The sequence below is a fragment of the Ascaphus truei genome, chromosome 15 (assembly GCF_040206685.1).
Source record: "Ascaphus truei isolate aAscTru1 chromosome 15, aAscTru1.hap1, whole genome shotgun sequence".
Taxonomy (NCBI): Eukaryota; Metazoa; Chordata; class Amphibia; order Anura; family Ascaphidae; genus Ascaphus; species Ascaphus truei.
In genome coordinates this window covers 43,417,920-43,549,050 of record NC_134497.1, presented here as the reverse complement: position 1 = coordinate 43,549,050, position 131,131 = coordinate 43,417,920, and the positions used below count along the sequence as shown (strand labels likewise).

The 131,131-nt window shown below is 47.4% G+C and overlaps 1 protein-coding gene and 1 long non-coding RNA gene across 12 annotated transcripts; one reads left to right on the top strand and one right to left on the bottom strand.

Moving 5' to 3' along the window:
• Window positions 1–12,092: 12,092 nt before the first annotated feature.
• Window positions 12,093–79,120, bottom strand: LOC142466878 (uncharacterized). Of its 10 annotated transcripts, XR_012788261.1 has the most exons (5): window positions 78,769–79,120; window positions 62,701–62,893; window positions 22,538–22,728; window positions 21,261–22,009; window positions 19,426–21,172 (listed from the first exon to the last, which is right to left on the bottom strand). XR_012788261.1 is itself a non-coding variant. In XM_075572443.1 (4 exons), the coding sequence occupies exons 3-4, from the start codon at window positions 50,118–50,120 to the stop codon at window positions 12,231–12,233; spliced, it is 2,658 nt and encodes an 885-aa protein (XP_075428558.1). In that variant the 5' UTR covers window positions 50,121–50,271; window positions 62,701–62,893; window positions 78,769–78,890; the 3' UTR covers window positions 12,093–12,230. The 10 variants fall into 10 exon arrangements, 7 of the variants coding, with proteins under 7 accessions (XP_075428558.1, XP_075428560.1, XP_075428557.1 ...); XM_075572443.1 differs by lacking the exons at window positions 19,426–21,172; window positions 21,261–22,009; window positions 22,538–22,728 and adding exons at window positions 12,093–14,827; window positions 50,060–50,271 and having other exon boundaries at window positions 78,769–78,890; XM_075572445.1 differs by lacking the exons at window positions 19,426–21,172; window positions 21,261–22,009; window positions 22,538–22,728 and adding exons at window positions 12,093–14,827; window positions 18,053–18,146 and having other exon boundaries at window positions 78,769–78,888.
• Window positions 74,369–76,663, top strand: LOC142466879 (uncharacterized). 2 transcript variants are annotated; one of them, XR_012788264.1, is made up of 3 exons: window positions 74,369–74,487; window positions 75,628–75,728; window positions 76,534–76,663. It is a non-coding gene; the product is annotated as an uncharacterized LOC142466879 (long non-coding RNA). The 2 variants fall into 2 exon arrangements; XR_012788263.1 differs by having other exon boundaries at window positions 75,628–75,847.
• Window positions 79,121–131,131: the final 52,011 nt, after the last annotated feature.

Genomic DNA, 131,131 nt, shown 5'->3' with positions numbered 1-131,131 from the left:
TGTTGTGTTTATCTCAATGTTTCCCTCCCCCCCCCTCTCTTGTGTCTTCCTATCCCCCTGCCAGCACCCACTCGTATCGGATCCGGAGGAGATGCAGAAGGAGAACGGCAGACATACCGGTCACAGCAGTGAACAGCACACAGCACATGTCCATCCCTGAAATCGGAGCAAGCACCTATACCAGCAAAGATGCGTAGGGAGCTAATCATGGTGTCACACAATGTTAAAGGTCTTAACAGTCCGGTCAAACGCAGAATAGAATTTAGGGACTATAATCGGATGAAGGCAGATATCGTCTTGCTGCAGGAAACACACTTTTCAAACACCAATCACCCCAAATATCTAGATAAAAACTATAGATCTTTTTATTTGGCCTCTGCTAATGTTAAGAAAAGAGGGGTAGCTATAGTGGTGCATAATCGAGTAGCGCTTTCCATAGAAAAAATCCACACAGACAAAGAAGGTAGATTTATTATAGTAATAGGTACAATCCAGGGCCAAAACCTAACATTAGTCTCAATCTACGCCCCTTGCGAACAAAACTCAGCATTCTTTAATTGCTTCTTCAATAAGCTGCATAAAGTTGCAAAGGGTAATATTTTCTTAGCAGGGGATCTCAATCGCGCGTTAGACCCAGACTTGGACAGATGTACGGGAATTAACTCTACCCACAAACTGGACGTACTAATAATACACAAGGGCATACAAGACTGTCAACTAGTAGACATCTGGCGGGAACAACACCCAGGCTCCCGTGAATATACTTTCTTTTCCCACCCCCACAACAGTTACAGTAGGATAGATTACCTCCTAGTATCCAATAGAGTGGTCCCGGTGGTCGACCATACTGAGATCCATGATATCTCGTGGACGGACCACGCACCAGTAGAGCTGAGGTGCACACTAGATACACTAGACAGACCTGGAGCAAACTGGAAGCTCAACGAGCTCCTTTTAAAAGCCCCCGCAACTGATGCTGAAATTGGGGACCGGGTTAAGGAATACTTTCAAGAAAACGAAGGGAGTGTATCCTCACAGTCCACGCTATGGGAGGCCCATAAGGCTACCCTTAGGGGAATATTAATGAATATAGCTGCTAGACGTAAAAGAGAGAAAGAGAAAAAGATAATAGAGCTGCGGGAGAAATTGGCACAACTCACTGCACTGCATAAAAGCAATAAAAATCAAGATATCTGGAAGGAGCTATCAGATACTAAAACTAAGCTTAATCTAGTGCTGTCCTCCCAGGCGGAAAAGGAGTTAGCATGGTCCAAGTGCAGATTCTATGAACAAGCCAACAAGCCAGATACCCTATTAGCCAATAAGCTCCGAAACAAGCTTCCAAATTTTCGTATAGCATCCATCAAATCTCAGAGGGGGGACCTTACCTCCGATCCTAGACAGATTGTAGAAGTGTTTAAAAACTATTACGCGACACTCTATGAGGGGGACAAGGTCAGCCACACTCAAAAGACCGCAGAGACATTAGAGAAATTCTTAGCTGAGGCACAGCTTCAGACGTTGAGCGGGGAGGAAAGAGAGGCGCTGCAGGGGGATTTCACCCTAGAGGAACTATCAGAGGTAATAAGGTCCCTAAAGCCAGCCAAGGCCCCTGGGCCAGACGGCTTTTCAAATTTATATTATAAGAAATATAGTAAAATCCTGGCTCCTCACTTGCTGAAACTATTTAAAGGGATACTGGCAGGGGCGCCCTTTCCAGCGCAGATGCTCCAGGCGTCCATGTCACTGATCCACAAACCTGGAAAGGACCCGGCAGACTATAAGAGCTACCGGCCTATATCCCTGATCAATTCCGATATCAAAATATTCTCTAAACTTATAGCTAACAGGGTGGGCATTGTCCTTCCCGGGCTGATACACCCGGATCAAGTAGGTTTTATAGGGGGTAGGCAAGCGGCAGACAATACCAGACGGATTATAGATTTGATCGATCTGGCCAAAAGAAAAAATATCCCGTCAATGGTATTAAGTCTGGACGCGGAAAAGGCCTTTGACAGCCTCGATGCGTTCCTGAATGACTTCGAGACGCAGTGTTCCTGGTTCCGAATTCCAAGGAGGCACTGGGTGGTCAGACTGCGACCACTGTTATCTGGTAAAGCCAAATGGACTGTGATGGGTATTCCACGCGTGGATGCCGATGACTACGGTCATGTGAAAAGCAAGCTGCTAACCCAGTATGCCCTGACCCCAGAATCTTACAGTGGCAAGTTCAGGACGGGGGTAGTACTCCCCGGAGAGTCATACAGCACCTATGCTGGTAGGATGGCTTTGCACGGGACTCAGAGGGTGGAGGGGAATGGGGTTACAAAATTCCATACCCTGCTGGACTTATTCTTTCAAGAGCAGCTGCTGCAGCAGCTTCCCACAGACGTGAGGGGATGGGTCTATGACCATAAACCTCACACCTATGAGGATGCAGCGAAAATGGCAGATGAGTATGTGGCCAGCCGAGTTGCAATGAAGGACCCTGTAGCACCCAAAGGAGCGGGCCGTGCGGCCCAGGGTGCTAAGACTACCCCTCCGAGGACACACCAGCCTGCGGCAGCAAACAACACACCCAAGGCTGCGGAGTTCAAGCATGAGAGGCGGTGTTATTCCTGCAATAAAATTGGACATCTCAGGCCAGATTGTCCAGACCGGGACGGGTCCAAGGGACCCCATCAGGGGCAACGCTCAACAGCTGCGAGGCCGGTTGCCCGTGTGCGACTGACACACATAGAGGAGCCAAGTACAGCCATGGAACCAGCCCACAAAGGGATACCCTGCAGAGACTGCACTTGCCACCTCGGGACCAGCAGCGGAGAGCGGGGGACATCAGGTTGCTCCAGTCAGGATGCAGCCCAACGATGTCCGGCAGAAGCATCTCCAGAAGGTGACCATCGGAGACCGGCAGGCGGACGGCTTGCTAATCTCCAATGCCACCGTGACTCTGGTTCGCCCTGACCTGGTGCGGCCAGAGGATTTGCTCCCGGGCACCGGGATGCAAGTGACAATGCCAGACGGAGGACCGCGGTCACTCCAGGTTGCCCGGGTCTTTTTGGACTGAGGTGCTGGACGTGGCATGAGGGAGGTGGGGGTTTTGCCTGGGTTAGATGCTGAGGTCTTGCTGGGTAACGACCTAGGACACGTTACCTGTGTTTTTACCACTGAGCTGGCGCCTGTTGCAGCGATCACCAGGAGCCAGTCAGCGAGGATCGCAGCAGAACCAGCCCCTGTCCGCCTACATTTGGGACCTACAGTTCCAGTAGTCTCTGCAGAGACCAGACAGGTAAGCCAGACTCAGTCGCTTTCTGACACTGACTTATTGTTCCCTGTACCTGTTCCCTGTCCCCCTGACTCAGATGTGACCGGGGGGTGGCCAGTGTTAGGTGCCCAGTTTAGGGATGCAGTGCGATCTGATCCCAGCTTGGAGGGCATGAGACTGTGAGCGTCCGAGTCTAAGCCAAGCAAGGGGTCTGATTACTTCTTGTGCACCGTGGGCTCCTATATAGACAGCAAGGGACCACCGGGTTAGATGAGGTATGGACGGGGAAGAGACAGCTAGTAGTACCCCGGGAGTATATGCAGCAGTTGTTGCGGGTAGCCCACTCCATTCCACTAGCGGGGCGTCAGGGAGTCGCTAGGATATGAGCCCGGCTGTTGCAGCGTTACTACTGGCCGGGGGCATCCAGTGAGGTGGCAAAGTTCTGCCGCTCCTGTGATGCCTGCCAGCGAATAGGTAAGGCGGGTGACCGTGTGAAGGCACCCCTGAACCCGTTACCGGTAATAGGGGAACCCTTTCAGCGGGTAGCTATGGACCTCGTGGGACCCCTCATGGTTCCCAGCTGGTCAGGAAAGCGCTACATTCTCACGGTGGTGGATTTTGCCATCCGGTACCCTGAGGCGGGAGCGCTTGCCAGTATTGATGTTAGGGCCGTAGCTAAACTCTGTTAGCCATTTTTGTCTAGGGTAGGTTTCCCTAGTGAGATCCTAACCGATCAGGGGTCGCAGTTCATGAGTGAATTGCTCCAGTGTCTCTGGGATGCGTGCGGGGTGAAGCACCAGCACACGACCCCTTACCACCGCCAAACCAACGGACTATGTGAGAGGTTCAATGGTACCCTGAAGCAGATGCTGCGAACATTTATGAGGCAGAGGGAAAAGTCTGAGAGATTCACCTGCAGCACTTGCTGTTTGCATACCGAGAGGTACCGCAAGAATCTACAGGCTTCTCTCCCTTTGAGCTGATATATGGTCGCAGGTTACGGGGACCTCTGGACCTATTAGACAACCTTAAGGCTGTTCAGACCAAGCAGAAGACATGGTATGATCAGAATGCCCGTAGCAGAGAGTTCATCCCAGGACAGCAGGTACTTGTTCTCAAGCCCAGTCGGGAGAACAAATTAATGGCTGCCTGGTCAGGACCGTATCCGGTACTGCGAAAGATGAACGAGTGCAACTATGTTGTACAGGTAGATGCTGAGACATTGAGAAATAAGACTTATCACATCAACATGCTGAAGGAGTACATAGCACTGAGTGTGGCGTCGGCCATTTGCAGCTCACCCATGGGGGATCCGGTGAGCAATGCTCTTCCTGATCTCCTGGGGGAGGCTAGGCAGGTGGGTACTGTAGAGCAGGTGGAGATAGGGTCTCAGCAAGGTATCTGACGACTATGGATTTCAGTAAAGGGTACTGGAGGATCCCTTTGACCCAGGAGGATAGAGAGGTCTGCATTTATTACCCCAAGTGGCCTCTATGAATTTCTAGTGATGCCATTCGGGATGAAAAATGCACCGGCTACCTTTCAACGCCTGGTCAATCGCTTGCTGGAGGGTATGCAAGGGCATACTTGGATGACATTGGTGTCTTTAGTAATTCGTGGGACTCACACTTAGTGCATGTAGCTGCGGTGCTAGCCAGGATTAGGGAAGAGGGACTAACGTTGAAACCCACCAAGTGCTTAGTAGGGATGGCCAAAGTACTGTACCTAGGGCACAGAGTGGGTGGCGGGCATCTCAAGCCAGAACCAGCTAAGGTGGAAGCTATAGTGCAGTTGACCGTTCCCAAAACCAAGAAGCAAGTCATAGATTTCATAGGCACCGCAGGCTACTACAGGAAGTTTGTCCCTCAGTATAGCGCCATTGCCAAACCCCTGACTGACTTGACCCAGAAGCGACAGTCTGTGCTGGTAGTCTGGTCTCCTGCCTGTGAGGTCTTGTTTCAGGCATTAAAGACTGCACTAGCCAGCGCTACTATACTTGCTGCTCCAAACTATGCAAAAAAGTTCATGGTGCAGACTGATGCCTCGGACAATGGCATTGGGGCTGTACTCAGCTAAGTGGGGGAAGAGGGCGATGAGCACCCAGTAGTATATCTAAGCCGCAAGCTGCTGCCCAGAGAGGTGGCATATGCCACCATTGAGAAGGAGTGTCTGGCCATAGTGTGGGCTCTAAAGAAGTTACAGCCTTATTTGTATGGCAGACATTTCACAGTAATAACTGACCACAATCGTTTCAGTTGGTTACAGAGGGTGTTGGGGGAAAATGCTAAACTTTTGCACTGGAGTCTTGACTTACAGGAGTGGAACTTCTCCATCCAGCACAAGAAGGGAAGTGAGCATGGTAATGCTGATGGCCTTTCCCACCAGGACAGCCCTCAGGACTTACTAACTTCAAGAGCTGACAGGTCAGCCCAGCCACCGGACGGGGTGGTCAGGGCAGTCCCTGCATCTTGAGTGGGGGAGGTGTGACGGGGAGGAAGGGGTTAATACCTGATTTGCTATGGATTACTGTGGTTGCCCTGTCCCAGCCATTTTTATTTCCCATTTGCAGGCCATTCCCTGCCTGCGAGGGTAAAAGACAAGATGCATTGCTTGCCATACATACCCTCTAACCGACACATGATGGCAGTCTAGAAGCCGGCATTTCAATGAGAAAAACTAATTATAGAACGAAAGCACCCAGAAACCTGATTTTTGAGATGCAAATACAGTATAAAAATGATATTTATGTGCATGTAGTGGTTCAGTTATAACACAAACGTAACATGTTGTTTAATAAAGTGGGTAAAAACTCCAGATCTTAAATGTAAGACAGGAGCTATTTCTTATAAGTCCAAGCAGGAATTCCGTGGACATCCAGCTGTGATATGGGTGAATGAGCTTCGGTATTTTTATGACCGAGTCTCAAAGGGCTCACAATGGCCTGTAGGTATTGTATGCACAGGTTATTAAGAATTTATATTAGTGTTAGGGACCCTTGAGATGTGGTCTGCCGTGCGGTGGCTCAGGGGCTTACAACAATTTTAGCCAAAATGTTAAACTAAAAGACCATTTTATTTAATAGATATTTATACATATATATTTAGGCACTGTACCGTGTATGAGTTTCACTGGATGTGCACCGAGCTCTGTCTGTGTTTTATGTTCTCTCTGGTTTTAAATATATATTGCCATGCTCAGTAGCACTCCTCTGTGCCACTCATATGCTTATATATGTTGTGGTTATTTTGGGGGTTCAATAGGAGCTTGTTAGGTGTCCAGTATGTTTTACAATTCTTGTTCAGCTAGTCTTAGCTGATTGGAGGGTGGCAACCTCCTACCTAATTGAAGCTTACACCCTCCCACATTTAAATGGTTAAAAGCTCACTCCATAGCATCTCCCACTCTCAGGGGAACTTGCTTGCTTGTAGTGTGATTGTGACAAATCTAATACAGAGTGCTTTTCCTGGTAATGTACAGGTTAATAAAAGCTTCAATCAGACTTAGAACTTTGCAACTAATATTGACAGATTTATTATAAATCATTCTTCCTGGTATTGCACAGGTTATTAAGAATTTATATTAGTGTTAGGGACCCTTGAGATGTGGTCTGCCGTGCAGTGGCTCAGGGGCTTACAACAATTTTGGCCAAAATGTTAAACTAAAAGACCATTTTTTTAAATAGATATTTATACATATATATTTAGGCACTGTACCGTGTATGAGTTTCACTGGATGTGCACTGAGCTCTGCATGTGTTTTATGTTCTGTCTCTGGTTTTAAATATATTGCCATGCTCAGTAGCACTCCACTGTGACACTCATATGCTTATATATGTTGTGGTTATTTTGGGGGTTCAATAGGAGCTTGTTAGGTGTCCAGTATGTTCCCCAGGTATCCCCAGTGTGATTCCTGAATTTTCATCCATGATGTAAAGATGCAAGACTTTGTTCCAGCCCAGCAGCAACCAGTCCAGGAGTGAAGGGGTTAATAACATAACCACAGGACTTTTAAAACCCAGGCTGCATTTCTGGCGCTTGCAAGCAAAGGACAAGTTCTTTCGTTCCAAGGACAATTTCTTTCATTTCCTTATCCCAGTGAGTGTTGTTTTAAGTGTATTCTGCAGATGTCGTGTGTTTGTCTATTAAGGAAATAAATCACAATTTATTTTGCAACTTGTTCTGTTCAATCAAGTACCCAGAAATATAAATGTGTTGATAAAAGTTGGTGTCATCGTGACAGTGACTTTATTACCTCCGCCAACTCCTCAACTGAAAAGTCTTCCTGCAACGCCTCCCGCTCCTCCCTGCTCAATGCCGGCAGATGTGCCTCTTTTACAAACCCCTTCAGATTATCCCTCGTTTTCTGATTGTGGATAACCTTGTCTCCATCATAGAGCTTAGGTTTTGAATTCCTCCACAATTTGCCTAGGATTAGAGGTAAGACCCCCCCCCGCGTTCAGATAGATTGAATATGGTAATTTGGCAATTTATTCCCAATCTTATTGGCAAGAAGGGTATCTGGCTTGTTTGCTGTTTCGTAAAACATTCGCTTGGACCAGTTTAATTCCTTTTCGGCCCGGGAGGAGAGTAACAAATTGAGCTGAGTTTTGGTGTCTAATAGCTCCTTCAGAGTGTTATCCTGTTTAAGTGTCTTATGGAGAGCAGAGAGGGATGCCAATTTCTCCTGCAACTCCTTGATCTTACACTCCCATTCCCTTTTTCGTCTAGCAGCCAAACTCATCAGAATTCCCGAGGGAAGCCTTATGGGCCTCCCAAAGCGTGGAGTGTGACGACACATTACCATTGTTCTCCCTAAAGTATTCTTTGATCCTCTCCCCCACCTCCCATTCAATGTTCGGGATCATCAGCAATAGCTCGTTAAGCTTCAAGTTCGTTCCAGGCCTGTCTAGAGAATTTAGGGTGCACCGCAGCTCGATTGGTGCGTGGTCTGACCACGAAATGTCGTGCATCCCCATATGGGAGACCACTGGGACCATTCAATTTGACACAAGAAAGTAATCTATCCTGCTGTATCTGTTGTGTGGGTGGGAAAAGAAAGTATATTCCTTGATCGCCTTATGTTGCTCCCTCCAAATATCCAACAGTTGGCAGTCTCGTAAGCCCTGTGTGATGATTAATATGTCCTGTCTGTGGGAAACATTAGTTCCCGTGCATCTGTCTAAGTCTGGATTGAGGGTCCTGTTGAGGTCTCCTGCCACTATAATGTTCCCTTTTGCCGCTTCTGAAAAGAGGGAGAAAAACTCAGGTGCCTGCACACATGGAGCATAAATTGAGGCTAGGGTGAGAGGCTGGCCCTGTAGGGTCCCTATCAAGATTACGTAACACCCCTCTTTGTCTACTATTTTCTTGTCTACTTGGAATGGTACTCTATTATGAATCACAATAGCCACCCCTCTCTGCTTTACCCGGGCCGAGGCCATATGTACTGACCTGAAGTACTTGTCTAGGAACTTGGGGAAACGGACTATTGAGAAATGAATCTCCTGTAAGAAGATAATTTCCGTGTTGTGCCGTTTATAGTCTCTAAAAGCCAACTTACGCTTTGCCGGGCCATTAAACCCTTTTACGTTATGTGATAAGCATCTAACTTCTCTACTCATCCTAAGTCGATGCAGACACAATTCTGGCGTTGCGAGATGAGGTTGAAGATACTTTCTGGAGCTGTGAAACCACTTATTCGCCACCTTCTATTCAGCCGTTTTCGCCTGCCAAAAGAGGGGGGGGGGACAAGACACAAATCTGCCTGAATCCTCTGCTACACTGTTCCCCCTCTTTGTATCCCTGGACCGCAACTCCTTCACTTGCCCCTGCGCCCCCTCGCCCTGTGCGCCCCCCAGTGAATCCCTTCTCTCTCTTCTACGCCCCCTGCTCCCTGCCGCTCAGAATCTTAATTGCTGCTTCCGATGCCCTCTGCTCTCCCTCCTCTCCCCCCCTCACTTCTCCCCCTTTCTCACCTTCGGCCCCCTCCACGCCCCTCCCCTCCCTCGCTCCTCACCCTCCCGGCACCGTTTTTACCCCCGGTTCCATTCCCCGCTCTCTGCGTAGCCCCTCATTCCAAGCTGCCCTCTGGAGCCTGCCCTTCTCCTGGCCTCTGTAGCATAGATTGCGCTTCTGTCACTCGTCGCTCAGCTATGGCGTGTATCCGGGTTGCCGTCTCCAGCGCTGCCACCTCCAAGACGTCGTCCATCCGCCAATCCCCAAGCCATGACGTATATCCGGCTTCTGCCATCTTGGGGTTGTCTTTGCGCCAAGAAGGTGGTGAGCGCGAGTCTTCTTCCCGCCATTTTGGCTCTTCCTGGTACTGCGTGTCACGCTGGGCCAGGGGGGGGGGAACTCCGCTGCTTCCGCCATCTTCGCCCATCTTCCAGGCCCGCGCCAACAGGTACGTTTTTGCATTTTACAGGTACAACCACGGTAGAATGATGTATCGCCAGGGTCTGTCGATAGGGATTTCTTCAACTTGTTGTCTCCGCTTCCACCCCGCGGCTTTTCACGTCGCAACTTATTTCCCAAGCCATCGAACAACGGCAAACTGAGTAGCTATATAACTTTGATAACAGCAGGCTCCGTTTGTTTTATTGAATAGTTATTTTACTTTCAGCTTGCTTGTTGTATGTATGTCTTTTGTTAAGTGTTTTATGTTGTTTGTCCCATTTTAATATTACGTATTACACTATTATTTCTTTTTGTTTCTGTCCCTATGTCACGGACCCCCGGATTGGAGATCTTCCAGTGATTGAACCATTTGGATTTTCTTCTCTTCCATCTGTTTGGACTCTATTAGGGACTTTGGACTCTTTTTGGGCGCTGGTCTGTATATGTTCTTTGAGCTATATAACTTTGAAACTTTTCCAAATAACGACCGCGTCGGTTCCACCTCCTCAGCCCTTGTCTACTCTTGACTTGGGAGACCCCGAGTTCCCAGACCAGGTGGGCTCCAGGGACCTCCTCCGTTGCTTCCCCTCTGGCGGGAACTCCTTTAAGGCCCAACCTGGACAGGAAAGCCAGACCCTCCGCCGGGTCTCTCATCGTGATGGCCCTAACGTTCCATACTACCATCAGGCCGAATGGGAAGGTCCACCTATATCAGATGTCCTGGTCCCTCAATGCTTTAGTTATGGGTAGAATGTTCCATCTCCTGGCTAGCGTAGCCAGGGACAGATCCTGGAAGATTAGCATCTTCGTTCCCTCGAACTCCACCCCAGGCAGAGCCCTTGTCTTCCGAAGTACCGCCTCCCTGGTAGTATAGAAGTGCAACTGCACTATAATGTCCCTGGGTTGCTCTGCCTGCATTAGTCTAGAGCATAGTGCTTTGTGGCACCTGTCCATGGCCAATGCCTCCTTAGGGCTGTTCGGTAGCATGGATTCGAGCCACCGCAAAGTAAACTCCTCACAATCCCCAATGTGAAAACGGGTAAACAGCCAGTTAACCCACCAGGCGCTCAGAAAGTGTAGCTGCAGCTGTGAAATGGTGTTTTGACAATAAATCTGGTTGATAACTGCCACTATCCCCCAGTGTGTTATTGATTACATGTAATTCTCTGCAACTGGCTAGCTATAAGCACAATGAGGTTGGAGAAAAACTTGAAGGAAGATAACTTACAGTTGCACTGGGGGACGTAATGAAGTGGCCCGTCTATCTTCCTGCATGAACAATGCTGTGTCCCTCTGTCTGCGTTGTCTCTTGATGGGATGATCCTCTCACGTCGCCAGCAATCTCTTCTGCCGTCAACCCTGCACCCGCTCGATCGCGGTGGGTGGTCACCTGACCGGCGGCAGTGCCGGTACTTCCGGATGCAGCAGGGAGACACAGATACACCATACACAGCCCGGCGTGCAGGCAGCAGGCACCGGAACACTAGAAATCCTCCCCAGAGAGGTCAGTACGCCGCACAGCCGTGGAATAAAAGCTTCAGGAAAGGCTGATCAGTGTGGCATGAAACTTTAATAGAACATAGTGCAAACGGATCCTCTTGACGCGTTTCAGCCCGTCAGGCCTTTGTCAAAAGAGTCTTTTGACAAAGACCTGACGGGCTGAAACGCGTCAAGAGGATCCGTTTGCACTATGTTCTATTAAAGTTTCATGCCACACTGATCAGCCTTTCCTGAAGCTTTTATTCCACGGCTGTGCGGCGTACTGACCTCCCTGGGGAGGATTTCTAGTAGTCCTCACAATCCCCTATCGGCTCCGGGACCCCCCTGAGCCTGATATTTCGTCTGTTTTCAGCGTCTTCCTGACGCTCTTTCAGTTCATCAATTTGCGCCTGCAGCTCCACTGACAGCTTCTCCATTGTATTTATCACCTTAACAGTCAGGTCCATTTTGTTTTCCAGCTCCCCTGTTCGTTCCCCCAGATTGTCCACATCCTTCCTCACCTCCTTTATTTTGGCTTGCAGGAGTGCTTTCAAGTCTTTGAATAAACGTGCAAAGTCGTAGCGCCGGACAGGCAGTAAGGTTTGATTCCCAAGCCCCTCATCATCTTCCTCCTGCTCTGTGTCAGAGCCAGGATTTGAGCTGGGCGCAATCTCCTCCGCAGCTCCAGCTCCCCTGAAGTACCTCCTCACATCGGATAATTTCTGTTTTTTCTGTCAATTCGGCTTCCTCAGGGCCATCTCAGCTGTTTTATACAGCCTCTGCTGATGTTTCAGGTTGGATTCTGGTACTTTTGAAGGTTTTATTTATATCATTATATAGAGCGGGGCACGGAGCTAGCTGATCATACAACCATGCTCCTTGCCGTCACGCATGAGCCTCCAGAACATTTTTTTAAAATAAAACAATAATAAAAATGATACAGATAACCTTCATTTAAAAAGTTATAACTTTTTTTATCCTTTTAAAATGCACATTATATGCACCATAAACTAGTCACTTTTCATTGTGATTTAGCGTAACACAGATACACGTGCGCACTTATATGTGAGCATCTTAGTCGCTGGTTATCCTTAAACATGCCTGGCTTTAGAGAAATGTCCCTCACCTGTGTGTGTTCTCTTGTGTGTACCCAGGCTGGAAAAGTGACTAAATCCCTTCCCACATTCCCCACATACATGCGGTCTCTCCCCTGTGTGTGTCCTCTTGTGTATGTTCAGGTAGGATAACTGACTAAATCCCTTCCCACATTCCCCACATACATGCGGTCTCTCCCCTGTGTGTGTCCTCTTGTGTTTGTTCAGTTTGGATGACACACTAAATCCCTTCCCACATTCCCCACATACATGCGGTCTCTCCCCTGTGTGAGTCCTCTTGTGTATGTTCAGACTGGATGACACACTAAATCCCTTCCCACATTCCCCACATACATGCGGTCTCTCCCCTGTGTGTGTCCTCTTGTGTATGTTCAGACGGGATGACACACTAAATCCCTTCCCACATTCCCCACATACATGCGGTCTCTCCCCTGTGTGTGTCATCTTGTGTATATTCAGGTAGGATAACTGACTAAATCCCTTCCCACATTCCCCACATACATGCGGTCTCTCCCCCGTGTGTGTCCTCTTGTGTTTGTTCAGTTTGGATGACACACTAAATCCCTTCCCACATTCCCCACATACATATGGTCTCTCCCCTGTGTGCATCCTCTTGTGTGTTTTCAGGCTACATAACACACTAAATCCCATCCCACAATCCCCACATACATACGGTCTCTCCCCTGTGTGTGTCCTCTTGTGTGTGTTCAGGTTGGATAAGTCACTAAATCCCTTCCCACATTCCCCACATACATGCGGTCTCTCCCCTGTGTGTGTCCTCATGTGTGTCCTCATTTTGGATGAGATACTAAATCCCTTGCCACATTCCCCACATACATGCAGTCCCTCCCCTGTGTGTGTCCTCATGTGTGTGTTCAGGCGGGATAAGTCACTAAATCGCTTCCCACATTCCCCACATACATGCGGTCTCTCCCCTGTGTGTGTCCTCATGTGTGTCCTCATGTTGTATGACATACTAAATCCCTTGCCACATTCCCCACATACATGCGGTCTCTCCCCTGTGTGTTTCATCTTGTGTGTGTTCAGGCTGGATGACTTACTAAATCCCTTGCCACATTCCCCACATATATGCGGTCTCTCCCCTGTGTGTGTCATCTTGTGTATGTTCAGGTTGGATAACTGACTAAATTCCTTCCCACATTCCCCACATACATGCGGTCTCTCCCCTGTGTGTGTTCTCTTGTGTACGTTCAGGCTGTATAACCAACGAAATCCCTTCCCACATTCCTCACATACATGCGGTCTCTCCTCTGTGTGTGTTCTCTTGTGTGTGTTCAGGCTGGATAACTGACTAAATCTCTTTCCACATTCCCCACATACATGCGGTCTCTTTCCTGTGTGTATCCTCATGTGTGTTTTCAGGCTGGATGACACACTAAATCCCTTCCCACATTCCCCACATACATGTGGTCTCTCCTCTGTGTGTGTCATCTTGTGTGTGTTCAGGATGGATAACACACTAAATCCCTTCCCACATTCCCCACATACATGTGGTTTCTCCGTGTGTGTCCTCTTGTGTGTGTTCAGGCTGGATAACACACTAAATTCCTTCCCACATTCCCCACATACATGCAGTCTCTCCCCTGTGTGTGTCCTCTTCTGTAGGTTCTGGTCTGATAACCAAGTCAGACTCTTCCCACTTTCTCCAAGATCTTTTCTTGTGGCAGCTGCTAATATATATCTTTTGGCATGAGAAGCAGTTACATTGTTTATTAATTGCCTTGACTGGTTGAAAGATGCATTTTCTGTCATATTTAATGGAATGTTGCCTGATTGTTCTGTCTTCATCTTTTCCATATACTCATTTGGGTGTCTCAACTTCAGATGTTTGAGAAGGTAATCCTGACTGATAAAAGCAACCTCGCAGTGTTGGCATGGGTGGATTATTGGAGCTTGTTGTCTCTCCCCGGTCTGTGTCCTCTTCTGTAGGTTCTGTTCTGATAACCAAGTCAGACTCTTCCCACTTTCTCCAAGATCTTTTCCTGTGGCAGCTGCTAATATATATCTTTTGGAATGAGAAGCAGTTACATTGTTTATTAATTGCCTTGACTGGTTGAAAGATGCATTTTCTGTCATATTTATTGGAATGTTGCCTGATTGTTCTGTCTTCATCTTTTCCATATACTCATTTGGGTGTCTCAACTTCAGATGTTTGAGAAGGTAATCCTGACTGATAAAAGCAACCTCGCAGTGTTGGCATGGGTGGATTATTGGAGCTTGTGGTCCCTCCCCGGTCTGTGTCCTCTTCTGTAGGTTCTGGTCTGATAACCAAGTCAGACTCTTCCCACTTTCTCCAAGATCTTTTCCTGTGGCAACTGCTAATATATATCTTTTGGAATGAGAAGCAGTTACATTGTTTATTAATTGCCTTGACTGGTTGAAAGATGCATTTTCTGTAATATTTATTGGAATGTTGCAAGATTGTTCTGTCTTCATCTTTTCCATATACTCATTTGGGTGTCCCAACTTCAGATGTTTGAGAAGGTAATCCTGACTGATAAAAGCAACCTCGCAGTGTTGGCATGGGTGGATTATTGGAGCTTGTCTTTGTACTAGACGAAACAAAAAAGTCACTGTTACACAAACTGTCTAACAAAAGGTCATGAAGGAGAAGTAAGTTGGCATATCACAAAAAGTTCAGGATGAAAGTAAACTGTAGATGTACATTGTAAAAATGAAGGGTTTAGCACAGCATGTGCAGCATTAGGGCCTAACGATTTAAAAGGAAATATCAGTAGCTGCAAAACACAGATTAAAGTGGCAGAAATCTTTTCAAATCCTTTGATATTAAGTGTGACGGTGAGGGGGTAACCAGGCTTACTAATAAAGGTTAAGCCCGTCTGGTTGCCCCTGATCCATGTTTTGGAGTCCTGGAGTTTCAGCTCTTGGACCTAGCTGTTGCATGTGTATTACAATAAACAAGGAGTCAGGATCCCGTGAGCAGTGCAGTGCAGTCTCTGTGGTTTGAGAGGTGAGGAGTCTGCCAGAACCCTTAGTTGCAAACCGGAACGCAACTGAGTGGAGGGAGAGACTTTGTCACACCTAACCGGAGAAGTTATGCTGTGAGAGAGTCCTTCTCATCCGGAGCAAACACAGGAGGCACATTACAAGCTGCGGACGGCATCCTCATGACGATTCGATACGCATGTATTCATGTGAGTACATGTGAGTAACCATTCACTTGTTTTTAGTGCAGGCTAATCAGCCGGTTTTGTTAGGCTTGTTGAAGCCGTTTTTTAAATAAATTTGTGACCCCCTTCTTTGCTATTGTTCATTCCTTGTCTGGGGGCTCGTGGAGTTCGGGTGATTCTGGGAATCACGAAATCCCAAGAGACAAAGGAATTACCCAGGGGATTCGTGGTGTATAAGAACAGAAAGGGAATAAAAGCACAGATTGTCTCCACTGTACCTTGAAAGAAACACTCCTGTAAGTGTATTCAGTCCACACTGGGGAGTTGATATTAAGGGGTTAACATACAACATCAGTAGTACTGCGCAATGGTGTACCCTTCTATCAATTTCAGGTGTATTAAAGAACAGCAGCAGTGAAGAAAAACTACAGTCATTCACTTCAAGTTTTGGACTTTGAGACACTTTTTAAAGACCGGATTGATTCTTATGGACACAGTGACTATTTTTAAGCGCCAGGTATCCTCCTTTCTTCTTGTTTATAGTTCTTTATGCAAATTGAGATATTTGCTTTGTGGGAAGCCTAAGGCAGCTTTGACCTCTTGTTAATCACAATTGGTATTTGTTTAATCACGTGTATGTCACACATTAATAGGTTTAGCGCTTGAGTTAGGGTATCACACTTTTTCATTTTATGTGTATTACAATGCTTGATTGTAAATTATGTGACAATAAATAATTTTTGTATTTTTGCCTTTCCAGGGGTGCTAGCACGTGAAGATTGCTAGGCTATGAGTTTCAGGGTGGGTTTTGCGGATAAACTTTTGTCATAATGTGTCTAGGTAAAGGGGTTCCTGAGTTACTAGAGACCCCAGAAATGCACCCGAGAATCAGGTCGGATTCCTAGATACATTAAAGCACATTGCTCCGGTAAAACATCCCATTGAAAACGTTGTTACGACTCACCGCTACGATCCCCTGCTGCAGCACAGACCAGAAAGGTAAATTGGGCATAGGGGATCAAGGTATCCCAGAACATACAAGGGGTCCCTAGTATAAGGAGGGATGGCCAGTTAAATGCCCAAGGTAGAAAAAAGGAAAAAGTAATCCCTATAATGCTTGCACTCAACCTCTTATTTTTACTAAAAGAGGTGAAACATTTCACCTCCACTAATGTATCTTTTATTTTGCACAATTTGTCTTAAAACCTATATTCAAATAAGCGTATCAAATCAGTTCTATATGTAAATGGGACTGATTTGACAATAATGCCTAGAAAAATTCATATATATCTTGGTAGCCACACACAAGTGAAGATAATAAACGTTAGTGTTAGAGAAATTGTGTGATGTTTACCGTGAATCCCCAAATTTAATAAAGTGCACTATTAATGTGTAAACATATATATCATGGTGTGCAAATAGTGCTGAACGGTGAAAGATATTATATTAAGTAAAATAATAAAGATAGTGGTGTGTGTGGTTATTTGTTCCTTTCTTTGCTTCCTAATAAAGTTTGTTCAAAAAGCAAACAGGATGTATTCTCTTGTTTTCAATCATGTACCTATAATAGATAGCTGTACTTTAAGTAGTACTCAATATATTCAACTTCTAGTAGTCTAATATGTGTATACATAGTAATTGCATGCACATATGAGGAACCTGACTGAATATTTGCTATTGGCAAGTGCTTTCTCTTCTCCTCAAATTATATTTCTCTATATTTTTTATTTAAGAGCTCACAATTGTCCTATATATATATTTAGCCTCTGTGGTATCCTATTTCATTAACCATAATTAATGACTTGGTTCCCACTTCCTGTTCATATACATATATTGTACAACATATATTAAACAAAAGTATATATAGGAGCGGTTAATTGTAGGGGTAGTTGGAGCTCACAAAGTGCTGTATCAAGCACTGTGTCCCTGCTGATCCTAATTCCCTCCGTTTATTGCCTAAGTTGTAAGAGGAGTCTGTGCAGGAACCTGTTAGTGGATTCCTTCATGGTCCACATCTTTGTTACACTTGCTATATAGATACAATGATATTCCTAGGCAAATCTTTGCTCGCAAACTTTGTTGCGGTCTCGCTTAGATAAGGGATGACTATGACGTCTGTTTTCTGTGCTATTTCAACTAGGAAAAGGTAGTTTTGTAGCCCAGACCTCCAGCAAGTGTGTTTTCTCCTGTAATTTGTAATCCACTGTGTGTATGTCTGTTTCAATTAAATAAATCACAATTTGTTTTACTTTCTGGCTTTGCTCAGTGATATGATCCCGGTATAAAGGTGTAAGTGCCTGGTCTCCATGACATTAAGTCGATAGATTCAGATGTGAAGGCAAAATTAAAAACGATTTGTACAATAAATAGCATACGTGTCTCATTAGAAGCTCACATATCAGTCACCGGGTGTTCCCGTTACCGTACCATGTACCAGCTCTCTAATAGTTATAGGACGACCCAACTTTCTGCTAAATCCCCATTGTTAAATCAGGAACCAAATGCCCAATTATTGTATTTGAGATCACAGATGTTATTCAGACTTAATTAAGCACCATTATCACCTAGCCATACAGTGCTTCCACTGCTATGCAAAGAAAACTCCGGCGCAAACTCAGAAACCAGCGAGTAAATGACTGATACTACCTTGAACCAGTCCCGAAAGTATTCCCCACTGGTGCAGACACGCAGGGGTAAACACGTTCCTGCTGCTCAACCCCTCTAGGACCAATCCATGATCCTTAAAAGCAAGTACAGAGAGAAAAATAGGGGAGCAAGGAATTATGGAATGAACATAAAAACATTAAATGCCCAGAGCTAGCAATGCTGCAAAATTGTTCAAATGCTTCAGAAGGATCTAAACCGAGAGGAGATTTAGGAGATAGGAATAGGACGAGACGCCGAGATGTAATTCTGGGAATACTGTGAAAATGTCCCCCCACGTTAGTTGCTGTGTTCTATCCCTTATGGTTGCCCCCCCTATCCACCCTCCATCCTGTGAGGGACTGACGTATGCAATTTTTATACAACACTTCAAATATGTATGTTCAGTAAGGTGAACTATGTGAATGCCGAAGTACTGTAATGTGTAACAATTTCCCAAACCTTTTACCCTTCTGTACCCCAATATTACAATAAAAAAATCTGTTTAAAAACAAAAAACAAAACATAAAATGCACAAATACAAAGTTATAATACAGTTGTGGGAAGGCTGCTACTTGTAACCTGCCCACCTAAGACACACAGAAGAGCACAAGGGTTAATCAGCAGTCAATGCACTTACTGTATGTTCCAATGAGAGGGAAGGGGGGTGAATGGAGTAGAAATATATATACAGTTGCGCCAGCCTTTATTCTAAAGCCTCGCACGCCGTACCACTCTGAATACCGGGTCATGACGTGGTATGTTTTCCAACCGTATAGCAATTGACTCGGGTTTCTATCGCAAGCAGAATCCATTTATCGGGCACTAAAAATTGCATTTTAGCGTTGTCTGCAATACCGTATAGAAACTCAAGTGGGCAATCGCGAGCGGTTGTTTTAAAAGTCTAATAGCAATTCAACCAACACAGTACAGCCGTACAGTTCTGCAAGTCTGTGTGTGTACAGTAATTGTACTTTGAAGATTTATATTTGAAGCAGAGATTAACGTTATGAGTTCATACAGTAGTCTGGGGCTCCTTAGCCATAAGCATAAAAAATATGAGGACACATACTGTACTGCAGGGGGGGCGCAAATTATTTTCCCTGCGCCCCCCTACTGGCGGTCCCCTCACTCCCGCGCCCCTCCTAACGCCCACTCACCCGCTCTCCGGCGTCATGACGTCACGTTGTCATAGCAATGTGACGTCCCATGACGTGCCGCGTTGCCATGGCGATGCAGGAAGGAAGCCGGCGGAGCCTAGGTAAGTGAAGGTTTACAGAGGCCCTGCAGCTCCCCCGGCACTTAATTTTAGTGCCTTCGGGAAGAGCGCGGGGCCTCTATAAAACCCGCGCCCCCTGCCGGCAGTCTCGCGCCCCCCCGGGGGGTCGCGCCCCCCAGTTTGTACACCGCTGCTGTACTGTATACAAAGGGAAAAGAAGTACAGTATTACAAAAAAATAACGTCACGTCTTCTTCCGAATATAAAATATTTTTTCCACTCATGCGGATTGGAACATTGTTGAAACGCATACTGTATGCGTGTCATCACATTTCTATATGCATTATTTATTAATCCATACTTTTGCTAGGCTTGCTCTTCTTTTCCTACTGTTTTTATTTTATGCACATGCGTGTATGTCTCATTGGAACCTTGTTGAAACGCATATGCGTGTCATCACATTTAGGCGCATGCGTGTATGACTTCTCATTCAATTTGAATTTCAAGTCTGAAAAAAAACAAAAACTTTTTTGTTTCTCGACATGGGCTTGCATAACAATTTTGGCTATTCTGAGATTCAATCACTATTGTAGCTTTTTAATTCTACACTAGTCATGTACGTACTGTATGAGGTGGGTGGCATACTGTGATTTTTATTTGGGGGTGTGGGGCTCAAAACATTATGATGAACTGTTGAAAATATTTCATTGAACTAATAATCCAGCATATAGCGCTCTCCCCCTCCCCCCACACACATAAGGCTACAGTATTTCTGCTTCTTATCGACACCTCTTCCAAACCATTCATTTGTAATTGCTGGTTTTGTTTAATCTTTGAGGCTTTGTTTACAGTAATTGTGTCACTGAGTCTTCTTGAGGCCTTTGAGGCTTAACGCATGAGCACGTGTGATAATCCCTTCTCGAATTACTCGAATGGCTTTGTTGAGCTGTGTTGTCTCCCCCGTTTGCGCACAGGCATGCACATGCGCAATAACAGCCATAACTTATTTTTGGAGGGGCATGGGATGAGTTCAACCGCTGGCCATAAGATTTCTCTGAACCACTAATCCCGCACACACTCCGACTGCAGCACCTATTGTAGCCCACCCCCAACCATTTCACACACAAAGCCAAACTTTACCCAAGCAATTCACCTGTGATAAGCCCTTCATGGAAAATCCCCCACATTCAAACTGAATTGCAAGTTCAAAATAAAATAAACCCTTTAAGGACTGATTGAAATAAACCATAATCCTAATCAATTTTTGATAAGTTAATGTTTGCCATTCTTTCTTTTTCTTTGGGAAGATGGGGAGGTTTCAATGATTCTCGTGAATTTAAAGGAATTTTTTTTTAATTTGATCAGAATAAACATGGAATAATGCAAATAATCAGGAATAAGACAAATTTACAGTCTTTATCTTCTTCGTCATGGCCGCATTGCATTATGTAGTTAATTGATATAGAGGGGGGGTTTATGTAAATTATGACTGTTGCTACACAATACACACAGTTCACTAATTTTACACATGATAAACCCCAACCCCCTCCCCCGCCCTTCCTTTTTTAGTGCAGCTCTGTCTGAAAAGAAAAATTGAGTGCAGTTAAGTGCATTGTGTACAGTATCACTACTACATATTGGACTATGAAGTTACTACTCTCAAACTATACTGTATACTGGAAATCTATACTACATTATAACTACTGTATAACTACTTTATAACAAGATTTTTAGTGCAGCAGCTCTGAAAAGAAAAAAATAGTGCAGTTAAGTGTATATAAAACAATCTGTGCCATACTTAACTTTATCATACTTGGTGTACCTTTTTTTGACGGTTTCACCACTTTTCTGATATGATCATTGAGCTGATGCCATACCATTTCGATAGGATTGAAATCTGGCAATCTGGAATTGGAGGGGTGAAATAAAGAGAATTAGTTAAAGAGATGCACAGTAAACAGTGTAAAAAATGAGAAACTGTTACCGTACTTACTCCGCTGACGTCTTAACCCAGGTGATACTGCTGGCAAGCATATGCGCAGTAGACGCGGTGTGTTTCAGATCATTGTCCTGGTAGAACCAGTGACCATCTGGGAATTCACGTGTAATGTATTCCACAATCTTGGGCACTATTTCCTCTTGTAAAAATACTTTATTCATGATTCCTGTAACAAGAAAAGTGCTCCAAACACTGCACACTTGTACAGTGCATAAGGCAACAGCATGTGACTTTGTGCATTATTTTACTGTCAAAGATGATGATGAATCCTGGTCCACGTCTAGAGATCGCACCCCACACATGCAGCTTCACTGGGTGTTTTGGACGCGCGCTTCATGGATAAGCGTCCTTTTTTGTGGAATGCAAAAGTGGCAAATTTCTCAAGCGATACAGTTGACTCGTTAGTAAAGATGCAATCCTGAAAAGTTTTGCGACTTTCGATACATGCCCGTGCCTGGTCCACTCTTTTGATCTTGTTGGCGTCCCTTATCATAGGATACGTTCTCTAATGACAAGGAATAATTTTAGATGTACTGTACAGTTACTTAAACCATCTTTTACCTACTGTGCTGTCCAGTACTAACCTTACATGCCCATATTTCCATCCCAATCTGTTTCCCATCACTTTGATGCTGCTCTGAGATGCGGTTATATTGTGATTTTGCTCTAGAGCGTACTTGACCCTTGTGGCACTCCTCTCATCATTCTCTTCACTTATTTGGTCAACCAGAAGAGTCGTCGCCCTACAGTGTAAAGGAAAAACAACAATTTGTTACAGTAGGCCACAAGTACATTCTGGATTACTTGCAGCTATATTCATCAGTGATGCTCCATCATTTATGCTCAGGCCTACAGTATGGCTAAATATACATATATAAATATATTTTATATTATATATAGTTATATAAATATACAGCTATATAAATATACATATATATATATATAATAGTTATATAAATATACAGCTACAGTATATAAATTATAATAGATATATATATATATACTGTAACATTATTATATAATATTATGTGCACTTTATGTGTGTGTGTCATACTGTTTACAGTATACTGTATACTGCATTGGGGTTGTGAGTGAGTCATAATGAGTAATAATGGAGTGAGTGATAATTAAGGAAAGAGGTGCAACTCACTTTGAAATACAATGGGTGTCTTAAAATTAATTGATTATAAGAATGTAAATCTTGATCAAATATTAAAAACATGCATTTAATTTGTACTGTACAGTAAAGAACACATACTGTAAATACTTACTCGGTAGTTACTGTTGGTGTCCGCTTGACACTTCTGGCCTTACCATGGGCATGATAGCTCACAGTGGTTGCTGGAACAACAAGGCCCGAAGTATTTAACCAGCATTGTATCTGTGAAATTCGTTGTCCTCTCTTGTACATATCCTGTATTCTCATGCTTAGATCCTTTGAAATCTTTTTAAATCGGCATCGCTGCGTTTAGAAAGAAATACAAGCACAAGAATATGTAGTCGATGTGTATACAATGCGCAGTGAATCAACAAAATGGATGTTGTATTATTACTTTAATGTGTCTCAACCTCACTCGACAGGTTTAGTACACAGTATGCCCACTTTTAAACACCTGCACCTCGTTGCCATGCACGCGAAAAAAAAATCAAAAACAGATATAAAAGGTGACACAAATTGCATAGCCTACCACTCGCTGATCTGTATCTGAACTTGCCCATGTCCAGATACTGCATTATGCCATCTGCTTCCACGGATCAACCCCGATTCTACGGACGCAGGAATCTGCTTTCTTCTGCCGTGCCGACCACGAAAAAGTGAAAGCCTTTTCAAAGCCAAAGCCAAAGGACAATAAAGAAAACATTCAGACGACTCCAAAGGCTAAGAAGCCTGGGCCTTATTATGTGAAGAAGAAATTCGCTGGCATAGAAAGAAAGCAACATGCTTGGAATCCACCAGCACCCATCCAGAACACTGCTATACCGGGAAACCTCAGGTCACCTGCTCCTGCACCCATCCACGACGCTGATCTACTGCAGGGAACCCCCTGGTCACTTGTTCCAGCACCCACCCGCGCAGATGTCAATAGCACTCCTCGCACCAGATTCAGCTCGTTCGCCCGCATGCTGAATGGGTTAAGTTGTGTCGATCTCCCCGACAACTCTATGGTGCAAAAGATCGATCTTCTTTTGGAGACCATGCTAAATATGGATAGGCGTTTGGAGAAGATTGAGAAGAAGATGGAAAGCAACATAGCGGGGATAAATTCATTGCTTGGAGCTCCTGCCCCTGTATGTCGGACGCAGGAGGGTGGCATGGATGTGAGCTTCTCTATTCCATCACCAAGCGCACCCCTCCGTCTGCAGAATACGTGTGCCTGTATGCCATTGAGGAGGATGACATGACAACCCCGGTAAAACCACGACAGATGACAACCCCGATAAGGCCATGACTACAGGAGAAAAGCATCCTCTCAGACCACCTACCTTCGCCCGCTGCCAGAAGCACACCCGCACCCAACACACGCTTGCATTGAGACAGTGCCAGACATCACCTTGCACGACCTGCCCCAGCAAGTCAGGGCGAAATACAAGGTTGCAAGTGCTGGTGTTGCCCAGAAATATGCCCTGTAAATCTTCAAACACCATGTCAGTTATGAGATGTACAACGTTAATTACGAAGGGAATCGAATCAAAAAGGCTCTGCCAGAAAATTTAAGGAAAACTATTTTGGCGGAACCGCAGCGGTTTTTTATTGTTACCAATCATATGATGAGAACCGTGAGAGACACCATCAATGGCCTTTTGAGGCATGTAAGGGCTCGTCTCTGGAAGGAAAGACTGATGGGGATGGACTTTGCTGCTTGATTGTTCAGTCGTGCAAAAGTTATAAAATATTGTTTTAATAAAAAAAAAAGTTGCTTGTTTTAAATTGCATTACCGTTGTGTACGAATGAATGTGTTTGGGGGAGGATTCGTTCCACAGTAAGGGCTTATCAGCCTACAAGAATTTTAATGAATGGCTCGGAGTGGGATGTGTGATGTCTTGTTCACATACACCAGGCCTGCACAACTCGTAAAGTGCGAAGGGCCGAACTGCTCCAAGGAAAAATAAATTGGGCCGCACGGGTAAAATCATCATCATCATCATCATCATCATCATCATCATCTCTCCTCCAGCACCCATCATCATCCTCATATCTCCCCCAGAACCCAACACTATCAACCATTGCGATACTCCCCATCTATCTCTCATACCCCCATCTCTCCCCCTCACCCACACACAATACACCCCTCCACATCAAACACACAATACCCCCCTCCACATCAAACACACAATACCCCCCTACACCCCACACACATCCCACCACCCCCTGCAGCTCACATCCCTCCCCCCTGCAGCTCACATCCCTCCCCCCTGCAGCTCACATCCCTCTGCCCCCTTGCACTTCACATCCCTCTCCCCCTTGCACCTCACATCCCTCTCCCCCCTTGAACCTCACATCCCTCTCCCCCCCTGAACCTCACATCCCTCTCCCCCCTTGCACCTCACATCCCTCTCCCCCCCCTTGCACCTCACATCCCTCTCCCCCCCTTGCACCTCACATCCCTCTCCCCCCCTTGCACCTCACATCCCTCTCCCCCCCTTGCACCTCACATCCCTCTCCCCCCCTTGCACCTCACATCCCTCTCCCCCCCTTGCACCTCACATCACTCTCCCCCTTGGGTGGGTGACAGTGACTGGGTGACAGTGACTGGGTGGGTGACAGTGACTGGGTGGGTGGGTGACAGTGACTGGGTGGGTGGGTGACAGTGACTGGGTGGGTGACAGTGACTGGGTGGATAGGTGGGTGACAGTGACTGGGTGGGTGACAGTGACTATGACAGTGACTGGGTGGGTGGGTGACAGTGACTGGGTGGGTGACAGTGACTGGGTGGGTGACAGTGACGGGGTGGGACACAGTGACTGGGTGGGAAGAGTGACTGGGTGGGACACAGTGACTGGGTGGGACACAGTGACGGGGTGGGTGACTGGGTGGGTGGGTGACAGTGACACTGACAGTGACTGGGTGGGTGGGTGACAGTGACTGGGTGGGTGGGTGACAGTGATTGGGTGACAGGGTGACAGTGACTGGGTGGGTGACAGTGACTGGGTGGGTGGGTGACAGTGACCTTGACAGTGACTGGGTGGGTGGGTGACAGTGACTTGACAGTGACTGGGTGACAGTGACTGGGTGGGTGGGTGACAGTGGGTGGGTGGGTGACAGTGACTGGGTGGGTGACAGTGACTTGACAGTGACTGGGTGGGTGGGTGATAGTGACTGGGTGGGTGACAGTGACTGGGTGGGTGACAGTGACTGGGTGGATAGGTGGGTGACAGTGACTGGGTGGGTGACAGTGACTGGGTGGGTGACAGTGACTGGGTGGGTGACAGTGACTGGGTGGGTGACAGTGACTATGACAGTGACTGGGTGGGTGACAGTGACTGGGTGGGTGACAGTGACTGGGTGGGTGACAGTGACGGGGTGGGACACAGTGACTGGGTGGGACACAGTGACTGGGTGGGAAGAGTGACAGGTTGGGACACAGTGACAGGGTGGGACAGTGACTGGGTGGGTGGGTGACTGGGTGGGTGGGTGACAGTGACACTGACAGTGGGTGGGTGGGTGACAGTGACTGGGTGGGTGGGTGACAGTGACTGGGTGACAGGGTGACAGTGACTGGGTGGGTGACAGTGACTGGGTGGGTGGGTGACAGTGACTGGGTGGGTGGGTGACAGTGACTTGACAGTGACTGGGTGACAGTGACTGGGTGGGTGACAGTGACTTGACAGTGACTGGGTGACAGTGACTGGGTGGGTGGGTGACAGTGGGTGGGTAGGTGACAGTGACTGGGTGGGTGACAGTGACTTGACAGTGACTGGGTGGGTGACAGTGACTGGGTGGGTGACAGTGACTATGACAGTGACTGGGTGGGTGACAGTGACTGGGTGGGTGACAGTGACGGGGTGGGACACAGTGACTGGGTGGGAAGAGTGACAGGGTGGGACACAGTGACAGGGTGGGACACAGTGACAGGGTGGGACAGTGACTGGGTGGGTGGGTGGGTGACTGGGTGGGTGGGTGACAGTGACACTGACAGTGGGTGGGTGGGTGACAGTGACTGGGTGGGTGAGTGACAGTGACTGGGTGACAGGGTGACAGTGACTGGGTGGGTGACAGTGATTGGGTGGGTGGGTGACAGTGACTGACAGTGACTTGACAGTGACTGGGTGACAGTGACTGGGTGGGTGACAGTGACTTGACAGTGACTGGGTGACAGTGACTGGGTGGGTGACAGTGGGTGGGTGGGTGACAGTGACTTGGGTGACAGTGACTAACAGTGACAGTGACTTACCTTGACCCGGGTGGGTGCAGGTTGCCGCCGGACGCTTGCTCCTCCTGCCCCCGATATCCCTGCGGCAGCTGCCTGGGACGGGAGGTGGGCTTGGGGGCGCGGGTTGGGGGAAGGGGGGGGAGGAGGGCACGGGAGGTGAGCTCGTGGGGGACGCGAGAAGCTGGCCGCGGAGGGAAGCGGTGAGAAGCAGGCCGCTGGAGGAGCTGAATTATTTAATTATTACTTCCCCCTCCAGCCCACGTTGGGAGCAGGGGGGGGAGCGGGCCCGCAGAGGAGCTGCATGTTGCTTCCCCTTCCGCCCCGCGTTGGGAGCAGGGAAGGGGGAGGGGAGCGGGCACGCAGAGGAGCTGCATGTTGCTTCCCCTTCCGCCCCGCGTTGGGAGCAGGGAAGGGGGAGGGGAGCGGGCACGCAGAGGAGCTGCATGTTGCTTCCCCTTCCGCCCCGCGTTGGGAGCAGGGAAGGGGGAGGGGAGCGGGCACGCAGAGGAGCTGCGTGTTGCTTCCCCTTCCGCCCCGCGTTGGGAGCAGGGAAGGGGGAGGGGAGCGGGCCCGCAGAGGAGCTGTGTGTTGCTTCCCCCTCCGGCCCACGTTGGGAGCAGGGGGGGGGAGCGGGCCCGCAGAGGAGCTGCATGTTGCTTCCCCTTCCGCCCCGCGTTGGGAGCAGGGAAGGGGGGGGGACGGAGCGGGCCTAGCGCATGCGCGCCGGGACCGCAGGGAATTGGCGCCATTTTTTTTTCAAAGTTTTTTTTTTTTCAAAGTTTTTTTTTTTTTCAAAAAAAACATTTTTTCAAAGTTTTTTTTTTTTTTTTAAATCTCATCGAGGGCCACACAGAGAGGCCAGGCGGGCCGCATGCGGCCCGCGGGCCGCGTGTTGTGCAGCCCTGACATACACGCATGTGCCTAAATGTGATCACATGCATACTGTCTGCGTTTCAACAAGGTTCCAATGACACATACACGCATGCGCATAAATGTGAGAACACGCTTGGGTAGATTAAACGATTAAACTAAGCCACAAAGCCACCCATTACAAATGAGTGGTTTGGCCTTTGTGTGTGTGTGTGTGGTGTGGTTGTGGGGGGGGGAGGGCAGAGGGGGAGAGGGCTGTATGCTTGATTATTAGTTCATTATTAGTTCAACGAAATATTTTCAACAGGTCATCATAATGTTTTGAACCCCACAGCCCCCCCCCCAAAAAAAATCACAGTACTGTAGAATAAATACATACTGTATAGAATAAAAGATTATAACTTTTTATTTGGGGGGTTTCTTATTAAATTAAATATGCGAGTGTACTGTATTACAGTACTGTATGGAAAAAAGTATTGAATATGAAAACAGCAGCATTCTGTTTAGGGTTTTCTAAAAAGCTCACAATTTTTCTATCCTAATCAATAAATTCATCAATGCGCAAGCAACGTTTCAAAAAAGCGATATTATACTGTAGATCCATCGAAATTCCTCCATTAGCCGTTCTATGCTTGATGACAAAGTTTATTTTCTGAGGAAAAATAAAATATTATTGTCATGGGAGAGGGGGTTTGGCCCGGGACTAAAGGGGTTACACCCCATTTGGCCACCCCCTGTTCTCACTTGGGAAGCAAGGGGTTAACTGGACTGCGGTCCAGTAATGTGTTTTTACCCTGCTTCAGCAACCAAATGTATATTCCCCTGTAAATGTGTATTGTTCCCATTCCCGTGTTTGCACCAACACATACACTGGGATTGGTGCGGGAGGGAAAGGGTTAAGGTTAATTCAGTGTATATAGCCCTTTGTCCCATTTTCCCACCTTTTCAGGCTCCATTTTGCAGCCTCCCATAGGTCGCCATTGCAGCTCCATGCATTCCAATGGCGGGTCTAGCGGTTTGGGCCCGTTTCCATAGAAGACCTGCAGGTTGCGCCCGAGAGGAGGAGCGGCGGTTCCCCATTGTAAGTCAATGGAGCCATTCATTTCAATGGGGATTCCTCGACGCCGACCTCCAGGAAAGGGTTGGCAGCCATCCAAACCGCAGACCCGCAAGAGCGGAAACATTGTCTAAAGAGCTTTGATCACACTGAGTTCAAGTTCAACTACAAGTGGCGTGGGAAACTTAGGTTCTAGGGCACCTAGAAATAAAATTCTTTTTGCCCCTAGGAGCCCCCACACTCGACCCCACCGGGTCCGGGAATGAAGGACCCCCGTAAAGGGTCGTACTCGTCAAGAGGGTCGCACCATTGACTCTAATGGCGGAGCGGAGGTCCCATTGAATCCAATGGCGGCGCTCGCCCATGCATTGCCTATGGCGGCGCCGGCCATTGATTCCAATGGGGGAAAAGCCGTGTGGCGTTAAAACGGCTAAGTCCGAAAATGTAAAAGTATGAGCCTATATCTCCGGTTCTGTGAGTACCAGAGGGTTGGGATTTGGGTCGCATGTAGTCACTGTTCCGGCATGACTGCATGGCCATTTCCAGCCCTCTCTGATCAACCAGACGGAGTATAGGCAAATGTGAAAATTGTACTTTTACCATTGACTTCAATGGCGGAGTTGCTCCATTGAAAGCCAATAGCGGCGGAGCCCGTTGATTTCAATGGGAAATAGTGAAAAGCAGAGATTCATTTTGTGAGCGGAGAATCCTGCATTAAAGTAATAAGGGGTTTAAATTGTATTTGTGTATCTCTGGTTCTGGGGGTTGTGGAAGACTGAAACTTGGCCAAAATTGCAAAGGTCCTCCGGCATGAGGACCTGGCCAATATCAGCCTGCTCAGACCCACAGAATGGATTATTTTAATATGTGAAGGTATTAAAGTATGAATTGTATTTTGGGTCTGGGATAAAAACCCAGAGCCCATATGGTATGTTAATACTCAGGAGGGAGACAAATTGTCTACCATAAACCCTCTGGTCAAAGGCTGACCGCTCTGATTTTGTACAATAGGGCGGAGAAACCCAGGGCCTGAGTGGTCTGTAAGTTTCATAATTCATACTTGCAGACAAGGGAGTTCCTAACTACAAAGGAATCTGTTAGACAGCCAGGCGCCCCAGGGTTAAGGTATGGGAGTTGAAACTCCTTATAAACGAGGGTTAGCCTATACCCATTGTCTTTTCATGTCTGTTCGTGATGGCTTCATCTGAACCTGTATTACCAACTACTTGATGTCTGATCGCTGGGTGAATGGCTAATCCTATATCCTGATTACTTCACCATCCCATCCCCATAAGTAAGTGTCAAAATGGTGTTTTTTGCCGTTCTGCGCATGCGCGGCCTATGGTCTGAACGCGTAAACTACAGTATGCACGCACAGACAGCGGTCTGCGCATGCGCGCCGGGCGCATCCGCCCATCCTGCGCATGCGCGACTGCGATTTAAAGATGGCGGCCCCCTTCTCGGCGCCGCCAGATAAGCGGAACGCCGGATAACGAAGCGTCGAGAAGTGGGGCCTTCCTTTATTTCCGTTATTGGTTTATAATATAATATATAAATATATAGAGAGTAAGCTCCTCTGCTGAGGATGAACCTCATTCACCTCCACGAGATTTACCCGGTGACTATCAACTTTCTAGCTTTGCAGATTTTTGCCTTCTACAAGATATGAATGAGTTATATGATCCTAACAATGTTGAACATACATTAATTGATGATTGTTTTTCTCCTTCCTCTTTCCTAACAGGTTCGGTCGACTCTAGACTAAAGAGAAAATCTATTTTTTATCCAACATATGTTAAAAGGTCCCCACATCAGGACATTTGAACAACTGGTAGAGAAAGACTTTCTTTTATTGGCACAGGGGTTCAAGTTTACATCACACTCACATACCAATATGACGAATGATGAAATTGCGAAATTGAAAACCCTGAAAAGTAATAAGAATATTATTGTTAAGAGGGCTGACAAGGGTGGAACGACAGTCATCTTAGACATTGATGACTATAGCAATGAAACCCTTCGAAAGCTCTCTGATAAAGATTCTTATTTTAAATTATCCAAAGAGCCAACTAAAGTCTATTTATCCCAGTTAAAAAATGTTCTAGAGTTGGGCACCATATTACAGGTCACTAATGACAAAGAAAGCACATTCTTGTATGCAGACGATCCAGTCGTTCCTATCTTCCACCATCTCCCAAAGATCCATAAGTCTCTGGCCTGCCCTCTGGGCAGGCCCATTATTTTGAGCATTGGATCTTTGGGAGATGGTCTTTCAAGATACGTCGACTGTTTTTTACAGCCTCTGGTACATCAGTTACCATCTTACTTGAGGGACTCCACGGATCTACTCAATGCACTTAAAACATTTTCTTGGTCACATTCTTACACATGGGTAACCTTAGACATCACTTCACTTTATACTATCATCGATCACCAGCACGGCATTACAGCCATTCAACACTTTTTGGATACTTCTTGCATGTCACCTGCACAGCGCACATTTATTATTGAATATATCTTATTTCTTTTAAACACACAACTATTTCTTGTTTAACAAGTTTTATTATCTTCAATGTGGCACTGCTATGGGCACATCTTTCGCACCCTCTTACGATAATTTATTTATGGGTTTTGGGAGCAACATTTTATTTACAGTGACACCAACATATACAGACACAACATTAAATTTTATCGTAGATACATCGATGATCTGATTATGATTTGGGAGGGTGGCACGGAATTGTTGAGTAGATTCATGGAGACCCTCAATAATAATACATACAATTTACATTTTACCTATATTGCACACTGTAGAGGGAGAAAGGGGGTGGCCCGGTATTAAAGGGGTTGCACTCCATATGGCCATCCCCTGACCTCACCAGAGAGACAAGGGGTTAACTGGAATGCGGTCCAGGGATGAGGTTTGCACCTTGTTGTACCTTGAAAATGTATGTTCCTCGTTCCCATATTTCATTATAAGCATGTATTTTAATGTTTTAAAGTGCATTTCTGTATCTCCCATTCTGGAGGTCGCAGAGAGTTCATATTTGGCCAATATGTGGAGCTACTGTAGGCATTAAAAACTGGCAAAGGTTGACCCACTGAGCCCACCAGAATGGAACTTATTAGTATGTGTAGATATTAAAGTGTATATGTATTTTATTTTGGATCTGTTCTGAAAATGCAGACGCCATTTGCTAGGCTAATAGGTCATGAAGGGCAGACGGCTGAGTAGCCTAAGTACGGTGATCAAAAAGTAACTGCCTTGATTGTTACCCAATGTCTAGGGATTAAGTATTAATCAATCAACAAACTCTGTTACCTGAGGGCATGGGTTAGTCTGTTAGTCTCCACGTTAGATAATTGTTCACCAATAGGCTGTGTTCAATGTTAAGAATAGGGTTGCACAGGTATATAAACTGTGTCAACCCTACAGTTTTTAGTTGTGCTGGAGCTGTGCTTCGGATACCATCTTGAATGTCACTGGATTGCTGGAGTTATGCTTCTGATACCATCTTGAATGTCACTGGACTGTTGGAGAATTGCTATTGGATACTTCTCCATCCCCCAACCCTAAGTAAGTGTAATCTTCTTGTCTGTTAATTGCACTATATTGATGTGTTCACCTTATATAAGGAATAAATTATATTTTATTATATCTAAGCCTCGTTCAGTTCAACCCAGATATTTGGTGTTCATTATATCTTGTCATAAGCTACCGTGACAAGCTCTATAATTAACTGGTGGCAAGCGGCGGGATTGAACTGAACCTGTGTTACAGTATACTGCGGGATACTGTAACATAGTAGGAACTTGATGGTAATTGCAAGTCCCTGGGACTAAAGATATTGAACACACAGTAGTGTAACAGTTAACACAAGTTGTAACACCACCTCACTGCTGCAACCGTGAACCATGAGCGAGGCTGAAGGCTCATCCAACATGTGGACCCGAGCTCAGCTGAAGGACAAGTGCTGTGAATATGGACTGCCCTATGCGAACCAGGAGGTCGCAGACATGGTTGACGCAATCGGTGACTATGAAGCCCGGCTTGCAGAGCCTCAGGATACGGCTCAGCTTGCCCTTTTACAGCCACCCGGAGATCAGGGAAGGAACCCAGTGCCGGGGCGGCGGAATCTCGGGGAGGGAAGGAGTGCATCTCCCGGGTGCAGTGCAACAGGAGGGGTACTGGTTTCTGCGGCTACCAGTCCGTTCACCCCTGAAATGTTGGCACTGATTACTGCATGGGGAGACAGAGGGACACCGGAGGAGCAGCTGCAGTTTATCACTATGGCAGTGAACAGACCCGCTTATTGCCCGCCTGTCCAACCCAACACAGATGAACTCAAGCTGGACCAGCACAGTCTCACCAAGTTCGTGGAAGGCACTGACCAGATTGACAGTTTCTTAAAGAACTTTGAAACGCAGTGCCGGCGGTACAAAGTGCTTCCCCAGCATAGGGTTGCACGTTTGGACCCCTTACTGTCCGGCTTGGCTAAGCAGACAATGATGGCGCTTCCACATGAGTATGCTGATGACTACGAACACCTGAAAGAACTGTTATTGTTTCAGTACGGTTTTACCCCTGAAGCCTACCGGGGTAAATTCCGGCAGGAGGAGAGGCAGCTCCAGGAGTCCTATGTTACCTACGTGACCCGCATGGCTTTATACGGGATACGCTGGGTGGAGGGCTATGAGGCACGGACTTACCAACGCCTGCTGGACCTCATCTTTCAGGAGCAGCTCATGGAGCAGTGCCCGCCGGCGGTGAGGGCTTGGGTGTACGACAAGAAGCCCAAGACTTACCAGGAGGCGGCGAGGCTTGCAGATGACTATGTGGCCAGCCGAGCCCTGATGACCGCCAAAACAGTAGCCAAGGCGGCGGCGGCACCGGCCAGAAGGTCTGCCAATATCCCCCAATGGACTCAGAGGCCGCCTGCAGGCAGCAGTCCACCGAAGGCGGGGGAGCTCCGGCAAGAGTGCCGGTGCTACAACTGCAACCGCCCTGGTCACATCAGACCAGATTGCCCGGAACCCCTGCATTCCGGCGGACCCCATCAGGGGTAACACACCCCAGCTGCGAAGCCAGTAGCCCGCGTGCGGGTAGCTTCCACCAAAGACACCGGACCGGTCATGGAACCAACTCCCAGCGAGGCGTCCCATGCCACACCTGTCCCGGTTTCATCGGTGCCTACAGCCAGGAGCGGAGGACATCTCAGCGCGGACCTGCAGCAGACGGACGGCCGGAGCAGACATCTCACCCGGTCACAGTCGGTTACCGGCAAGCAGTCGGCTTGCTGGATTCAGGAGCTGCAGTGACCCTGGTCCGACCTGATATGGTCCGGCCAGAGGAATTGATCCAAGGCCCTGGGATACAGATTACTGTGGCCGACGGAGAGCCACGTTTCCTGCAAGTGGCCATAATCTTTTTGGATTGGGGGAGGGCCACGGTGTGCGGGAGGTGGGGTTTTTACCAGGTTTGGATGCCGATGTTCTTCTTGACAACGATCTGGGACCGATGACCTGCACCTATGACCGAGTGCCCAAGCCCGCTGCAGTGGCGGCGGTTACCCGGAGCCAGACTGCGGCAATGGCGGCGGCGCCAGTCCCCCAGCCTTTGGGACCAACGTTAGCGGAGGGTGCAGAGGAGCCTGGGAAGGTAAGCCACGATCAGTTGCAACCACAGACTGACTTACTGTTTCCTCTCACCCTTCCCCATTCCCCTGACAATGACATGACTGGGGGGTGGCCAGAATTAGGAGCCCAGTTTAGGGAGGCAGTGAAGACAGACCCTATCCTGGCCGGCGTGAGACTTCGGGCGTCCGAATCTCAGGCAGGGGAAGGCACTGAGCACTGCCTATGGTATAAGGGACTCCTGTATAGAAAAGATGGGAACCCAGGGATAGAGCAGGGATTGACCGGTAAGCGACAGCTAGTAGTGCCCCAGGGGTACCGACAGAAACTGTTACGGGTAGCTCACTCTATTCCGTTAGCGGGACATCAGGGGGTCAACAGAACGCGAGCACGGTTATTACAGCGTTACTACTGGCCGGGGGCATCTCGAGATGTGAGCAATTTCTGCCGCTCTTGTGATGCCTGCCAGCGAGTGGGTAAGGCGGGAGACAGTGTGAAGGCACCCTTGAAACCCCTACCGATAATAGGAGAACCCTTCCAGAAAGTAGCGATGGATCTTATAGGACCCCTTATGATTCCTAGCAGGTCAGGGAAGCGCTACATCCTCACGGTGGTGGATTTTGCCACCCGGTACCCTGAGGCAGTAGCGCTTGGCACCATAGATGCCAAGACAGTGGCAGCAGCTTTGCTGAACCTTTTTTCCAGGGTAGGTTTCCCTAGTGAGGTCCTAACCGATCACGGGTCGCAGTTCATGAGTGAACTGTTACATTGTCTCTGGGATGCATGCGGTGTACAGCACTGGCGCACTACCCCTTACCATCCCCAGACAAACGGATTATGTGAGAGGTTTAACGGTACCGTGAAGCAGATGCTTCGGACCTTTATAGAGGCGGAGGGGAAAGACTGGGAGATTCACCTGCAGCACTTGCTGTTTCCATACCTAGAGGTACCGCAAGAATCTACAGGCTTCTCCCCCTTCGAGCTACTATACCCGCCGCAGGGTGCGTGGACCTCTGAACCTATTCCATGAGGGATGGGAAGGGAGACTACTGCTACTGATGCTTCAGTGATCCAGTATGTAGTAGATCTCCGAGACCGGTTAGAGATGCTCATGGGGGTGGCCCAGGACCACCTCAGGGGCCGCTCAGACCAAGCAAAAGCAATGGTTTGACCGGCATGCCTGTAGCAGAGAATTCATCCCAGGACAACAGGAGCTTGTTCTCAAACCCACTCGGGAGAACAAGTTATCCGAAAGGTGAATGAGTGCAACTATGTTGTAGAGTTAGAGCCTGAGAGGCACAAGATATATCACATTAACATGTTGAAAGAGTACAGAGCACCGAATATGGGAGCAGTGATGGCCATTTGTAGCCCATTGCTGGAAGATCCGGCGAGCAATGCTCTGCCTGATCTCCTAGGGGAGGCTAGGCAGGGACACACTGTGGAGCAGGTGGAGATAGGGGCACAGTTGAGTGCTAGGCAGAAGGGAGAAGCCAGGGACATGCTAGCTAAGTATAGGACCCTCTTCACTGACATGCCAGGGACCACACATCTCACCAAACACCCAGTGCACACAGGGGACCTGCGGCCTCTGCATAAGCACGCTTATAGAGTGTCAGCAGAGGTCAAGACGAGTATGGAGAGGGAGATAGAGGAGATGCTGACCCTAGGGGTAATTACTCCGTCCCAGAGTCCATGGGCAAGCTCGGTAGTTCTAGTCCCTAAGAAGGACAAGACCACCCGGTTTTGTGTGGACTACCGCTTGCTCAACGCTGGGACGGTGTCAGATGCCTACCCCATGCCCCGCATGGATGAGTTACTAGATGAACTCGTGGGGGCAAAGTATCTGACCACTATGGATTTGAGCAAAGGCTATTGGCAAATCCCCCTGACCCTGGAGGCTAGGGAGAAGTCAGCATTCATCACTCCAAGTGGTGATAGAAAATGCCCGGGCGCTACCCTTGAAAATTGATAATTTAAAGGGAAAATAAAAATTCGTAATTAGAACAAATCCACCTTATATAGTAAATAAGGTTCCCATCCACTTCCGACTCCGGAGCCTGAGGAAGCCCAAGGGTGAAACGCATTGCTACAATCCCTGAGTACTTTTGGACTATTGCAGCCACCGTCAGGAGCAGGAAATAGGAGCACCCGGACGCGGCGAGTTAGCTGCGCACCTAAGCATCCTGCAGGATCTTTCCTGAAAGACTGACTGGCTGACTGTATTTTTACTAAGCGCTTATGTCTTTGACTAAGAGTTTTTTTAACCCTTTTTTTTTCTCTGTGTGGTATTATATATCGCTAGTTGTTTAGTTTAATAAAGATTACGATTACTCTACCTCTTATCCATTGTGTTCACAACAAGCACTCTAAGTGATTCCCACCAAGTTGAAGTTTCTGTGGAGCTCCAAAGAGGGAGGAAGAGAAACCAATTCGATTGTATGCTCACACATGGCCGAGTGAGTAATTTTATTATTGACCTTAATTACCCTCACTCACCTCCAATTTTCCCCACCAAGACAGGAACACTCTATGATAGCTCTGCAGTGAAGTGCGAATTAAAGACACTTCCCTCCAGAGGACACTCACATTTGCCCATGTGAGTGGAGGCAGTCTTTTCTGCATTTGATTTAGTGGAATTGTCTGTGTGAGTTATCATTTATTTTATCCGTCTTGTCCCTCACCCATTTGTCTTGTACTCTTTTATACATTTTGAGGACAACATTTTGAGGACAACATCAGAAAGTCGGCCCTGCCGTATGCTTTGGAGAAGCTTTCCTCTGAACCAGCGGAGAAGAGAAGATACAAGACAGAAGAAGCAAAGCAAAGAAACCTTGATGTGAAAGCATTTACACAAGGCCGTGTAAGTGTTGATTATATTATACATCCTTCACTTCACTATACACAACAGTCTAGAACCTAAATCACCATAGTGTTATAAACATTTGTATTGTCCCTCAACCTGTGCTCCCCCTGTTCTTCTTGTTTTCCATCACTCCAAGTGGCCTCTATGAGTTTTTAGTGAGGCCATTTGGGATGAAGAATGCCCCGGCTACCTTCCAACGCCTGGTCAATAGGTTACTGGAAGGGATGCAGAGCTATGCCAGGGCTTACTTAGATGACATTGCTGTCTTTAGTAATTCCTGGGAATCCCACATAGGACATGTAGCTGCGGTGCTGGATAGGATCAGGGAGGCTGGGCTTACCTTAAAACCCACTAAGTGTATGGTAGGGATGGCAGAAGTCCTGTACTTAGGGCACAGGGTGGGTGGAGGGCATCTCAAACCAGAGCCAGCCAAGGTAGAAGCCATAGTTCAGTGGCCTGTTCCAAAAACCAAGAAACAGGTCATGGCATTTTTGGGCACCGCAGGGTACTACAGGAAATTTGTCCCACAGTACAGCGCCATGGCCAAACCCCTGACTGATCTGACTAAGAAGCAACTGCCCGTGCTTATTACCTGGTCTCCTGCCTGTGAAACTGCTTTCCAGGCACTGAAAGCTGCGCTTGCTGAGGCCCCCATCCTGGCTGCCCCAGATTATACCAAGCATTTTCTTATTCAGACTGATGCCTCAGACTTTGGTGTGGGGGCTGTGTAGAGCCAGGTGGGGGACGACGGCAAAGAGCACCCTGTGGTGTATCTCAGTCACAAACTGCTCCCCAGGGAGGTGGCATATGCCACCATTGAAAAGGAGTGCTTGGCCATTGTGTGGGCACTCAAAAAACTCCAGCCCTATGTGTATGGAAGGGCTTTCACGGTCCTCACAGACCACAACCCCCTGAGTTGGCTGCAGAGGGCATCAGGGGAGAATGCCAAGTTGCTAAGGTGGAGCTTGGCCTTGCAAGAGTTTGAGTTTACTATTCAGCACAAAAAGGGTAGTGAAAACAGCAATGCTGATGGACTTTCACATCAGGACTATCCCTCTGAGACTGAGTTCATTAAGGGTGCCAGCAGTGCCCCACTCCCCGTTAGGGCCAGTGGGCCACAGGTCACCCATTAAGAAGGGGAGGTGTAGAGGGAGAAAGGGGGTGGCCCGGTATTAAAGGGGTTGCACCCCTTATGGCCATCCCCTGACCTCACCAGAGAGACAAGGGGTTAACTGGACTGCGGTCCAGGGATGAGGTTTGCACCTTGTTGTACCTTGAAAATGTATGTTCCCGTTCCCATGTTTCATTATAAGCATGTATTTTAATGTTTTAAAGTGCATTTCTGTATCTACCTTTCTGGAGGTCGCAGAGAGTTCATATTTGGCCAATATGTGGAGTCACTGTAGGCATTAAAAACTGGCAAAGGTCGACCCACTGAGCCCACCAGAATGGAACTTATTAGTATGTGTAGATATTAAAGTGTATATGTATTTTATTTTGGATCTGTTCTGAAAATGCAGACGCCATTTGCTAGGCTAATAGGTCATGAAGGGCAGACGGCTGAGTAGCCTAAGTACGGTGATCAAAAAGTAACTGCCTTGATTGTTACCCAATGTCTAGGGATTAAGTATTAATCAATCAACAAACTCTGTTACCTGAGGGCATGGGTTAGTCTGTTAGTCTCCATGTTGGATAATTGTTCACCAATAGGCTGTGTTCAATGTTAAGAATAGGGTTGCACAGGTATATAAACTGTGTCAACCCTACAGTTTTTAGTTGTGCTGGAGTCGTGCTTCTGATACCATCTTGAATGTCACTGGACTGTTGGAGAATTGCTATTGGATACTTCTCCATCCCCCAACCCTAAGTAAGTGTTATCTTCTTGTCTGTTAATTGTACCATATTGATGTGTTCACCTTATTTAAGGAATAAATTATATTTTATTATATCTAAGCCTCGTTCAGTTCAACCCAGATATTTGGTGTTCATTATATCTTGTCATAAGCTACCGTGACATACACACAGTACAGATGACTTATTTGGACATTCTTCTGTTCATTAATTTAAACAATACCATACAAAGCGACATATATCGCAAAGAGGTCTCAAGGAATGTTCTCTTGCAAGCAACAAGCAGTCACCCGAGGACCCTCATTTGTGTGATACCCAAAGGTCAATTTTTAAGACTCAGTAGAATTTGTTCAAGTTTGGAAATGTTCACAGAACAATCTAAAGATCTAGCATTTAGATTTGAACAGAGAGGCTGTGATCGTAACTGCATTCAAAGTGCCTTTGAACATGCATTCTCCATCTCTAGAGACAAATTATTGCAGCCTGCCTCTAAGTCTAATATATCACGTTACAGTGATAAAGCTTAATTTGACGGAGAAGGGCTGTTCTTCAATACTAAATTTAGTCGCCAATCCGAAGACATAAAATCTATTATCAACAAACATTGGCACATTTTGCAACTAGATACGGCCCTAAAACCATTCGTCCAGAGTCGACCGAAATTTACATTTAGGAAAGCTAATACTTTATCTCTCTCCGAGTTTGTTCGTTCCTCCCTCTATACATACTAAAGCAGCGTTTCCCAAACGGTGGGTCGCGACCCGGCACCGGGCCACGGCACCAAAATTGCCGGGTCGCAGCGAGGCTGGCCGCGCGGTGTCTCCCGTCCCCCCTGCTCAATTTTAAAAAAATGCCGGCGATTTCCCCCTGCGGTCCCGCGCGCTTGCGCAGGGCAAGCAGGGCCTGCTCCCTTCCTCCCCCCCCGCTCCCAACGTGGGACGGAGGAGGAAGTACCAGCTCCTCTGCGTCCCGCACGTTACGTGGGACGGAGGGGGAAGTTCAAGCTCCTACTGCGGCCCGCTTTCCCCCGCGGCCAGCTTCCCCCCGCAGCCAGCTTCCCCCCGCAGCCAGCTTCCCGAGCTCACCTCCCGTGGCACCCCCTCCCGAGCCCACCTCCCGTCCCCCCAAGCCCACCTCCCGTCCCCCCAAGCCCACCTCCCGTCCCCCCAAGCCCACCTCCCGTCCCGGGCAGCAGGGGATATCGGGGGCAGCAGGGGAAAGTGTCCGGCGGCAAGGTAAGTCACCCCACCCAGTCACTGCCTCCCACCCAAGTGCCCCTGGTCCCACTCCCACCCACCCAAGTGCCCCTGGTCCCCCTCCCACCCACCCAAGTGCCCCATGTCCCCCTCCCACCCACCCAAGTGCCCCTGGTCCCCCTCCCACCCACCCAAGTGCCCCATGTCCCCCTCCCACCCACCCAGGTGCCCCTGGTCCCCCTCCCACCCACCCAGGTGCCCCTGGTCCCCCTCCCTCCCACCCAAGTGCCCCTGGTCCAACCCAAGTGCTCCTGGTCCCCCTCCCACCCACCCAAGTGCCCCTGGTCCCCCTCCCACCCACCCAAGTGCCCCTGGTCCCCCTCCCACCCACCCAAGTGCCCCTGGTCCCCCTCCCACCCTCCCACCCAAGTGCCCCTGGTCCCCCTCCCACCCAAGTGCCCCTGGTCCCCCTCCCACCCTCCCACCCAAGTGCCCCTGGTCCCCCTCCCACCCTCCCACCCAAGTGCCCCTGGTCCCCCTCCCACCCAAGTGCCCCTGGTCCCCCTCCCACCCTCCCACCCAAGTGCCCCTGGTCCCCCTCCCACCCAAGTGCCCCTGGTCCCCCTAGTGCCCCTGGGCACTCTCCCACCCAAGTGCCCCTGGTCCCCCTCCCACCCTCCCACCCAAGTGCCCCTGGTCCCCCTCCCACCCAAGTGCCCCTGGTCCCCCTCCCACCCTCCCACCCAAGTGCCCCCTCCCACCCTCCCACCCAAGTGCCCCTGGTCCCCCTCCCACTCTCCCACCCAAGTGTCCCTGGTCCCCCTCCCACCCAAGTGCCCCTGGTCACCCTAAGTGCCCCTGGCCCCCTCCCTCCCTCCCACCCAAGTGCCCCTGGCCCCCTCCCTCCCACCCTCCCACCCTCCCACCCAAGTGCCCCTGGCCCCCTCCCTCCCACCCAAGTGCCCCTGGCCCCCTCTCCAGTCACTCACATCCGTCGTTGACTGTAATTCACTGTTTGTGTCTGTGTGGGTATAGGGGAGAGCGAGTGTGTGTGGGTATAGGGGAGAGCGAGTGTGTGTGTGTGTGTGTGTGTGTGTATCTGTGTGGCTGCGTGTGTATCTGTGTGGCTGCGTGTGTGTCAGTGGCTGCGTGTGTGTGTGTCAGTGGCTGCGTGTGTGTGTGTCAGTGGCTGCGTGTGTGTGTGTCAGTGGCTGCGTGTTTGTGTCAGTGGCTGCGTGTGTGTGTATCAGAGGCTGTGTGTATGTATCAGTGTGTGTGTCAGTGGCTGCGTGTCTGTCAGTGGCTGTGTGTGTGTGTGTGTATCAGTGGCTGTGTGTGTGTGTGTATCAGTGGCTGTGTGTGTGTCTGTGCAGGCCCTATAGGCCAGTATAGGCGATAAAATTTTTAGTGGGTCACGAAGGAGAAGTTCAAAAAATAACCGGGTCACGGAAAAAAAAGTTTGGGAAACCCTGTACTAAAGGGTTTCTTCCTCCGAGATGTTTCCACAAACGTGGTTACTGTTCTGTATGTAAATACGCTAAACCTATTAAGTCGATTGCACTAAAGTCACCCATGACACACATAGGATAAATCATTTGATCACTTGCAATACTGATCACGTGATCTATTCTTTGAAATGTGGTTGTGGGAAAATATATGGGAGGACTATTAGGCCATTAACAATTTGGCCTATGGAGCATTTAAGATCTATCAAAAAAGGTGACTTAAGATTCCCAGTATCCAGACACTTTACGGGGTGTCCACAAGGCAAAATAGACTCCTTTTCATTTAGTGGTCTGGAATTTATCCCAATACACCCCAGAAAAGGTAACAGATTAAACACTCTTAACAAAAGAGAAATGTACTGGATTTTCACACTAAATGCTTTGCATCCAGAAGGTATAAATACCGACTGGGAACTAAATCATTTTTTGACAGAGCCCAGATATAAGTTTCCTTTTTCTTTCAAGCCTTACCTAACTGTGATCATCACAGAAACATTTCTGTCTTGTATTTACCACCTTTGTGATATTTGGTGTATATTGACTGTTTGCTGTGAGATTTATATATCTCAACAGCCAGTCTTATACACCAAATAATACCTCTATCTAAGATACAATAATCAAGCATTGATTTAATGATTATCATGATTTATGACATTGGTATGAACAACTGTTCTAAATTGAGCACTTTAGTATTTCTATATGTCTGTATGTCAATGATCAATAGGGATAAATATGGATACAACTGTTACGAATATGAATTATTAATTGACATTTATAATCACAATATGTGGATACATCTGCATATATATATTCATTCATTCACTTGTACATTAGTTCCATATATTCCACAGACAATTCATTGGTCATATTTCCTTTATTTATAGATATTAACAAATATTTTTATTATAGTTAATGATCTAAAATTACATGATACATATACAGTTACTCATTGTAATATCATCATTACACATGAGATGTGTTCCTATTGAATAAGTAAATATTTAATTATGTCCATTGATTTATATGTCTTTATTAAATGTTTATCTTTTTTAATTAGTGTTTAATTATTTTCAAACAGGTCGTTTTTCTTCATTAAAACATAGAGTTGCTTGTGTCATACACCAAATATTATCTTGGTTTGGGGTGGGAAGGGAGCGATCCAATCAGGAACATGTCATGTGAATAAAGAAAACATAAAAACAATAATTGTGCAGTATATTGGTGCAGTGTGGACTAGGTGCAAGTCTTGGCTCTTTGGGATTTCCTACTTACAGCAAAGGTAAAAATATAGCGCTTTGGTCTGACTCAGTCAGGAAGTATATAGATAGTTGATATTTCTTTAGGTGTATACTGGCCCAGATCGATTCTCAAGTAGAGGGACTATTTCAGCAGTGATGGTACTCAAATCCCAATGTGGTACATGCAATAAAAAGCAGAACGACCCAATAGTGTAGATTGCAAAACAATGGATTTATCTGTGATAGATAGATAGGAGATGTACTTACAATAAGTACAAACAAATTGTACATATAAAGGTTTCTTTTAGCGATATGATGCTCATTTTGGCGATGGTGTTTCTCCCGGTCTTCCCCTATCTCCAGCCTCGCCGCCGGCGGTGGCGTCTGACGTCACTTCCGTCTCGCGGGTGACCGCATCCGGTGGTGTTGGATGGCGACGCGCTGGAAGGGGGTCTAAGGGAGAGCTCGAGCGTCCGGCATCTTCTTGTAAAAGCAGCTGCAGCAAATGAGTTGGCGCTACGCGTTTCGCTGTTGAACACAGCTTCGTCAGGAGCATTAATGGCCAAACCATCTCTCTGTCGCTGCCCGCTAAGGAAGAAGTTGCCACGCTCCCTAATCCTGAGTTAACCTCCCTAAATTCTGTCCCCGAGGTTATTCCAGTCTTAACCCCTGCTAGTCAGGCCTATGAGTCCCCCACTGTAAATCCCTGCATTTCCCAGGTCAGTGTGTCTGTCTTCCCTAGCACCAGAGAATGAATCCTGTTTGCCCCTTTTTCTAACCCAAAAATTCTAAGCTCTGTTCCCGAGGTTTTTTCTGTTTTAACCCCTGCTAGTCTGCTCTGTGAGGTCCCTACTGCTAACCCTAGTATTCCACAGTCTAATGTTAGGTCCCTAGGGCAAGAGGCAGAACCCCCTATGACCCTACTCTCGGAGACTAGCTTCTATTTCTCTGATTCTCAGGTACAGAGTAATTTAACCCTTGAGGTTTTTCCTATGTTAACCCCTACAGGCCAGCCCTATGAACCTCCCTTGGTAAATCCCTGTAGTCCGTCAGTCAGGGACACCTCCTTAGCCTCAGAGGATGAACCCCTTAGGTCCCCTGACTAGGCTAAAATTCTCGGAGCTATGCCCCCTGAACATTCGGTAATAATACTGGCTCCAGTTAAGAGTATTCTGGAGCCGTTTGTTTCTCTAAACCTGTTCGCAGAATCCCTACTCCTAGGTATTTCGCTGTCCCCGCCTGTCACTCAGAGAGCTGAGACCCCTGCTTCTGAGCATAGATCCCTTTTCGTGGAATCTGTTGTCGTTTCTGATGTCCCAGACACTCTTTCCCAAATACCCACTTCAGAGACCAGCACAGTCGTGGTTGCCCCATTTGCACTGTCTGTGTTCTCCTCTTCTCAAATCCTAGGGTTTAAAGTGAACAGTACATATTATGTCCCTTTCCAAGTGACCCCTTCTGAGATCAGCATATCTGCTGTTGCTCCACTAGTACAATTACACTTAGGGCCCTCCTATTTGGAGGATCAGGTTTTCAAGTTTGAAACTTCCCTTATTCCTGATTTTGAAAACCTACAGTCCCTTCTCACTGTTGCTAAAAGTTCTCCAGCAGCCGCTGAGTTAAGCTCTGCCGCTGCCAAATCTTCTGTTGTAGAAGCAACCTTCTCTAGCTTACTTCTGTTTTTCCAATCTGTTAAGCCTAATTTTGCCAGCTTACCTGCATCTCAAATCCTCCATTTTGCCGCCTTTCGCTCTCCTCTTCCAGCTGTCCTGTCCACGTGCTCATCTCTCTCTCCTCTTCCTGCTGTCCACGTGCTCATCTCTCTCTCTGCCCTCGTGTTTTTTTTTTTTTTTTCAAACATTCAATTCAATGCTTTATTGACTACCAGACACAGACACAAATAAACAGTAATACATTTTGTACAAAACACATGCAGGGATTGAACTCGGGACCTTCTGATACCAATGCCTTGCCTCTTACCTCTACACCATAGGCTTGGTGTGACTAAACATAACCTATAAATATAGTTATCCTCTACAACACAGTGCCACAGGTTACATGTCAATGTTAAATCTTAAGTCTATTTCTAGCTGTCTATGACATCACACAGCTCCTGTGGTCTAGTGATAGAACTCTTGCCAACATATGAAAGGGTCCTGGGTTCAATTCCTGTATGAAATGGTATAATTAACTTTTTTAATAAATTATTATTTTAATTATATTGTTTAATTTATAAATATATAATTCTTTATTATTCTTTATTAAGTAATCATTATTCATTAATCAATAATGATGTATTAATAATAATTCATTATTAATCATTCTTTATGATTAGTTATGTATTATTAATAAGTAATTATTAATTATTATTAACAGTTAATTAACTAATTAATAATTATTACTAAATACTTAATAATAATAATTATTAATACTTACTTATTAATAAAACGTATTAATACTTAATAATTATTAATAATTAGTAAGTATTAATAATTGTTATTAATAATTAAGTATTAATAATTACTTAATAATTATTAACACCCAATTAGTAATAATAATTACTTAATTATTAACAACAATTATTAATACTTACTAATTATTAATAATTATTAAGTATTAATAAGTTTTATTAATAATTAATTATTAATAATTATTATTACTAATTGGGTATTAATAATTATTAGGTATTAGTAATACTTATTAATTAGTAAAAATTATTAATTGCTAATGATAAGTAATAATTAATCATACTTATTAATCATAATATAATTAATAATAATAGTATTATTAATTAATAATTATTAATACATAATTATTACTAATACTAAATACATAATTATTAATTAATTATTAATTAGTTAATTAACTGTTAATAATAATTAATAATCATACTTATTAATAATACATAACTAATCATAAAGAATGATTAATAATGAATTATTATTAATACATCATTATTGATTAATGAATAATTATTACTTAATAAAGAATAATAAAGAATTATATATTTATAAATTAAACAATATAATTAAAATAATAATTTATTAAAAAAGTTAATTATACCATTTCATACAGGAATTGAACCCAGGACCCTTTCATATGTTGGCAAGAGTTCTACCACTAGACCACAGGAGCTGTGTGATGTCATAGACAGCTAGAAATAGACTTAAGATTTAACATTGACATGTAACCTGTGGCACTGTGTTGTAGAGGATAAATATATTTATAGGTTATGTTTAGTCACACCAAGCCTATGGTGTAGAGGTAAGAGGCAAGGCATTGGTATCAGAAGGTCCCGAGTTCAATCCCTGCATGTGTTTTGTACAAAATGTATTACTGTTTATTTGTGTCTGTGTCTGGTAGTCAATAAAGCATTGAATTGAATGTTTTGAAAACAATGGCGCAAGACAGCAGAGAGATGAGCAGAGCAGAGCAGAGCAGAGAGATATGAGCACGTGGACAGCAGGAAGAGGAGAGCACTGGTAAGGCGGCAAAATTGAGGAAATTTAAATCTGTAATGAGGAAGCTCGCTGATGCCGGTGAAATTTTAACGCGACCCCGGTTGTAACGCGGTCTTGGGGTTGTGGACCCCAAGGACCGCGTTATAATGGGGTTTAGCTGTATTTCTCCTATTAAGTCTGTGATACCTGCAATTCCTTTAATTGGTTCCAAGACCGCTGTCACTGAGTTTCCCATGGAGTCTGATGCCCTCACTAGGGATTCTCAGGGATCCAATTCTGAAACAAGCGCAATGCTATCTGATTTCATTACAGTAGCTAGTTCAGTTCCTGCTGGTTCTCAATCACCCACTTCAGTGACTAGCAAGATGTCCCTTGTTTCTATTGGAGAGTCCACCCCAGTTTCTTTCACGGATCATGCCACAGCCTTCAGGATAATTAAAAATGACTTTAAGTCTGGGATGCCCACTCCTTTAATATTACTGTTTCACGCTGATTCGCCCACAGTATTCAGGGTATCCACTACTGGCTTTATGTCTACTACCACGAACTCAGGGGTATCGCATTTGCAACTTTCAGTAATACCCGCTATGTCCCTTTTTTCAAAAGACCCCGTCTTGAAGATGGACTTATATCTCCCTGTCTTCCACAATACTTGGGGTACTTGCTATTGACTCTCTTGTCCCAAAACTAGGGTTACCTCTCAAGAAGGTGCATGGAGCTACCTATGTTAAGAACCCTATGTTTAAAACAGTAATATTTAGCATTGCTTCTCCCATATTATCATGCGAGACCTGGGTACCTGGGACCTCCACTCCTAAGCCAAGCTCTAGTTCTCTGTTTTCTTTCTCTGTGTTGGAGGTACCCAGCGTTAACCTCAAGACTATTATTCCTAAGGCTGATGCACCGCTTAACCGCCTGCCTGTTTTTTTGGATAAAATCTGTTTTCTCACCTTTCAAACAGACTCCTTACTCGCAGGTCTCTGTGCGGTGCCTAAAGTGCCCTTTCTGGATGGCATTTGGCCTTTCTCTAAGCGAAGACACCCTTACTGGACCTCGTCGCTTTACCTGAAGCGTCCGTCCCTGTTCTCTATGGTTCCACTATGGGTATAGACATGCTTATTATGTCCTTCGCCAAGGCCACAATTTCGGAGTTGATTCTCTCTAAAGATCACAAACCAAAGGAAGCGGATCCTTCAACTGCCAGTACCATGAGTTGCATACACACTGCTACAGACTCTCGCAAATTGCTTGGGATAGCAACCCTGCTTTGTATCAAAAGTACCGCTGCAATAGTGTGTAGTGAACCCTCCCGCCCCATTCCCTCGCTAATCTTCACCCGGAATTCCTTGGAAGCTAAAGACTCTCGCAACTTCCTCCGTGCTGATTTCACCAAAGACATTGCCTTCTCTGAAGGTCCCTCTGCCATTTTTGTCCGACAATCTGTGTCCTGTGTCCCGTACTCTTGGACTATTACTATGCACCGGACACCTGGCTACTGCCCTTCTGATGTTCCCATTCCGGAGCCCTCAGGTCCCATTGTCCATGTACCAAGAACTGCAGTGCCACCGCTGTCTTTTATGGCACTCGCCAATGTACACCTGGATTGTGGACCTAATTCTCACCGGAGACACTTCAGCAACAACTCAATGTCTCCTAGACCTATGAATGGTCCTGTCCACTCAGGCTTCTCATCCAGTGGTGGGGGTACTGTAAGGAATCCCAACAAACTATGGGCTTTCAACGCCACCTCTCGCCTAAGGAGGTTTAGGAACAATTCCATGTTCCCCAAATCTGTGATGGTTCCTGTTCGTCCGGAGGTCTCACCTGAAGGGGGGGGGTACTGTAAGGAATCCACTACTGGCTTTGACTATAGCCTTGCAGACCTATGCAGTTGCAAGCTTCCTCTGGCAATCAATGGCACATGTGCTGCTTCTCATTGCAGCTTCTGCCTGTGCTCCATCATTGGAGGAATGCTCACACACCCTCCTCCTATGATTGGATCTCCGTCCTTTATACCCTGGGCGTTGGCACTGAAACAGTGCCGAGCATAATTTCCTACCCTGGACACGTTACTGTCTCTGCCACAAGCCACCCTGGCTTGTATCCTGTTTCCTGAGGCCGCCTGCTAGTTCCATGCGGGGGCCCGTTCCTGACTTCTCTGCTGAAGCGTTGTTTCCTGAGGCCGCCTGCTAGTTCCATGCAGGGGCCCGTTCCTGACTTCTGTGCTGAAGCTTTGGTTTCCCGACGCTGCCCTGCGGTGTACTTCGGCCAGCCTGCTGTCTCCCCCTGCTGAGACCGGCGTCATGGGCCGAGGCCGCTCCTCGCAAAGAGGTCACTCCCGCGCTCACGCTCCTAAGCTGAAGCGGGGAACTCCTGACTACCTGTTGCCGAACTCCTGCTTGAATAACGACGATGCTGCATTCTCCACTCCTGACCCTGCGATGTATGACTATGAACTGCGCACTCTGGATCAGTCTGCGTGGTCTAAGGTCGGTGATTATATAACCCAACCTCAGCCCCGCGGTCCGGTCCCGGATTGTGGCGAGCACAATCGTAACAATGATCTCCTTCAAATGTCAGCATCCGAGAAGGGCCATTACTCTTTGACAAAGTGCAGTAGATGCATGAAACGCGCCAGAGTTCCTTCTCAAGATGATTTTTTCTTTTTATTGATGTCTTTGCTGTTCATTAAATTTTTCTACTGAAATCGCCACCCAGCTTCCGTTTTACTTCCTGCTTCCGGAACGCATGAGGCACTTGCTGGCACGCGGTGCACCGCCATCTTTCCCCCTATCAAGAGGGATTTTCTACCATTATACACGTCGGGCTGAGAGCACGCCAGAACCAGATGGACCGCACATATAAGGGTTGTGAGTAATATGTCTTTGACACTGTTCCTTATCTATATGGTCTAGCTCTAAGGGTTGTTGTTGGAGTTATTATTTAGATAGGGGTCAGGGTTCCTGGTTTACTTAGGTTCCCTTGACATCCCTTTTCTATGTTTTACCCACACCCCTAACAATGAGCATTATTGACCTTTTTTACAGTTTTTACTCACAATATTTACCTGGATCCTCCAACAAAGGTCCATTTGAAATGATGATTATGCTATATAGCTTTTAATTATTTCCAAGGAGAAGCAAATTATTTAACTTGGAGCACTGGCAGAGAATATTCTTCTCTATTCACTTCTATATATAAAATAATGTTTTAACTCCAAAAAAAGTTGAATTTTAAAAAAATCGTTTCATTGTTTCACATTTTATAAAACATACAGTACAGAAAGTACCGTACAACATTTCACATAATGGTTCCTTCAAGAAGGCTACAAGAATTTTAATGAATGGCTCGGGGGGTGGGGGGGGTGATAAGCGGTTGCATTACTGTTGTCTTGTTACTGTAGTAAGACTTGGGGGTGTGTAGCTGTCCACCAATTGTTCAGTATGTATTGTACTGTAGAAACTGCTCAGCCAATCATAGTGCTGGACTACATTTTCTAGAATTGTGAATAAAATAATAGAACTAAATAACCATGAGCAAAGCGATTGATTACAGGGGAACGGACCGATCTGCAGTAACTAATCACTTGTCTGTGTGCATAATGTATTGCTATTTTAAAAAAAGAATAAAATATGGCAGCTTGAACTGCAGGTCGTGTAAGTACTGTAATATGTACTCTAGTGTAATACAGGTAGTGTACTGTAATACAGGTAGTTAAAGTAATAAATGATACCGTATTTACCTTCATTATAGACTTTGCCAAACGGGTGGCGATGAGCCACGGTCAGTCCCGTAGTCTTCATTATACACGTACGTGACAGGTGACAGCGGGTCTGCTACACCTGTAGTTGACAGCTGATGAAGCTGGAAATCTTTTTGGTACATGCAAGCTTGCTGGTATCTGTACGTAAAATCAGGCTCATGCTGGAAGTTTTGTAGGTATCCTGGAGGGGACTGATAGCAAGGGTTGCCGTCACCAAGATTTCACTGACAGTCGGACCGTTATTGTAAGCTGGTGCCGGTCCAGGCGCTGTTACATTGCTGGACTGGGATTGACGAATCTTATGTTCATTAAATCTGACCTTTCTCCTTTTGAAGTCTCCATGATCAAAGATACTGGAAAAATCTGGCACCACACACTAATACCCTGCTCTAACTCCGTGTGCAGGGGTAATACGGAAAAAAAAAACAGATCGCTACTTAACTTTTTCCTTATCGCACGCTTACACACACGAGCAGCAGGTGAAAATTTGTAAAAAGTCATAATTTGCGATAAACTATTGATATATTTCACAAACTGTGGCCATGTTATCAGCTGCTGCATTAATTGCCGACCAAATTACGTATGCATATGTGTAGTCAGGTCTTTTGCAAACGTACTGCGGTGTACTCATTGTTTCTGTCCGGCGATCGATTGTGCAGTGAGAAATACTGTACAGTAAGTAATGTGAAAAAGACACAGAGCATTGAGTTTTTATTATGAAACGCCTAAATTGATAAAGTAACTTGTTCAGTACCAAGGTCAATTCATGAATATCTGCCACCTGGCGTATACGCGAAGAATTGCCACCAATTAAATCCGAACCATTCTAATTAAACAGATAAACCGCAGTTCAACCCGCAGGTGCCGGGCGGCGCAAATGCAGCATGAGCACGGGGAATGCACCATTTACTCCGCGTGGCATTCAGGACATGGAACCACCACGCCCCCGAGAAGTTTTAGAATAAAGGCTGGCACAGCAGTATATATATATATATATATATCCACTTACACGGCCCTGTCTAAGTGTTGCCCACATCAAGGGTGTCTTTACTCCTCCCCTTGGTCAGTCCCGTCCTTCTCTATTGGATCCACTGAAATCCCTGATTGGTATAGATATTGGGACCCCTTCTTCTCGGAGTACGCCCCCACAATCAATTGCGAGGCCAGAGAGATGTGTTAGATTAAAATATGAAAATTTAATAATGCAATAATTAAGCCACACTCGCATGTCAAAGTCCTAGGCCGTGACCGTGTAGTCCATGCCCGCTCCGATGCTACAATATCCCTGCTCCCACGTCCAGTACACAGCTCCGGGGCACAGCCGATTCACAATCCGGACGGACTGCTACGGTAGCCTCCCTGGAACAGAAAGCTGAGCAACGCGATTCAATAGTTTGGCTTCGTCAGGCTCAAAGATGTTGCTTGGAAATTAGTCCATAGTATAAATAGGCGCTCGTTGTCCATGGCCACAAGGTTGTAGATACAATTAGGGTGCTACTTATTCATTTGTAAGGATGAGTGGTGTAAGCTTTGCCAAGCATCCCAGCTGACATCTGTGATGTCATCATGGTATTCAAATCAGTGTTCACATAATGTCCTCAGTATTTAAAAAGAGTAATGCAATAAAACTGTGCCGTTGTAGTCCATACTGATACACATCTTTGTACCTATTAACCATATGGGATGTTCATATAGCCCCCACATATTTAGTGGCTCAATATGGTGGATGAAAAACCTTTCACCTATATTCCAAAACATTCCTCTTTTTGGAATGATTAATCCATTAACCCCTTCCCTCTGGCACACTTCCACTGTGATGTTTCCCTCAATTCTCTCTCAGATAACACTCGGATAAACTTATAACAGTTAGCAGTTATTTGTCACAAACATAAAATCATTAAACAGCTGATTTACTCATCACTTTCACAGATTAGAAAAATCTATGAGTACACATAGTGTCTTGTCTGTACTTTAACTCAGCCATTTAACTCCTTATCACATTCCACATTCAGAACCATTATTCAAACAATTATTAAAACAAATATGAATCCATTTGGGGCAAGATAAATTACTTCATGTCCTAATCCATAAGGATTTGCATATATTTGTAATGCTTTAGGAAGCCAGTAGTCTAATGAAAATCATCAGTTTTACACAAATATTTTCAGTCTTGGGCGAACAACTATTGCTACTATAAAAACAATAATAATGCGAATGGAGATCAGTTGCTTACATACGCTTATGTTTAACCCCTAACGTAATTCTGTCACGAGTCTTCATACTAGATTCATTAACAGTAATGCTGGTTCTGCCAGTTCTTTAGCTAATCCGTTCCTTACGGCCTAATGCAGTTCTATTCAAGCCATTACTGAAAATCAGAAATTCATATTAGTAGGGAGTCAGTCAATAAAATACACCCCAGTGGTAAACTCGAAACTCCACCGCACAGATTATACTAAAAAAACTGATATGATTTATATAATATATTACACCTGACGTGTTCTCTATCCTTACATGACTCCACTCCCCATATATTGAGAGGGAGATCTATGGTTAATGCACCAAACTAGTTACATACTTCAAGGTGTTACAAATTCCTCATTTGGGGACAAAAAATTCTTGCATAATCTATTCCCATTTACCACCATTTAGAAAATTCCACACAGTGGTGAATAAAGGAAAACAGGCTGATGCAGCTAGAAAGAGGGGATGTCTCTGGGAGTGAGGAACCTCTAGTGATATACTAAAATAATTGAAGGTATGGCTCCCTCAGATAAAAGCCCTAAGGGCAATGTCGATGTTGAGACCCTCTGGATTCAACGTTTTCAATTTGTAGATCCAGTACGTCTCTGTTTGACAACTTTTTCAGCCTGTCTAATCCCCTCCAGCTCTGTGGTACTACTTCTATCCCTCTATATATTAACCCCAGAGGACTCCCACCATGGACCAAACTGAAATGTCTGGACACATTGTGTGTCTGAACATTTTTCCTCATGTTGCCCAAGTGCTCCATTATGCAGACCCTCAATGGTCATGAGGAACGTTCCACATACTGGAGCCCACATGGGCATTTCAGCAAATAGACCACAAAAAAAGACAGACAGCTGATATAGTGATCAATTTTAAAATCATCCCGTTACTCGTGACTTAAAATGAACCTTCTCCATTGATGCCAGTTTACAGGCTTTACGTGATTAATTTTTTTAAAACAAATGATGGGGTTTGCTAGAAAGTTGATTTTGTCTCTGCTATTTTCTGACGTGAAGGCCAGATTAAGGTTATTGGTATTGATATATAGAAAAAAAATCCTGCAAGGCCAACTCATCACCCTTCCAAATTAAGAGGATGTCATCAATATATATCTCTTACAGAGGGCCAGGCTCGCAGCCTAGGACTACACGGTCGCGGACTAGGACTTTATGACATGCGAGTGTGGATTGTTTATTGCATTATTACATTTTCATATTTTAATCTAACACGTTTCTCTGGCCTCCCAATTGATTGTGGGGGCGCACTCCGAGACGAAGGGGTCCCAATACCTACACCCATCGGGGATTCCAGTGGATCCAATAGAAAAGGATGGGACTGACCAAGGGAGGAGTAAATACACCCCTGATGTGTGAAACACTTACACAGGGCCGTGTAAGTGGATATAATATATATATATATATATATATATATATATATCCAACGCAACGCTGATTCATTGCACGATAATAATAAGGCACTTTTATATGGGCAGTACCACTGATATTATTCAGTAATTATATTGGTTGGAAATATATGAGTCTCTCTCCTGTTCTGTTGCCATTTTGGGTTACTGAATTACCTTTATGTTTTCTGCTATGTACTATATTTATAGTTTCATGTCAATAGGTATTTTTATTATTTAGCCCTACACATTAGCTTAGTTTGCCTGGTATATTTATTTTTTCTGTGCTATGCTTATACCTCCTGTGACCGGCCGGTTGTGAATCACTATGAGTACTTGGTACCCATATTGGTTCTATTCATTGAGGTTTATGTTCATTATATAGTTCCCTTGAATTCAATTTATATTTATATATTTCTTTGAGTCCAGTTAGCCAGGGCTTCAGTCAGCTGTTTTTTTGGTTTTCCTTAATATTTTGACTCAATAAATGTATTACTATTATTATTTGCATTATTCGTCTGAGTGCTATTTGAGAGGATCCTTTTTCTTTTTCCGTGTTTACATATTATTATATTCCTCTAGCACCGCCAAGTAGACATTATTTCTGATATTTTCAGTTATTTTCTGCTTTGGTTTAGACAATGCATTCATCTTTTGGTTGCTTGATGCGGTATTCATTTATGTGTGTGATATAAATATATGAGAAAGAGGAGAGAGCGCACGCCCCATAGTGTACAACCGTACATTTATTGTTGGGAAAGGAAGGGGAGGGGGAAGAAAATCACTCACAAGGGTAAGTAAAATAATAGCAGTTTGTGAATATATCACCACCATTCTAGTCTGTCCGTGATTAGGATCCGCAGTTCCAATTAACCTCAATGGTGTGGAGGGCCAGTGGTCCGTGCAGGAACCCAGGGGAACCTCAGATAATTCACAAAAGCGTCTTACAAGTCCCAGAGAATGTCTTCTGAGCTGGATGGCCGCAATGCTGTTCCGCACTCGATCCGGCCTCTTCGTGCGCATGCGTGATGACGTAATGTCGGTGCGTGATGCGTAATGATGCTCCCTGATGCGTTTCGGTGCACACGGGCGACTTTTTCAAAGCGGAAGTCTCATTAGGGAAATTATATATATTTCCACTCCATCCGCCATCCTCCCCCCATTGGAACATACAGTAAGTGCATTGACTGTCGTGATTAACCCTTGTGCTCTTTTGTGTGTGTTAGGTGGGCAGGTTACAAGTAGCAGCCTTCCCACCACTGTATAATATCTTTGTATTTGTTCATTTGATGTTTTTATGTTCATTCCATAATTCCTTGCTCCCCTATTTTCTCTCTAAGTGCTTCCACTGCAGCAAGGGATTCTGGGAAAAGATATGCAAATGAGCACAATGTGTCACCTTTTGCCTGAAACCCATTTTTACATTGAACCCTTATAAGATAATGCTCGCTGTTAACACAGCTTTCAAATACAGCATCGGATTAAATGCAAAGCACCACAGACATGGTTTCTTTGGTTTTGCATATATCCCCATGCTGTGCTTAAAAGCTGTGTTAACAGCAAGTATTAGCGTATAAAGGTTCCATGTAAAAATGGTTTTCAGGCAAAAGGCGACACAGTGCTCATTTGCATGTCATTTCCCAGTAGCCCTTGCTGCAGTGGAAGCACTGTATGCTAGGTGATAATGGTGAAAAGCAGGGTTGCAGAACTGTCTAAGAGATGTGAAAGTTCTCACAAGTGATCTTTTAATTTTCTATATGATGGAGGTTTCTTGTTGCCTTTTTAACGGGATCATTTAAATAAAGTATTAACCGTTTGGTGCCTGTGGTATACCTTGGCAACCACAAGTATGAAACAGGTTAATGTTATTTTGATCATAGGTTTCCGTAATAAGAGACATTACAGAAGCCTATGATAGAAATATTAACCCAATGCGGTATGTAACACATTATTAACGATCGCGTTAATTCCCATATCGTGAGATTGGCCCAAATATCGCACCCAGTAAATTATTACCACATTCTTGATATATACCACATTAAAATTGCGGTAATAAGACCCGTTAGTTTATTATTTCCCCGGGTGCGATATTCATTCCACTTTAACAGAATTTGATGTATCTGAGCCGTAGTGTTTTGTTTATGCCTGCGAGACAAACCAAGCACTAACCATGCTTTACTAGCCACTAATGTGGCAAAGGGGGGTAGGTAGTGTAGTGTAATGTGTATATTATCCCCTTTGTGGTCAGCTAGTCATGGAAACCGATGACTAGTTGACCCATGGACTATAAGGGGTTAATATGTACTGTAATATACTTTAATAACTATTTTATCATCTATTCCATGTTGGTTTAGCTTATCGTGCCCATGTATATAATGGGCAGTATATTGGCCATTGTTTACATAGGAAAGACAGGGCTAACGCCAGCCTGGAGTAGGTGATAAAATATTTGTGGTATTTCTGCCGTTCATCCCGTTCCGATAAATATTGGAACTTGATGTATGACAGTTTTTACTTGAAAATGCGGTATTATGACTGTTTTGTATCAGTTCCGATGCTCTTAAAACGGGTCTGTAACAGGGGACTTATCCCTGTTCAGTAATGTGCCTTTAATCCAGCAGTGTGGTGGTTAACCTCTGGTAGTTAATTACTAAACACCACCTGCCTGATTTAGATTGTTTACAAAAACCTGTCTGTTCAGACAGGAAGTGACTCCTTAGCTCTGACTGACAGCTGACCTTTGGAGCTGACCAGTCTTGAGCTCCGCACAGCAGAGCTGATTACTAGACACAGGGAAAACTACTACACCTGAAGCTGAACCAGGAAGTGAGATTTTCCCTCCAAGAAACAGATAAGACTTTTATTCTTAAGAGACTGCTTATATCTGCTTATTTCATGTTATATGTTTTGGGGCTGCGAGAACTGCTTGACTAAGGGAGATGTGAATTATTGTATAGTGTTTCACTAGAAATACTCCCAAGTGAATAGAAGCTTTGTTCCCCCCCTGTGTTTGGATGAATTTCCTGATGAAAAGGAAAAGGCACAATAAAGCCTTATTATAATTTCACATTATAAACGAGTCCAAATGTGTACCTCTGTGAACGTCCGTCTACAGGGTCCGATAAAGGAGAAAATTTAAACAATTTACCGTAATTTTCTTTTCCTGGAACCATGGCAGTGGGCACCATTGGGTTAATCCCTTCTCACTCTAGGTAGGACAGGAAGTAGACTTTTGCAGGTAGGCCATATAAGGCCCCTCCCTCTACCTGCACACCAGTCTTACGATTCTTCCATAGCTGAAAATATATAACTGATAGGCATTAGACATACATAGGGAGGGTAACTATGTGCCCACTGCCATGGTTCAGGAAAAGAAAATTACGGTAAGTTGTTTAAATTTTCTCCTTTCCTGATCACCCTGGCAGTGGGCACCATTGGGACATACCCAAGCAGTGCAAATTTTTTAGGGAGGGATACATCAGAATAGACAACACCAGTTTAATGTCTTATCAGTTCAACCTTTATTAATACACTTTACACTTTATTTCACTACAGTTTCTAAGACTCTACGCCCAAAGCTTGCGTCAGCTGATGATTGTACCTCTAGTCTGTAGTATTTCAAAAATGTATTGAATGAGGACCAGACAGCTGCTTTGCATATTTGCCCTGGTGTAGCCTGGGCCTTGAATGCCCATGAAGTAGCCATGGCCCTTGTAGAATGGGCTTTCACGTTCAAAGGTTTATCTTGTCCTTTGCTTTCATAAGCTTTTTTGATACAAGACACAATCCACCGTGCAATTGTAGTCTTTGATGCTGCTTGTCCTTTCTTTGGTCCCTCTGGAATGACAAATAATTTGTCTGACTTTCTGATATCTCTCATCCTTTCTAGGTACACTTTAAGACATCTTACCACGTCCAATTTGTGTAGCCTTTCTTCTTTCTTATTTTTTGGTTCTGGACAAAATGACGGAATCACAATCTCTTGATTCATGTGGAACTGTGATACCACCTTTGGCAGGAATTGATGTACCGGTCTAAGAACTGCCTTGTCTTGATGTATGATTAGGAATGGTTCCTTGGCAGATAGAGCCTGTAGTTCTCCCACTCTCCTTGCCGAGGTGATTGCTATCAGAAACGCCATTTTCCATGACAACCATTTTAGGCCTATCTCCTGTATCGGTTCAAACGGAGCTGCTGTTAATACATCCAAGACTAAAGACAAGTCCCATGTAGGTATCCTGTTCTTAATTTGAGGTTTTAACCTTTTAACTGCTTGAAAGAACCTGATTATCAATCTTTCCATTGCCAGATTTCTTTCCAACAAAGCTGATAGTGCAGACACTTGTACTTTCAATGAGCTGAGACTGAGACCTTTCTCAAATCCTTTATGCAGGAACTCCACTATAGATACAATTCTTGGTGAAAGGAAATTTTCTCTCTTTTTCACACCAATCACAAAAGCAAAGCCAGATTCTATGGTATACTCTTGATGTGGAACTTTTCCTTGCTTGTAACAGGGTTTGAATTGTTTTCTCTGAACAACCCTTCAGTCTCAATGTCTCCCGCTCAATCGCCATGCCGTCAAAGCCCATTGTTTGGTATTCGGATGACATATTGGCCCTTGTTGCATCAGGCCTTTGCGATCTGGTATGTGCCATGGTGTATCCACTGCCATATTTACCAGGTGTGTAAACCAAAGCCTTCTTGGCCAGTATGGTGCTATGAATATCACCTCTGCTCTGTCTTCCCTGATTTTCCTGATTGTTTTTGGAATCAGAGGAATTGGAGGGAACAGGTATCCCAATTTGAAATCCCATTTGAGACTGAGAGCATCTGTAGCTTGTGCGCTTGGGTGAAACTGTCTGGAACAGTAGTTCCTTACTTTGCGATTCTGGTGTGTCGCCATAAGATCGATGTCTGGTTGACCCCATCACTCTACCAGTTCTTGAAATACTCCTGGATTTAATGCCCATTCTCCTGGGTGAATGATATTGCGACTTAGAAAGTCTGCTGTGACATGTTCCAGTCCTGGGATATGTATGGCTGTAATATTCGACAAGTGGCACTCTGCCCAACCGAGTATTTCTGCTGTGAGCTTCATCAGCTCTCTGCTCCTGGTTCCTCCTTGTTTGGCTATATATTTGACCACAGACCTGTTGTCTGATTCTATTTTTATACAGCCACCTCTTATTTTGTCCTGGAAAACTTCTAGGGCCTTTTGTACTGCTTTTAATTCCAGCAGATTTGATGGTAGGTGGTTTACCTGATTTCCCCAGGTTCCTTGCACCACTTCTTCTCCCATCTGAGCCCCCCAACCTGTCTTGCTTGCATCTGTTGTAATTTTTAACCAGTGTACAGGTTGTAGCGTTTTCCCTTTCTCCAGGTTTCGGGTATCTTCCCACCACTTTAACTCTTGTTTTGTCTGTGGGTGTAACAAGATTCTTTGTCTTGTGTCTTTGTGATTCCCGTTCCATTGTTGGAGAAAACTGTTTTGCAGAGGTCTCATATGTAACGCTGCCCACTTTGTGACGCTTAATGTTGAAGCGAATTTCCCCAGGAGTCTCATGCATTCTTCTGCTGAAGTCCTGGTAGCTTCTCTGAGCCTCCTCGTTCGTATGGCTATGTCTTGCCTCTTTGACTCTGGCAATCTCACTTCTCCTTTTTCTGTATCGAATTCTACCCCCAGAAATCTTAAGAGCTGAGTGGGTACCAAATGGCTCTTGTCTCTGTTTATTAACCAACCGTGATGTTCTAGGAAGGTTATTACCATTTTCTGGTCTTGTCGGAGTTTCTCCCGATCCTTTGATTTTACCAAGATGTCGTCCAGGTAAGGGTATATCTCTACCCTTTTTTTCATTTCTGCCACTAGAGGGGCTAGAACCTTTGTAAACGACCTTGGGGAAGTTGCCAGACCAAATGGTAGTGCTGTGTACTGATAATGCTCCTGATTTACTGCAAACCTTAGGAATCTTTGATACCCTTTTGCTATTGGTACATGTAAATAAGCGTCTTTTAAGTCTATCGCCACCATCCAGTCTCCTGGTTGTACCTCCTGTATAATCAGATTTAAAGACACCATCTTGAACTTTCTTATCTTCAAGAATGAATTTACCCTTCTTAGGTCTAGGATTGCTCTGTAATCCCCTGTAGGCTTCTTTACTAAAAATATTCTGGAATAAATTCCGCTTCCTCTGTCTTCTTGAGGTACCTTTTCTATTACTTCTGCTTGTAGTAATTTCCTTAAAGCCGTATTCATCTGTCTTTTCTTTTCTTTGGACTGTATCCATGTTATTACGCCCATATTTCTTTTTGGTACCTCCCTGAACTCCATACTGTATCCTTGACGAATGGTTTGTAACACCCACTCGTCCTGTATTGTTTGGGCCCATGTTGTGGAAAACTTTCTCAGCCGTCCTCCTACGGACAACTGCTGGGCCCTCTGACCTTCATGTGGATTTATTCTTTGCGAATGATCCTCTTCCTCTAGAGCCACGAAAAAGCCGGTTCTGACCACCTCTCCATGTCGTTTGCCTTGGAAAAGCCCTACCAGGCTTGTATGCCTTTGCTTCTTTATATTGATTTCTATTCATCTGTTGGAGACTGAATCTCCTGGCTCTGTATTCCTGCGGTAGAAAAGTGCTCTTTCCACCTGATGCCTTTGTTATTATTGCATCTTGTTTGCTGCCGAATAGGAATTCACCTTCAAATGGTAATGTACACAAGGTGTTCTTTGATGCTGTGTCAGCCATCCACTGCCTGAGCCATAAAGCCCTTCTTGCTGATACCGCCAGTGCCATAGACTTGGCCGCTAATTTTACTGCATCCAATGAGGCTTCTGCTATGTAATCAGTTGCCCATTTCACCTCTGACAATGCCTTAAGAATAGCACTTCTTTTTACACCTTTGTCTATTGCCTCTTCAATGTTGGCAATCCACACTCGCATAGCCCTAGCAGTTGATGTAGTTGCTATGGCTGGTTTGTAGGCTGTTCCTGCCGTAACATATGCTTTTTTAATGCATAATCCATCCTTTTATCCATAGCGTCCCTTAATGACGCTGCTTCCTCTATGGGGATTGTGGTCTTTTTTACTATTCTGGAAATAGCAGTATCCACCTTTGGGCTAACCTCCCAATTTTTCACCTCTTCTTGTGGGAATGGATACATCTTCCCCAATCTTTTAGGCGCAAATATTTTGGCATCTGGTCGGGCCAATTCCACCTGAATAAGATCTTTAATTACTTGGTGAATAGGAAAAACTCTACCCTTTCTTTGTCATGCCCCAAAAAGCTTATCTTTCTTATGGGTTAACTCATCAGTGTCTTCAAGTTCCAATGCTTGCCTCATGGCTTTAATAAGTGGATCCACAACTTCTACATCAAATTCAGATTCTTCCTCCTGAACCTCTTGCTCTGATGAATCCATTTCTCCCTCTGATACTTGAAAACAATCAATCTCAGACTCATCTGACGAAAAACCTTTCCCCCTATCCAGACTGGTTTGGGATCTAGATCTTTTTTGCGTAGGGTTAACAGCTTGCTGGACTGCTTCATCCACACTCTGTTTAACTGCCTCCTTCATCAACACAAGGAAAGTGCTCATCTGTTCACTGGTATCACCTGCTGCTGTTTTAATACAATCTTTGCATAATTTCTTTCCTATAAGAGCTGGTTTCTCACAAGCTGAACACCACTTCGTTTTTTTTAGCAACCTTTCTGCTGCTTCCTCTATTTTTATGTTGCAGGGATTCCCCAGTCCCTTTAGAAGATTCTGCTTCTGGGAGGTTAACCAACGCACTAAATTATAAAAACAAAATAAATGCTAAACATACACCCTAATGTATATATATACCATCTCTCTTTTCCCCTGTAGAACTAAACTAAGGACTCACCTAGTCTTGGGAACTGATGTTTTGGGTGTTTCCATTTTTGCATCCATATCCAGCACTTGGCTTCTCCCTGCTGAGCGTTCCATGCTGCAGCTTCACTCACACACACCGTGTGGCCGTCGCTTCCCTGACGTCATCAAGTGCTCGTGCTCGTGCACGGCTCGCGTGTCTGTGCACGCATTTGCCGGCGTGCCGTGACGCGCGCGCTCCCGAGCGGCCGCGTGCACTGTACCCTTCTCCGCAGTATTACAGATACACATGCGGTCCTCTGAACCTCCTCGGTTCACAGCGGATTACTGGGGTAGTTACCGCCGCGTTGCTACGCTGTTGCGGTTCAAAGAGCCTGCTCTGCTCGCAGCCATTGCTGCTCCCCCTTCCGCGTGTGGCGGGCTGCCGGGTACTTTACCGCAGCGTCCATGCGCTTATGCGGTGAGTCTGGGCCTCCATGGCTCCCAGCTGCAGCTGCTGTGCGCCTACGATCGGTCCTGGGCTTTGCACTTAAGCTTCCCCTCGCGGCTGCAGCTGTTTCCCCCCCCCCCAACAGGGGCACCCCCGACTCTAAGGGGTCTCCGTCTTGCCCCCCGTAGGGCGCACCGCGGAGCTTCAGGGCAGAGAGGGTGAGACCCTGGCTATCTGCACAAGGTGCAGTAGGTGAGCCCTGTTAAAAAATAACAAATCCTACACCTAGCTGTGAGGACAGGAAAAAGACTGGTGTGCAGGTAGAGGGAGGGGCCTTATATGGCCTACCTGCAAAAGTCTACTTCCTGTCCTACCTAGAGTGAGAAGGGATTAACCCAATGGTGCCCACTGCCAGGGTGATCAGGAAAAAGAGCTTTATTTTTGGCACTGCAACGCTGATTCATTGCACGATAATAATAAGGCACTTTTATATGCGCACTAATACGGCATTTTTGGTTACTGCAGTTTGGTGTATCCGGCCCTTTGACGCAAGTCAGGTTTAGTGATATTAAGTTCTTGTTGACCTGTAATGGTGTATGCAAATCTATCAATATTTGCAATTTAACATCAGTAACAAGACAATAGAGATGTAAAAACCACACAACACACATATTCCTGATTACCTAGTGCTGGCGCGTTACTTTTCCACAGCTTATCCCCACTTGATACCAAGTGCTTTCCCATATTCGTCTCCATACCAGACCAGGATCTCTGTGTGTGGGGGGAGGTCTGTGCAGGTTCTGTAGTAGATTTCCCTGTGGTCCTGCAACGTCACAAGGTTCTGTTCTTCCTCGTTTCTCACACAATTAAAGAAACCTAAAATTGGGACAGTAACTGGTTATAGGTGTTGCATTTGTTCCATCTGTAATAGCCTCTGCAATGGAGACACATTCTGTCATCCACCTCAGTCTCAAAGTAATGTTATTATTTTATAAAGGAAGAGCTGAAAAAAGATACAAGTTCTTAATAATGTGGCTTGTCTTTTCTTTCTTCTCTACAGTTTTTGAGGTGGACAGAAATTTATGAAACAAATGGCTCACTTGTATGTACCCAAAGTTTGAAAGGAATGGGAGCCACAGGCCACACCAGTGACTACTTTCTTATTACAAAAAAAAAAAAACACACCTGTAATTAAAAAGTCCCAGACGAGATGACATGGGTGCCACAAAAGGTGTGTTTCCTTCTGGTGGAACTAAACAGAAACAGAAAGTGGGGTTGCTGAAACAAGGTGACCTCTTTTTAAGCTATGGGAAACCAGGAAATTATAGGTGTTGCAGTTGTTCCATTTGTAATAGCCTTTGCACTGGAGATACATTCTGTCATCCACATACAGGTGCTGATATAAAATCCGACACAGGATAACATGCAGAACCACACATGTAGTTTACTTCATTAAGTGCCCCTGTGGCCTGTTATATATCGGAAAGACAACTAGAATGCTCAAGCAACGATTTATTGAACACAAAAGTGTAATCAAGAAAGGTACTGATCCGACCATCTCGGTTCAAAACTGTTTCCAACACAAGCATTCTATAGCAGCCATGAGAGTAATGGGCATAGAAATAGTTCCCCCCGGGAAGGAGTGCCCTACATAGGGACACTGCATTATTAAGACCTGAAGCTTACTGGATATTCCATCTGCGTACTAGTAATGGAGGTGGACTTAACAAGCAGCTTAATCTGAAGTGCTTTCTTGACAGGCGTTAATTTTTATTTTTCAGTAGTGGATCGGCGCTTTGACACCTCCGTCCTTTTCATCTTTTCATATTAACTGGAAGTCTTAAATATGGATCCAGAACTACTTAAGCTGTTTGCTGGTTCCATTTCAGTGTTTCTACCCTTTGTTAGTCTTTTATGTTAGTCTGTTTATGTTGTTAATCTGGAATTCTGTCTTTTACAGTTTCTGTTCACTTTAGTGTAGTTTATTAGAGATTTTTGTCTTGTTTGTATAATAATGTCACCTTATTGGGTTTTTAATGGTATTTTTCCTGCCACTTTGGGGTTGTACACAGGGACACTGTAAATGGGATTGCATCTTTATTTCCATGATGTGAGGTAAAGCCTTTATGCCTTTATGACTGTTACCATCAGCCATTGTTAGGCGTCCAGTTGCCATGACAGCGAAGGAGGGGCATGCTGTGTCTCCCTGGCTGGCCATGCACAGTCTGTGGGTGCTGCGCATGTGCTGTGTGTCCCCTGCTTGCTAGCACGCATGAGCAGTAGGCCGCTTGATGCCTGTGTATTCGGTGCATGCGCGGCAGCTCCCTAACGTGCCTGTGTGCTGTGCGCATGCGCGCTCATGGTCGGTCTATGCCGGCACACGCGGTGTTCTACTGGGTGATTTGCTCACTCTGCGCATGCACAGACCCCCGTGTCGGAGCTGCATGTCATGGGAGATGCAGCATTGGTGCCGTGAGACACCTGTAGCTAGGTAACAGGTGAGTGCATGGGGTATATATACTTCACTTGGTTGCCTGATATTTAGCCCTCACCTTTACAAAGACTTTTTATGCAGTCGAAATGTTGGAATTGGATTTGCTAATAAATCATCTTTTTGCAAGACCGTGTGCCTGGTTGCTTTCCTCCTGCTCGTGATTCCTCTGGGGTAGTAAAGGATCTCACCCATCTCCACGAGCACCAGCAAATTGCCTTTATTGCTGCCATTATCGTGTGCCTGTAACCCTCTCTGCATTCACTTGTATGTACCCACAGTTTGAAAGGGATGGGAGCCACAGGCCACACCAGTGACTACTTTACTACTTTAAAAAAAACACTGTTTTAATTTAAAAAGTCCCTGACACGATGACACAAGTGACACAAAAGGTGAGTTATCTTCCGGTGGAACTAAACAGACACAGAAAGTGGGGTTGATGTTACAAGGTGATGTAGCAGGAATGTGTTCCGTTAGCAACATGAGCGTATAACAGGCCCTGGACTGATTTGGAAACTGGACTATAGAAAAAGCCTTTAGCCACAGTCTAAGGGCTCGTCCAGGGTGGGTAGAGGCACGCCGGCGCTCCAGCGCTGCACCCTGCTCGGCCATGCTTTTCCTGGCCGGCTAGGTGCATGCGCGTCTGGGGGCGCGGCCTCTACGTCACGGAGCTGGTTCGCTCTCATTGGGCGAACCGCTCACGTGACGCGCTTGCGAGCGGCGTGCATTGTCGCAACGTGTCTACCGTGAGCGTGCGCACCCGCTCTGCTCCACCCTGGACGAGCCCTAAGGCTGCCACATAGCCTTTGCCCACGCAGAGGCGTGCAAAGGCTGTGACATCACCTGCGTTATGTGGGTGCGTTTTCTGTCCATGGTGGACGTGCCGTGAGCGTCACAGATCTGGTTCGCCATCTTTGGGCGAACCGTTCACATGACCTGCCTGTTGCGCCAAGAAATCAGTTTTAAATTATTTATTGCGCAACGCGCGCCCCCTCCTGCTTGCGTCTATGGGCGCGATCAATGCCTTTAGACCTGCCCTAATGAGGTAACAATGTCAGTTTGGGCTTCAATAAGAAAACTAAAACTAAAAAAGTGGAACCAGCCCTTGTAAGAAAAGTGTAACATTATGCTCAAGTGCAGGGTCATGAACATATATGATCAAATACAGAAATGCTGTTTAAAAGGAGTCAGTATGAGAAGGTATCATGCCAAGCACACCTCTGAGGAAGGCAGCATGGCCTTGATGTCTCTGATTTAGAGAAGGAGGGCATCATACTAATTAAAGCAGGAGAATAAAAAGGTGAGAGTGCACATGAAGTCTTAGGCTACATACATAGCAGGGGAAGCCACGCTGAGCCGCGCGGACGCTCCGCGCTGAGCCCCTGCATCCTCATTGAGGATGTCTTTAGAGGGGGCTCGTGCGAGCGTGTCCTGCCTTCCCGCCGCCCCCGATCGCGCACGCTGGCTCGCCTGCCAGTCCATTGGATCGCTCCTGACCAGGCAGGCGGGCGTCAGCGAGGGCTGAGGCTCTATAGACGTAGCCTTAGGCTACATCAATAGAGGGGGGAGCCGTGCAGACGCTCCGCGATGAGCCCCCTCATCCTCAATGAGGATGTCTTTAGAGGGGGCTCCAGCGAGCGTCCTCAGGCGTGCTGAGGCGCTGGGATTTTCAGCCGACAGCAGAACTGTTTCCAAGCGCGCTGTCGGCTGAAAACCTCCAATCACAGCGAAGTAGCGTCAACGTCACGGCGCCGTGTCGTCAGCGCCGTGACGTTGCTGTGTTGCGGGCTATTGGCCCAGCGACGTCACTTCCCCGGCCGTCCCCGCATCGCGCACGCTGTCTCGCCTGCCAGTCCATGAACTCGCTCCTGACCGGGCAGACGAGCCTCAACGTCAGTGCGGAGGAGCGCGAGCTGAGGCTCTATGGATGCAGCCTTAGGCTTTGATCATAGTGATAGTGAGCATGAGCACTACAGCGCTACTTGCCTCGCACAAGCTTTACACTCCTGCGAAGTGTAGACTGTAGGTTTTTGGAAAGTGAACGAGGTGGTGGGCATGGTCATGACGTGGGGGGGGGGGTCAAGGAAGTGTCATGCATGAAAACCCATCTTTAGCAAATAATAAAATGCATAATACCATGCAATTTACAGAAGTATTCTGCAAACACATACATACACATATATTCGGAGCCCATATAAGCTAATGCTCGCTGTTAACACAGCTTTAAAGCACTGCATGGGAATCAGATGCAAAGCTGTGTTAACAGCGAGAATCATCTTATATGGGCTCCATGTAACAATGGTTTTTAAGACAAAAGGGGACATGGTGTGCTCATTTGCATGTAATTTCCCAGAATCCCTTGCTGCAGTGGAAGCACTATATGCTAGGTGATAATGGTGAAAGGCAGGGTTGCAGACCTGCCTAAGAGACACACACACACACACACACACACACACACACACACACACACACACACACACACACACACACACACACACACACACACACACACACACACACACACACACACACACACACACACACACACACACACACACACACCACACACCACACACCACACACACACATTGTACATTTCGGATTCACTTACTTATTTTATTCCGTATCTATCGGACATCATCTGTGTGGAACTCCACATAGGAGTCATATACACACACAATACTGTTCAGCTTGTGCTCCCCTATTCTCCCTTGTGGTTTTGTCTATAAGGATTCTGGGCCTTAGAAGTGCGCACCCACTATATTACGGGCATTAGGAGCCCGGGGATAAAGGGGCGTGTCAGAAGCTGCGTCACCTGTTACCCACAATCCCCGTGTTGTTAGCAGCAGTGGCCCTGATCACGTGATACAGGAGGCGCGCTCCGGTAAAGGAGGTTCCCTGAGTTACAATGTGTGGGGTTCTTCCCCTGCAGCAGCGGGGCTCGCTCATTGGTTAGCGCAGGAGAGGCTCAGGGGGCGGGGCAGCATTACAGGCGGCGGCGCGCGGACACTCACCGCAGAGGGGGGATCCTGCCTGACTCTCCCGGCCCCTCCCAGCTGCTGCATGTGGGGGAGACGTTGCTGCTGCTGCTGCTCTCTGCCCGGCTGAGAAGGGATTGCTTCCTGCTGCTCATGCGCCTCCGGTCTAGAGCGACCACGTGACCAGCAGCAGCCAATCACAGCAATAAGAATAACCAGCAGCAGAGGGGTTAATGTTAAAGGCGAAGAGACACCATGAGTGTTCGTGCCGGGGGCGTGGCTTAGTGAGTGTCCTTGCCGGGGGGCGTGGCTTAGAGGGACATCAATTGATGCGGATAAGCAAATGTCAGATGTTCATAGCAAATGTCAGGAAATGTTTTATATAATTATTAATTATCTTTATCCCATGTGTCATTAAAAAGAGATTGCTGGGTGTGGAAAGGTGCAATGTTACAGTAACCACACACCTGAGGTGTATTGCAGATGCCGTTCATAAGACAAGGGATTGATAGAGAGGAGGGGGGCTTTCCTCGGGTCGTGTGTGTGTGTGTGTGTGTGTGTGCGTGTGTGCGTGCGTGCGTGCGTGCGTGCGTGCGCGCGCGCGCGCCTTCGAACAAAAAAAAAAAACCAGATGTGAATGATTCTGAACCCCTTAACCAGTGTCAGGATACACACTCACCCACTGATACACACACACACACTCACCCACTGATACACACACACACTGATACACACACACACTCACCCACTGATACACACACTCACCCACTGATACACACACACTCACCCACTGATACACACACACACTCACCCACTGATACACACACACTCACCCACTGATACACACACACCCACTGATACACACACACACTCACTCACTGATACACACTCACCCACTGATTCACACTCACCCACTGATACACACTCACCCACTCATACACACACACACACTCACCCACTCATACACACACACCCACTCATACACACACTCACCCACTGATACACACACACACTCACCCACTGATACACACACTCACCCACTGATACACACACACTCACCCACTGATACACACACACTCACCCACTGATACACACACACACTCACCCACTGATACACATACACACTCACCCATGGATACACACACACTCACCCACTGATACACACACACACACTCACCCACTGATACACGGATACACCCCGCCTCCCCCTGTACCGCCCGCCAGCCCCTGCACTGCCCGACAGCGACCGCGCAGCCACCACTGCCCTCCCCCGAGCCTGATACACTGATACACACACTCACCCACTGATACACACACTCACCCACTGATACACACACACTCACCCACTGATACACACACACACCCGGATACACCCTGCCTCCCCCTGTACCGCCCGCCAGCCCCTGCACTGCCCGACAGCGACCGCGCAGCCACCACTGCCCTCCCCCGAGCCTGATACACTGATACACTGATACACACACACAGATACAAACACTCACCCACTGATACACACACATACTCACCCACTGATACACACACACACACACTCATCCACTGATACACACACACACTCACCCAATAATACACACACACTCACCCACTGATACACACACACACACACACACACACACACTGATACACACACACACACACACACTCACACACTGATACACACACACACACTCACCCAGTGACACACACACACACTCACCCACTGATACACACACACACTGATACACACACACACACACACTCACCCACTGATACACACACACACACCCACTGATACACACACACTCACCCACTGATACACACACTCACCCACTGATACACACACACACACTCACCCACTGATACACACACACACACTCACCCACTGATACACACACACTCACTGATACACACTCACACTCACCCACTGATTCACACTCACCCACTGATACACACTCACCCACTGATACACACTCATACACACACACACACACTCACCCACTGATACACACACTCACCCACTGATACACTCACACACACTCACCCACTGATACACACACTCACCCACTGATACACACACTCACCCACTGATACACACACTCACCCACTGATACACACACTCACCCACTGATACACACACTCACCCACTGATACACACACACTCACCCACTGATACACACACACACTCACCCACTGATAGACACATCCACTCACCCACAGATACACACACACTCAACCACTGATACACACACACACACCCACTGATACACACACACCCACTGATACACACACACACACCCTGATACACGGATACACTGATACACCCCGCCTCCCCCTGTACCGCCCGCCAGCCCCTGCACCGCCCGACAGCGACCGCGCAGCCACCACTGCCCTCCCCCGAGCCTGATACACTGATACACACACACACAGATACACACACTCACCCACTGACACACACACTCCCCCACTGATACACACACTCACCCACTGATACACACACATACTCACACACTGATACACACACACTCACCCACTGATACACACACAGTCACCCACTGATACACACACAGTCACCCACTGACACACACACACTCACCCACTGACACACACACACTCACCCACTGATACACACACTCACCCACTGATACACATACACACTCACCCACGGATACACACACACACACCCACTGATACACACACACACACACCCTGATACACTGATACACCCCGCCTCCCCCTGTACCGCCCGCCAGCCCCTGCACTGCCCGACAGCGACCGCGCAGCCACCACTGCCCTCCCCCGAGCCTGATACACTGATACACACACACACAGATACACACACTCACCCACTGATACACACACACTCACCCACTGATACACACACACCCACTGATACACACACACTCACCCACTGATACACACACACTCACCCACTGATACACACACACACTCACCCACTGATAGACACACACACTCACCCACGGCTACACACACACACACCCACTGATACACACACACACACCCTGATACACGGATACACTGATACACCCCGCCTCCCCCTGTACCGCCCGCCAGCCCCTGCACTGCCCGACAGCGACCGCCCAGCCACCACTGCCCTCCCCCGAGCCTGATACACTGATACACACACACACAGATACACACACTCACCCACTGATACACACACTCACCCACTGATACACACTCACCCACTGATACACACTCACCCACTGATACACACACACACTCACCCACTGATACACACACACTCACCCACTGATACACACACACTCACCCACTGACACACACACACTCACCCACTGACACACACACACTCACCCACTGATACACACACACACACTCACCCACTGATACACATACACACTCACCCACAGATACACACACTCACCCACTGATACACACACACACACCCACTGATACACACACACACACACCCTGATACACGGATACACTGATACACCCCGCCTCCCCCTGTAGCCCCCGCCAGCCCCTGCACTGCCCGACAGCGACCGCGCAGCCACCACTGCCCTCCCCCGAGCCTGATACACTGATACACACACACACAGATACACACACTCACCCACTGATACACACACTCACCCACTGATACACACTCACCCACTGATACACACACTCACCCACTGATACACACAGTCACCCACTAATACACACATACACACACACACACACCCTGATACACGGATACACTAATACACCCCGCCTCCCCCTGTACCGCCCGCCAGCCCCTGCACTGCCCGACAGCGACCGCGCAGCCACCACTGCCCTCCCCCGAGACTGATACACACACACACACAGATACACACACTCACCCACTGATACACACACACACAGATACACACACTCACCCACTGATACACACACACACAGATACACACTCACCCACTGATACACACACACTCACCCACTGATACACACACACACACACCCACTGATACACACACACACTGATACACTCACACTCACTCACCCACTGATACACACTCACTCATCCACTGATACACACACACTCACTCATCCACTGAAACACACAGACACTCACCCACTGATACACACACACACTCACCCACTGATACACACACACACTCACCCACTGATACACACACACACACTCACCCACTGATACACACACACTCACCCACTGATACACACACACACCCACTCACCCACTGATACACACACACTCACCCACTGATACACACACACACATACACTGATACACCCCACCTCCCCCTGTACCGCCCGCCAGCCCCTGCATCGCCCGACAGTGACCGCGCAGCCACCACTGCCCTCCCCCGAGCCCATCTCCTGCATCAAGTGGACGGAGGGAAGTGAGCGCCAGGAGAGGCAAAGGTGGGAGGGTCAGGGGGAAAAGGTGGGAGCGCCGGGGGGCAAAGGTGGGAGCGCCAGGGGACAAAGGTGGGAGCGCTGGGGGGTAAAGGTGGGAGCGCCGGGGGGCAAAGATACAAGGTGGTACAAAGGCAGGCGCACCCCCGCTACCGCCTCCTATCACCCCCCTGGCTGGGACCCAGGACAGAAGGGGGACACTCACCGCGCAGCCGACAAGAGCCAGGAGTGGGAAGGCAGACACAGTCACGTGTGCTCTGCGCAAAGCGGAAGTCCCGCCCCCGGCTTCCTCTGACCTGCCTGCGACCAATCCCCTGCGGGCCGGCCGGCATTCTAAGTCCCGCCCCCGGCATTCTCCTTCATTCAATCCCCCCGGCAGCATTCAATCATACATACACAAACACAGAAAATACTTACCGGCCGCCGCATTCTCACCGCCGCTGCCCCGAAATACCGGGACCAGGGACAAAAACCGGGACATTTCCGGGACGGACTTGAAGCCGGGACAGGACAGAAAAAACCGGGACAGTCCCGGCAAAACCAGGACAAATGGTCACCCTACCCATATGTCATTAAAAATAAATTGCTGGGTATGGAAAGGTGCGATGTTACAGTAACCACACACTAGAGGTATATTACAAATGCCGTTCATAAGACAAGTGATTGATAGAGAGGAGGGGGCTTTCCTCGGGTCATGACTCTCCATTCCCACCGAAAGTTAATTTTATAACATAAGCAGGGCCACCAACAGAAATCATGGGACCCAGGACAAATGAAAGGAGCACCCCCCCGAACCCATAGCGCACCTACCACAAAAAATAATTTTTAGCGCGCAACTTTTACTTAACTATCTTCTTATTATAATACAGAAAAAAAACATTACAATGCAATATGTTTATTTTAATATTTTCAACAAAAGACAAAAGATACCCAATGCTACATCGAAGGTGACAAAAGGCCTGGGGGGATTCAGTATGGGCCTGGGGGGGGGGGGGGGGGGATAAGTATTGACCTTTAGGTGTAATGTACAGTATGGGACTAAAGTAAATTACAGTAACTCTCTTCAACAGGTCCACGGTTTGGGCCTTCGATCATTCAGTGAGGGGGCTTTCAACCGGCCCGCATGGGGGCCTTCAATCGGCTGGAGGGGGGGGGGCTTCAATTGGCTGGCGGTGGGGCTAGTTTCGGAGGGGAGATGGAAGGCACGTGGGTGACTGACTGCCTGGGTGGGTAGGTGGATGACTGACTGAGTGGGTAACTGCCCTTGATTGACATTTACAGACTGGGTGGGTGACTGCTTGGGCGGGTGACTGCTTGGGTGACTGCTTGGGTGACTGACTGACTGCATGCGTGAGTGACTGACTGACTATGTGGGTGACTGGCTGCCTGGGTGGGTGACTGACTGACTGCGTGGGTGGGTGACTGTCTGCCCGCAGACCTGGCCAGTCCCCAATACTGAGGTGGGTAAGGGTACCCACAGCAGTGAGGGCGTGCCCGGAGTGTGGTAAGTTGCGTTGACGGGTCTGGTGAGAAAGGGATAACGTTATACTTGCTGAGTCCAGGGTGACAGAAGATGGAGGGTAAATGTCCAGGAGTCAGGGGCAGGAGAAAGCTGCGTAGTGAGGTCCAAAGCAGAGTCCAGGGGTTGCGAGGTACACATAGTCAAACAGAGCCAAGATCAATCCAAAGTAATCCAAATGGGCAGGGACAGGAACCGGAGCTGTAACAGAGCTGGGCATAGACACAGGAGCTACAGAGAAGCTATGCAGAGCAAGGAAGGAGAGGTCAGAGTAGGGTTATAAAGGAAGGATGGCCAATAGGAGCAAGGGGTGGAGCAGAGGTTTGTCTGGTTACTTGCAGGGATAGGTCCAGGTGAGCAGGGGAGGAGACGAGTGTAATCCAAAGCAATCACCTGCCAGCAGCCGACAGGGGGCGGAGCCAGTAGTGCGAAAGGGCTGGTAAAATGATCGGGTGTGCGCGCCTTCTGTAAGGCTGCCGTGCGTGCGCCCTGATCACGTGCCTGGGTGTTCGGCGTGCGCCACAGAGGAGGTGAGAGACTGAGGGAGCGGGGAACCGGGGCAGCTAGCCGCAGTGGGGCCTGAGGTGACGGGGACACGCTGAGAGGCGCGTGTCCCCCGATCCGTTACAGTGGGTGACTGACTGACTCCCTGGGTGGGTGACTGAATGCCTGGGTGACTGCCTTGGTGGGTGGGTGACTGCCTGTGTGGGTGACTATGTGGGTGGGTGACTGACTGCCCTTGACTGACTGCCTGGGTGGGTGACTGACCTTGACCGGGTGGGTGCTGCTTCCTTGCCTCGCTTCCCCCCCTGCCCCCGATCCCCGCGCTTGCTGCCCGGGGTGGGAGGTAGTCTCGGGGGCATGGGAGGTAGGCTGGGGGTGGGCCGAGACTGGCGGGCTGATTCCCCCCGACAGCATCTAGTTTCCCCCCATCCCCCCTGCAGCATCTAGTTTCCCCCCACCCTCCCTGCAGCATCTAGTTTCCCCCCACCCTCCCTGCAGCATCTAGTTTCCCAATAACATAATACTACTGCACCTCAAGCTGGGAGTGACCTATTACCTTACGGTGAAGCACTGTCATGGAGAGACAAGGAGAAAATAATTTATCGTAAGTAAAAAAATCCTCTACACCCCCCCCTGACAGCATCTAGTTTCCCCCCCTATCCCTGGCCCCATCTAGTTCCCCTCCCATTTCTCAGCAGCATCTAGCCCCCCCCCATCCTTTCCCAGCAGCATCTAGCCCCCCCCATCCTTTCCCGGCAGCATCTAGTTCCCCCCTCCCCCCAGCAGCATCTAGTTCCCCCCTCCCCCCAGCAGCATCTAGTCCCGTCCCCCCGGCAGCATCTAGTCCCGTCCCCCCGGCAGCATCTAGTCCCGTCCCCCCAGCAGCATCTAGTCCCGTCCCCCCGGCAGCATCTAGTTCCCCCCTCCCCCCCGGCAGCATCTATTTTCCCCCCCATCCCCAGTATAATCTAGTTTCCCCCCCCCCCCCCCTCTGGGCAGCATCTAGTTTACCCCCCCCCACCACCTGGCTTCTGGTCCCTGCGGCTGCTGCCCGAGTCAGGAGGCTGGCACGGGACGAGCTGGGTTGGGCGTGCCACGGCGCTTCCCCTCTGTCCCATGTTGGGAGCGGGTCCACGTGGCTGCTGCAGTTCGGGGTGGGAGGAAAAGGCCGGACACCCTGCGCATGCGCGCCGAGACATCTGAGGTGCGCATGCGCACAGGGATAGCATTTTTTTTCTTTAAAACACTGGCACTTTCGTGCAGGGACCCCCCTGTTGGCGGGCCTGAACATAAGCATGGTGGCACAATGTAGGTTCCCTTTGTGAAAATGGCTAACATGTAATGTGTCACGCTGGGCCAGGGGGGACACTCCGCTGCTTCTGCCATCTTCGCCCATCTTCCAGGCCCGCGCCAACAGGTACGTTTTTGCATTTTACAGGTACAACCACGGTAGAATGATGTATCGCCAGGGTCTGTCGATAGGGATTTCTTCAACTTGTTGTCTCCGCTTCCACCCCGCGGCTTTTCACGTCGCAACTTATTTCCTAAGCCTCGAACAACGGCAAACTGAGTAGCTATATAACTTTGATAACAGCAGGCTCCGTTTTGTTTTATTAAATAGTTATTTTACTTTCAGCTTGCTTGTTGTATGTATGTCTTTTGTTAAGTGTTTTATGTTGTTTGTCCCATTTTAATATTACGTATTACACTATTATTTCTTTTTGTTTCTGTCCCTATGTCACAGACCCCCGGATTGGAGATCTTCCAGTGATTGAACCATTTGGATTTTCTTCTCTTCCATCTGTTTGGACTCTATTAGGGACTTTGGACTCTTTTTGGGCGCTGGTCTGTATATGATCTTTGAGCTATATAACTTTGAAACTTTTCCAAGAATGACCGCGTCGGTTCCACCTCCTCAGCCCTTGTCAACTCTTGACTTGGGAGACCCTGAGTTCCCAGACCAGGTGGGCTCTAGGGACCTCCTCCGTCGCTTCCCCTCTGGTGGGAACTCCTTTAAGGCCCAACCTGGACAGGAAAGCCGACCCTCCTCCGGGTCTCTCATCGTGACGGCCCTCCCGTTCCGTACTACCATCAGGCCGAACGGGAAGGTCCACCTATATCAGATGTCCTGGTCCCTCAATGCTTTAGTTATGGGTAGAATGTTCCGTCTCCTGGCTAGCGTAGCTGGGGACAGATCCTGGAAGATTAGCATCTTCGTTCCCTCGAACTCCACCCCAGGCAGAGCCCTTGTCTTCCGCAGTACCGCCTCCCTGGTAGTATAGAAGTGCAGCCGCACTATAATGTCCCTGGGTTGCCCAGCCTGCATTAGTCTAGAGCGTAGCGCTTTGTGGCATCTGTCCATGGCCAAGGTCTCCTTAGGGCTGTTCAGTAGCATGGATTCGAGCCACCGCGAAGTAAACTCCTCACAATCCCCTATCCCCTCCGGGACCCCCCTGAGCCCGATATTTCGTCTGTTCTCAGCGTCTTTCTGCCGCTCTTTCAGTTCATCAATTTGCGCCTGCAGCTCCACTGACAGCTTCTCCGTTGTATTTATCACCTTAACCGTCAGGTCCATTTTGTTTTCCAGCTCCCCTGTTCGTTCCCCCAGACTGTCCACATCCTTCCTCACCTCCTTTATTTCGGCTTGCAGGAGTGCTTTCAAGTCTTTGAATAATCGTGCAAAGTCGTAGCGCCGGACAGGCAGTAAGGCTTGATTCCCAAGCCCCTCATCTTCCTCCTGCTCTGTGTCAGAGCCAGGATTTGAGCTGGATTTGACATCACCTGCGTGAAGTGGGTGCGTTTTCTGTCCATGGTGGACGCGCCGTGGGCATCACGGATCTGGTTCGCCATCTTTGGGCGAACCGTTCACATGACCTGTCTGTTGCGCCAAGAAATCAATTTGAAATTATTTATTGCGCAACGCGCGCCCCCTCCTGCTTGCGTCTATGGGCGCGATCAATGCCTTTAGACCTGCCCTAATGAGGTAACAATGTCAGTTTGGGCTTCAATAAGAAAACTAACAAGAGACAGGGGGTGCCCAATGCTGCATCTAATTGACAAAACATATAGAGTAAAATACTTCAATAATAATAATGAATAAGAAAACTAAAACTAAAAAAGTGGAACCAGCCCTTGTAAGCAAGTGTAACATTATGCTCAAGTGCAGGGTCATGAACATATATAATCAAATCAAATACAGAAATGCTGTTTAAAAGGAGTCAGTATGAGAAGGTATCATGCCAAGCACACCTCTGAGGAAGGCAGCATGGCCTTGATGTCTCTGATTTAGAGAAGGAGGGCATCATACTAATTAAAGCAGGAGAATAAAAAGGTGAGAGTGCACATGAAGTCTTAAGCTACGTCCATAGCAGGGGAAGCCACGCTGAGCCACGCGGACGCTCCGCGCTGAGCCCCTGCATCCTCAATGAGGATGTCTTTAAAGGGGGCTCATGCGAGTGTGCCCTGCCTCTCCCCCGCTCCCCGATCGCGCACGCTGGCTCGCCTGCCAGTCCATTGGATCGCTCCTGACCAGGCAGGCGAGCGTCAGCGCGGGCTGAGGCTCTATAGACGTAGCCTTAGGCTACATCCATAGAGGGGGGAGCCGTGCAGACGCTCTGCGATGAGCCCCCTCATCCTCAATGAGGATGTCTTTAGAGGGGGCTCCAGCGAGCGTCCTCAGGCGTGCTGAGGCGCTGGGATTTTCAGCCGACAGCAGAACTGTTTCCAAGCGCGCTGTCGGCTGAAAACCTCCAATCACAGCGAAGTAGCGTCAACGTCACGGCACAGTGTCGTCAGCGCCGTGACGTTGCTGCGTTGCAGGCTATTGGCCCAGCGACGTCACTTCCCCGGCCGTCCCCGCATCGCGCACGCTGTCTCGCCTGCCAGTCCATGAAATCGCTCCTGACCGGGCAGACGAGCCTCAACGTCAGTGCGGAGGAGCGCGGGCTGAGGCTCTATGGATGCAGCCTTAGGCTTTGATCATAGTGATAGTGAGCATGAGCACTACAGCGCTACTTGCCTCGCGCAAGCTTTACACTCCTGCGAAGTGTGGACTGTAGGATTTTGGAAAGTGAACGAGGTGGTGGGCATGGTCATGACGTGGGGGGGGGGGGTCAAGGAAGTGTCATGCATGAAAACCCGTCTTTAGCAAATAATAAAATGCATAATACCATGCAATTTACAGAAGTATTCTGCAAACACATACATACACATATATTCGGAGCCCATATAAGCTAATGCTCGCTGTTAACACAGCTTTAAAGCACTGCATGGGAATCAGATGCAAAGCTGTGTTAACAGCGAGAATCATCTTATATGGGCTCCATGTAACAATGGTTTTTAAGACAAAAGGGGACATGGTGTGCTCATTTGCATGTAATTTCCCAGAATCCCTTGCTGCAGTGGAAGCACTGGATGCTAGGTGATAATGGTGAACGCACTTACTTATTTTATTCCGTATCTATCGGACATCATCTGTGTGGAACTCCACATAGGAGTCATACACACACACAATACTGTTCAGCTTGTGCTCCCCTATTCTCCCTTGTGGTTTTGTCTATAAGGATTCTGGGCCTTAGAAGTGCGCACCCACTATATTACGGGCATTAGGAGCCCGGGGATAAAGGGGCGTGTCAGAAGCTGCGTCACCTGTTACCCACAATCCCCGTGTTGTTAGCAGCAGTGGCCCTGATCACGTGATACAGGAGGCGCGCTCCGGTAAAGGAGGTTCCCTGAGTTACAATGTGTGGGGTTCTTCCCCTGCAGCAGCGGGGCTCGCTCATTGGTTAGCGCAGGAGAGGCTCTGGGGGCGTGTATGAGCCCCCGCCTCAGTCCCTGCTGAAAGGGGGCGGGGCATCTATACAGGCGGCGGCGCGCGGACACTCACCGCAGAGGGGGGGTCCTGCCTGACTCTCCCGGCCCCTCCCAGCATGTGGGGGAGACGCTGCTGCTGCTGCTGCTGCTGCTGCTGCTGCTCGGCTGAGAAGGGATTGCTTCCTGCTGCTCATGCGCCTCCGGTCTAGAGCGACCACGTGACCAGCAGCAGCCAATCACAGCAATAATAATAACCAGCAGAGGGGTTAATGTTAAAGGGGAAGAGACACCATGAGTGTTGCTGCCGGGGGCGTGGCTTAGTGAGTGATCTTGCCGGGGGCGTGGCTTAGAGTGCCTGCCGGGGGCGTGGCTTAGAAGGACCTCACGTGATGCAGATAAGCATAGCCAGATGTTCATAGCAAATGTCAGGAAATGTTTTATATAATTATTAATTATCTTTATCCCATGTGTCATTAAAAAGAAATTGCTGGGTGTGGAAAGGTGCAATGTTACAGTAACCACACACCTGAGGTGTATTACAAATGCCGTTCATAAAACAAGGGATTGATAGAGAGGAGGGGGGCTTTCCTCGGGTCATGACTCTCCCCTCCCACCGAAAGTTACTTTTATAACATAAGCAGGGCCACCAACAGAAATCATGGGGCCCAGGACAAATTAAAGGAGCACCCTCCAAACCCATAGCGCACCTACCAAAAAATATTTTTTAGTGCATAACTTTTACTTAACTATCTTATTATAATACAGAAAAAAAACATTACAATGCAATATGTTTATTTTAATATTTTCAACAAAAGACAAAGTTACCCAAAGCTACATCAAAGGTGACAAAAGGCCTGGGGGGATTCAGTATGGGCCTGGGGGGGGGGGGGGTTAAGTATTGACCTTTAGGTGTAAAGTACAGTATGGGACTAACGTGAATTACAGTACCTCTCTTCAACCGGTCCGCGGTTTGGGCCTTCGATCATTCAGCGAGGGGGCTTTCAACCGGCACATGGGGGGCCTTCAATCAGCCCGCGCTTAAACGTCCGGGGGTGCCTTCAACCGGCCTATGCTTCAACCTGCCAGGTTGGGGGGGGGGGCCTTCAACCGGCTGGAGAGGGAGGGGGGCTTCAATTGGCTGGCGGTGGGGCTAGTTTCGGAAGGGGAGATGGAACGTGGGTGACTGCCTGCCTGTGTGGGTAGGTGGGTGACTGCCTGGGTGGGTGACTGGCTGACTGATTGACTGGGTGGGTGGGTGACTTACTGGGTGGGTGACTGGTTGGGTGACTGACTGCCTGGGTGGGTGAGTGAGTGACTGACTGTAGGTGACTGGCTGCCTGACTGTCTGACTCCCTGGGTTGGTGGGTGACTGACTGCCTTTGGCTGCCTGGGTGAGTGACTGACTGCATGGGTGGGTGACTGGATGGGTGGGTGTAGCGCATGTATGCCCGCAGACCTGGCCAGTCCGCAATACTGAGGTGGGTAAGGGTATAACACGCACCCACAGCAGTGAGGGTGTGCCCAGAGTGTGGTAAATTGCGTTGCCGGGCCTTGTGAGAAAGGGTTAACGTTATACTTGCTGAGTCCGGGGTGCCAGAAGTCAAAGGGTAAATGTTCAGGAGTCAGGGACAGGAGAAAGCAGCGTAGTGAGGTCCAAAGCAGAGTCCAGGGGTAGCGAGGTACACGTAGTCAAACAGAGCCAAGATCAATCCAAAGGAATCCAAACGGGCAGGGACTGGAACCGGAGCTGACACAGGTAACAGAGCTGGGCATAGACACTGCACACAGGAGCTACGGAGAAGCTTTGCAGAGCAAGGAAGGAGAGGGCAGAGTAGGGTTATAAAGGAAGGAGGGCCAATAGGAGCAAGGGGTGGAGCAGAGTTTTGTCTGGGTACTTGCAGGGATAGGTCCAGGTGAGCAGGGGAGGAGACGGGTGTAATCCAAAGCAATTGCCTGCAGCCGATGGGGGGCGGAGCCAGCGGTGCAAGAGGGCTGGTAAAATGATCGGGTGCGCGCGCCTTCTGTAAGGCTGCCGTGCGTGTGCCCTGATCACGTGCGCCGCGGAGGAACAGCTCGGCGTTGAGGAGGTGAGGGAGCGGGAAACCGGGGAAGCTAACCGCAGTGGGGCCTGAGGTGACGGGGACACGCTGAGAGGCGCGTGTCCCCCAATCCGTCACAAACTATCGGGTGCGTGCGGCGTGCGCCACGGAGGAACGGCTCGAGGTGGAGGAGGTGTGAGTCCGAGGGAGCGGGGAACCGGGGTAGCTAGCCACAGTGGGGCCTGAGGTGACGGGGACACGCTGAGAGGTTCGTGTCCCCCGATCCATTACAGTGGGTGACGGACTGACTCCCTGGGTGGGTGACTGAATGCCTGGGTGGGTGGATGACTGACTGCCTGGGTGACTGCCTGTGTGGGTGACTGCGTGGGTGGGTGGGAGACTGCCTGGGTGGGTGACTGACAGCCCTTGACTGACTGCCTGGGTGGGTTGGTGACTGACTGACTGCCTGGGTGACTGACCTTGACTGGGTTGGTGCTGCTTCCTTGCCTCGCTTCCCCCCATGCCCCCGCGCTTGCTGACCGGGGCGGGAGGTAGTCTCGGGGGCGTGGGAGGTAGGCTGGGGGTGGGGCGAGACTGGCAGGCTGATTTCCGTCGGAGCCTCTAGTTTTCCCCCTGGCAGCATCTAGTTTCCCCCCACCCTCCCTGCAGCATCTAGTTCCCCCCCCCCTGCAGAATCTAGTTTCCCCCCACCCTCCCTGCAGCATCTAGTTTCCCCCCACCCTCCCTGCAGCATCTAGTTTCCCAATAACATAATACTACTGCACCTCAAGCTGGGAGTGACCTATTACCTTACGGTGAAGCACTGTCATGGAGAGACAAGGAGAAATTAATTTATCGTAAGTAAAAAAAATCCTCTACATCCACCCCCCCTGGCAGCATCTAGTTCCCCCCGGCCCCTGGTCCCTGCGGCAGCATCTAATTCCCTCCATCCCCGGCAGCATCTAGTTTCCCCCCCTATCCCTGACACCATCTAGTTCCCCTCCCATTTCCCAGCAGCATCTAGCCCCCCCATCCTTTCCCGGCAGCATCTAGTTCCCCCGCCCGGCAGCATCTAGTCCTGTCCCCCCCAGCAGCATCTAGTCCTGTTCCCCCCGGCAGCATCTAGTCCCCCCGTCTCCCCCGGCAGCATCTAGTTCCCCCCCCCATCCCCGGCACCATCTAGTTCCCCCCCCACCACCCGGCTTCTGGTCCCTGCGGCTGCTGCCCGGGTCAGGAGGCTGGCACGGGGCGAGCTGGGTTGGGCGCGCCACGGCGCTTCCCCTCTGTCCCATGTTGGGAGCGGGTCCACGTGGCTGCTGCAGCTCGGGTGGGAAGAAAAGGCCGGACACCCTGCGCATGCGCGCCGAGACATCTGAGGTGCGCATGCGCACAGGGATCACCGGCATTTTTTTTTTAAACACTGGCACTTTCGTGCAGGGACCCCCCTGTTGGCGGGCCTGAACATAAGCATGGTGGCAGAATGTAGGTTCCCTTTGTGAAAATGGCTAACATGTAATGTTTAATTTGGCTATTTACAAAACCATTACAAACTTTTTGTAACATTTACCATCAAGGTTTCTGCCATTGACATAAATAATAACAGCTATCGCTGTAAGCAATAAGGCGGGGGGCTACACTTGGGCCCCCGCTGGAGTTGGGGGCCACATATGGGGCCCCACTGTGGTGCAGGGGCGACACTTGAGAGAGCTTTTGTAGAGACATGTGCCTTCATGTATTATTATAATCACAGAATTAGATTATTAATAGGCTCTAGTATTGGTAGTGTGGCAGGATGGCTGAGTGAGGAGACAACACGATTCTTCTAGTAAAATCATATGCTGGTGGTTTTATTTGTCCATAAAGTATAACAAAACAATGAGTGCTCTGCCCCTTTAAGTAAAATAAACATAAACAAAATCCTATCCACGTTCGGAGAACTAACTAAACAAAAGTGCAGCCTGTCTACCTGGCTGGCTAGCTAACCTAGACCAGACCAACAATGTTCACTAACACCAGTTGGCTCCTTACCTGGGAGCTTTATTCCTGTCAAGACAGAAGGAAAATGAGCAGCCTGTGTCTGTCAGCTCTCCTCTGTCCTCTCTCAATGTCTGAGAGAGACTGCCGTCCCAGAGGCTTTTCCTTTTCCAGTTTTAAAGCAGGTGAGCACTCTTTATTAGGATCATCTGTGGACGTAATCAGCGTATTAATAAAGGCAGTGTGCTCAGCTGGCTTTTCCTTTTCCTGTTTTAAGCAGGTAAGCTGGCTTTATTAGGATCACCTGTGGACTCAGAAAAAACGAGGGGTACAATGGTTTGTACACCAAAAGAAATTCACTTAAATGCACACTTACCAAAATTTAAAATCTAACCTTTAATAATCAATCCTTAAAACATGTGGACTGCTTAAACAGCTGGGTTAACTCCTCTTCTACTGGAAAGCAGGCATACTGCCATCTCCTACTAATGTATACAGAGTCAATGACTCTGTCACATATCCCCCTCCCCAGCGTAACGTTACCGAGTGGAGCGGCCCGTGCACCGAGACTGTGCACCCTAGAAAGTGCATCCGCATTACCGTGCAGTATGCCTGGCCGATGCTGGACTGTGAAGTTGAAAGGTTGTAAAGACAGAAACCAACGGGTAACTCTAGAGTTCTTTTCTTTATTTCTATGCATCCACTGTAGGGGTGCATGATCTGTAATGCGCGTAAATGACCTGCCTAACAGGTAATACTTTTAAGTGTCTGTTGCCCATTTTACGGCTAAACATTATTTTTCTACCGTGGCATACCTTTGTTCGCTGGGACACAACTTGCGACTTAAATGCAAGACCGGGTGTTCGTCATCTCCTACAAACTGGGACAGTACTGCTCCGAAACCTACTTCGGAGGCGTCCGTTTGCAGAAAAAATTCCTTGGTAAAGTCCGGGGCTACCAAGACTGGGTGACTTCAGAGCGCTGTACGTAGGTCTAAAAATGCGGTCTCCGCACCACTGCTTGTTACGCCGGTGCTGCCCGCAGACCAGACCCGTCCCTTATACTGAGGTGAGGACATATATGAGCACGCACCCGCAGAAAAAGGAGCGTGTCCGGAGTGTAGTGTTGCCAGGCCAGGTGATGTTTAGCTTAAGCAATACCTGCTGATACCGGTAAAGAAGTTCCGTAGTCGATGCCATTAGCCAAGGTCAGGGATTGGAGAATTCCGGAAGGTCGGTGTCCAAGCAGGGATTGAGAGCCAGAGATTGACGTCCGCCAAGCCAAGTCGTGACCTGAGTGAATAAAGAGAGTAAGTGCCAGCGTAGTGATCCACAAGTGGAGACTATGTCGAGCAATGTGGGAATGGTAGGACAGGCATAATATAGTGAGACTGGCGAATGGGAAGAGGGGGCAGACCTGGAGGAGTGCATGGAGCTGTCCAGGATAGATCCCCTTGATTGGCAGACAGGTGAGATAGTTTAGTCTGGGGAAATAGCCTGTTCATCAGTTGGGGGCTTGGTTTCAGTGCCAGAGCAGTGAATAAATTATCTTCACCTGGCGCACGGTGTTCACACGCACGCCCGGGACAAATGGCGGCCGCATGAGGGAGAGGCGGCCGCGGAGCAGAGGCGGACTGCTGTAGGCGGCGGGGAACACCCACGGCAGCGCGAGGTGACTGGCGTCGGCGAGGGGGACGCACCACGGCAGTAGCAGGTAAAGAAGGTGAGGAGGGGTCGTGCTGTGAGCGCCGCGATCCTCACAGTACTCCTGGGGGGAGGAATCCTTACATCTGAGCTGCTAACTGTGCTTGCGGAGTGGGGGCTTACATCTGGCGTGGTCGCGGTTGGTACCCGGTCTGAGAGTACTGCGACCTGGCGTATAAGTGCCACAATTTGATCCGCCATGGCCTGGTTTTGCTGAAGCAGATTGGAGAGAAACTGTTGAAGTTCGGTCTGGTCTGCGTCTTGTGGGCTCGACATAATGTTACGCCGGTGCTGCCCGCAGACCAGACCCGTCCCCTGAGCTGAAGGGGGAAGTGGTAATACACGCAACAAAGGGAGCGTGTCCGGAGTGTGGTATGAAGCGTTGCCAGGCCAGGTGTACTAAGGTAGACAATACTTGCCGGTACCGGTTGTAGAGAGAGAGTGAAGGATGCCTTGCCAAATCAGGGAGTGGAGAGTGGAGATAGGTCGTAGTCCAAGCCGTGTTCAAGGGGTTACCAGAGTGAGCGTTGTCCAAGGAGTGCCGAGATCGAGAGCCAGAGGGGTAGTCGTACGAGCTGCGTCAGAACCTGTGAAAACACTGAGAGAATGCAGAAGTACTTCCATACAGAGACTATGTCGAGCAAAGACTGAGAGCAGAGAGGAGCTAGATAAAGCAGGAAGGTCCGAGTGGGACTTCCGGTGACGTCATCTAAGATGGTGGGTTAAATAGGGAGCTCTGACAACCCTCACGAAGCAAAGGATAAAAAAAGCCGTTTCCACCCCTCAAATCGGACAGCAAATAGATCCACAGAGTGTCTGAACCCCACAGCATGCCACAGAAGGCAAAAGCCCCAACCTCCAAAGGCGCCTCCAAATTCTTTCAGCCGCAACCAAAACGCGGCCTAGCGGGCATGCAAAGTCCCCAAGATGGCGTCGGACGCCACGCGGCCGCTTCCCCGCAAAGAGAGGGAAGCATGCAGGCAGAGGAACCCGCCCTGGACAGAGAAATTACACGCTCATATCTTGAGGACCTCCTATCCAAAATGCATGACAGGCTGCAAAAGACCCTTAAACAGGAACTCAAAGACAAGATGGCAGGAATGCGGGAAGAGATAAGCGGCCTTACGCAGAGAACAGAGGACCTCGAGAGTAAGCTGGAAGAATCCCTGCAGGCACAGGCCATGGCGGACGACGAGATTATGCGCCTGGGGGAGGAGGTCAGACTACTGAAAGACAGTATCGAGGACCAGGAGAACTGGGACCGGCGACAGAATCTCAGGATTCGAAATGTCCCGGAAACGGTTCTCCCTGAACAAATAAAACCATATCTGGTCGACCTTTTCAATAATTTATGTGAAGGACTTGATAACAGGGATCTGGAAATTGACAGGGCGCACCGCGCGCTAGGTCCCCGCTCCAATGACCCGAAGAGGAGGCGAGACATCATAGTCCGCCTCCATAGTTACTCCACGAAGGAGAAAGTGATGGCGGCAAGCAGGGAGAATAGCAATCTTACCTTCAAAAATGAGCCGGTGCAGATCTTCAGTGATCTTGCTAAAATCACGATCGAACGCCGCCGGGAGCTCAAGCCGCTTACCCAAGCACTCAGAGAGAACAACATCCCTTACCGCTGGGGCTTTCCGTTCCGACTGGTGGTCAACAGGAACGGAAAACAAAGATCCATCAGGCTCCCCGAGGAGATGCAGGGATTCGCCCGCGAACTGGGCCTGACGCTGCCTCCAATGAGAAACACCATGCGGAGAGAGCCGCGAGACTCAAGCCAGGAGCGGAGAACCACACGAGCCTCAGAAAGATTGGCGGGCCACCAGGAACAGCAACCCTGAACATCCAGACGACCAGCCCGAAATCCTGAGAGGAACAGCCCAGAGACCGGCAACCTAAGTCGCCCTCCCAGAGAACTGCACGTCGGAGCAGTACCGCTTGCTGCTGCTTCTACAACCGGCTAACCGCAGCGATCCCAGTACCACAGAGCTTTATCTACAAGAGCCATCCCTGCACCTGAGTAAACAGCACAGGCGAGTCGAGAAGCGCGGTGGCTGGAGAGGGGAAACCCGATCCACTGGTGGCCCCACCGACCAGGCCCCGCTGGGAACTCCTCGACCTGCCTGTGAACAACGCCTGGATCAGGTTTGACTGCCCCCCCCCTACCCCCCAGATAAACGTTAAATCTGGACTCCATACGAGAGGGCTAGCCACGTTCCCCCCCTTCCCCCCCCCCCCCTTTTCAACGATCGGACCGCTCCCGAAGCTGCAACCCTGGCAACGGGGCTAACACATCGCCCAGGCCAAACGCCCCACAACTCTGCATCCCCCCCTTCCCCACCGGCATTACACAAATGCAGCCCAGACCCCTGTCATAGCTCAAGTGACAGCCAAAGTACAGCGCCCCTCACTACTACGATATAAAATAGACAAACCCACCCCCCCCCATTCATCTACCCTCCCCTTCCCCCCCCCCTAGCACAACAGCAAACTAACCTACAGCATATAAACTCTGCAACACCCCCAACCTCAAGCAACCACATAGGAGCCACGCCAAAGCTAACATCAAATCACACAGGAAACCACCATTAGACCCCCCCCCTTCCTACCCCCCCCTCCCTTCCATCACCACACCAAGCCACCGTCCCCCCCCTCCGATCCCCCCCCCCTAAAAACCCAGCTCCCGCTTACCTCCACCCACGCATAAGCAAATCCGCACGACAACCCAGACGCACGGAAGAACCCAGCACCTGAAACACACCAAAACAGAGAACCGAGTGGAGCACAAACACAAGATGTCGCCAAAACACCAAACAGTGGTACACAGACACCAGCAAACTACACATAAAGCTGACACATGAACATAGACCCACTACAACCCCCCACACAGACCTATCCTGGCAGTCCATCCCCCCGACCCATCACCTATCCTCCGCTGTCACCCCAACCTTCCCCCCCCCCTCCCCCTCACATAGAACAATAAATACTATTACAAAAATCAATAAATGCTATGGGAAACTCTGAACTCACACATAAACGTCGCCAACCTCTTCAAAGCAGGCAGGGTCTGCGCCCGCCCCAGGGTGTAGAACACATATTGGGAAACCAACATATACCAAGCATGCAAGTGTCCTGCACCAGGGGGCGGTTGAAACTGGGACCACTGTGCCCCGCTACCAAAAGCAAATAACTATCATGACAGGGAACCCCAGCCTACTTAGGACGTATGGGACCCTAACCCAATTGCCACGCCATCCCCCCCCCTATCCCACCCCCTATCCCACCCCCCTGACCGCCCACCACCTCCCCCCTCCCCTCCCAAGACCCCACCCCCCTTAGAACCACCCAAGTGAATAACTCTCTCACCTGCTGCCCAGAACTCTCAGCTAGCCGCGTCTCTGACACACACTGACACGAGCGTAAGAGCGGAGCAACGCCCAGAACTGATCACATGACACTAGGGAGTAGCGGCTCGCCACAGAACGGAACAAACCCGTTAGACCTAATGACACACACCTCCCCAAAAATAAAGTAATCCCCCCCTCAAGACATCCCTGATCAACCCCCCCTCCCCGCCCTGCGCACAGCTTACTACGCCACAAAGGTCCCCCAGACCCCCCATACACACTTGTGAACAGGCCCACCCTAGTGTGGAGGAAAGAGACCTAAGATCTAGTTGGGACACAAATGTCTCATACTCGGACTCTAATGAAGAAAGGACAACTGTGATCTCCCTGCCAACCTCCTCTGTGGCTGTATAGTATCACGGTGATTATGTCCATCTCATATGTATATGTATCGTCTAGTCAATTTAATTTCATTGTCACGACACCCGTACGCTACCCCCCCGCCCAAAACCCCCAACGATGCCACCCCCCCTCCCCCCCGTCCTCCCTGTGTCTCTCCCCCCCCCACCCCACTCCCCCCCCGTAGAGTACCCCCCCACCCCCCTTCCCACCAGCTTTTCTCACCCCCCCTCCCCCCCCACCCTACCCCTTCCCCCCCTTCCCTCACCCACCCTGAGGTCGACAAAAGAAATAATTGTACAAACGGGTTATTAGAAAAATAGATTGTGTGCCTACCATTCAAGAGTTATCTATATTCATGACATGTATTATATGAACCATGTGTAGGCGGCTATTACAAAACAAAACGCCGAAATCTTCTCCCTCTACTCCCCCTGTCCCCCTCACCCCCCCCCCTCCCCTCCCACACCCATCTCGGGGATGACAAAAGAAATAAATGCACAAACGGTTTATTGAGGAAATAGATTGTATACCTCACATGCAAGACTTACCTATTCTCATGAAATGCTTTATATGTACCATGTGAAAGCGGCTTCTACAAAACAAAACGCCGAAATCTTCCCCCTCCACTCCCCCCGTCCCCCTCGCCCCATCCCCCTCCCCTCCCTCACCCACCCCGAGTCTGACAAAGGAGATAAATGCACAAATGGTTTATTGGGGAGAAATAGATTGTATACATAGCATCCGAGAGTCACCTATGTTCATGACAAGCTCTATATGTACCATGGGTAGGCGGCTCCTACAAAACAACCCCTTCCCCCCCTTCCCTCACCCACCCCGAGGTCGACAAAAGAAATAATTGTACAAACGGGTTATTAGAAAAATAGATTGTGTGCCTACCATTCAAGAGTTATCTATATTCATGACATGTATTATATGAACCATGTGTAGGCGGCTATTACAAAACAAAACGCCGAAATCTTCTCCCTCTATTCCCCCTGTCCTCCTCACCCCCTCCCCCCCCCTCTCCCCTCCCCCTCCCTCACCCAACCCGAGGTTGACGAAAGAAGTAAATGTACAAACAGTTTATTGGAAATAAGGACTGTATACCTAGCATTTAAGAGTTACCTATATTCATGACATGCTCCATATGTACCCTCCTCTCCCCCTGTCCCCCCCTCCCCCCCTCCTCCCCTTCCCTCCCCCCCCGCTTCTTACCACACTTCCCACCCCTCCCCCCACCCCTCTCCTCGTCAGCCTCCCCCCCTCCCCCTAGGCCCCACTCCTCCCCCCCCTCTCACCTTAAAAGCTCTGTAATGACCCATTCCTATCTGGCCCCTTCCCCCCCCCACCCCCCCTATACACCCCCCCATCCTCCCCCCCCCCTTTCACCACACCCCCCCCCCTATCAGAGAGCTAAGGACACAACTGAGATCTTTGAGCGGCGGAAAAACACAGAACTAGAGGGTTCGGCCCCCTATCCCCCCACACTCCCCACTGGATGCCGACGCCGGAGTCAACCCCATTGGGCTCATTAGCCCACAAGCCGGTCGCCCACGGACCAGGCAAATACTTGTTAGGTTCAAACCTGAACCTCATCCTACATCTCTCTCTGCCGCTGACTCTGTCCCAGCGGCACTACCCCCCACCCCTTCTGCCCCCTACCCGCCCCCCTCCCCCCTTGGCCCATCCAACCAACCCTACAACAAAACAAGCCACCTACAAAAGTTTGCCAGGGCCGTACCTACGTGTATACCAAAAGAGCAGGACCCCCCCAGATGGGAAGGGAGGATCCCTAAAAACCAGACACACTAACATCACATATGGCCTCTAACGCCCCAGTAAAAATAGTATCGATCAACGTAAAAGGCCTTCAAAATAATAGGAAAAGGAGGCTCGCCCTCCAAGACATAAAACGGACTGGGGGAGACATCGTATTCCTGCAGGAAACCCACTTCACATCAGATGGCCCCCCAAATTTATTCAAAAAAGTGTTCCCAACATTCTTTTACGCATCATTTAGTAGTAAAAAGCGAGGAGTGGCTATCCTAATCAGACAAGGCACTCCATTCAATCATATCAAAACGACCATAGACCCAGAGGGTAGATTTCTCATGGTATATGGCTCTTTAGCGGGTTCAGCAATCGCCCTAATCAATGTATATGCCCCAAACGAAAACCAAATAGACTTTCTGAAAACAGTGCTTGAGGGCATAGACCCGGGATATCTGTCTTCGATGATAGTGGGAGGAGACCTGAATATGGTCCTTAATCCCACCGAGGACAGATCGACCATAGTGGGTCACCCCCGTACAACCCACTCCCAAATCACCGGGAACAGGTTCAGGGACCTAGCGGAGGAGTTCTCTCTAGTAGACGTTTGGAGATCACAACATCAGGGCCAGAGAGACTATACCTTCTACTCGGCTCCTCACCAGACCTACTCACGCATAGATTACTTTCTGCTGACCAAGAACATCCTAGAGGCTGCCACGAAATCAGACATCGGCCCCATAACGTGGTCAGACCATGCCCCAATCACCTTGACCCTATCCACACCATTTGAAAAGACGTTTTCATACTCCTGGAGATTGAACGACTCCCTATTGAACCATCCCGAGATAGAGAGAGAGATCAGAGCCTCCCTTAAGGACTACTTCTTCTTTAACTCGGGGTCGGTGTCATCTCCGGCGATCCTTTGGGAAGCCCATAAGGCGGCAATTAGAGGCAAATTTATCTCTATTGCCTCTCACAGGAAGAAAGTGAAACGCAAACTAATTCTAGACCTCACCGATAGCATCACAAAACTTGAGCAGTCCCATAAAGCCAACCCCATAAAGAAAACCTATAAAGCCTTAACACTAGCCAGGCAAAAGCTCAAAGAGACCCAAATGGAGAATGTGGAAAAAGCCCTTAAATGGACTAATCAACATTACTATGATAAGGGTAACAAGGCGGATAAGCTCTTGGCCAGCAGACTGCGTGGAATACAAAAAAGGTCCCAAATCACAGCGATTAAGAATAGATCTGGTGAAATACAATATAACGATAAAAAAATAGCGGCGGAGTTCACAAAGTACTACACAGACCTGTATAACCTGCGATCCAAAACGGGTCGTGTAGATAAAAAAGCTTCAGAAGCGATCAAAACTTACTTAGACAAATGCCAACTCCCCACCCTGACTGATGAGGAAAATGAGATCCTCAACGCGGAGATCACGAAAGAAGAATTGGAAGAAGCGGTAAAAGCACTAAAGATCTCCAAGTCACCTGGCCCCGATGGCTTCACTAACGTCTACTACAAGCGATTCCTGCCCATATTATCCACGCATCTACTAAAAATGTTCAATCATTTTATGGAAGGAAATGCGATCCCCACTTCCATGTCCCTGGCCAACCTAGCTATAATTCATAAGGAAGGCAGAGACCCGATGCAATGTGGAAGCTATCGTCCAATCTCCCTGCTTAACAACGACCTCAAACTATATAGCAAAATTCTGGCCAACAGATTGAACCCCGTACTACCGAGGCTGATTAACATTGACAAAGTCGGATTCATATCAGGCCGACAGGCGTCAGACAATACGCGGAAAATAATCAACATTATTGAGCATATCCACCTAACAGGTACCAAAGCAATATTACTCAGCCTGGACGCAGAGAAGGCGTTCAATAGGATCGACTGGCTATTTTTAGACCATACTATGCGCAAATTTGGCTTCCGAGACGCATACTTAGAAGGGGTCCGCAGACTCTACCAAGATCCATCCGCGACGGTTAAACTACCGGGTGGTAACGCCCAGAGCTTCGACATCCAAAATGGCACAAGACAGGGGTGCCCCCTGTCCCCCCTCCTCTTCGCGCTAACAATAGAGCCACTAGCAGCAACGATTAGAAATAACATAGATATTCAAGGGATAAAAATTGGACGTTCCCACTATAAAATCTCCCTGTTCGCGGATGATATAATTTTGACACTCTCGAGACCCCAGATTTCCCTCCCGAACTTACAAAAAGAGCTTTCAGACTTCGGAGCGATATCGGGTTATAAAATTAACAATGATAAATCCGAAGCACTGAATCTCACCCTGCCAGAGCCAGAGATGAAACTTCTCAAACTAAATTTTAACTATAGATGGTGCTCCTCCTATATCAAATATTTGGGAGTAAAGATATCGAAGAACTACCATTCCCTTTACCAATACAACTACCCCGCCCTCCTACATAAAATAAAATCCGACCTCGATAAATGGGGTTCGTATCAAATTTCATGGATCGGGAAAATGATCTCGGTGAAAATGAACATCCTCCCCAGATTACTATATTATTTCCAGACACTCCCGATCCACATCCCTGGCACTGAATTAAAAAACATCCAGAAACAAATTTTCCACTTTATCTGGCAGGGGAAAAAACCAAGAGTCCCACGTACGGTTCTGCTGGCTTCGAGGGGGAGAGGGGGCTTGGGGGTCCCCGACATTACGCGGTACTACCAAGCCGCCCAATTAAGACAAGTAGTAGTGTGGAATGCGGATCCCGGCCAATATTGCTGGCTAGATATAGAGATGCAATACGCCGGCACGCCTTCTCTGCCGACATGCCTTTGGTCACTGAACAAGGAGGATTTTCAGAAAAATAAATTCCAATTAGGACCAGCGAGGCACACATGGGAGATATGGACGAAATGCAAATTAAAATTTAAGCTCACAACCGCCAAATCTCAACTTATACCAATCATCCAAAATTCAAAATTCCCACCAGGTTGCGAGCCCAGACAATTTGATCAATTTACAACCAAAAACATTCGGACGATTGCTCACCTCCTGAGCCTTGGAGAGTTCCTGAGCTTTCAAAGGCTACAAAACAAATACGAAATAAGAGGACTAAATGTCTTCAAATATCTCCAAATTCGGCACTACGCACAATCAATTTCCCCAACGTTGGAATTTCCCCCTCTCACAAGATTCGAAAGATTATGCAAAGAGACAGCACACCAAAAAGGTCTCATAACGCAAATATACTCAGAACTAGAACGAGCAACTGATGCTCCGGTTCATGACTACATGCTCCATTGGGCAGCAGAATTGGGCACGGTTATAGACCAAGAGGACTGGGAAAGTATTTGGGAAGCAGCCTCAGGAACCTCCATATGTACCACAATCAAAGAAAATGTTTATAAAATAATGTTCCGCTGGTATCTTACCCCAGCTAGACTAAATCAAATCTACCCTCTGGCCTCCGATCTATGCTGGAGAGGCTGCGGACAAAAGGGAGACATGGCCCATATATGGTGGTCATGTCCAGAAATTCAGAAATACTGGGAAACTATACAAACTCTAATCACAGAGGTCACAGACCTCACAATACCCATTGATCCGCTGACCTACTTGCTGGCCAGGCCAATCGAGCACATTGACCGCCCAACAAGTAAATTGATCTCCTTCATTCTCACGGCGGCTAGATGTGCGGTGGCCGCCTCGTGGAAGAAAGTGTCTCCCCCCCCTAAGCAAACGGTTAAAAAAAGGCTACAAGAAGTCATGCTAATGGAAAGGCTATCGGCCTTCCTTAAAAGGAAGACGGAGCCGTTCTATACAATATGGGATCCGTGGCTAACCCACACGCGGGTTTAAAAAGGATCACCCTTTACCACAAAATAGGGGATACATAGTTGGCCCCCACGTAAGGCTAACAATTGCCACTCCATATTATAGAAAACAACGACGATGGATGGGCAAAGTGCAATGGACCAAGGGGGAAGGATCTCCCTCCCCCCCCCGCTCCCTCACCCTCCCCCTTCCTCTCTCCTTTCCTCCCCCACCCCCCTACATTTTGTTTCCACCCTCACGCCAACCCTACCGACCCATGTTTGAAGGTCGGGGGCGCGTTGAGTCTTTCCTTCTCTCTGTCTTTAAAAAAAACAAAGAAAACCTGTATTAGGCAACTTGATGTCTATTTTGTATACAACGTATTATGAACAATGCCTAATAAAAAAACTTTGGGAAAAAAAAGCAGGAAGGTCCAATTAAGAACGGAGGCGGGAAAGGAAGAGCTACAGGGAGACACTGCAGATTGGTGCAGGCTTAACAGGCCAGGTGAGTCTTGTTGGTAACCTCAGTATGCCCGTGCAGTGTGCGGGGGCGGAGCCTGAGGTCCGGGGGACGGGAAGAAGAGTGTGCAGACTGAGCGTGCTTCGTAACTCGTGTACGCGCTCGAACCGAGCCAGTGGATGGTGTAGGTGTGCGTGCAAGAGGGCATGGGCGCGCCCGGCGCTGAGCAGAGGAATCGCCGAGGGGAGTGATCCCGCGACGGCAGTAGGGGCGGGGAGCCGTGGAGGCCGGTAAGGCAGGATTGTTTTGTGTGTCCAGGGGCTCCCTGCGGGGGGGAATGCTCTGTGTGGGGAGCGTGGAGAATGCCGATTCCTGACAGTACCCCCCTCTTCAGGAACGGCCTCAGGACGGTCCAAGAACGGTTTCTCTGGAAACTTTTTCCTGAAGGATTTAAGAAGGGCCGGGGCATGAATGTCCTTTGAAGGTACCCAGGATCTCTCTTCAGGGCCAAATCCCTTCCACTGCACCAAGAACTGGAGCTGACCCCTGGATAGGCGAGAATCCAAAAGGGAGTGAACTTCGTATTCCTCGTTATTTTGTACAGTAATGGGATCCGGTTTACGAGTCTGATCCGGAAAGAAGTGACTGGAGGTAAATGGTTTTAAGAGGGACACATGAAAGACATTGGGAATCTTCATACTGGGTGGTAGTTGAAGCCGGAATGCCACGGGATTGATTTGTTCACAAATAGGGAAGGGACCCATAATTTATAAAGAAGGGCGATTCCCAGGTGGACTCGTTTTTGGCAGAATTGATGGCATACTCTGCCAAAGAGAGGAGTTGAGCCCAATCATCCTGGAAATCGGATATGAAACATCTCAGGTACTTCTCCAGGGATTGATTGATTCTCTCCGTTTGTCCATTGGACTGAGGATGATAGGCAGAAGAGAAAGAAGAAGAGGTGCCCAATCTCTTCATGAAAGCTCTCCAAAATTTGGATACGAACTGAGAACCTCTGTCAGAAACAATGGACGAAGGGATCCCATGAATCCGGAAAATCTGCTCCGTAAAGATATCAGCAAGGGCGGGGGAGGTGGGTAATCCTTTAAGTGGAATGAAATGGGACATCTTCGAGAACCTGTCCACGACCACCAAGATAGTGTTCATTCCTCTGGACCTGGGCAACTCCACGATGAAGTCAATCGAAATGTGGGACCAGGGGCGCTCGGGAACTGGAAGGGGTAACAGGAAACCCTGAGGCTTTTGACGGAGAGTCTTGCTTTCAGCGCACGTGGGGCAGGCGTGGGTAAACTCCAGAATATCTTGAGACATCCTTGGCCACCAGAAATTCCGACGAATGAGATCAGTAGTCTTCTTAAAACCTGGATGACCTGCAGATTTAGAGGAGTGATCCCAAGACAGGACCTCTGGAACAAATTTGGAAGGTACGAAGAGTTTGTTGTCGGGAACGACCAAGTCCTTGGGAATGCGTCTCTGGGAGTGCAAAATCTTGTCAAGATTCTTGAAAGAAGACGTGGCGAGAATCCTCTCATGCGGAAGGATAGTCTCCAAAGATTCCTCTGGCCTCTCTTCAGAAGAATGTATTTGGGAGAGTGCGTCTGCCTTTACGTTCTTGGTCCCGGGGATATAGGAAATGTGAAAATCGAATCGAGAAAAAAAAAGAGCCCAACGAGCCTGTCGTGGACCAAGGCGTCGAGCGTTCTCTATGTAAAGAAGGTTCTTGTGGTCCGTGAGAATAGTAAATGGCTCTTTCGACCCCTCCAGCAGGTGTCTCCACTCTTGAAGAGCCATCTTCACGGCCAGAAGTTCCCTGTTACCCACGTCATAGTTCCTCTCGGCAGACGAGAAATCCTTGGAAAAATATGCACAGGGATGTAACTTATCTTATCTAACGTATCTTGGGGCGTTCTGAGAAAGAACGACACCAGCGCCGCAATCAGAAGCGTCGACCTCCAGGACGAAGGGAAGTTCAATGTTGGGATGACGGAGAATAGGTGCGGATATAAAGGCTTCCTTGAGTGTCTCGAAGGCGGAGATGGCCTCGGATGACCAAGCAGAAGGTTCAGCTCCTTTTTTGGTGAGCGCAGTAAGGGGTGCCACAATGGTGGAAAAACTCAGTATAAACTTACGATAATAATTAGCGAACCCTAAAAAATGTTGTATGGCCTTGAGAGAGTTGGGTCTTGGCCATTCAGTGACTGCTTGAAGTTTACCGGAGTCCATCATAAACCCCTAATTGGAAATGATGTACCCCAGGAACGGAGTAGAGGTCTGATGAAAGGTGCACTTCTCTAGTTTGGCATACAAATGGTGTTCATGGAGACGGGAAAGGACATAGGAGGTGTGGCGTATATGGTCCTGGAGATCTTTGGAAAAAATCAGGATATCATCCAAGTATACAATAACAAAAATATTGAGTACCTTACGAAAGACGTCGTTGATGAAATCCTAGAAGACAGCGGGAGCATTACATAAGCCGAAAGGCATTACCAGATATTCGTAGTGTCCACTACGTGTGTTGAAGGCCGTCTTCCATTCATCCCCCTTTCTGATGCGCACCAGGTTATAGGCACCACGTAGATCCAACTTGGAAAAAATCTTGGGCCCCTGTAATTTATCGAACAGTTCGGTAATAAGGGGAAGGGGGTAACTATTTTTAATAGTTATGTGGTTCAAACCCCTGTAGTCGATGCAAGGCCTCAACGACCCGTCCTTTTTCTTGACGAAGAAAAACTCAGCCCCTGCTGGGGAATTGGAGTGACGAATAAAACCTTTCTTGAGATTCTCCTGGATATATTCATCCATAGCGTGAGATTCTCGTAACGACAAGGGGTAGGTCTTGGGCTTGGGTAGGGAGTAACCTGGAACTAGATCGATCGGACAATCGTAAGTCCTGTGTGGTGGCAAGAGGTCTGACTGTACCTTATTGAAAACGTCCCGGAATTGATGGTAAACGGAGTGTAGAATAACTTCGGGAACAGAGGTATTGGCCAGCAGTTGATGAGTCTCGCCTGACCTCGGCCTCCAGGAAATGGGAGCAGAGGAAGTCCAGTCAATGACAGGATTGTTAAGCTGTAGCCAAGGAAGACCAAGGGTGATGGGTATCCCAGGAGCGTGAATGGCATCGAGAACTAAGATCTCCTTGTGCAGATGTGAGGACAGAAGCAAGGGAGCCGTCTCTAAGGAGATGTGGGCCGGGGTAAGAGGACGTCCATCGATACCGACGAGTGCGGTGGGAACCTTCTTTCTCACGAGTGGTATGTGGTTTAACCTGGCGAATTCAAGATCCACGAGGTTTCCTCCAACTCCTGAGTCAATGAAAGCGGAGGTAGAAGTCTTGAACTTATCGCCTGAAAGGGAGACTGGAAATGTAAGTTTCTTAGGGAGTACACCTTTAGAAAGGGGACGTGGAGACATTACACCCAGAGAGAGCCCCTCTGTACTCACTGGGTGTTCCCGTTTCCCGGACGCAGTGGACACTCCCGAACCAGATGTTCCATGGATCCGCAGTAGAAACACAATCCCCCGGCGTGGCGGAACTGCCGTATCGGTGTGCGGATGCGTTGTACCCCCAATTGCATTGGCTCTGGCAACTCCAGTGCAGGACAAAGAGGTATGGTAGCACTTGGGGGAGCAGGAGTGTTGCTGGGAGTACTGGAGAACGGAACTTGAAAGTTATGGAAGCGAGTGCGCTGACGCTCTGAGCGGCGTACCTGGATACGTTGATCCACTCGGACAGCCAAATCAATGAGGACCTCCAATTGATCTGGCCTGGATTGGCGAGAGAGTTCATCCTTGATGGGATCTGCCAGGCCTTGCCAGAATACGGAGACGAGAGCCTCTTGTCCCCAGTTAGTCTTGGCTGCTAGAGTCCGGAATTCCACAGCATACTGTGTCACCATTCTCTGTCCCTGAGTGATCTGGAGGAGAGAAACAGATGCCATGCCGGGAGAATCGAATACTCATTGAAACTCAACTTTAAATGGCGGGTAATCTTGGGTAAGGTCAGAACGTCGCTCCCAAACCGGGGAAGCCCAAGCCAGGGCGCTGCCAGTGAGGAGGTTATAAATGTAGGCTACCTTCTTGCGATCAGCATTGTAGAGATGGGGGGCCATTTCAAACTGCACCTCATACTGGTTTTGGAAACCCCTACAATCTTGCGGTTCACCTGCATAAGGCTTGGGGGGAGGAATCCTTACATCTGAGCTGCTAACTGTGCTTGCGGAGTGGGGGCTTACATCTGGCGTGGTCGCGGTTGGTACCCGGTCTGAGAGTACTGCGACCTGGCGTGTAAGTGCCATAATTTGATCCGCCATGGCCTGGTTTTGCTGAAGCAGATTGGAGAGAAACTGTTGAAGTTCGGTCTGGTCTGCATCTTGTGGGCTCGACATAATGTTACGCCGGTGCTGCCCGCAGACCAGACCCGTCCCCTGAGCTGAAGGGGGAAGTGGTAATACACGCACCCGCAGCAAAGGGAGCGTGTCCGGAGTGTGGTATGAAGCGTTGCCAGGCCAGGTGTAGTAAGGTAGACAATACTTGCCGGTACATGTTGTAGAGAGAGAGTGAAGGATGCCTTGCCGAAGTCAGGGAGTGGAGAGTGGAGATAGGTCGTAGTCCAAGCCGTGTTCAAGGGGTTACCAGAGTGAGCGTTGTCCAAGGAGTGCCGAGATCGAGAGCCAGACGGGGTAGTCGTTTGAGCTGCGTCAGAACCTGTGAAAACACTGAGAGAATCCAGAAGTACTTCCATACAGAGACTATGTCGAGCAAAGACTGAGAGCAGAGAAGAGCTAGATAAAGCAGGAAGGTCCAATTAGGAATGGAGGCGGGACAGGAAGAGCTACAGGGAGACACTGCAGATTGGTGCAGGCATAACAGCCCAGGTGAGTCTTGTTGGTAACCTGAGTATGCCCGTGCAGTGTGTGGGGGCGGGGGATGGGAAGAAGAGTGTGCAGACTGAGCGTGCTCCGTAACTCATGTATGCACTCGAACCGAGCCAGTGGATGGTGTAGGTGTGCGTGCAGGAGGGCGTGGGCGCACCCGGTGCTGAGCAGAGGAATCGCCGAGAGGAGTGATCCCGCGACGGCGGCATGGGCGGGGAGCCGTGGAGGCCGGTAAGGCAGGATTGTTTTGTGTGTCCAGGGGCTCCCTGCGGGGGGGGAGTGCTCTGTGTGGGGAGCATGGAGAACGCCGATTCCTGACAACCCCCCCTCAGGATCGGCCTCAGGACGATCCTCAAAAGGTTTAGACGGAAACTTCTTTCGGAATCGTTTGAGAAGTCCGGGTGCGTGGATGTCTTTAAGAGGTACCCACGACTTTTCTTCGGGTCCAAACCCCTTCCAATGGACAAAGAAGTGGACCTTACCTCTCGAAAGACGGGAATCTAGTAAAGCTTGTACCTCGTACTCTTCGTTGCCTTGTACAATCACTGGGTCTGGTTTAAGAGAGTGTGGTCCGGAAAGAGGGTACTGGAGATGAACGGCTTGAGAACTGAAGTGTAAAAGACATTTGGGATTCTCATACTTTGAGGTAATTGAAGCCAGAAGGACACTGGGTTTACCTGCTCTATGATAGGAAAAGGACTCAGAAACCTAGGTGCCAATTTGGGGGAAGGGGTCTGTAACAGGGAAGTAATCCCTGTTCAAGTAATGTGCCTTTAATCTAGCAGTGTGGTGGCTAACTGCTGGTAGTCAATTAATAAACACCACCTGCCTGATTTAGATTGCTTACAAAAGTCTGTCTTGTGAGACAGGAAGGGACTCCTTAGCTCACTTGTGAGCTGACCTTTGGAGACAGAGCAGGGGTTTTTGAGTCTCCCAGGAGAGACTGACCAAGAGAACACAGATCTCTGGAGCTGACTGTGGCGGTAGGGAGGGTTTGGCCCGGGGTTAACGGGGTTACCCCCCAAGGGCCCCCCTCTAACGTCGCCAGGGAGACAAGGGGTTAACTGGGCTGAGGCCCAGAAATGTGATTTTACCCTTGTTATAACCTGTAAATGTATTCTTCCCTGTTCCATTGTAATGTCTGGGTTAATCAGTACCTGCATAACACACACACTGGGTCATCAGGGGTTAATTGTGTAAGCCCAGTGGGCTAGTTAATGCGTTATCTGTGTATTCCCTTTGCCTCATGGGCCTGCAACTGCCTATGTCAGAGTGTAAGTGATGTCTGGAACATGAGGGGAAAGGGGGGGAATATTTTAACCTGTCTTGCCTGCCAGCCAGGTATTCTGAGCCTTGGGGTACAGCCTCCGGGTCACCCCCCAAGTACACACATATTAAAAATATAACTTTGTCATAAGAGGGACATATATTTTTGATAAAGTGACTTTTTGCAGTTTTTGAAATACACAGGCAGAATGCTAATGGTGTGCTAATGTACCGGCAGAATGCCTGTCTTTGTAATGCGTAAGGAACCAAATGGTGCCTCATATGAGTATTCACGTGAGTATTCACTGGAAGTGTATATCAACAGAGAGGTGTGATACATCGCCCTGATCAATAGGTAACTGACCTAATTGGTTATGCGAAAAGCCAAAAGCCCACTTCAAAAGGTTTTATTGATGGGGCCAGGGGGGGGGGCTACCCCCAACAGGATATCAAAAGTGAGTAACTTTATTAAATATAAGAATACTATGAGATGTCCTTGGCTGAACCGGCTAAGAATTACATAAGTGTATTGGCGGGGGACAGCCGATCTTGGGAAGTCTAAACATTGAATATGTAACTGCTGCTAAATGCCAGATATTAATGTCTCTATTAATGTTCATATTACAATGTAATTTTTGGTCTTCCTGCGAGCGTCAGGTGTCACCGGCCGTATTAATATATCTCACCTGACTGTGTGCATTACGGAACGGAAGTTATGCAATGATTTGCAGTAAATATGAAATTTTGGTTGAAGTTCTCAGAAACTGCAGCCCCCCTGCTATGATAATGAGCAGGGAAGAGGATGCCTTTGTAAACGTGGTAACTCACATTTACACACCAAGGTTTCCTGCAGGAGTGAACATGACAAATGTCCACCCTGCTTCAAAGGGTTTGTTGATGGGTGGGCTACCCCAAGCTGGAAGTCCCAAAATGAGCTTCAAAAGCTTCCAAGGGACATTTGGTAGCCGTCTCGGCACCTAAGGTTACAGATAGAGGGACAAACGGTTTATAAACTGCTGTCCACCCATATATCCTTTGTCTTCGTTTGCTGAATGATTTCCTGATTGCTGGATGAAACTGCCAGTTCAGATGGGACTGTTTTCATTATTTTCATCTTTTAAGTAAGTGTCTATATTTTACCTGTTATTTGTACATATTTGTTGTGTTCACCTTTATCAAGGAATAAAATCACTTTATTATATCTTAAGTCTCGTCCCAGTTCAAACCCAGGTATCTATATATATTTATATATATAGTTTTTGGTGTACAATTACAGCCTGTCGCAAGCTCTTGTGACACTGACCATGTCTTGAGCTCTGCCAGAAGACACAGCAGAGCTGATTTCAAGACACAGGGAAAACTACTCAACCTGAAGCTGACACACCCTGAGGGAAGGGAGCTGAACCAGGAACTGAGAAGATGTTCCCTCCAAGAAACAGATAAGACTTTCATTCTTAAGAGACTTATTAAATCTGCTTATTTCATGCTATGTGTTTGGGACTGGGAGAAATGCTTGACTAAGGGAGATGTGAATTAATTGCATAGTGTTTCACTAGAAATACTCACAAGTGAATAGAAGCTTTGTTCCCCCCTCCCCCCCTGTGTTTGGATGGATTTCCTGATGAAAAGGAAAAGGCACAATAAAGCCTTATTATAATTTCACCTTATAAAAGTCTCCAATTGTGTAACTTTGTGAACGTCCATCTACATATGGTGTCAGAACTGGGATGAGAGGTGTCTTTGAAGTTAAAAAGGACCGGAGATTTTTATGTGAATTTTTTTTATGCTTTTTGCCTACTGCACCGACACACTTTATTCGAGCAAATACCCGGTATGTACCTGGCAGATACCTGGAATGCGCCGCTCCTCACCTCTGACAAGCCCCGTTGCGTTTGCCTTCCCAGCCTGGGTTCATGTCTGGCTGACGGGCGGCTGATCTGTTAAATGATAATGATTAGGATTTAATAGGCTGCAATGCTTCGCGTGTCTACCAGATGGCATAAATTCATGAATTGTAATGCAGTATATATATATATACTGTGCAGTATTGCAGCCAGCGGGAATAAAATGCTTCAATCCCTGCCTGGAAAATACCTCAATGCACTCGGGCAGAAAACAGTCACAAACCTCAATACACCCGGGTATACCCGAATTCGTGGGACTAGCCGAGCTCAAATAAAGTGTGTCGCCAGTGTACAAGCAAGTCTGAGCAACTTAGAAAAAAAACCTCATGCAGCAGAGATCAGAGTTAAAGGGATATACACCACTGAAACGTACAAAACCACAGATGGACTCTTTGCCCCAATCCCAAGAGGAGAGAGACTGCTGAAACAGCTAAAACTTATTTGCCTATCACAAAGTGTAATATGGTCATTGAAATAGGGGGTTTGCCTTCCAGCCATAGTCAGGGTTCAAGAAGTGAGTCAGCCCTTAAAAGCAAACAGAAGTTTTTTTTACTAGCAACTACACATTCAGCATACCTAATGAGAGATTAACCTAGCAAGTAAATGGTGTAAAGCAAATAGACTTTTTTACCTAGCAACTGCACATCTTGTATACCTGATAAGAGAAAATGCATGCACAGTACTGCTGATATTGAAAAAAAAAAAAAATTACCCAAGAAAGAAATGTCTACAGAGATGCCTGTGAGAGCTACGACCTCTACCAGCAAAATATGCCCATCTGTAGGACTACCACAATTGGGGGTTCTAGCAAATACAGTGGCAACAGCTGCAATAGCGCCTCCTGAGGTCAGGAAGAAAATTACACCTGATAGCCTAAAAATGAAGGACAAGATGCAGCGTTCCTGTAATGAACCCTACCCCACGGAAGAGTGGCCCTTCCAGTCCAATAAAGAGGAAGACATATCTTACGGGGAACCCGAACCAAGTCACACCCACAAAACACCCCAAGAATGGTGGGGGTGCCTGAACTCGGCACAAACAGAAAATACCGCTCCCTTTGATGACGAATATGATCAGCAGGAGACAGAGCAGGAGCAGTGGATCACCGAATATTTCCATCAGCTATTACAGTTGCAAGAAAAGCCGGGTGGCTCCAGTGACGCTGCTAAAATTTCAAATAAAGGAGACCCCAGAATTCCTGATGGGACTGAGTCATCCAAAACAAAAAAGCGGAAAAAGAAAAGCGGTTCTTCACTTACCGTGGATTGAACAGACACGTCCGCAGATCCTGTGGAGGAAAAGGGAAGCCGAGTTGTCCTGCAGCCTAGAGAAAATGGAGAATTCGTCCCGCGGTTAACCGAATATCCAGAGGGCCCAAGGCAGAAGTCGTGTACCCCAAAGAAGTGTCTGTCCGGTGCCAACAGTGAGGAACCCTCAACCAACCATCCCAGGGAAGTGGAGCCGGAACCAGTGAGTGATGATCCCTTGACCAACCCTGAAAGATGCCCTGAAAATGCCAGGCATGACTGTGATATGCTCCGTGAACAATTGAAACAAAAGGAAGATGGTTACACAGAGCTACTGAAAAATAACGTGAAGCTACAGGAATATGTGCTCGCAATGTACTCTGCAGCCAGGACAGAATTGGACGATCTCAAGACTGAGCTAGATACTGCAACCGCTACTATTTCCGCAATGAATGAAAAGCAGAGCCAATCTGATAAAATGGTGACTACGCTAAAGCGGAAGTATGAGGAGGCACTGAAGCAGATGACAGTCTTCCAGCAAGAGGTTCACACTCTTCACATAGAGCTGAATGCCTCACGACAGGAGGTCAACAGAGTCCGGATAGAGGTGGACGTATCTCAGAAAGAGGTTCAGACAGTCCGCAGAGCACTGGATGCCTCACATCATGAGACCAACAGCTGCCGCACAGACCTGGAAGTTTCCAGAAAGGAACTACACAGTCTCACTGAGGAGCTGGACATTGCTAAAGAAACTATTGCCAATCTTAATACAAATCTCCAAGTCTCCCAGAAGGAGCTTCAGACCCTCAACCTAGAGAAGGATGTCTCACGCCAGGAGACCGTCAGTCTCAAAGCAGATGTGCGTAAATGGAAGGAGGACTGCAAAGAGGCCCTGAATAATACAGAGACTGAAAAAGGAGAACATTTAAGATTACAAAGAAAAAACGTAAAACTCAAAGAAGAAAATTTTAATTTGACAAACGACGTTAAGAAAAAAAATGAAAAGCTGCACGAGCTTAAAGAAATAAATAGACTTTTGGAAGGTGAGAAGTTTGAAGCAGAGCACCGACTGCAGAACCAACTGCAAGGTCTGCGTACGCACCTCAAGAAGGCAGAGGAGAAGTAGCGAACTCTGCAGGATGACAATCTGCAGGCTGTTAAAGAAATTCAAGTGCTGCAGGAACGTCTGATTACCCAGTATGTCCCCGCAAAGCAGCATGAGAATCTGAAGACTACCCTGAGCATCACCTAAGCAACGCTAAAAGCCAAGCATAGAACCCAGGTGACGCGGCACAAAAGGGAGCACAAGAAGGTCCAGAAACTGAAACAAGTAACTGTGGCCCAAGCAAAGAAGTTCATAGTGCTTCACAATGCAATAAAAATGTGGAAGCAAGCTCAGAGAAAGCAAAGCATGCAGATAAATTCCCGGAGAAGAGACTTGCAAGACGTACTCAAAAAACAGGGATCTCTCGCGGATAAGATTACAGTCCTACAAGGACAAGTATTGACCCTGACTAAGCGTCAGTATCCCACAGCCTCAAAAACCCATGAAGACAAGGGTACAGTGAGAGCTGGGAATACCGCTCATCTGAAAGACAAGGTTGCAAAATTTGAACCACCTAAACAAGCACTAGAAAAACCTTCAGCCACCCAACAGGCAACAATAGAAGGTACACGTGCTGAATCAAAACCAGAAGAAGCCTTGGCTGATGAAGCTGAAAAGATGGGACATTCTCTGGAAGTGGGTGTGGAATTGCAACTTAACCCCAAAGAGGCTGAACTAGCAGCCCCATTGAGTGGGAAAAGAGCAGAGAGACAGCTTCAAGAGCGGAGAACTCAAAGGGCTGTTTTTAAACGCTCTGCAACTGCTGCCATACAGTATGCCTACAAGATGATGAGCACCCGATGCGAGAGAAATCTCATGACCGCGCACGGAAAAAAAGACTATACTTTGAAAAAGTCCTCCTCGAGCGACTGAGGAGTGCTGATCTCAAGCACCTTCAGGAGGAGACCTGAATAAACTGGCGAAAGTGCTTCAATCCCAGCAGGACTGAGGGTTCTCTTCCTTCATCGACTCTCATTCAAGTCACAGAGATATCTAGAATGAGAGTGGAAGGATGGGCTTTGGCCGTGGTAAGCCCGAGCTTCCCACAAACAGGGGAGGTATGTAACAGGGGAGTTATCCCTGTTCAAGTAATGTGCCTCTAATCCAGCAGTGTGGTGGTTAACTGCTGGTAGTCAATTAACAAACACCACCTGCCTGATTAGATGGCTTAGAAAGCCTGTCTTTTGAGACAGGAAGTAAACTCCTTAGCTGATGGGATGATGGGATGATGGGAAAATCACACATAAGATACTTTTTTTCTTTATTACTTATGACCTGCAGGACATCACCAAGATCCAGGAGGGTCTCTAATTCTGTCAAAAATCTTTTAGTGGGGTCTGTTCTTAACCTTGAATAAAATGTACTGTCGCTTAGCAGTCTTATTGCTTCATTCCTATATTTGATAGATGATTGTACAATGATAGCACCTCCTTTATCGGCATTTTTGATGACTATAGAGGTATCATTTTTGAGTATGTCTAGATCTAGTTTCTCTTGTTTGGTCAAGTTATGTATAGTATGTGAGGACCCTGGAAATGAAAAGCCCTTTGCCAATAGTCTGAGATCTCTATCTACTAAAGACTCAAATGTAGAGATAGATGTCCCTTTAGAACTGTTTGGTATAAAGGATGAGCGATTTTTTAGCCCTGAATCAACATGCCCAAAAAAGGGGGGTTCACATCATTATACACTATTATTGCACATGAACACGGACTTAAAGCCATTTATCACTATTTACTATCTTCCACCCTTTCCACTGCACAGATCACATTCATTAATGATGCCATTTTATTTTTACTCACACACAATTATTTTCTTTTTGATTCACTGTTTTATCTTCAGACACAGGGCACGGCTATGGGGACGTCATTTGCGCCCTCATATGCCAATCTCTTTATGGGTCTTTGGGAGTCCACACACATTTTCGGTGATCACAATATCTATCGTTCTAACATTGTTTTCTATAAACGCTATATAGACGACTTGCTTTTCATTTGGGATGGGGATTTGCAAACATTACACTCCTTTATAGACACTCTGAACACTAATGACATTAACTTAAAATTCACTTTCAATACAGATACACATGATATCAATTACCTTGATGTGACACTCCATGGTGGCCCAGAAACCGTTATCTCTACAGATATTTTTACCAAGCCCCACTCTCGTAATTCATACCTGTATGCAAAAAGTTGCCATCCCAGATCTATGATCCGCGGGATTCCAAAGGGGCAGTTCTTACGCTACAAAAGACTTTGTCTGACCCAAACAGTTTTCTCCAGCATTCAAGGGATTTGAGTCATAAGTTTGCTGATAGGGGTTATTCAGAAAGGGACATAGAGCAAGCATTTGCATATGCAGACTCTACTGATAGAACCATGTTATTAAAAAGGAAAGACAAACACACACTGGCAAAGGATGGTTGTATGGATAATCCTTTATTCATAACCAAATTCAGCAGACAGGCCCCACAGATACAACACATTATATATAAACACTGGAATGTGTTGAAACTTGACCCAGATCTTGTACCATTTGTATCCAAACCCAGATTTGCCTTCAGAAAAGCAAACACTTTGGCAAGTTCACTTTCAAAAAGCCTCTTTCAAATACCTCCACCACCCAAGATCAGTAATATCCCCAAAGGGTTTTTCAAATGTGGGTTTTGCAAATGCTGCCAGTACGCAACACCCACTAAAAGAGTGACTACTGTGTCTACAAGGAAGAAATTCCGAATTTCCTCATTCATTAACTGTCACAGCAGCTTTGTAGTCTACGTGATATCATGTGGTTGTAACGCCAAATATGTAGGTAGGACCATCCGATCGTTACATATTCGAATTTCTGAGCATATAAGACTAATCAGGAGAAAGGACTTACTACACCCTGTCTCAAAACATTTTACTATGTGTCCAAATGGTGGCTTGGAAAACTTCAGCTTCTTTGGTATTGCACATATTCCCACACATATTAGAGGGGGCAATCGACTAAACAAGTTAAATAAAACAGAGATGCAGTGGATTTTCCAACTAGATACCCTGCACCCCCGCGGCCTAAATGTGGATTGGGAATTGCAACATTTTTTGCATGAATGACAAATATGCACATTCATTTGTCTCCCCAACCCTCCCACTCCCCCCCCCTCCGCCCTCCCCTTCTTTCCATTCCCCGCTCTTGCACCTCCACCTCCCCCCTCCCCCCCTCCCCCCCCTCTCCTACTCCCTACACCCTCCCTTCCCCCCCCTCTCTCCCTTTCCTTCCCCTCCCTCCCCCCCTTCCCCTCCTCCCCCCCCCTCCCTCCCATCCCCTACCATTCATTATATTCCCTTGTCATTCCCCTTGTTCACTCAATTACTACTCAGTCAGTGTTTTTGTTATACTCAATTGCATAACATTTTCAGTGGAGATGCATTTATCTTATAACATTGTGTTTTAACTATTTCCAACAGACCTATGTATCTTATATGTTGTTATTCAATAATGTGCCCGATTTTTCACTATGTTTACATGTATTTCTCTTTATGCATTACATGTTCACTAAGCCTCATTATCATCTATTGTTGGCACGTTTTTTAATTGGTTTTTAGCTTAGATTGATGTTAGGAGTATTACCCACCTTACCTGATTTGTTTCAGGTACAGGTGTTTTGTGTTAATGCTTGCCTATATATCTCTGTACCTCACTGGCTGATGGATCACTCTTTGACGAAGGCCTGAGGGCCGAAACGCATCAGAGGATCCACCAGCTACCTATGTCTGTTTAATAAACTTTTTTGTAGTCACCACCCTTGCTTATACCCTGTGTTTATGGCTGTGCAGCGCCATTCCTTCGGCTCTGCTGAATGATTCTCCTGTCTTTACTGCTGCTTTGCACGCCGGATGACTCTACTCACAGAGGAGGAGACCGCAGGTCACGTGACGACCGGACGTGAGACCGTTCACACGCCGGGAGCAGCGGTGCCTTCCGCATACAGGAGCCTAGCTGAGGTGCAGACCAGGGCATCTCCCCCACCTCACCGACATTGAAGGTGATCACCGCCGGTCATTTGACCGCCCCACGTGACGCTGGAGCCACGGTGGGGTTGGCGGTGCAACATTGCGACAACATCACTGAAGACCTCCAACAGGCGATATACCCTCCTCAAAACCGTGAGTCCTCATAGCAACCCTTGGTGCCCAGAGCTGGGCCAGTTGCTGACTGCCATTGATATATTTTTATTTACATTGTGTAAAGGGTTATCTTATTGTTTCTGACGCACCTGATAGGATACATCGTATCCAACTCTACTAATGATGCTCAGGGTAGCCTTCAGTTTCTCATGCTGCTTTGCGGGGACATACTGGGTCATCAGACGTTCCTGCAGCACTTGAATTTCTTTAATAGCCTGCAGATTGTCTTCCTGCAGAGTTCGCTGCTTCTCCTCTGCCTTCTCAAGGTGCGTACGCAGACCTTGCAGTTGGTTCTGCAGTCGGTGCTCTGCTTCAAACTTCTCACCTTCCAAAAGTCTATTTATTTCTTTAAGCTCGTGCAGCTTTTCCTTTTTTTCCTTGACGTCGTTTGTCAAATTAAAATTTTCTTCTTTGAGTTTTACGTTTTTTCTTTGTAATCTTAAATGTTCTCCTTTTTCAGTCTCTGTACTATTCTGGGCCTCTTTGCAGTCCTCCTTCCATTTATGCACCTCTGCTTTGAGAATGACGTGCAGACATCCTTCTCTAGGTTGAGGGTCTGAAGCTCCTTCTGGGAGACTTGGAGATTTGTATTAAGATGTACGATAGTTTTCCTTGAAATGTCCAGCTCCTCGGTGAGACTGTGAAGTTCCTTTCTGGAGACTTCCAGTTCTGTGCGGCAGCTGCTGATCTCATGATGTGAGGCATCCAGTCCTCTGCGGAGTGTATGAACCTCCTTCTGTGATACGTCTACCTCTGTCCGGACATTGTTGACCTACTGTTGTGAGGCATTCAGCTCTGCGCGAAGTGTGAACCTCTTGCTGAAAGACTGTCATCTGCTTTAGTGCCTCCTCATACTTCCGCTTCAGCTGAGTCACCATTTTATCAGATTGGCTCTGCTTTTCATCCATGGCAGAAATAGTAGCATTTGCAGTATCTAGCTCAGTCTTGAGATCGTCCAATTCTGTCCTGGCTAAAGAGTAAATTGTGAGCACATCTTTTTGTAGCTTCACGTTATTTTTCAGTAGCTCAGCGTAACCATGTTTCTTTTGATTCAATTGTTCACGGAGTAGATCACAGTCACGCCTGGCAATTTTCAGGGCGTCTTCAGGGCTGGTCAAGGGTTTGTCACTCACTGGTTCCGGCTCCGCTTCCCTGGGATGACTGGTTGAGGGTTCCTAACTGTTGGCACCGGACAGACACTTCTTTGGGGTACACGACTTCTGCCTTGGGCCCTCTGGATATTCCGTTATCCGCAGGACGAATTCTCCATTTTCTCTAGGCTGCAGGGCATCTCGGTCCCTCTTTTTCTCCACAGGATCTGCAGACGTGTCTGTTCCTTCCATGGTACATGAAGAACCGCTTTTCTTTTTTCGACTTTTTGTTTTGGACGACACCGTCCCTTCAGGGACACTGGGGTCTCCATCTTCATTTGAAATTTTAGCAGTGTCACTGGATCCACCCGGCTTTCCTTGCAACTGTAATAGCCGACGGAAATATTCAGTTATCCACTGCTCCCGCTCTGTCTCCTGTTGATCATATTCGTCATCAAAGAGAGCGGTCTTTTCGGTTTGTGCCGAGTTCAGGCACCCCCACCATTCTTGGGGTGTTTTGTGGGTGTGACTCGGTTCGGGTTCCCCGTAAGAGATGTCTTCCTCCTTATGGGACTGGAAGGGCCACTCTTCCGTGGGGTAGGGTTAATTACAAGAACGCTGCATCTTGTCCTCCATTTTGGGGCTCTCAGGTGTAGTTTTCTTCCTGACCTCAGGAGGCGCTATTGCAGCTGTTGCCCCTGTATTTGCTAGCACCCCCAATTGTGGTAGTCCTACAGGTGGGCATATTTTGCTTGTAGAGGTCGTAGCTCTCACAGGCATCTCTGTAGACTTTTCTTTCTTGGATAAGTTTTACAATATCAGCAGTGCTGTGCACGCATTTTCTCTCATCAGGTATACAGGATGTGCAGTTGCTAGGTTAAAATGTCTATTTGCTTTACCATTTTCTTGCAAGGTGTAATCTCTCATTAGGTATGCTGGATGTGTAGTTGCTAGGTAAAAACTTCTGTTTGCTTTACACCATTTACTTGCTAGATCCAATCTCTCTGCTTCAACCAAATAATGTGGTTTTCTGCTTGAGTTCAGTCTCAACTTTGGGTATTATGACATTCACTCTTCACACTTTGGGATACCTTACACACAGTTCAGCAATTCCTTTTTTATAGTAGGCAATTTTACCCTCAGCACTTGTTTAATGAAAATTCCCCTGCTTCAGCACAGTCTTGCATCAATTTTTACATTTTTCTGCATATACTCCATTCACAACTGGTAGTCCTATGCGGTGTGGCAGCCTTTACTTGCAGAATCAGTACCGTTCATGGGTCACCACCTGTATTCACTGCTTCAGCTAAACATTTGAAAATAACAAACGACTATCCCTTTCAAGGGCTAACTCACTTCTTGAACTCTGACTATAGCTGGAAGGCAAACCCCCTATTTCAATGACCATATTACACTTTATTGTGATAGGCAAATAATGTTTTACCTGCTTCAGCAGTCTCTCTCTCTCTCCTCTTGGGATTGGGGAAAAGAGTCCATCTGTGGTTTTGTAAGTTTCAGTGCAGTGGTGTGTATCCCTTTAACTCTGATCTCTGCTGCATGAGATTTTTTTTTTTTTTAAGTTGCTCAGGCTGTTTGTAGGCAAAAAGCATAAAAAAAAATTTCACAGAACAAATCTCCGGTCCTTTCTAACTTCAAAGACCACCTCTCGTCCCACTTCGGACACCATATGTAGGCGGACACTCACAGAGGTATGCAAGGGAGACTGATTATAGTGAAATTAAATAAGCCTTTTATTGTGCCTTTTCCTTAACATCAGGAAACCATCCAAACAAGGGGTAAACAAAGCTTCTCTTCACTTGGGAGTATTTCTAGTGAAATACTATGCAGTTCACAACTCCCTTAGATAAGCATGTCTCCCAGCCCCAAACATATAGCATGAAATGAACAGATATAAAAAGTCTTGTAAATAAAAGTCTTATCTGTTCCTTGTGGTTTGGAGGGAAAATCTTCTCTGTCCCTGGTTGCTACCTATTCTTCTGGGTTTGTCAGCATTCAAGTTTAGAAGTTTCCCCTGTGTCTTGAAAGCAGCTCTGCTGTTTCTTCTGGTAGGGCTCAAGACAAGTGTCTCCTAGTTCAGCTCCGGTGTGAGCTAAGGAGTCTCTCTTCCTGTCTCAAAAGACAGGCTTTTCTAAGCCATATAATCAGGCAGGTGGTGTTTGTTAATTGACTACCAGCAGTTAACCACCACACTGCTGGATTAGAGGCACATTACCTGAACAGGGACAACTCCCCTGTTACAGTACCCAAGAAAGAAAGTGGTAGACTGGTGAAAAAGGCATTTCTCCATTTTGGCAAACAACCGGTTCTCTCGGAGGCGAGAGAGCACAAACTTCGTATGGATGATATGGTCCTGTAAATTCTTTGAAAAAATAAGGATGTCATCCAGGTAGACGATTACAAAGCGGTTAAGGACATCCCAAAAGATATCATTGATAAAGTCCTGAAAAACCACCGGTGCGTTACATAAGCCGAAGGGCATCACAAGATATTCGTAGTGCCCGCTACGGATGTTGAAGGCAGTTTTCCACTCGTCGCTCTCCCGGATGCGGATGAGATTATATGCCCCACGAAGGTCACGTTTGGTAATGAGGTTGGCCCCTTGAAGTCTATCGAAGAGTTCGGAGATGAGTGGGAGTGGATAACGATTCTTCACCATAATGTGGTTCAGGCCCCGGTAATCAATACACGGTCTGAGAGTACCCTCCTTCTTAACGAAGAAAAATCCAGCTCCCGCGGGAGAGTTGGAATGATGTATAAAGCCCTGCTTCAAGTTCTCGCGAATATATTCATCCATGGCTTCCGGCTCGGGCAACGAGAGGGGTAGAATTTAGACTTGGGCAAGGTGTATCCAGGTACCAGGTCAATCGGACAGTCGTATGAACAATGAGGGGGTAGGAGCTCAGATTGCGTTTTGCTAAAAACATCCAAAAATTCTGCGTAAGGGGAGGGTAATTCCCTTTTAGGATTGGATGTGTTAGCTAGTAAATGAGGTGGGCGTTCCGTAGATGAAGAAGATTCCTCTGACCTTGACCTCCAGATAATGGGATTAGGAGATACCCAATCAATGTACGGATTGTGCTTCTGCAACCAGGGCAGACCAAGTGTGACCGGTGTACCAGGAGCATGAATCACGTCAAAGTCCAGGGTTTCCTTGTGGGAGTGAGAAGAAAGGGTGATGGGTCCGGTCTCCAAGGAGATATATGCCGGGGTGAGTGGCCAATTATCAATCCCGACCAAGGCAACGGGGGACCTCTTCTTAGAGAGTGGGATCTGATTCTGTTCAGAGAAGGTCTGGTCCATGAAGTTCCCTGCTGCGCCGGAATCGATAAATGCTGCAGTGGAGGTGCGGAAGGTAGGACCACAGAGGGAAACGGGAATGGTCAATTTCTTTGGAAGTTCCCTCCTTGAAAGGGGAGAAGAAGATTTAGCACCCAGAGAGAGCCCTTTCGTACCCACTGGGTTTGGTCGTTTCCCGGAGACGATGGACAGTCACGGGTCAGATGCTCAGAAGATCCGCAATAGTAACACGACTCTCTGATTGGGCACAATTGTCGTAAGGGTACTCGAGGACGCTGGACTCCTAGTTGCATCGGCTCCAGAGCTTCCAGAGCTGGCAGCGGGGAGAAGGCGGGTCCCAAGGTAGAAGAGAACCTGGAAAAAGGAGCACGGAAAGGCGTAGACCGGGGTTGCTGGCGCTGAGCGCGGCGTACCTGAAGTCACTGATCCATACGAATGGCTTGGGAGATAAGGTCCTCCAGAAGTCCTGGCCTGGGTTGAGAAGCAAGTTCAGCCTTCACCAAGTCGAGATAAGGCTTTCCAGAAGACAGAGACTAAGGCCTCCTGATCCCATCGTGTCTCAGCTGCTATGGTCCTGAACTCCAAGGCGTATTTGGCCACAGGCCGACGTCCCTGTGAAAGCTGTAGCAGGGAGTCCGAAGCAGTCTCTTGGCATGCGGGGGTATCGAAGACCTGTCGGAAATCTCGTCTAAAAGCTGCGTAATCACGTACAGTTCCCAGATCGGGGAGGGCCATGCCAGTGCATTACCTGTGAGCAGGCTGTAAACGTAAGCCACCTTTTTACGACCAGTGGAATACTGTTGGGGAGCCATCTCGAACTGGATCTCGAATTGATTGAGAAAGCCACGACAGGCGTGCGGATCCCCCGCGTAGGGCTTCGGAGCGGGAATCTTCGGACATTGGGGATGAAGTGGATACCGGATCTGACTGCGCCGGCGGTGCATCCACAGGTGGTGCCTGAAGAGAAAGGTCCTATACCTGCTGAGAGAGGAGAGCCACTTGATCTGTTAAGGCCTGGATTTGCTAGTACATGGTCGTCATCATAGAGGCCATATCAGTCTGGTCTGCGTCTTGTGGGCTCGACATAATGTTACGCCGGGGCTGCCCGCAGACCAGACCCGACCCTTATACTGAGGTGAGGACGTATATGAGCATGCACCCGCAGCAAAAGGAGCGTGTCCGGAGTGTGGTGTTTTAGGCGTTGCAGGCCAGGTGATGTTTAGCTTAAGCAATACTTGCCGGTACCGATAAAGAAGTTCCGTAGTCGTTGCCGTTAGCCAAGGTAAGGGATTGGAGAATTCCGGAAGGTCGGTGTCCAAGCAGGGATTGAGAGCCAGAGATTGATGTCCGCCAAGCCAAGTCGTGACCTGAGTGAATAAAGAGAGTAAGTGCCAGCGTAGTGATCCACAAGTGGAGACTATGTCAAGCAATGTGGGAATGGTAGGACAGGCATAATATAGTGAGACTGGCGAATGGGAAGAGGGGGCAGACCTGGAGGAGTGCATGGAGCTGTCCGGGATAGGTCCCCTTGATTGGCAGACAGGTGAGATAGTTTAGTCTGGGGAAATAGCCTGTTCATCAGTTGGGGGCGTGGTTTCAGTGCCAGAGCAGTGAATAAATTATCTTCACCCGGTGAGCGCTGTTCACGCGTGCGCCCGGGACAAATGGCGGCCGCATGAGGGAGAGGCGGCTGCGGAGCAGAGGCGGACCGCCGAAGGCGGCAGGGAACACCCAGGGCAGCGCAAGGTGACTGGCGTCGGCGAGGGGGACGCGCCACGGCAGTAGCAGGTAAAGAAGGTGAGGAGGGGTCGCGCTGTGAGCGCCGCGATCCCCGAATCCTCACACTGCTCCATTTTACGATATTGGGTGCCCTTGCTTTTACTAAATCTGAAAGCTGTGCAGCCCGGGTTGCAAAATGGGGTATAAATCGCCTGTAGTAACCTACAATGCCTAGAAATGTCCTAACCTGTTTTTTTTTTTAAAGGGTACAGGGCCAATTCTCAATAGCTTCAACTTTATTGAGCTGGGGTTATACTGTCCCCCTTCCTACAACATAGCCAAGATATTTTGCTTCTGCCAAGCCGACTGAACATTTAGCTGGGTTGGCTGTAAGACCCGCCTTCTGAAAGGTTCTCAACACTGCCTCAACTTTTTGTAGATGTGAGTCCCAATCTGGACTATGAATTACCACATCATCTAAGTATGCTGAGGCGTAGTTCGAGTGTGGTTGTAACAATTTATTCATTAACCTTTTGAAGGTTGCAGGCGCCCCATGAAGGCCAAAGGGTAAGACGGTATACTGGAAGAGGCCATCAGGTGTGGAGAAGGCTGTTTTCTCTTTTGCCGAATCTGATAACGGGATTTGCCAATAACCCTTTATAAGATCTAAAGTGGTTAGAAAACGGACCCTCGCCAACCTCTCAATTAACTCGTCTACCCGGGGCATAGGATAGGCATCAAACTTCAAGACCTCATTGACTTTTCTAAAGTCATTACAAAACCGTATTGACCCATCTGGCTTAGGTACCAAGACAATAGGGCTGGACCATTGACTATGGGACGCCTCAATTACCCCTAATTCTAGCATCTTCTTTACCTCTGACTGAATACTGGCTCACTGACTTCTGGGATCCTATAAGGTCTTATCTTAATGGCTATTCCCGGCTTGGTGACGATATCATGGGAAACCACCCTAGTTTTCCCTGGTACGCTGGAAAATACGTCCCTGTTCCTATTTTTCAAGTCTACAGCTTCCCCGTATTGTTCAGGAGTGAGTTCTGTCGATATTCAAATTAGTGGATACTCCCCTTTCCCGGATTTGTTAACTACCACCGTCAGACATACCTCTCTTTCCTTCCAGGATTTTAATAGATTTATGTGATAGATTTGCATTACCTTCATCCGACCTGGCTGTCGAATTTTATAATTCACCAGGCCGACCGGTTCTAGAACGTCATATGGCCCTTGCTAATGTGATAACAGCTTGCTTTCGGCCGTGGGAACAAGCACCATTACTCTGTCCCCTGGTCGGAAGCTGCGAACCGTATAGTAGCTTGCCTGTTATAAAGGTTCTGTTGGGCCCTCTGTGCCTCTTCTAAATGTTTATCTGACTATGAGAGTAACATGAGCAATGCGTTCTTTTAAGTCTTCCACAAACTCGACGATATTCTTCCCTGGAACAGCTTGTGGCTCCCACTCTTCCTTGAGGCTATCCAGAATCTCTCTTGGGCGTCTCCCATACAGGAGTTCAAATGGGGAAAACCCTGTAGAGGCCTGTGGTACTTCCCGGATAGCAAACAAGAGGTAAGGCAACAAGGTGTCCCAGTTATTCCCATCCCTATCAACTACCTTCCTCAACATCATCTTGTGACAGCTCAGGGGATTCCTGCCCCTTCATGTGTCCCCGTCCCCGCTGTTTCCCCTGCCTCTGACCTTTTTCCCTTACCTTCCCGTTCTGCTCTCCCTTCCTCCTCCCGCATCTGTCCCTCTGTGGCATGCCCTAACGCGCTCCCAATTGCCACGCGCGTTCCCCGCAATGCGCGCGCATTTCCCCAAGCTCCCGATCCTCTCCGTGGCACTCAGTGCTCACGGCGTCCCACTGTCTCCCCTCCGGTCACATTACCTCCTGCAGTTACTCCTCCAGTTCCCTCTCCTCCCTCGGCGGGCGCTCCCGCTCTCGTTACACACGTCTCCTGACTCAGCCTGTGTGCACGCACCCTAACCTTACAGAGGGCGCGCGCACACGTTCCTCTTGTAGGCTTTCCCAAACCTCTGGCTCTGCCCCCCATGCTGTACAAGCCATTGCCCTCTCTGATTTACCTGTCTCCTCCCTCTCTCCTTCTCACCTATCCCTGCTGCCTCTCACTTTACCCTCTGCTCCTCCTTTCTCTCCCATTGGTGTTCCCTCCTTTATAACCCCTGTGTGTCCATTTCCTTATTGCTCTGCATAGCTTCTTGTGACCCCTGTGTGTGCAGTCCTATGCTTGGCTCTCCTGTCTCTTTCAGCGTTTGTTCCTGTTCCTGCTTACCTTTGGATCTCCCTGGCTTGATCTTTGCTTTGTACTGGATTACCCTGCTCTCTCCTGCCCTTGGACCCTGCATTCGGATACGACTTTGCTGTCTTCTATTACCCCTGTTACTTCTGGCTTACGGACATCACCATCCTGTTCTCTATCGCCCCTGAACTCTGGCACACGGACATCACCATCCAGACTCTGAAACCCAAGGCGTTGCAAGTATACCTTTACCTTCTTTGTACAGGCCCGGCAACGCACTACCACACTTCGGGCACGCCCTAACTGCTGTAGGTGTGTGTTAAAACCCTTCCCACCTCAGTATTGGGGACTGGTCAGGTCTGCGGGCATACAGGCGTTACACATTTTAAGAGTTTTATTAAATCTTTCTACCAGTCCGTCCGTTTGCAAATGGTAAACAGAGGTTCTTAGGGACTTTATTTTTAGCTCTACACATAATTCTTGCATAAGCTTAGACGTAAACGGGGTACCCTGATCTGTCAAAATTTCCTTCGGTATTCCGAGTCGGGAGAATACCTGTAACAATTCCTTAGCTATGGCTTTGGAGGAAGTATTACGTAAAGGCAGCGCCTCTAGATAGCGAGTGGCATAATCTAGAATTACTAGGATGTATTGATGACCCTTGGCCGATTTGTCCAAGAGACCCACTATATCCATAGCAATCTTCTCAAATGGAACCTCAATAATAGGCATAGGAATTAACGGGACCCTCAAGCTTGGTCGGGGGGCTGTCAACTGACACTCGGGGCAGGAGGCACAGAACCTTTTTACTGCATTAAATATCCCTGGCCAATAAAATCATTTTAGGATTCTTTTCTGTGTTTTCTCTACTCCAAGATGACCGCCCAATAAGTGAGAGTGTGCTAGCTCTATGACCTTCCATACTCGTGAACTGGATACTATCAATTTTTCTATTTCTTGGTCCTCCTCTTGGCTCACATGGTACAATAAATAATTTTTAATACAAAAATAGGGATCGGTATCCTTGATAGTCCCTTATAGAGGGACCCCATTAACCTCTACTGCTTGGCTAAACCCATTTTTCAACTGGGGATCATTAGCCTATTCCCTACCAAAATTACTTGGGGAAAGCTCTAGACTTCCTAAACCTTCCTCATCTGGAGTTTGGCCGGTTACATCTATGAGTAACTCTGACTCCTGAGTGTCAACAAGCTCTGTCTCTGACAAGGCCTCATCCTCTGTTCTTCCTCTGTTAGGAGTAGTAACCAGTGCTAACTGGGGTGGGAGCAGACCTCTCTTTTTTGGCCTTCCTACGTTCTCATTTTGATTTTGGAGTTTTAGACACGTCAGAGACTAACTCAGGGGCTGTAAACGGAAAAACCTCATCCGGAGTAGGATTGTTTAAGGTGAGTTGTCTTCTGATCAGGGTGTCAAAACCAGGAAAATGACAGCCTAACACTAGGTAATGGGGTAACTTTGGTACAATTGCTGCCGTAGTTTGGATGACTTGCCCCTCGACTTTTACTTTTATCGGAGTCGTGGTATATGGAAGCGTGCACCCATGCACACATAATACCCGCAGCTTCTCACCCTGGCGTAACTGGAGAGGCTTAACCAACTTCCCTGATACCAAGTTAATATTACTCCCTGAGCCTACCAAAGCGGAGATTGGTTTACCATTTAAAATCACAGTGGTGAGGAAGTTGTGGGTATTTTGTTTCCCCACGGATCAGACATACAACTCCACAGAACTCTGACCTCACAGAGCCATACCCACACTCCATTGGTTCAGACAACCCAGGGCAGTGAGCCGTAATATGTCCCACCTCCCCAAACTCAAAATAAACAATTGGCCCAGGTCGTTCTTGAAACCCTTTCAGAGATTTAGAGTTTCTGTCTTTATCCAGGTTTTCTTCCACTCTCTCAAACCGTGCGGCCAGTTGCGGGTCTTTGTTACAGCACTGGCTTCTACTGTTCGTGTTGGGCCACAAATTTTGGTTTGTGCGGGAGACTGTGGAGCGTGACAGTTCACGGGTGGTTAGAAAACATTCCACTTCGCCGATCATGGCATCATAAGTGAGGGGATCTCCTTGTCCCACCCAATGTCGGAGGTCTTGGGGTAATGCTTCTGGTCTTAGCCACTTGGTTGCCAGATGGACCAAATCCCATAACTGGGATCTGGGTGACTTCTGTTCCTTTTATCTCCAAGTATGGAACCTTTGAGCACATACTGCGGAAGTCACTCCAATCATTGTGATGATTACGGTAGTAATCTGCAGCGGCTTCTTCGTTGAGGTCACAATACATTTTGGGCTTCCGCTAGTAGAAAGGGTGCGATAATCCCAGCCCATTTGGAGCGGGCCCAACTTTCCCGGGAAGCGATACGCTCAAAGGACCGGAGGTATCCCTCTACGTCATCTTGCGGCATCATTTTCTGCAGGTATATGTTTGCATGGATGGGCCACACCTTGTCGGTACTGGCTTTAAGGAATCCATTCCTGGCTTTGATTCTAGCCTTGCAGACCTTTGCAGTTTTCAAAGTCTCCCTCTGGCAATCAATGGCACATGTGCTGTCTCTCATTGCAGCTTCAGCCCTGTGCTCCGTCATTGGAGGAATGCTCACACACCTCCCTCCTCTGATTGGCTTGCCGCCCTTTATATGCTGGGCTTTGGCACTGATTCAGTGCCGAGCATAATCCTTTGCTGGATGTTACAGTGTTCTGCCACAAGCCTCCTGGCTTGGTAGAAAAGGGGGGGGGTGATAGACAGCACTCTGACACAATGACTCAGCAAGGTTGCAGGGTGCACGGAACAGGAAGGGACCCTAATTCCCTTCAGAAGTACTAACAAACCAAAGGATAGTACCAGCACTCTCTGTCTCACAGCTACAGATATAAGCGAATACCAGTGTAGGGAATATGAATAATTTAATGACACTAATAATAAATTGAAAATATAGCAACAATAGCCAATACACCAATGCAAGAATAAATATCACCATAGAGAAAATCAAAAAAGGCGGTAGAGGGGAAAGAAGAAGAAGGGGAAAAAACACAAAAGGAAAGCAAAAAATCACAAAAAATGGAAAAAGGAAAGCAAACTAGGGGGGCGACGTTTCGAGGGGTGACCTCTTCTTCTGGCCCATTCCCCCTGGTCCCAAAGGGTCCCAGAGGTACTTCCCTAAGCCTTCCCTCCCCACTGTCAAAAAATCCCACACTCAGCTAATGATATAAATCTAAAGTCTAAAGAGGGCAAATCACATAAGCAGATATCAAATATAAAACAATAAATGTAAATACAAGAATATTGTAAAAGACACAGAACATATGCAGTGCAGATATCTAATGTCAATCAGTGAACAAGTTTAAGCAAACCCTCTTCCTGGTGCTCTGTCGAGAGAGGATAAGTAGTAGAGAGGATTAACAGCTCCTATCGTCTGGCTGGTGACGGCACTGACAGGGTCCTCAACAGAAAGCTGCAGACGTGGCAAGTCACGAGAGCGCCTGTGCATACTTTTCCCCTTCACTGCTCATGAGGAATGTCACTGAGCAAGCGCAGGATCCTGTGCGGATAGTCTTTGAACAGCGTAGAGTGCTTCTGTCTCAGCTGCCTTTGAAGATAAGTAAATCATGTTCCAGCTGCTAGTCACTCATTGTGCATGTGCAAGGTCCCGATCACACAGTACTTGATCTTTTGCAGCCTCTGAGCAGACGGGAAGGTTGTGCTGCATGCATTCTTGTTGCTGGCACATAGTGCTCTGCAGTAACATACTGGGTATGCCTGTAAAGACTCCCAAACCAAACAGAAGGCAAAACATAAGTATTAAAGCAATGACAGGCTATTCAGGTATATACCTAAATAGCTAAAAATAGACAGACAGCCCCCTAAAAAGAGAGAGACCAAATGAAAGGGCATAAAAAAGGTTAAAAAATCACATCCACACCTAAGTACCAAAGACGGGTCCAAATCCCTCTATGGTATAAGATGTCAAAGAAAACTTCAGCTCACCTGCTGTCAAGGGTCTAGTTAGAGGTGGATAGAGACAACTAAGATGACAGGATGGATCACAGGCAGAACATTAGCCCTTATAGCAACTGACCCATACTTCAAGAATAATGAGCTATGGTCGTATACTGAATGCTGGTCCACGTCTGGTGGGGAGGGTGTCCTGCAGGACCCATGAGGGTTACTAGGAGTGACAGATGGCACATCCTGGGGTGATGCAAATATCAAAAGATTAAAAATAGCAGCTAAGGTCTAATTCCTTATTAATGCCCCTGGGACTTACAGTGTCCAAACATCTTATCCATAGTGTCTCTTTCTGCAATAAAGACCTCTGAAGGTCCCCACCATGTCTCTTTCTCCCCACACCATCTATGACCTGGAACCTCAGTTGACTAACATTGTGCCCAGCTTGTGTGAAGTGATGGGCCACCGGAGCGTCATGGTCACCCCTACGAATGGCCGCTTTGTGCTGTCGAATCCGGTCCTTTACCTGTTGTGTTGTTTCTCCCACATAACCAAGGCCACAGGGGCTTTTAATGAGGTACACTACATTCTTAGACATACAAGTGCAAAAAGTTCTTAATATTGTAGGTCTGTCCAGTGTGGGGATGTCGAAACGTGTGGCCCTCCTGTAAACTATTGCATTGACTGCAGTTAAGACACCTGTAACATCCCAATTTGGGAGTCCCCAAAAAAGTCTGAGTGGATCCTTTCCCTCCTATGTCCGCCTTCACAAGTCTGTCCCTTAAATTGCGACCCCTTTTATAGGAGAATAAGGGTTTAAATGTAAAAATAGGGGATAAAGTGGAATCATTTTGTAATAGAGACCAATGCCTTAGTACAATATTTTTGATTCTCCCCGATTGGGTATTGAATGTGGTCACAAATGGAATGGAGAACTGTTTCTTGGGGGGACAACCCTGTAACTTCCCCCTCAGGAGCTCTTCCCTAGGAATAGCCTCTGCCTTATCTCGTTGGTTTTTGAGTAGGGAGTTAGGGTAACCTCTTTTCCTGAATTTATCTTGCATCTTGTCCAGGCTGACCTTAACGCCATCAGAGGTACTAATGATTCTCTTGCTCCTCAAGAATTGGCTATACGGGAGCCCCCGTACAGTACCGGGAGGGTGAAAGCTACTATAGTGTAGAAGATTGTTTCTATCTGTAGGCTTAGTGAATAAGTTGGATTCCAATATATTGTCCACTATGGAGATGGTTGTGTCTAAAAAAGCTACCGAGACCTCGCTATATTGATAAGTGAAACTGATAGTCGCCCTAGCAATGTTGATGTCTGAGATAAATGACAATAAGGTACCAACAACCCCCAGCCAAATTAGGAACACATCGTCGATGTAGCGCACCCACATATGCCCGTGGATAGTGAATTCGGGATGAGGATAGACATACTCCTCCTCGAATCTAGCCATGAAGATGTTGGCATATGTGGGTGCGACATTCGACCCCATGGCCGTGCCCTGAGCCTGAATGTAAAAGGTATCCTCAAAGAGAAAATAATTCTCCCTGAGGATAATCTCCAAGAGATCTAGTATAAACATATGTTCCTTCGGTGTATATAGACCTCCTGTAGCCAAAGTCTCCTTCACAGCTGCTATCCCCTCAAGATGAGGAATCGAGGTATATAGGCTATTCACGTCAAGTGTAGCCAACAGTACACTAGTGGTAAATGGTGGAATAGAAGATATTTTATTCAGAAAGTGCGTAGTATCCTGAACAAAAGATTTGGAGTTATCCACAAAAGGTCTCAGCAATTTGTCTAGAAAAATCGCACAGGGTTGAAAGATGGAATCTGTGCTCGCCACTATAGGTCTACCTGGGGGGGATATTAGACTCTTGTGTATTTTGGGTAACACATAGAACACAGGGGTAATAGGGTCTTTTTTTAGAAGAAAGTCCTTCTGTTTTTTGCTGATAACACAACCTTCATAAGACATGTCTAAGACCTCAGAGACCCTCCTGGTGACTTCAAAGATAGGGTTATGATCAATTACTCTATAATTATTGACCATCTCAAGTTGTCTTAATATCCTTTGCCTATACTCGGAACGGTCCATAATAACTATAGCCCCACCCTTATCGGCCTCCTGGCTTGTTTTGTGTGTTTACTAACTTCTCTAGTTCTCTTCATTAGTTCCTGCGTATCCCGAGACCTACTGCTACCCTCCTTGCAGAGGTCTGTGTTCCTCTGTATCCTGAGGTCTGCTGCTATACTCTCCACGCAGAGGCCTGTTTCGGAATCCCGTGCTGTAGTTCCTTCGCTGAAGCAGAGCACCTGTCTACCCGTTGCCGAACCCCTGCTTGAATCACGACGATGCTGCCTTCTCCAATCCTGATGCAAGTGGAATTTTTTTTATCAAAAGTGGTGCTCAAGAATTATATCTATATATAAACAAGTGTATAAAAATAATAAAGTGATACTAATACAAACACATATGGATGCTGCTTAACCCAGTGGGGGGTCGTTCTCTCGATCCCGTGGACGTGGAAGGGGTGAAGATCATCGGGAAGCGCAAAGCCATGTAAAACAGAAAAAATTCCTGATGGTGCAGTACTGTGATATACACTGGTGACACACTTTATTCGAGCTCGGCTAGTCCCACGAATTCGGGTATACTCGGGTGTATTGAGGTTTGTGACTGTTTTCTGCCCGAGTGCATTGCGTTATTTTCCAGGCAGGGATTGAAGCATTTTATTCCCGCTGGCTGCAATACTGCACAGTATATATATATATACTGCATTACAATTCATGAATTTATGCCATCTGGTAGACACGCGAAGCATTGCAGCCTATTAAATCCTAATCATTATCATTTAACAGATCAGCCGCCCGTCAGCCAGGCATGAACCGTGGCTGGGAAGGCAAACGCAACGGGGCTTGTCAGAGGTGAGGAGCGGCGCATTCCAGGTATCTGCCAGGTACATACTGGGTATTTGCTCGAATAAAGTGTGTCGCAGCAGTAATTGTGAATAAATATTCAAGGTGCAGTGTGCTAGGTACTCACAAGTGTATGGTGAGTGGTGTTCCCATAAAGGTATCTTTGAGGGACAGCCCGTCTGATCGTAGTACAGGTGGGTCTGAGTGAATTGTTAAGTGCTGAGGACCTTAGGTAAATAACACAGAAACGGACATAGTGCAGACTGTATAAAATTCTATTAAAAGGTAAGTGATAGTACAATGCACTCACAATGTGTTAAAAGAATACGAGCGTTTAGATCACACAGATCGGATCTCAGTACAATGAAGCTGTCTCAGTCCCCCCTCCGCCTCGGCGTGCGTGTCACTGGTGCGTCTCACCCAAACCGGAAACCGGAAGTGACGTCATCTGCTCTCGGGGACTCCGATCCTGTAGCAATCTTCACTTCATCAGCATCACTCTACGCGTTTCTCCGTATTGCGGTTTCATCAGGAGTGTAATCTGACAAGTGCTAAGAGGCTATTTATACGCTACGCTAGAGTCCCATTGACTATACATTAAGTATGGTAATCGGATAGCGTGATATAGGAGACTTGAATGGTTAACAACAGTTAAGACTCACATCAAACATATATGAGTCTTCCAAAATAACATGTAATTTTAATTCAAACGTTTAAAAAGAACTTAATAACATACATATATTAAAAATGCATACAGTATATATATAAATATACAAATATATCAAAGTGGTATAAAATAGATTTCAATTAGCTATTTTCAGCAAGATAAACAATTATCCCCTAGATAATCCCCTAGATAAACTAGGCTAAATGCAACTACTTAATAATGGTAATATACGTAGCAGTAAATCTATTAAGAAAAAGAAGAAAAACAAGTTAGAGTCAGCTAATAATATACTGGGTGATATAAACACCTACCAAAAACTTGCATCCAACCCCTCTTCTGTTTACAAAAAGGAACTGCAGACTCTACTGGAGGATGGTAGGAAACGGGGAATACTGGAGGAACATGAACTACAGTTCCTAAATATGGAGGATCCGGTGTTCCCCGTTTTCTACTTTCTACCAAAGATTCATAAGAATCTTACACATCCCCCAGGACGGCCTATAATTTCTGGCATTGGGTCACTGACGGCCAACTTGTCAGAGTTTGTAGATAGCTATCTGCAAGGAATGGTCAAAAAACAGAAATCTTACTTAAAAGACACAAATGATGTTATTTTAATGTTAAGGGACATTGAATGGCAAGACAACTTTATTTTAGTAACAACAGATGTAACGGCCCTTTATACATCTATTAAACATAATTATGGGTGTAGAGCCGTCAGATACTTTCTGGAAAAGGAAGGGATTTTTCCAATTGAACAAATAGATTTCCTGGTTGATTGCATTAGGTTTATCCTTAGTAAGAACTTCTTTTGGTTCGATGACACTTTTTACTTGCAACTCTGTGGGACCGCCATGGGGACCAAATTTGCGCCCAGGTACGCTAATCTATTGATGGCCATGTGGGAAGACCAACACATATGGTCTTGGACGGGGCTGGACGCAAATTTGGTCACATGGCGGAGATACATAGATGACATCATCTTTGTATGGAGGGGTACTGTGGCGGATTTGGATTTGTTCCTTCTATATCTAGATGCTAACGAGTTCAACCTGAAGTTCACATCTACGGTCAGTGACACTACCATTAACTTCCTGGACCTTTGCATATATGTGGAAGATGGCACTATTAAAACAAAAAACTATTTTAAGAATGTGGATGCAAATAATTACATCCTACAGTCCAGTTGCCATCTCAATAAGTGGATTGAGAATATCCCATACGGGCAGTATCGCAGACTTAAGCGTAACTGCACCGATAACCATGTATTTGAGGAGCAGTCCACAGTTTTATCGAAAAGGTTTAAGGAGAGACATTATAACAAAAATGTAGTTGACCGAGCACTAGCTAGAGCAGTAGTTACCCCAAGAGAATCCATGCTCATACCTGCCCCCAAAATATCCATTGATGATGGTACCATACAAGTGCCCTTCGTCACGCAGTATAATAAGGATGCCAGTAAAATTAATAAAATCCTTAATAACCATTGGCCGATACTCAAAAATGACCCAGTTTTGGGGGAGCATCTGGCGGATAAAGTCAAAATGGTATATAGGAGAGCACCAAATATTAAAAATGATCTTTCTCCCAGTGCCTTAAAAAATATTTCTAAAAAAAAGCACACGTGGCTAGATCCACCTAAAGGATTTTATGAATGCAAAATGTGCACTGCCTGCCAACATAGTTCAAAAATAGCACACAGTTTCAAATCAAACACGACACAAAAATCTTACAACATTAAGCAGCATTTGAACTGTAGATCAAGTTTTGTCATCTATCTTGCAGAATGCGAGTGCGGCTTACAATACATTGGTAAGACCACACGTTCGCTTAGAACGCGCATATTAGAACACCTGGGAAATATAAAACGCAAAATCACAACCCATAGCGTGTCAAATCATTTTTTATTAAAACACAGCTCGAATCCTGCTAGCTTTTCATTTAAAGCCATTGAACAAGTTTTGCCCCACTGGAGGGGGGGCAATAGAGATCTGAATCTAATAAAAAGGGAATCATTTTGGATGTTTGAGCTCAAAACAATTCACCCTCAGGGTTTAAATTTAGAGTTCGACATTAAACCCTTCCTGTGACTCTAACTTGTTTTTCTTCTTTTTTTTAATAGATTTACTGCTATATTACCATTATTAAGTAGTTGCATTTAGCCTAGTTTATCTAGGGGATAATTGTTTATCTTGCTGAAAATAGCTAATTTAAATCTATTTTATACCACTTTGATATATTTGTATATTTATATATATATGCATTTTTAATATATGTATGTTATTAAGTTCTTTTTAAACGTTTGAATTAAAATTACATGTTATTTTGGAAGACTCATATATGTTTGATGTGAGTCTTAACTGTTGTTAACCATTCAAGTCTCCTATATCACGCTATCCAATAACCATACTTAATGTATAGCCAATGGGACACTAGCGTAGCGTATAAATAGCCTCTTAGCACTTGTCAGATTACACTCCTGATGAAACCGCAATACGGAGAAACGCGTAGAGTGATGCTGATGAAGTGAAGATTGCTACAGGATCGGAGTCCCCGAGAGCAGATGACGTCACTTCCGGTTTCCGGTTTGGGTGAGACGCACCAGTGACACGCACGCCGAGGCGGAGGGGGGACTGAGACAGCTTCATTGTACTGAGATCCGATCTGTGTGATCTAAACGCTCGTATTCTTTTAACACATTGTGAGTGCATTGTACTATCACTTACCTTTTAATAGAATTTTATACAGTCTGCACTATGTCCGTTTCTGTGTTATTTACCTAAGGTCCTCAGCACTTAACAATTCACTCAGACCCACCTGTACTACGATCAGACGGGCTGTCCCTCAAAGATACCTTTATGGGAACACCACTCACCATACACTTGTGAGTACCTAGCACACTGCACCTTGAATATTTATTCACAATTATATCCCAGTACTGCACCATCAGGAATTTTTTCTGTTTTACATGGTTTTGCGCTTCCCGATGATCTTCACCCCTTCTCCAATCCTGACCCTGGCTTGTCTACAGACTACGCTGCCCTCTCCAGTCCGGACCCCGGCTTGTTTGACCATGAACTTTGCATTCCGGATCCGGCTCCAAGGCCTAAGGTCGGTGATTATATAACCCCACATCAGCCCTGCGGTCCGGCCCCGGTTTGTGGCGAGCACGTCTGTAACACTGGCTTAGTCCATAGTAATCTGGGCCAGGCTTTCAACCAGCCCCCTCTGTTTCTGCAATAACGCCAAGCTGGGCTGCAAGTATCTGGTTTGTCTCACGTTGTGCCGCAATGTGTTTCTGCTGAACAGCAGCGCCGTGTACTAGGAACTTCACAACGTCCTCCATACTGAAGGTAGCGGTCCGCACAGGATCCCCCAATCGCAATGTGTAGCTCCGCCCCTTTTACAGGGTGTTCGGCATCCCACTTCTGTCACCACTTGTGGCAGGATGGCCGTTGTCAGTGAGGAGACAACACGATTCTTCTGGTGAAATCATATGCTGGTGGATTTATTTGTCCACAAAGTATAACAAAACAATGGGTGCTCTGTCCCTTTAAGTAAAATAAACATAAACAAAAGCCTATCCCCATTCGGGGAAATAACTAAACAAAAGTTCAGCCTGTCTACCTGGCTGGATAGCTAACCTAGACCAGACCAACAATGTTCATTAACACCAGTTGGCTCCTTACCTGGGAGCTTTATTCCCGTTGGGACAGGATCAAAATGAGCAGCTTGTGTCTGTCAGCTCTCCTCTGTCCTCTCTCAATGTCTGAGAGAGACTGCTGTCCCAGAGGCTTTTCCTTTTCCAGGTTTAAAGCAGGTGAGCACTCTTTATTAGGATCATCTGTGGACGTAATCAGCGTATTAATAAAGGCAGTGTACTCAGCTGGTTACCACTATTTCGTATTGGGGATGAAGGGGTTAATTTTTCATGCACCGTACATGTCTTATTTTCCCCTCTGTTCCTTGTCCCCATTTAGCAGGATGAAGTTTTTTTTTCTCCTGTCATTAAAGTGCACACAAGAACCAAATGTTTTGACACCTATGAGCTGGGTCACTTGCCTATGCAAGCTTCAAAGCTAACATGCTGGGCCCACGCCTGTAAGTCTCTCTGGAAGTTTCATATCAAAAGACCCAGAGTCCAGTGGGTGTGAATTGGCCAGATGGATGCTAAATAGGAAATCCTGTTGACCATTTGTGCTAGCTCACATCCTGAGTTCCTGAGAGGGGCCAGGTAAAGAGGGGAGTGCACCTATGCTAAGTAGCCAAGATAGCATTGTCGCACATGCCCTGTGTGAACAGGAAATCCCTAGTGCCCACTCTCCAAACTGTGGGCAAGTAGGAGATTGGGGAATGATTACTTTCCAACGAGGGGGATTGGGTGGGTATGTTGGCGATAGGCTTCCAAACCCTATATACATCCCACCCATGTGAGCGGATTTCCAACATGCTTCTAATAGCGGAGAAGAGCAGCAGCACATTCCTGGAACACAAAGAGTCTTATTACATGGGAACCAAGGACAAAACTCTGCGTTAGGACACTGTGATTGCTGGGGGTTATCTGATTAACCCCAACAGACCAGAAAAGACTTTGCACATTCACAGAAGGATTGGGCTGGCAATTTATGCCCTTACAAAAGGACTACATTTTAAAAGACAATATTCTGGTGCTTTGCACCTTTCTGGACATTATCCCCTGTTCCTATACCAGTAAGTGTAATTATTAAGTGTATTCTGCAGTTTTCGTGTGTTTGCCTATCAAGGGAATAAATCTAAGTTTATTTTGCTCAACTTGCTCTGCTCAATTGGGATCCACAAAATATAAATTTGTTAATAAGTGCGTCCATTGTGACAGATATATATGTGTAAGTTTTATTATATTCACACCTGGGAATTTGTGCACCCAGTTTACCTCCATAGTAAAGGTAAGTATGATTCTGGCTTTAGCCAGATTTTAATTGCACTACCCACATAAGCTCATGCTTTATTTAACCCCTTCAGGGCTTTTACACTTTTTTCACCAGTCAATGGGACAACTATTATATATATAGATTATTATTATTTTAGCCTAATTGGTAGGAGCGCAGGAATCATTCTTTTTGTTTTATTCCTAAACATGCCTGGCTTTAGAGATAGGCCTATCCCCTGTGTGTGTCCTCTTGTGTGTGTTCAGGTGAGATAACTGACTAAATCCCTTCCCACATTCCCCACATACATGCGGTCTCTCCCCTGTGTGTGTCCTCGTGTGAGTCCAGGATGGATAACCGACTAAATCCCTTCCCACATTCCCCACATACAGTACATCCCGTCTCCTTCTAGGAACTTCGGAGCTTGGGCCAAGCGCCATGTGTGCGCAATCTATTTCCAGATCCCTTGCCTCCAGCTCTGCCACCAGCAGGAGAAACAGCTCACACAGGTAAGGACGGAGAGCTTCAGTGGAGATTGCTTGAGGGATATTGCGGATCCGCAGGTTCTGCCTGCGATCCCTATTTTCGTGATCTTCAAAAATGTCCTTTAAAGCCTTAATCTCATGGCCTAATCTATTTATCTCATCATCTTCTGAGGACTGAGATATTATGTCCTCTATTTTAGCTTCCATTCCATCTGTTCGTTGAGTGAGGGTATTTATTTCAGCTTTAAGGCCAGCGATGGCAGTCCAGCCCTGCCTCATTTTTTTAAATAACGTGTCAAGGTATTCTTTAGTTATTTCCTTGCCTTCTTTTCTTGCCTGCAGTTGCAGCTCACTTTGCTGCTCGCGGGTTGGTTCTCCCGGTGTGCATGCTGTGGCGCCATCTTGCGAATCAGCATTGTGCTCCACCAGGCACTGCGTTGTCGATAAGTATTTAGATACTGTAGAGGGAGAGAGGGGGTGGCCCGGGATTAAAGGGGTTGCACCCCATTTGGCCATCCCCTGACATCATCAGGGGGACAATGGGTTAACTGGGCTGAGGTCCAGAAATGTGATTTAACCCTTGTTATAACATGTAAATGTATTTTCCCCTGTCCCCATGCCTTATTGTGATATCTTGTTATACCAGTGTCTTCATCACACACACACTAGGAGTCATCCGGGAGTACAAGGGTTAGTAGTCCTTTAATGATTATAGCTCTTTGTGTAATTTTCCCGCCTTTTCAGGCACCATTTTGCAGGTCCCGATTGGCCGCCATTAGGGCTCAATGCATTGTAATGGAGAATCTTGCTGTTTTAGTCCTGTTTCCTGTAAAGACCAGCAGGTGGCGTCCGAGAGGGAGAGCGGCGGTTTCCCATTGAAAGTCAATGGGCCCATTGACTTCAATGGAGATTTCTTGAGGGAGCTTTTGAAGAACGAGTTGGCTGCCGTCCAAACCACAAAACCGCAAAGC

Bases quoted from the DNA above. Each gene is read 5' to 3' on its own strand.
- LOC142466878 (XM_075572442.1), bottom strand. From the start codon at position 62,773: ATGGAGACGAATATGGGAAAGCACTTGGTATCAAGTGGGGATAAGCTG. The intron at 14,828-62,700 runs GTAATCAGGAAT...TGTTTCGTCTAG, and splicing joins AAGTAACGCGCCAGCACTAG to TACAAAGACAAGCTCCAATA.